This window comes from Vanellus vanellus (assembly GCF_965231255.1).
Source record: "Vanellus vanellus genome assembly, chromosome: 14".
NCBI classification, from domain to species: Eukaryota; Metazoa; Chordata; class Aves; order Charadriiformes; family Charadriidae; genus Vanellus; species Vanellus vanellus.
The window spans coordinates 12,333,361-12,455,256 of NC_138919.1; the positions used below are offsets into that span (position 1 = coordinate 12,333,361).

Sequence of the window (121,896 nt, forward strand, 5' to 3'; positions counted from 1 at the left end):
ACTGTTTTTTCTTTGTTGTTCTTTTACTGTATGTACCCATTTTCCAAACACAGCCCGCATAGCTGCTGCATATGAAACCCAGCAGCAGCAGAAACCACTAAGAATATGTCTTTAATTTCCCACTCTAAGTATTGATAATCACGTTAGTATTCACGCGCAAGCTTTTTGCTCTCTGCTGGGCCAAGAAGTACAAAAGCCAGGTACACTTCCTGCGCTCGGGAGGTTGTTTTCTTTTTTCCTTATTTTACCATTTTCATTATTTAGCACACTCAGAGTCGTATCACATTAAAGGCAGGATTTTCAAGACCGCTTTAATTTTTGTGGGAGCTGGGTATCCAGATCCCCTCAGCACTTTGAAACGTCAGGCTGAACATCCTAGCAGCTCCTTCCTCTGAGGAAATTGTTATATTTTTTAATGTAAGTCCCCACAGGTGCGACGAGAGGACTAACAGACAAACAACTCTGAACGGGCGCTCTCAGGGGAGCGCAGTGTGTGGAGCAGAGGGGAAATCAGCCCAATCCATTCCGGTTTCCATAAAAGTGCAGGTTCTTTATCTCATCTTCCCCTCCATCGGCTCCTGCCATCGGAGCAGGGCATCAAAACCCAACCGGTGATATGTGCAAATGGGGTCTCCTTTCCCTGCCTGCAGCTGCACAGCACCCCCATGGAGCACAGCGCTGTAAAATCCGGACTTGCTTTACCCGTGGGCTCTGTGGCCCCCCTCCGCTGCTGGGGGGTGGGAGAGCAGCCCCGCAGCCGCAGGAGACGCGGAGACAACGGGTGCAGGAGCAGGCTCCCATAGAGACATGATTCACATCCTGAGGAAGGGACCTCATCCTCCCACCAGGCAACTGAGAAGCTGCTTCGTGAAAGGGAAGGCGCCGAGTGCATCGCAGGGCTGCCGCCCGCTCTGGGAAACAGGCGAGCAGAGAGCCCGGCGTGAGGCTGCGGGGTCGGAGTTGCAGGAGACGAGTAACACAAGCCCTTTCCAGCGAAACCCCTGAACCCCACTGACAAACTGCGGGGGTTCAGGTGAGAAACCTGCTGCAGTCGCACAGCCCAACGTGTCGCAGCACGGCACGCTGCGCGGTGCCCGCGTTGCCGACCGGCTCCAGCCCTGTGGGGGCTCGCTCTGCACCGGGGCGGGGGGACTCGGCCCCAAAGTCCAGCGGAGAGGCAGCATCCCAAAAGACAAAGTAAATTCTCCCTGTTTCCTAAGCAAGCTCTGCCTCCACATGTGCGGGAGCCCCCCACGCTGCTGGCGCGGCCGGGACGCGTGCAGAGCTGCCGGCCCGGAGCAGCGGCTGGCGTGGGAGCGCAAGGCGAGCTCCTGGCAAGCGCGCTGCAGCCTCCAGCCTTGCATTGATGTAAGGATGCTGCTCCCTTGGTGCCCACATTGGCTTTCTCTAAAGAATTCAAAGAAGCTGGAGAACAGATTTTCTCCTTTTTTTTTTTCAGCATTTGTTTCTTAGGGACCTAAATCCGCCACAGGAAACAGGTGGAGGAAGAGTCAAACTCTAATTAAATATAAAGGTGTCTTAGCGGTGCTCAGCAGCCACCACCTCCGTTTGCGGATGCCGTCTTGCCCTCCCCCCCAGCATTCCAGGAGGGCCAAGGCAGGGACGGGGGACCCTGGCGGAGGGACCCGCTGTGTCCTTCCTGCGGGTGCAGCCAAGCAGTAAGTCTTAGCTCTGCCTCTTATGCCGAGCATCTCCCCGTGCCTCCTTGCAGCTCTGCCGAGCTCGTGTGAAGCCTTCTGAGGAGGCGCCTGAGCGCGCTTAAAGCTCGCAGGAGCAGCAGGCTGGGTGCAGGCTGGTGGCATCCCCGCAGGGGTCCCCCAGGGCTTGGGGGTGCACGCTGAGGCAGCAGCACTGCTCCTTTGGGTCCCGGAGATGTTAAGTAAAGTTTTAAAAGCTTTCACCAAAAGTGCCAGGAAAGGGCAGATCTCCCCCCACAAACCCATTTTCTTCTTTCTTTGGAGGGAAGCCCTGGTCCCACCCAACTTTGGAAAAGCTTCTCGTTGCTCACAGGAGTTGATTGTTGAGGCGCCGCAGCAGAATCTGCCCGGGCGGTCCCTGGAGGGCAGCGCAGCCGCACCACCATGGCACGGGGCAAAGGGCCCGTGGGGCAGAGCTGCGGGGGGAGCCGCGGGCTGGGGCGTCCCCGGCTGTGCTGCTGCTCCGCTGGGCAGCGCTGGCCCCAGCGGTCACCTGCTGGGAAAGGGAGCTCTGGCCCGGGCCCCATGGGGCCCAGGGGAGGGAGGGGGTGACGGGCAGGTCCCTCCGCAGCGGGGCGACTTCAGCTGCGCTGGTTTTTCCCTTTCTGCTTTCACAGTTTTTGCATGTTTCACGTCCTCCGTGCAGGGAGGAGGGAGCAAGGAAGAGAGAAGCTGTGTCGTTCTTGTGAGCAGAGACACCCGGGTATCCTGGGCAGTGAGGAGGAAACCCTGGGCAAAGACAGCAGAGAAATGTTGTCCCTAACGGTCCCCAGAGCGCAGGTTATTGGGCTGGCAGAGAGCTGGCACGTACTGACCCTCCGCACGGCCACCCCGGGGCAGGAGGGCACCAGCAAGTGAAGGGGCTGAGGTAAAAAAAATGGTAGTTAAACAGGGCTCCATCCACCCCAAGTCCATCCGCCCAGGGCACAGCAGGCGAGACAGCATCTCCCCGTCACACCAGAGAACACAATTTCCTACAGAAGCAGAGCTCGTGCCCCGTTTCCAGGCTCCCAGCCGGTCCGTGCTCCTTTGCCTGGGACTCACGGGCACCCAAGAGCAAGCGGGGACACAAGGACGGCGGTTCCCAGGCGGGAGCTGCCAGGCTGTGGGGGGCAGCGGGGCAGAGCCAGAGGATTAAGCCGGTTCCCGGCTCAGCGTGCAGACATGCAGTGCCCGGTGTTCAGGGCTTGTGTTAATGCATTGCTGCTTTTCAGGCCCACCAACGTTTCTTCCATCCCTCCTCAAGGCAAAGCACGCTGCAGATGAATAAACGCGATGAGGAGCCTGTGTCTTTCACTGCCCCGCGCCGATACACCCCCCGCTCGCTCCGGCAAGGGGTACAGGCACCAAACCTGCCGAAAAGCTGCAGGAACTGAGTGCTCCAAACCTCCACACGTGGAAAGCGCAAATCACACGTCGGGTACTTGCGTGGTTCGGCACATCACAAACATGGTTAGGCTATTTAAATATTTCATATTCCTGTCTGCTGGCTTTCAGGGAGAACAAATTAATTCTGTTTCATGTACCCAGAAATGGCCCACATCAAACCGCCTTCCTGCACAGTTGGTTAAACAAAGTTAGTGGTAAAATCCTTGAGGTTTTGCTCCTTGTTTCCAAAACCATTTGATCAATAAGTGGCTTTCGTGTCCTATGACTCTAAGATAGGAAATGGTCATTACGTCTTGCTACTGATCCAAACCAGTGGGGATTTCCCGCTGCCTTCCAAGTGGGGTTAGCCCACAGGTGAATTCGGTGCAGTGGCAGGAGCCAAAGCAGCACTGCCACCTCCACTGGTCTCACTGGTGCACAGAGGGGAGGTCTGGGCTCAGGACAGCCGGGAAGCAGCATTCAGACGTATGGACAGCATTAAATTGTAATAGCGAGACCCAAACTGAACAGCAACAAGACCAAGCTGTAAGCGATGGGCCGGAGCTGGTGCACAGCCACTTTCCCATCCCACTGCACTACTGCAGTCCCTGCACGCGCGCGTGCACCCCTGGGTGCCTGTCACCCTCCTGGCCGGGTACCTGTTCACCCCTCTCCCTTTCCTAGGATCAACCTTGTCCGGAAACTAAGCCCAGCTCTGAGGAGGAGTAGAGGGGGAGCAGAAGTGCACCCACCAGTGTTGGTGGTGCCAGGAGGTCCCTGCGATCCTCTCCCATCTCTCGGGATGGGGATGCATCATCTGGGATGCAAAATAATCCTGCTTGTGCCATGGCAAACTCCAGCTGCCATCCCCCATAAACCAGGTTTCTCTACAGCCCTCCTCCTCATAAGGGACGGCTGGTTTTATATACTCCTTCATCACATCGCTCAGAAAAATCACCTGATGGTGAAGTTATTCACCCAGCCCTGCAGGGAGCTCCATTTAAATAACAATGCGGCTCAGTTACGGGCGGCAGGGCTGATCCTGGTGCACAATGACTTCTTCATTAAGCTTTGCCTCTGAGGGCTTTCCTCACAGCTGAGCCATTAACCTCTTCCCTCATAGCCACTGTCTCTGAACCAGCAAATCCTGGGCCGGCGGAGCCCAAATGCGCCCTGCTGCGGGTTAGGGCTGCGCTGGGGGATGCTCCGGAGACTGTTTCTTCAACGCTGTCACCTGGATGCCTTAAATCCTGCGAGATGGAAATCCTCAGATAGATCTGCCTACGATGGCTTTGGCCTTTGTCTACCCCCGGCTTATTCCAGCATCGCTGCTGGTATGCCCTGAGCATGTAAATCCCTTCTCACAGATGCTTCGCAGAAAATTGGGCGTTTTTTCCCCACTTGTTCGCTCCAAGTGAGCACGGGTCTCCTTTGGCTTGTGCCGCTGAAGCATCACGCCCGTACTCTGCTCCCTTTCCCCCAGCAGCTCTGCTCCTGGGCCTCTGCTCCATCTCTCCAGCTGGTCCAGTCGTTTCCCAGCAAAAACAAGCCTGGGGTGAAGCACAGCTCTCCCGTTAGCGCAGGGTGGGGTTTGCCTTTTCTCACCGCTTTTATCTCGCGTTATTTTCCACTGGAGGTTATTCCAGCTTGAAGGCGAGCACGTGGGCGAGAGCTGTGGGCCAGGCATGCCGGGGTCCTGCCGTGCTGCCCACCGATGTCCCGCCGGCCGCCCTCCCTGACCCCGCAGTTCGTGGGAGCGTGCCCAGGCGCTGCGGCAGAGGAGAGGTGCAGGGGAGGCTGACAGAGGATTTGCAGCCAGACACATGGGTTTCCCTCCTCGTTCCTCTGTCCATGGCACTCTCCTGTCTGTGCTTCTGCCTTGCCAGTGGCCTCACCTTCAAAAGCCCACGCACACGTGTGCACACACAGTGACAAACACATGCCACAACGCAGCGCTGCCACCAGCGAAGGCTGTGGATGTTACTGCTCAGATGCCACCAACCCCTTCACTAGGTGCTGCCCCTGCCAGGATGGAGCAGTCTGGCTGCGCCCACCCAAGGTGACACGTCCCCCTGCTGCCGGCTGCTGACAGGCTCCCGTATCCTTATGCTCAGGTTTGTGTTACCGGAGCATCGCTGATGGGCTGCGATAGCCATGGCCCCGGCGTCTCACCTTCCCTCTGAGGAGCGGTGACCCCGCCAGCCTGTCCACAGCTTTACCACCGGCACTGCTGCTGTCTTCAGCTGTGGCATCGCATCCCTGCAGTTTGGTTACTCCTCTCCAGCCAGGTTCCCTCCAGCAGCACCATTGCAGGTGAGCGAGCTCCTGTTTGTGACAGTTTCGGAAGTCCAGCACCAGAGCTGCAGACAAGCTGGTGTGCTCTGCACGGTGTGGAGCATCGTGGGACCCCACAGTACCACTCAGACCACAAACATTTAAAGTCAGACAAAGCTGGGGAGGAAAAGCGATGAAAAAAAGAAATTGAAAACAGTGAACAACCTACCTGTTGATGAATTTCCAGAAATATTTGAAAATGTTTCATCAAAAAAAAAAAAGATAAAAAAATCCCCCAGAAAGACTTGCTGCTTTACTAATTTAGAAATCAAAAGAATTTTTGAATGGAAAACATTTGCATGAGGTTTTCGCTCCTCTCTCACTAAATGACTCGTTTTGGTTTTTGGACAGCAGCGCCTCAGCTGCTGTTGGGTTTCATCCACCCCAAGGGCGGCAGGTTGGAGGGGTGCGGGTGCCAGGCTGCCCTGGCGTGTCCCCTGGGTCCCTGCCCCAGCCACCCACACCGCCAGCCCCAGCGCAGGGAAGGGGAGGCAGCTCAGCGCTGGCTGAGTGGGATTTTTCTGCTGTAAACCGCAGCAGGTTGCTTTACTCCACGAGCTGCGAGGTTTATTTATCCCTCCCTGACGCTTGCTCAACTGTGTTTGTTAGCCAGATCGTACCGGTTGCCATCTGGAGGAAGCTGTAAATTGTTTTCTGGCTTTTTCCTACCGACTGCGGCTCCTCCGGCTCCTTCCTGCCCCTCTCAGAGCCGGGAGCTCCGCAGCACCCAGGAGCAGTGGACATCAATCCTTCAGTGCATGACCCAGCCCCTGCCTGTGGGCAGCTGGAAGGGCCACGGAGACCCAGGAGCAACAGGTCCAGGGGGCACAAAGTACCATGGAATCTCCTATCTTCAGGTGGATTTTTACTCATTTCTATGTGGGGGATGTCAGGCCATGGCCGATCCACTCACTGCACCCGGCCTGGGAGCTGCTGAAGTGTGCTCAGGTGAAAATAATCCTCATCACTTGTGGGGGTCACATTTGCAGTGACACCAGAGGAAGGTCTGTGCTCCACCAGCAGTCCCTGAGCCAGCCGCTTTCCCCAGCTCTCCATCTGTATTCCTCTTCCCCATCTCTCCATGAAATTCAGGTGCTTCTGCACCCCCCTGGGGCAGCACTGGGGCCTGAGGACAACCCATGACATGTCACCTGGGCTTTCCCAGGCATCCTCCCTGCTCCAAAGTTATCCGCTCCTGGAACAAGTGGAAGGTGAAATCCTCAGCATTCCCAGCTCAGTCTGGACCACGTCCATCGCATCCTGTGCGCTCCTTTATAAACGAACATTTGGCATATTAAAGGCCACCCTACCATTCTTCCCCTCCTCCCCGCCCCCCGATTCATTCGAGGTGGAATCTCCTCCCCCCGAAACGACTTGCTGGACTGTCAGCAGGTGTCGGAACATAATTAAATCCCGCTGCTTCTTCAAATGTCCTTGGAAGCCTTCTGCCTGACCCATTTCTGCTGCATCCCAGCACCGACAGCGGGGGGCCCTGCCCGCTCTCCAAACCCCCGCTGCCCGCCTCGCCTTTGCCGGCCCAGCCTGGCTGTTCTCGGCTTTAATGATCAAACGGTGAAAGCTGCTGACACGGGCTGTAATTAGTGCGGGGAAGGGGAAGGGCAGCGCCGGGCGGCGGGGGGATGCCGGCCGGGGGGATGCCCGCTGAGCCCGGCCCCGCCGCCGCTCGTAGGGGGAGCCCCCACCCGTGGAGCTCCCACTCGTGGGATCCCCTCCACCACCACCACCACCACCCCCCCCCGCGTTCGGGGCGCCCCGGGCAAACGCGGGTTCTCTCCGCATCGCCCGGCAGCTCCGCCCGGCTCGGGAATGTCACCGTTCCCATGGCAACGGGAGCGCTGCAAAAAAAAAAAAAAAAAAAAGAAGAATAAAAAAAAAGGGAAGAAAAGGGAAAAGGAGCTGAGGAAAGCGCCGGGGAGGGGGAGGGGAAGGGAAGCCGGAGGAGGGGGGGGGGGGTGTCGGTACCCAGAAGCCACCACCGCCCCGCAGGGACAGTTCCCGCCGGGTCGGGCCGGGGGGATGCTCGCCGGTGCGCGGACGGCGGCGGGGGTGGGGGGTGGGGGTACGGCCCCTACGTCGGGGGCTCTGCAGGCTGGACCCGCCACGGAGACGGGCTCCGGGGACCCTGACACCCCCCCCCTCCCCCCCCCAGACCGGCAGCATCACTGCTGCTGGGGCTGGTGACAGCCACCTCCCCCCAGCACCGGCACGGTGTTAGCCATGTCAAACACTCCGAAAACAAAAATGGGGAGGTCAGTCCACTCTGCCCCATTATCCCCCGCGACTACAGTTTGAGAAATTTTCTCCGTGTCTCCATTTTTTTCCTTAAATCAAGGCTGAGTCCCGAATCACTACATGGTCCCAGGACCTGAAACACGGGAAATAGCATCAAGGGACAGACAGCAAAGCAAGCAGAGCTGGGGGCAGCTCCTGGCTGGTGATAACAGCAGGCAGGACAGACAGACAGACACAGCCAGGAGAAATATGTCCATGTACACATGTCCTCTTTTTGCAGGGGCTGAGCTGCTGAAGCCCCCTCGTCCTGCCCCCTCCCACCGCAGGCCTGGGCAGTTCGGCCGGGGACCCCAGTTCAGAGATCTCTGTCCCACATCGCCCGGGCACTGTCAGGGCTGGGGATGCCCCTTTGCCACGATTCCCACCAGGGTTGCAGAGAAGAAGAGGAAGCCCCACCAGCACCAAGGTGCCAATTACTCTTTCATTAGCAGCCGATGTATTTCTTTATCAGCCCTGTGCTTCTCTGTACAATGTTGATCATTTTGATGGAGCATTTGTTTTAATTTCCCAAATGAGGAAGCAATCTTGTAAATATTGTGCGGTAATTAAAATGGCTATTTATTGTGCAGCATTCTGGCTGCTGCCAGCACAGAACCTGATTAGCATTCCCCTTCCTCCGAGCCTTTGCTCCAGCCTGTCCTGATACTCCGGCAAGATCCTTCACCCTCGCGCCTCTCGCTCCGACGTCAGCACGGCCAGTGATACGCAGCCAAAGCACCTCCACGCCTGCAAGTCCTGCGGCTCTGGTTCCTCTCTGCTAACAAACAAACAGAGGTGTTTCATACCCTCCAAAAGCCAAGAAACCTACCGGCAGCAAAGAGCGATAGAAACTCTTGTTTCTGAAGCACAACCTGCTCCTTGGGGTCTCGCCGGCAGCATCAGGATTGGCCACTATGGGCAAATATCTGTGTTGAGGATGACGGAATAACACCGGGTCTGGAGAAGGTGGAGGGTGCCCTGGGGCAGGGATCCCTTCGCCAGCTTTGACCTCAGGTTAGGGGGTTCCTGCCTGCTCTCTGCTTGGCCCCAGGAGAGTGGTGCCTGCCCAAAGGCTCGTGGTGGTCCTGCAGTGCCGGGACTGCAGGTGCCCTCTGACCAGCCCCATCACCACCTGTGAGGCAGAAGGATGCACATCTACACCGAAGTCCTGGTAAGGGACTGAAGCATCCCAGGGGAGAGGTGACAATGCCACTGGGAGCTGCCCTTCAGCTTGGGCTTACAGCCCCAACATGGGGCCAGGAGGTGGGTTTAGCCCATTTCAAGAGCACAGCCCTGTGTCTCGGTGAGAGGACGCTGTCCCAAGGCATGCCAGCAGTGGGCTCGGTGCTGCCCGCTCGCAGCAGAGCCCATGGGTCAGCACCAGCAACTTCCATCGTGGCAGACCTTGGAGGATGGGGACAGGGACAGGAATGGGGCACACAGGCGCATGTGCAGTCGTGCAGTCGGCTCTGCAGCCCCTGCATGGGGCCGGGCAGCAGAAAGCTACAGCCCGGTGAGAGAACAGGCTATGTACGGCTTGGGGTGGGGGGGCAGGAATTTCTCTAAGATGGTTCAAAATCTTCCTCCCGGGTCTCCATGGTGACCAGGAGCCTGTGCTGGCAGTGGTGCTGGGTGCAGGGGTGGAGGGCAGGCGGTGGCCGTGCCTCTGGGGAGCAGAGCAGCTCTCCCGCCGGGGACTGCAGCGTGCCGGGGCTGAGCCGTGGGGAGCAGAGGGGTCCCACGGCCCCAGGAGCGGGACCGCAGGCTGGTCGCACACTTCCACCGCCGGTACTCACACCCAGCCTGACAGCCAGCGTCAGGAGTTACGCGCCTGAACCTGGGCTTCCACTCTCATTGCATTTCCATGAGCACAAATTAGTTATCTGAGGCTTTGCCGTGTGTGGTTTCTGTTTATTATTTCCTCTCCACAAACATTCGAAGTGGCAAAAGCTGAAAAAAAACCAACCAAACCCCTTGGAAATAAACATCTATCCAAATCCATTTTAAAAACCCTTTAAAATGTAAATCCTTCCAGCTCGAGTAATGCTGGGTAAAGAAACACTTCGGTGCCGGGGGAAGCGAGGCTGAATGTCGCCGGGTGTGCAGGGGGAGGTGCAGCCCCCGCTGCCATGAGCGGCTCGGCTCCCCCACCCCCCCAAGCTGGGGGGAAGCGGGGCTCCAGGGGTCCTGGGCCCCCACGCCACCCCGTCCCATGGGCTCCATCCCAGGAGACACATTTCTGTGCTGGCTTCTCTCCAGGGACCCCGGGTGGGCTGCCAATGACGGCGAAAAGAAATTCAAGATCAATAAAATGAGAAGTAGAAGCAGAAGTAGGGGGTGGGTAGTGGAGGGATAAGCCCCTCTCCCCCCGTTGCCCATCCCCCAGCCTTGTGCTGGGGTCTCTCCCGCTCTGCCGCGGGGGGCAGGTCTGGGTCTGCTTGGTCGGGCCCCCAAAGCCCAGCTGGGGATGTCCCCACCGGCACCCCATGAAACACCCTCATCTCTCTGGCTGCTGTCATTTGCGGAAGTCCCCGGAGCTTTGTGTGTGGCGGTGATGCTCGTTAGTGCTCTTTGCATATATGCTAATCGCCAGGGAGACTGCTCTGGCATTTGTGCCTTGTTCTCCGGCTGCAGAGTAAATATAGCAGCGGAGGCTGGCGCAGCGCTCCGGGGCGGCACGGCGGCTGGGAACGTGGCACGGCAGCGAGGGACGTGGCACAGAGAGGAGGGATGCTGCCCAGCCTCGGGGCGCGCTCCCCAGTCCCATGGGCACTGTCCAAGCACAGGAGGGCACGAGCCCGTCCCCGCGCCTGCACCGCCTGGACCATGCTAATGGCACGGCGTTAAAAGCTTCCCCAGAATACATTTAGACTCCCACTCCCTTTACCATCGCCTCGCTCCCCGTCTCCTACATACAGCTGCCAGCTCACGCGCGGTACTGGCTCCGCACGTCATCGCCCACCTCCGCTGTCCCCCGTGCCCCCACGCCAGTGCCCACGCAGCCACCGCCACGCTCACCCCCGGGGCACCCCGACCGGGCAGAGAGCACCCATGGGAGATCCTCATGGCACTGGTAGCCCGGGTGGCAAGCAGGGTGCTCTGAGGGCTCGTGCAGAGAGCTGGGCGATGAGTACAGGGTAGGCTGGAAGAGACGTGCCAGCCAAATTAGGAGTTTCCTTGGAAGCCTCGCAGGCGCAGCAGCCGCCCTGCCCGCTCCCTCGGGGCTGCCGGCTGTGCGAGGGCTGCAGGACCTGCGCTGCTCCCCGCTCCCACGCAGCCCCTCGCATGGGGCCACGGCTGCCCGTGCCCCCCCTGGGTGCCCCCTCCCCTGCAAAGCTCACGTAACGCCCACGACCACCGGAGGAGTCTGGGGGCTGCGCATCCCTTGGCTTTTTCACGAAACGTCTACAATCCCTCCAGCCCTGTGCCGGTGCCGCCGCTGCCCTGCCCGTGTCTGGATTTTTGCGCACTTCATGTTTTTTGAAGTTTTTTTTAACATAGGCTGGGGCCAGAGTTCCCCAGTTTGCTTCTGCAGTCAGGGGGGAGCTGGGAGGTGCTGGGGAGCCGAGGAGCAGGTCAGTGCCATGGGAGTGGGTCCAGCCTCAACCCACAAGCACTGGTGAGGGCAGAGCATCCCACTGCCCCCACCCGTCCCCTCTCACTGCTGCCCACATCCGCCCTGCCACTGCGGTTCCGCCCCATGGACAAAATGAGCTAAAAGAATTAAATCACCTTTTATTTTTAAGGCTGTGATTTTTCCATCTGTAGACTGGCAAATAAAACCTTTACAAGCAGAGCAAAGTGAGAATTCCCAGATGCTCTCATGGGGCATGTTCCAAAAAGCATTCATCCATCATACTTCGCCGCAGCCACACTCTTGGCATCTTGATGTATTGCCTCTGCTCGGGGATGCTGCTATTTTAAGAGGAGGCTTTGGGGGAGCACGCTGTGAGACACCCCTAATCCTTCTGAGGGGAGAATTTGGAAGGCAAAAATTTGGGTGTTCCTCCTTTCCCGGACCGCAGGCTCAGCGGTGGCAGGCGAGCGGGCGGAGGGGAACAGCAAGGCATTGTGCTGCCCACGGATGAAAAGCCTTTTGTGAGCCCGGAGCGGCGGCACGGGCGGGGAAACATCTCCCGGTGAGAGTCCACCGCCGAGCAAATAACCGCCACGGGGCCGGCACCGCTCGGCGCCTCGCTGAGCTCACGGCCCGGGTGATTTCTTGTTGTTACGAGCGCTGTTGCCTGATTATCGCTAACATGCAGAGTTATTGCTTCTTCAGCCTGTTTTTCCTGTCCCTCTCCGGGAGGCGAGCGCAGGGGCACTCGGGCATCGGCGGAGCGATGGAGCCAGGTCTCCTGCCATAAGGGACTGGGTCCTGCAAGCGTCGGTGTTTGGGATCCCAGAGAGCAGCCCGGGAGAGCAGAGCTCCATCCCGGCTGGCTCATCCCTCGCCTGCCCGGGGGGTGCGAGCCCCTCGCACGCAGCAGGAAGGACAAGTCACCCTCATTGCCGCAGAGAGCGGGGACGAGCTGCCACCCCCAGCAGGGACCAGGCTGCTGAGGCAGGGCTGTGCCTACGGCCACGGCCCCGCACAATCATGACCGCGGGGTGTTCCCAGGTGGGATGTGGGGCTGCATCCCTCCCTGGCTCTGCGTAACAGCAGGGGGGCAGGGACACCCCCCTCCCCCCCCCCGACCAGTCGTGGCCCCGTGTCACTGAGCTCAGGGCTGGGCTGTGCCGCCCTGCGCACGGGCAAGTGCAGGGGCAATGTCCCACCGAGCACCGTGCCGGGACCGGGGACAGCCCGTGTTGCACCTCGCTGCCGCCCCGGCTCCCCATCACTGCACGGTGCGCTGCCCGTCAATTCCCTGTTCCCGGGGGGGGGGGGCCGCAGCGCAGCAGAGCTGGGTAGGTCTGAGAGCCGGGGAAGGAGAGAGACTCAGCCGAATTAACCGACTCATTAATTTGCACATTTGCACGCTGCCTATCAGCTATTTCCAGCGTGATGCTGCTGCCAGCGGCTGCATCCCACGCAGCCACCAGCCAGGGCGGGCAGAGCCACCCCCGCCGGGGACCGGGGGGATCGGCCGCGGGTCGGGGCGCAGGGTGAGGCGTGAAACACAGCGAGAGCTCCTGCGTGGCCGGGGGTGGGGGTGGGGGTCACGCAGGCTGGGCAGGGACCCAGCCCAAATTTGGGCCACAAGCAGAAGTCGGGGTCATCTGCTGCCGGACGAGAGCTGTGGGCGAGAAGCCCGGCTCGCCGGCCACGCCGCGGTACTTGGGTCTTCGGCAGGAGCCTCCCGGCGGGGACAAACGCGCGGCTGTTCCCCGCGGGTGGGCTGGCACCGGGGAGCCCCACCACAGGCAGCAGCGTGGCGCTCTTCCCCCGGTCCATGTTTAACCAGAGTGTTTATCCAGAGTGAAAGAGCTGCAGTGTGAGGGCTGGAGGGGCTCGGGCAGACGCAGGGACGCACAAACATCCTTCTGAAGCTGTTCCCAGAGCACACCCTGATTTTTTCCCCCGTGTCCCCAAAGCGCTGGCACCAGTCACAGCCGACAGCGCCCGGGTGAGCACGTGCATGACGTCTGCAGAGCCTTGGGCGGCTCTCGTGGACCAAGCCATGCCCTGGGCTCCCCCCAGCTTTTCATCACACAGGGGTCTGAGCGCCTCTGTCCTCACCAGCCCCAAACCAATTTTATTATCATTATTACCACCCCGTTAGGTACAGGCACCCACAGCATCGGTGCCTCACGCCTGCCCTGCTCCCAAGCAGCATCTGCATCCCAACAGGCAGGAAGAACCTGGAAAACACCAGGCGACGTCCCAGACCTGTGACATATCCGTGTGTCGATAAAAACGTGGTGCAGACCCATGGCCAGGCCTGGTGCAAATTTAACTGAATGGGAATAAGATATATTTTATGTCCTTAAAGCACATTAAGTGCTTGGAAGTTAATTGGTATTTAATTAGCATAAATTAAGCTCTTTAATAATACTCAGGGAAAAACAACGCAGTGTTACAGATGCTTTATTAAAAGTCACCCTGACAAATTAAAAATGAACGCGCTGAACACATCAACAGCAAAACAGGGAAGCACATGGCGGCCGTGCACGGGCCATCCCCCGCCTCCTGCCCCCCCCGCCTGCGCCCGGGGACCCCGAGCAGCGGTCAGCAGCATCACCGCCCCAGTGGGACCATGGCCCCTCGCCTGCACCTGCCGGGAGAAGGGCCCTGGAGGGAGTCGGGGTGCCGCAGGGAGCCGGGGTGCAGGAGGGAACCGGCCCCGTGCAGAGGCAGCTGCAGCCATAAGCGTGTTTCCTGCGGCGCCGCGGAGCCGTGCTTCCTCTCGAAAGGGGAAGGTGGGCGCCTGTGGTGCCAGAACACGGCAGCTGCCCGCAGCCCCGCTCCCGCAGAGGTCTGTGCCCCGAGTGGGGGCCAGGGCAGGTTGGGGCTCCCGCGGTGGCCTCCCACGGCACCCAGCTCCCACCAGCACCCGCTGCTCCCGCGCCCCCCCGGGGTCCCCTCTAGGAAGGAAGCAGCGACTTTGCTCCTTGTTTGGTTTGGCATTTTTTGGTGGCGTTGCCATGACAACCGTCCCAGTGACATCTTCATGCTATTTGTCTCCTTCTGTGGGTTGCATCATTTTCCTTCCTGAATGAGCAGCTGCCCGCAGCCCGGCTCACCTGGGGCCTGTGCTGCCCACCGCAGGGTACCGTGTCCCCCTGCCCGGCCCCGGGAGAGCTGCCTGCGGGAAGGGTTGCAGGCAAAGACGCACGCACCGAGTCAGGGATGCTTTAATTCTGGCATTTCCTCGCTTCAGCATCTCTACAACCTTGTCCTTTTCTAAAAAAGAATACAACTATGTGCGTGTGTGCGTGCACGTGTGGGTCACCTCCCGGGCTGGGGAAAAAGCAAACAAGCTGAAAATAGAGAGGTGACTTTGTGCAGGGCTCTGCCAGCCCCAGGGGGACATCAGAAAGCCGGGAACATCCTCCTCCCTGCCACAGCAACGGCTTTTCTGCCTCTGCGCGGAGCAGTCCATGGGGAGGGGTGGGAAGCATCTGCTTTGCCCAGGGGTCTCCTCCGGGCATCTCAGAGCCGCACCTGGAGGGGCTGGGAAAGCAACAGGCATTTCCCAAGTTAAAAGTCTGCAAAATTAGGAGTGACTCAACCCAGGTAACTTGAGGGGTTCCCTGCTGGGGCTGGGAGTACTCGCAGTGACACTCGTGTGCCAGTTTACCGCCCCCCCCCCCCCGGTAACACCTCTGAGCGGTGGGGATGGGGTGCCTATGAATCCGACCCCCACCCCACCCCAGGGGATGCTGGGGAGTCCGCGCGATGAGTCAGGGCAGAGCTGCCGTAGGGGACAGATACCCGGCTGACGTAAAGCTGCTGCGCTGGCTCCTCTCCCCCTGCCCACACAGCTCCATCACTCTCCTTCTGCCGACTCCTCCTGCTTATGGCAGCAGCTCCCTCTGCCAAGGCAGCCCCCTCACCGGGGCCGGGCAGCCCCCTCCTCTCGCCCCCCAGCACTCGTCCTCTGGCAGGGAAGGGACGGACCCACCCCAAGCTTTGGCAGATGCTTTCCTATCCAGATACCTCCAGATGCTGAGAGGTATCCCAGAAATCAGCCTGAAACCAAAGCTCCCTTCTCCCACCACCCCTGCCATGGGGCAGCCCACGGGCAAGAGCCGATTGCCGTCATCCTGGCCCTGTGCGAGGGATAGGAGCTGACCCACGGCACAAACTGGAGGAGCACCCTGCCGTGCTGGGGCACGGGCTCCCCGCAGGCTGGATGCTGATGGAGAGAGGGCAGAGATGCTGGGCTGGGAGACAAATGCGGGAGCCGGTGCGGGACACGGTAGGGAGCCTTGCAGAACCCACCACCACGTTTGGGGCCGGGGAGCTGCCGCAGGTGTGTGCCAGGGCAGAGGAAGCTACCTGCATCAGGCCTCCCGATTGGCATGAAGAAGTTAGAAACCGATAAGTGTCAGCGCTGGCGAGCGATGCCACGCGGTCCCCAGGCACGGCTGCTTGACTCAGCTTCTCCCCACCTTAGCAGGGTTACGCCAGGCTCCTCACAGGGTGTCTGGGAACCGGCAGCTCTCACCGCCCGCCCCGGGGAGCCGGAGATGCTGTTGGAGAGCAGCCCAGCAGCGGATTGCCAGACACAGGCGCGCATACCCGACCCTCTGAGCGTGGGGCAGTGATGCCCACCCTGGAGGGCACAGGGGTCCCCAGCGCCACAGACACCATGGCACAGCCCTGGTGGGGTGGACACCATGCACGGCCGATGCCAGGGGAGGCTGTGACAGCACAGGCACTGGTGTGGGTCAGAGGATGCTCCTGGCGAGCCAGTCCCGCAGCCGCAGCAGGGGCTGGCAGGGCCCTGGGGACCGCAGTGAGAGCGGTGCTGCCTGGCCCTGCTGCCAGCACCGGGCTGCCTGGTTCGGCTGGGCTGCTTTCCATCGTCCCTGCAGCGTCAAGTGAACCATCTCCCGAGCACGGGCTGCCTAGGAGATGCAGAAGGAGAGGTGGGGTGGCGAGGAGCAGGGGGCTTCACACTCTGCGCTGAGTCACACCGGCCGCCCGCGGCAGGTCAGCGACAACGGCACGCACACGTCCCCATGCATGGCATCACTTCAGGAGCAGGCGGGTGGTCCGGTCACCGAGGAGGAGCCTTTGGGGAGGTAAAAGAGAGAGAGAAACTTGGGGTCAGCGTTTTGCCATGGCCAATGTTCAACAGAAACATGGCGACAGCAACAGCCCAGCCTGGATTCGCCCCACAAGAACACACGGACGGAGCAAACGTGGATTTGGAGACAGGTTGGATCTGTCGTTGCGGGAAGGAGAAGGGAAGGGAGACACCCACCCTTGGACATCTCTCTGGCAAAGCTGCTTGCAGCCTTGACCCGGGGAGCAGGGAAGCAGCCGGGCAGCGCGTGGGACAGAGCCCCGGGGAGGCGGCAGAGGGGGAAAGGGGGGCTCAGCCTGCACGGCTCCACTCCCCTTACCGCTGCGGGCATCACGTACCTCACCAGCACGCCGACGAGGAGGCCAGCGACCATGGGCCCTACCCAGTAAACCCAGTGATAGTCCCAGTAGTTGGCTACCAGAGCTGGCCCAAAGGCTCTGGCAGGATTCATGCAGGCTCCGGACACGCCACCGCTGAAAGAGGAACAGACCAGCTGCTGAGGCACGAGACCGGCACCCGTCCTCCTCGTTGCCTGGACGGGGCAACGCACGGGCAGGGAGGGGGTGCTGGGGGGAGGGGGGCAGCAGCGTATATCCCCCAGGGCTCCTTGCCAGGGGTCTGGCCCTGCTCCGGCTGGGTGGCAGGCTCCTTCCCACCCAGGCACGGCTGCTCAGTGCCTGGGGACAGTTGTCCCCGGCAGCGTAAGGAAGCCCAGACCCGAGTGGCTGCTCGGCTATAGCACAGGGACCATGACAGCCCGCGGCGGCTGCTCACCGGCGGGCACCTTTGCTCGCCAGCGTTTGCACGCTATCGGGGAAAACCCGGCGTGGGGTGGAAGCATGAGTGCCGAGTCTATTTTGGGGCTTGCTGGGAGCCGGGCTTTTACACAGGGAAAGCTCCGTGCCACGCGTAGGTAGCGGAGCGGGGCAGGAGAGACAATAGCGTGTACAGATTAAAGAAAACTGCAACAGATAAATATTTACGCGCGAGGTTTGTGCAGTGTTTAAATAAGAGCTCCGGATCCCGCTAGAGGGGGCACTGCCTTAACTAAACAACCTATTAACAGTCATAATTGCGTGCGCTCGTTATCTGATTGCGGTGGCACAGGACCCAGGCTGCTCACCCGAAACACCTGCCTGCGCCCAGGCGGAGCGTGGCAGCGTTTCCAGCCACCGCGAGGACGCGCGGTGAGGAACGGCTCCAGATGAACCCTCTGCTGTTTCCCCAGGGCTTCCGACAACACACACCGCTCGGGCGGGCGGCCGGTTGGGTTTCTCAGCCCGTAACAGGTACTTGCAAAGGCTGCTCTGCCTCAAGTGCCACGCACTGGGCTCCAGCCACCCGCCTCTCCTGCAGCCGGCCGGGCTGCACCAAGCGGCTCTCCCTAAAAATGTCAGGGGGCCAGTGGGCTCATTCACCAGCTTCCATGGTGTGCTCACCCATCCTTAGCTTCCCTGGCCAGCAGGTCCTGTGCTGTGCTGCGAGGGGGCACATCCCATCCCATCCCATCCCATCCCATCCCATCCCATCCCATCCCATCCCATCCCATCCCATCCCAGGCACGGGCACTCTCCCGTCCCCAGCGCAGGATGCAGCAGCGGCGGCGGCAGCCAGGGAGAGAGGAGGAGCCCTGATGCGGGGAGCTGGTGCTTAGAGCTGCCTCCCCCAGGCTCTGCTCAGCCAGCACCGCAGGGAGGTCTCAGCATCACCAGCTCAATCCTCACAGCCTGTGCTATCATCCTGACCCCCTGCCCGGTGACAGTGGCTGCTGGAGCGGGTGGCACGGGCTGGCCGGTGGGAACGCGCACGGAGAGAGGACGCACAAGCTCACCCCGCCAGGATGTCAACCGTGACCGTGAAGCCGATGCAGAAAGGTGCCAGCGGGGTCTTGGTCTTCCCATTGATGGCGCCCATGCAGACCACGAGGACCAGGAAGGTGGTCATGACAATCTCGCCCACAAGGATGGAGGGGATCTGCTCATCGTCCGCGATGCCGCTGAAGGCTCCTCCGCTGGCGTTGGCGTACCGCTCGGGCGCCGCCACGGCCTGCAAGGGGGGGGAGCCCTGTTTGTGCCGTCCACGCTCCATATTGTGGGCTTTAACGGGCATATGTGCTCACTGTCAGGGCAGCGTGGGCGGGAGGAGCGTCAGGTTAAAGAGGAGCTAATCTCATCACTTTCCTCCTGAAAGCCAGCCCTAAGCGCCTGGCAAATATAAACTCATTAGCGTAGGCTCTTAGCGTCTCCTGAGATAATGAGCCAGCCACCGCTCTCCGGGTGGAAGGAGCCTCCCTCAGCCACCCAGGGGTTTGCAGCGGCCAAATGGCACCATGCTGCTGGGTGCGGGCTGCCCGGATGCTGGGAAGGGGCAGCACCGAACATAAATTAACCTCACGGCGCAGTGCCGTGAGTAGTACCGCAGGCAAACACCATGCGTGGAAACGGCTGGAGCCGCGGAGGTACTGTGCATCGTTCTGTGCCTAATTAGCACGCCGTAGCAAACCTCCACAGAGCGGTTGCCATTGAGAATTAATTAGCCGGGCCCCAGAGCGCCGTGCAGGGGTGGCACCCCCACATCTGCCTGGCACTGCCAGACTCGAGCCTGTCCGAGTCCTGCAGTCAGACCATGAAAGACCTGGGAGGAGGGACCGGGCGCCCTGGCCCCGAGCACCAGACAAGCCCCACGCCCACGCAGCAAACCTCTGAGCCGTACCACCTTGTGAGAAACCAGCGCTCTTAATTCTATGTGGAACTGATGCACCAAGCGCCCCTCACCCTCCCCATCACACACGCTGCTGCTGCTGGAGACCCCGGGGGTGGGCAACAGGTTGGGACTGGCCAGGCCGGTTCTGGCAGAGCAGGGGGGAGCCCCTGCACCCCAGTGTTAGCCCTGGTCAAAGAGACTCCCCGGGTGTCTGTACCTTTGCCAAGCCGGCTCCTATGATCCCTCCGCAGAGCTGGGAGACCCAGTAAGGAATGATCATCGTGATGTTCAGCCCACCGACCAGCCATACGCCCAAGGACACAGCAGGGTTGAAGTGGCCTCCGCTGCAAAGGAGAGAGGAGCATCAGTGAGGGGTTCACCCCCAGCACGGGGTTCCCTCCTGGGGCTCGAGCACTGCGCTCGCCCTGGGCTGGAGCCACAAATGCTTTTTCAGTCCTTCCCATGAGAAGGTGCTACGCGCTGCAGAAGAGCAGAATTCAGCCATTTCCTTTCTCCGCAGCTACTGCTTCGAAGCAGCGGCATCTTCATGCTGGATACCCAACCCCTCCTACAGCGCTGGCAGGGGCGGGAGATGCCCTGGTGCAGATTCAAGGACAGAGTTTGAGGCTGGGTCTCCTGAGACCCCCAGGCGCTTCCAGGAGCTGCCACAGCACTGCCAGGGGAGGTGCGGGGAGAAGGGGTCTCTCCCGGCGTTACAAGGTGCTGCAGGCTGTGGGGTGCCCTAGGTCCCGGCACAGGGGGGGGTTACACCACACTCCCCCTGCCCCAGCAAGAGCTTTGCTTGTGGCAGCAGCACAGCCCGGCCACCAGCGCTCTCCGGAGCAGCTCCTCCGGGGGAAAAGACTCAGGGAGGAAAGTCATTCCCTGGAAAGTCGTTCCCTGTTACATCCTTGTGGCAGCCATCCCCGCTGCTCTGGGAGAGGAGCCGGGGAAGCTGGTACCCGGCCTGGGAGCAGCTGCAGGGAAAACTCCTTGGGAGAGCGGGGGCTGAACATCCTTTCCTTAGCGGGGACCGGGACCCAGAGCAGCCTCTTCCCAAGAAGCCGTCGGTGTCAGCTCACAGACAGCCCAAATCAAAGACGGGAAAAGCAGCAGAAAGCCTGACCGCCGATTTCCCTTGCTCTGATACTCATTTCCTTCACTAACTGCCCTGGTGCTGCTCCCTGTGCAGGGGACGTGTCCCCAGGAAGGCAGGGAACGGGACAAGTGCTGTCAGGACATGGGACAAGCGCAGTCGGGCAGGGCTGAGGCCACCTCCCGGCCACACCAGCGCTGCTGGACTCTGCTGGGATTTCCAGGGCATATCTCCCTCTGCTCGATGCAGACGTGACAGCGCACAGGTCCCTCTGCACCCCTGCGCGCTGCCCACCATGGCCCCGGGAAGGGCTGGCAGCGGCCGGCGCTCACCTCGTTACAGGACCTAAATCATTCATCTTGAAGACCACATGTAAGACAAACTCCGATACCTTCTAATTAAAGCAGATTACCACGAGACATGCGTTAATGAACAAGTTTCATAACCAATCAGCCCTAATAATAATTGCTGGTGAGGCTGATGAGTCAGAGTGTCTAGGAACTATAATTACATCTTATTCTTCAGCTGTAATTAAAGACCCATCCTACGAGAGCAAGTTGTATTGTTTAGGCTATCGAGCATCTCAGCTGGACAGGGCTCTGGCTGCAAATACTCCCGGGATGGGTGGAAGCTCTCAAGCTAAAGGAGGACCTGTCTGCAAATAAACCCTGGCCGGAGCACCGGGCAGCCCACGGTGCCGATGGCAGCCCAGCCAGCGAGCACTCATCCCGAGCCAAGCTCCTCTCCGGCCTCTCTGGGCAAAAATCTCGAAAACCTGACTTTAGGCTAAACCATCTCCTTGCCCGGGACCCTGAGCCAGCCCCTCCTGGCCTTGGAGCTAACAGGGGACCCCCGGGACACTTCTGCATCTCATCACAAAGCCCCTCCGTGCTGCTCCCCTGGCCCGTGGCTTTGCTGTGCCGAGGGCTCGGGGTTACCGCGGGCGTCCGGCTCAGCTCCGCTGACACACACACCTCGGGTCACCGAGTCCCGCCTGCACAGATCTCACCCCGCGGCATAGCCCCCGATAATGGGGCACTGATAAATTATCGGTCAGTTTGCTCTGGAGTCCCGGGCTCACACGCGAGCCCGGCCAAGCCACCCTCCCGGGCCAGGGGAGGTTTGTGTCCCAGCCCAGCACGTCGGGGGGGACAGCCCGGAGCCACCCCCGTCCCTGGGCTGCACAGAGCCAACCGGAGGGAAGGGAATGAAACTCCATAGGGACTGTTTCAGCTTCTTCCTTCAGGATAAATCAGTGTCAAACAACACCATTTTCAACAAGCCGGTTTGTCTAAATGTTGCTTTTGAGGAACTGAAACCAATTGTAAATGGAATCCAAATTTTTCACCCGAAAATACACAGGGGAGTAGCATACTCGGGTCAAAATGTCTCATTCTGACCTCCTTTTAAAAGGAAATGTCTCAGCTTTCCAAAGCGATGCTTTTGTTTCAGCTTTGACCATTTTTATTAAAAGGGGCTAAAAAGAAAACGCTGCAATCAAAAGCCAAGCGACCTCCCCCAAACCCAAGGCATTACGGACAACCACCACCTAAGCAGCCGTGCCGTTACCCCAGAGGCTCGATGGCAGAGCAGCGTTGCTGTGCTCACCAACATTCGAACAGGAAAGATCCTAAAGGCAGCGTGGGGGGAGACACGAGCATCTTCTGTCTACACACGGAAACCGTGCCAGTGCCGGGCAGGGACAGTGCCGCCTGCGGTGAGGGGGTGCAGAGGGGGCGATGGGGGGAGCCCCCTTACCTGATGTCTCCCAGGATGGCGATGGTGAGCCCCAGGGCCAGCCCGTGTGCCAGGGCGGGCTGCAGCCTCCCCGTGCCCTCTGCATCCTCGACCACGGAGAGGCAGCCGATGAAGATGAAGAGCGTGCTGCCCAGCAGCTCGGCCACGCAGGGCTGGACGTAGCGCTCGTACCAGTGAGGCTGATGGGGCTTCTGCTTGATGTCCACGTCCACCATCGCATCCTTTGCTGGGAAGTGACCACGCTCGGCAGCGGCCATGAGCGGGGCTGGAGCAAAGCAGGCAGAGTCCTGGTCACAGCCGGTCCCACGGGCACGATCGAGGAGATGCTGCGGACCAGAGGACTCGAGAAACTGGAGAGGCAGGCTCATGTATCTGAGGAGCCCTAGTACAGGGACAAGGACCCTCCAGGAGCACCCCGCTTGTCCCACTGAAAGGCTGGCAGGCTCCCCTTGACCTGTATGAAGAGTTAGTGGATGGGAGGCTCTAAAAAACGGATTGGATTTGCATTGCTAAAAAAAAAAGGGGGGGGCAATAAAAGCTGATAGGCCAGCTCCCAGGTATATAAAAGCTCTTTATCACTGCCATTCCTTGGTTCAAGGCCTTGGGTTTGGTTGTTTGGTTTGTTTTTTTTTTTACCTGGGCTTTTTTTTTTTGTTCTTGTTGTTGTTTTAAGGTTTTCTGCCAAGACTCAGGACGTGATTCTCCTCATGTAGATACCTGGAGTGCCGGCACCTGTGTGAAGCCCAGCCGGCCCGCTTCCCCGCGTGGCTTTTATCTGCTTGTGCTGCCAAGAGGCAGCACATGCCCGAAGGACCACATCGCAGGCACAGGGGCATGCACGGGTCCAGCGGCGCCCTGGGAAACGGCTTACGTAGCTCTGGCGAGGGAAAATCCACTCCTTGTGAAAAATCACTCCTGGCTAAGGCTTAGCTCTCTGTAATTAAGTCTAAGCCCAGGGGTACCGCAGGAGACCAGAGCCCTTCCCGGCACGGTGCAATCGGGAGCCCCGAAACGCACGCGCAGGGGATGCAGGAGGAGCAAGGGGGAATGCTGCATCTCAGGAAGGGGCCTCCAGAGTCACCTCTCTGACATGGGGAAGGCAAACTGAAGCCCCTCGGAGCCAGCCCAGGACTCGGAGCAGGGTTAGGCGTGGAGGGCAGGCGCCTCCTTCCAAAACTGTTGGATGTTGGTACCTTTGTGCACAGCAAACATGGGATTTACTTTGTGTTACTACAGTAACACTTAAGAGGCTTTAAATCCTTAAACACGGCATCAGCGCAGAGAGACGTATCGCTGAACCTCTTCCTACAGACCCCAAAGAGCAGCTCAAGTGACCGATTCGCCTCAAGTCACGAGGGACGCCTGCCTGAACCGCAGGCAAAGCCGATTCCTCTAAACCTCAGCCCGCGTCCTGCCCAGAGCTCCTAGAGCAGGATCAGCCAGCTCGGGCGCTCTGTGTCCCCCTTGCGCTGCTCTCAAATAAAAGACTGCTGCCGAGGGTGCCTAGGGATCCCCCGGCAGCTTTGAAAGTTGTCATCGATCCCGATACTTTACCCAAAACCTCCCCGAAGCCCCACTGCACCCTGTCAGGCATCACCGCCCGGGAAGCCAGACTGAAGGCACAGCAGCGGCAGTGGAGCTTCAGCCTGGCGGGGGACGCTGGGCACCACCGCGCCACCGTGGGCACGGCAGGAACTGCCCTGGGGCTGGCGGCGCGTGGGGCTCCGAGCGCAGCCCGCACCGCGGGGCAGGAACGCGGCTGCCCGTCCGAGCGGGGAGGAACCCACCCGCTGCGGCGTCGCACCTCCTTGAGCAATCCCCCGCTGCGTTTCATGTTTGTGGTGGGTAACTAAGGATCGGGGGTTACGGATATTTATTTTTGTCCCCTCTCGTAAGCAAGGGTAAAGAACACCACGGGTGTTTTATGATGTTTTCACAAGACCCTGGGGATGGGAAGGAAATTTCCACTTGCCTGGCCCAGGGAGGGCTGTTGCTGGCCACACGCCAGACGAGGGTCAGGCCAGAGCTACAAGGGAATCCCAGTTCAGGCACCAATGAGCCTCCAAATGAGCCTCTGACAGCTCATTTCCCCTCCCGAGAGCTTGTTTCCTACAGAGAAGAGGTCTTGGCAGCGGGTTATCGAAATCACTGGAATATGGAGAGTGAGTGGTGGGGTTGGCTGGTCCTCAGGGCTCCTCTTTGAACCCCCTGCACGGACGTGTGGAACAGGAAAATACCCATTTCAATCTCAGTGGCTCACAGAGAGCACAGTCACCTGGAGCCAGTTTCCAACAGGTAGGCAGAATCCATCTGCCCCCACACCTCCCAGTGAAACCAGACGAGGGTTTCACTGGGAGGGATTTTAACTGGGGCACAAGGAACCCAGATTCCATTTATTTTTCAGGATATTTATTACGAGAGATAAACGTGACACATATCCAGATTTCATCTGGTGCTTCTTACCAGCGGCTCTCAAAGCGCTGTACAAACGATGCCGACGTAGCATCGGGGCACCAGGAGGCGGCTGAGCTGCCCCAGGTCGCCGGCGGCGGCAGCGTGGGCAAGACAGGGAGCCAGTCCCCGGCTCCGCCGCTCCTTGGCCAGGGCAGAGGCAGCAAAACGGCCCCTGCCAGATGCCGCCGCCACGTACACGGCGCAGGAAGGCTGCCGATGGCGATGCCATCACGCCTGGACCACAGCCATAAAGGCTGCTGCAGATGTCTCCCAGCGGAGCAACGGCTTCGGGGCGCTGGAAGGTCACAACCCAAAAGTGAAGATTAACCCCGCGTCCTTGGCTTTTAAACATTTACCATTATTGTTCGGGGAGTGAGGATGTTTGCCCGAGCCTTCTAGAGGAAATGTCCTGTGTTCAGGCAACAAAGGAATTAATTATTACTAAGCCCAGGACTGAAACGACAAAACAGAAGTGTGGTCTTGAGAGAACGCGTTTCCCCCGTCGGTAGCGGCTCCGCACCAAGCGCCAGCCAGCGCTGCCCGGGCTTCCGAAACACTTTTTTGCAGGGCCACAGCCGATGTGCCGCTAACTGAACAGTTCGGTCGGCGGTTTCTTGCCTTTCTTCTTGGATTCCAGGGAACGCTGCTGTTCTCTAACCACTGCCTCGGTGTAAGGACGGTTACAAGGGAAAATAACACATGTAAGTCAAGTTAATTGTAAAAACAGGGACAAACTCCAAAAATAACGATGATTTTTTCAGCACCTGTCAGCTGTGGCTCCTAAAGCTCTCTTGAGCGCATAAATCCTACCTGAACCTCCTGATGGACAACTGAGGCCGAGCGGTCACTTGGCTCATCCCCAGATCATCACAAAGGGGCAGGACCAGCCCTGGCGGCGTGGCAGGGCGGGCGGGCAGGCAAAATACGAACTGGCCACGCAGGAATTAGCTCAATTTTTCAGCCACGCTACACTGAGAAGTGCCAGAAGACTGGGCAAGACAAAGGGACGTAGAGTTGTTCAGCGTGGTCAGAAAGTCACACCACGGGTAAAACGACCGTGGGCAAAGCAAGGACCTCCGGACTGAGGGGTCCACCGAGGCTCCGAGGGAACAGCGTCATCTCAGCACGCTCGGAGCTGCCTGGACTCTTCCATGCAGTCAAAGGTTTACAGCAGCAATACACATGATCTATATCGATCCCCATGAATTGGCAGAGGTGGTGTTGGATTTCTCTTACGTTTACCCTGAACTGGGACTTTCCTGCACTTACAACTCTTGAGCGTAATGCGTTTTCCATAACACGTAATAAGTGACTGCTACAGACCCAATTTAAGCTACGCCTCAATCCAGCATTTCGCCTATGCCACTCTGAGAAGCGGCTGCTCCAGCACCTGTCTTTTGTTTAGAGGTGCCACTAACGTGCAAAGAAAACAACCCTGCTCTTAGGACCCTTTGCCCCTCACGAATGAGATTAAATACTTGGCACTGAAGTTTGCTCAGTAAGCTTGATAGAAACTACGCTCGTGGGAAAAGGCGTGGGGATGAGAACAGATAAATCTGTTCATATTAGCAGACACTTATTTTTGTCCTTGTTTGTGCTTGCACCGATTTGTTAAATAAGTGACAACAGCAACTGTGTCAATTAGTACAGGAAACGGTGGTACAGAACAAGCAACAGCTTTGAAAAATGCTTTTTAGGAACTGTAGGGAACATTTGCCATGTCCATCTATCTGGGCAGAAAAGTCAGAACACCCCTATTTTATCCAGTCTCCCCCCGCCCCCCCTTTCATTCTGTTTCTCCCTGCTTCGTCGTGCAGATCTGCAATCTTTCGCGTGCTATTCTATATGAACCATCGCACCCAAACTCAAACCACCCAAACTCAAAAAAGCACTTAAACAGACACTTAAGGACATGCTCAAGTGCCATTAACATTTAACAATGCTTAAGTGCGGGACTTGAGCACGTGTGGAGTCTCTGTTGAATCAGTGCCAGCATATTTTATAGGACAGACTTCCGACTGGATGTCTAGAAAAAAAGTTACAACGAAGTATTTCGGTGCTGCACAGTGGTGTTGCTGCAAGGCAAGACCCCATCCATGGTCAGCTCTTTTAAAAAGCAATAAAGGCAAAGGCAAACTCATTTGACACTGCCTTATCTTTACAGTATTTACCTGGGAGACTGATAGTCTTAATGATTACACAACTGTTACTGAATGAGAACTTGCAGAATTATTTGCAGCTCGTAGCAGTACCACAGGTTAGCTGACCTCTGCCCATTTATAGATCTATATTGCATAATAGTTTTACTTCAAACTGCTACCGTAATGCTTGAGTGCAGATGGAAATTTCCAAGGGTTCTTAATACGGCCTTACCGTTGTCTGCTAGAAAACAGGGACAAATTTGGGTCAGTTCTGCATACACCGAGCAGCCTGGTTTTTGAGAAGGGAAAACAACCAGTAGGATGAAGTCACACTTAGACCTTAATTCTGATGTTTAACATTAAAATCCACCAAACTCCCCAAGAAGGGACGGATGCTTCTAGTCCCGTGCAGCGTACACACATGCACATCTTCCCTGCGATGACCTAACACTTGGCTCCCCATGACCATCCTGTAGAGCCGACTGCAATGGAGCATTTCCATCCTCAATAACTGCATTTCCCTGTCCCCCAGCAGCACAGAGACCTGAAAAATCTTGTAAGCACAAAATGAGGAACTGGTAACTCTGCAGAGAGGCTTGAAATGCTACGCGCTCAGCTAACTGCTTTCCATTCAGTTCCTAGAGCTGGATAATCCCTGTGAGGAAGTAAATAATCTAATTTTCTAGAAGGGGACTTCTTTTATCCATCTTTAAAGAGTGAGTAGGCGATGCTCAGGCATGGGTAACATGGAGGGAACACAGGCACAGTAAAGTGTAATCATCTAAACTGTGGTTGAAGCTTGGACAGGGTGAGGATCAACATCCCGGACTCAGCACGGAGCAGATAGGAGGATTTTCTTGTACCTGTCGGGATCAATTTGTGACAGGCATCTCAAAGGCAGACAAGGACCACGTGCTCCGACTCCCTCAGTTTGCCATGGCAACTGGAGTCAGCATCCTCGTTCGGTAAATGCTTCACCACCACAGGCACAGGCAGAAGCAAAGAGGATTAACAGCATCTCGCTTCAAGAGCGGCAACAATGACCAGGCACGATTCCTCCGGCTGCCCCTTCCTGCTGCCCACCTTCCCTGGTAGACCTCCTCCAGCAGGACCTTCATGTCCCCCCATGCCCCGCGGCCCGGGGCTCCCAGGTCAGTCTCCTTTCAAAGGCCCACGTAGAGCCACCGCCAGCCTGGCTGTCCTCCTCCCTGGAGGTCCCATGTCACCCACCTTCTCCTATGCACGCACGCAGGAGGGACAGCCCAACTGCCCACCGTGCAGTCGGAACAGAGCAGGAGGAGAGGGGTGAAGGGAGAAGCAACTTTTCAGGTGCCCCACAACCCGTTAGCGACATAATGAGGAACAACATGACAGGCTCCTCGCTGCAGGAGAACTTCTCCTATGGATGACAGCAAACCTCCTGCTGTTACTACATTTACAGACATAGAAACTGTATTCAGTCGGAAAGAGGAAACTAGTTCAACTGCTTTTAAGTGCTCCTCAACAGAATGACACAGGTGTGGCTATGACACGGAGACCAGAGCTAAATTTAGGGCTGATAAGAGATATCCCAGTGGCAAAGATGACAGTGAAGTGCCCTTAGGTAGAGGTGGGTACCAGCCAGGTCTGGCTCTCAGCCCCTTCAGCCAGTGCCGAGGGTCGCCGGCAGCGACCCCACCGCAGGCACCAGCCGGGGAGCTCCCGCGGGCAGGGCCAGCCAAAAAAAACCCCTTCAGGCAGCAGGGGAAGCTGCCAGGGGGGCAGGAGGCTGCAGCGGGGATGACCGAGCTCCTGCACCACAGTGGGCTGGTTGGGGCGACGCAGCTGACTTTCACCTTGTAGTTCGCTCAAGCTTAAAACATATTCCCCCCCCCTCTGCCCCCCCCTTTAAACAAACCATTTGGAGGGATAAATGTCATTGTACTGTCAGGATCGGTCCGGCCGGGCTGGGAGCAGAAGACAGAGGCAGAGGCTGACCGTGCAGCTCAGGGGAGCCGCCGCTGACAGGCGGAGTCACACGAACCGCAGCAACCAGCAGCAGAAGGCAAAGGCCATCTCGGCCTTTTTCAGCTAGTGGCTTTCCAGCAAAGTAGCGTTGTTTCAGCAGCACCAGGCACTCTCCAAACCCAAATATTCCCCGAAGAGAGGTGAAAGATTTATTTATTTTAGTTAGCGTAATCATGAGAGCAGGACTACCCACACCCATCCTCCCCCCCGCGAGCTCCCGAGGTATCACAAATTCCTTTGATCCTGATGTAACCCCGAAGCACAAGGTGACCTACTTTCTTCACCATTGCTGGCAACCCAGCTAGAAGAGGCTCTTGAAGAGTTCTTGCAGGAATCCTTTCCCTTCTGGTTGGACGCTGAGCCGAGCAGCTGCAAGATGGAAAGGCAGAGTCCTCGAGATGAAGATCCAACGGGGCACCATCGTGCCTTTCATCCCATGGCACCAGCTCTGCTCTGACGCTGCATTCTTCAGTGCTTCCCGCAGATGAACAAATTACAGAAGAGCCTAAAATAGAAATTGATGAGCAGAAATTCCACCGGTATCTGCCTCATGCTAGCAGAGACGTCGTTTCCAAACATGGGATGAAATTGTGACAAAGATGACAAAAAAGACTCACCGACAGAGCACGGGACCGTCTCCTGTAGGGAGCTGCATCTAAAGCCCATTTATCACTTATACAAAAAAATGCAACTGCTCAGTGGTCGCATCTTAGATGTCGACCAGTCCACAGGGAACAGATTTGTTTGTCCCAGCACAGGTAAGACCTCAGCTTGGCTCCCACTCATAAAGATCCGTTACAAGAAGCTCAAGGAATGCGCGCTCAAAGGGCGTCTTGCCAAAATTAAATTTGATAGCAGAGATGGGGCTTTTAGGTTACCATGTATTCATTCATTTTATTCAAAAGAAATCAGCAGGATAGTCTTGTTGCCACAGAGCAAGCATTAGTCACTGCACAAGACGACTCCGGCAGCGCAGAGGGTGTTATACAGCTTTCAGTTTGTTGGTGGGTTTGTTTTTTTTTTTTTTTTTAATCCCTGATTCTTACTAATAGAGATATTAACTGTCAGGTAACCTGTCAAACTTCGCTATGAGCATACTTGTGACACTACACATTGTCTGGTTTCCCCCATCTTCATATTTAAGCACCTTTGACTCAGCTATTTCATTTTTGCACGTTAATTCAAATCAAGAGGTTTTTCAGGACAGACGTGATCTCCCACCGGGTGCTTGTGCAGCACCCAGCACAGGCAATGCGAATGCCAGCACGTCAGATCAGAGACGTTTGTGGACAGAGATCAAGGAGCAGAACATCAAAGAGCACTACAGGCAGAACCAGATACCTCGTCAAAGCCGTACCGAGGAGTCTCCAATACCGAGAGGTTAGTCATCCGTTAATAAGTTCTTACTCCATAAACCACAAGGAGGAAAATTGCATCTACATGAACACACAAGAAAGCAGGAACTAGCTTTTATATACATTAGAACGAGAACTTTGAGAGATCAGAGAGATTCAAGGAGAGTTAGGCATGCGATGAGCTGGAAGGGAGGCGAGATGCTACTCCGGGCAGCTGGGGAGCCATGGCACGGCAGTCACCACCACGCTTTGTTCCAACAGGATGCCCTGCCAGCCATCCGCAGGGATGCAGATATAACGTGGTTCGTTTCCAAATGATGGGAACGCCTCTACAACAGGGTTAACGCACACTGTGAGGACAGAGCAGGTACAAGCCTGCTCCCAAACGACACCGATTCTGCTGATTAAATAAAAGCATCAAATTCCATTATCTCAGTTCACCTGCAGCAAAAGGAATTTCCAGGAATACACCACCAGATGACAGAACAACAGGTCCCAGCTCAACCACATTCCAAGTGCTACAGTCCACTCTGAAGGTGGAAGAAGTAAAACAGTTACTGTTGTCCATCTCAGGAGCACCTTACTGTTTCTTCAAAACGGAAACAAACCAATGAAGCGCCCAATCTCTAGCCATGCTTTCGTAACATCACCCCTTTGATCTAGCAAATGAGTTTGCAAGAAAGCACGCGCCCCACCGGAGCAAAGCTCTCATGTGAGTCAGAGCATCTGGAGGTGGGAGGCCCTCATATGCTAGAAGCTCATTAAAAGCAAGAAAAGCAACTTAATGGTCCACAGCATGATCCGAGACGCAGTACTGATGAAGTCCAAAAAAGATGGAAGATGGCAGCATCCAAATAAAAGACTTACCAGGATTGAGACTTGGGAAAATAGCCTTTGGGGAAAGGAAAAGGGCTGGGTGGGGGTGAAGGGGCATGAAGAGAAGACGAAGCACCTCAGAATCCCGATCTAAACACAGAACTGTAATATAGCAGTTGTTTTGGGAAGTTATTTCCTTTCTCCTCAAATGTAGAACAACAACAAAGAAACAAAACAAAACCCAACAAAAGCCACCAACAACTCAATCTAAACCAACTGTCAGTGACGAGATTGTGTGTTACAGAGCCATCACAACCTCAGACACCTCAAGCCATGGACTGGCAAAGAAGAAAGATCAGGGCTAAGTATATTTTCAGAGTAACCACGCTTTAAATATCCGTAGCCAAGCTTCCGGGCAGCATGAAACCGCGTTAGCAGAACTGACAAGTAAAACTTTTGCTCGACTGTGGCTCAGTCAGTAGGATCAGACCCATCTTTCCACCAAAACTCAGGCTGGTTTCAGGGGCAGCACATCCATAATAAAAACCTGCTGTTCCCACTGATAGGGACTAACAGCCAAAGAGGAGGAAAAAAAAAAAAAAAACATTGCAAACATAGCAGAACTGAGATTCTGGAGTAGTTTTTCCTTTTCTCAAGCCCCGCTCAGCCTAGGAAGAGACTGTTGCCATTTTGTCAGCGTCACATTGAAGGTCACCATCCCTTTCAGCTGCCAGGCTCTGCCTCCTGAACAGGACCAGGACAGTACAGAGGGAAGACAAAGGTATGTTTCTATAAGGAATTTTTCAGTTTTTATGCTCTGAATAGGTGACAAATTCACACTGTCAGTTTCAAACATAATTTTATCCATATAATCTTGCCCTTGTGACTCTGACGCTCTTGTCTTCTGCCGGTTCTCAGAGTTGTCTTTACTCAAACCTAAGATTCCAGACCTGTAGAGGTGAGTTTCTTGCAGTGACCTTCTGAAGGGGCAGACACCAAGCAAGTAGTTGCATACTGGTGTTCCTGTTTATGCCAGCTGAATATCTACTCTTTACACAGCTATGCAGGGAAACTCAGGAGAAACTGAAGATGGGCAAGGAGCCACGATGCTTTTATCTTCTTCCAGGTCTCTAGCATACATGCTGTGTTCAGCCAAGCAGTAAGTTTGGAGGACTCGGAAGTCTAATTAAGAAAGATTCATGGATCCTTGTTGAATTCAGCTCCGTGGGTTCACGTTAGGGTAAGACGGAGCAATTGCACAGTAGGAATGAAAAATATTCAAAAACTCTGAGTAACAACAGCATGAAACCAGAAGGCAAAACCCAGAAGCTGCAGGCCATTAAATACAGCAGGCTAATTGCCCCTGCTTCCTAAAAAGCAGAAAGGCTCATCAGCAAGTCTACCTCCCAATCCGGACAGCAGGCAACTGCCGGGGGAAACCACCCAGTAGCAGACCCTACAGTCCCCAGTTACAGCTGCTGCGCTCAAGAAGGAACTTTGATGTTAAGGTGAAAAAACGAGACATACCCTCCTGGTCTCATGCATCTGCAGAGAGAAAGGGTCAGCGCTTAACGCAAACACAGCTTGCACATGCCTCTTAATAGACAAGGGGCACAGGTAAGTCCAAACATCTAAAACGTAGAGTCATAAGCATACCGTTGATATCGTTATCTAGGAAGCAAAGGTTATAAGCTCCTTTTATAATTGCACGGTCCATCCCTTCCCTTTGGGGGCAGAGAGTTTACGCGAACACTTTGCAAAGATGGAGCACAGCATCAGCCAAATGTTGTATTTCTGTGCCTTGTCATAACTGACACAGAAAAGGAGGCGGACTGTAGCCACCAGTGACGGAGAGAGGAGGGCAGTGAAGGGAAGGCCATTTCTTTTTACTACTTTGGTTCCTCTGGAATTACTTCTACGAACTGTTTACTTTTTCTGGTATGTCAAAAATCTCTTTCCCCACACCTCCAGTCCAAGCTCATGTCAACTATTTCCAAAGTCAGGTATTCTTACAGTACAGAAAGTCACATGCAGTACAAAAATCCTAGAATTGTCTAGGTTGGAAGGGGTTTTTAAGATCATTGAGTCCAATCATCAACCTAACACTGCCAAAACCACCACATGTCCCTAAGCACCATGTCTACCCGTCTTTTAAACACCCCCAGGGATTGCGATTCAACCTCTTCCCCGGGCAGCCTGTTCCCATGTTTGATAACCCTTTTGGTTACTTGAGGTGGGGCCTCACCAGTGCGGAGTACAGGGGGACGATCACTGCCCCAGTCCTGCTGGCCACACTATTCCTGACACAGGCCAGGATGCTGTTGGCCTTCTTGGCCACCTGCGCACACTGCCGGCTCATATTCAGCCAGCTGTCAACCAACACCCCCAGGTCCTTTTCCACAGGGCAGCTTTCCAGCCACTCCGCCCCAACCTGTAGCGCTGCATAGGGTTGTTGGGACCCAAGTGCAGGACCGGACCCAGCACTTGGCCTTGTTGAACCTCACACCATCAGCCTCGGCCCATCGGTCCAGCCTGTCCAGATCCCTCTGTAGAGCCATCCTACCCTCAAGTAGATCAACACTCCCACCCAGCTTGGTGTCATCTGCGAACTTACCAAGGGAGCACTGGATCCACTCATCCAGGTTGTTGATAAAGACATTAAAGAGAACTGGCCCCAATACTGAGCCCTGGGGAACACCGCTTGTGACCATCCGCCAACTGGATTTGACTCCGTTCACCATAACAAATGGTGGCTTATGTTTGAAACTGCTTTAACAAATACTCTTGGTGAGACATTTGGTGAGAGAGGAAAAATGTAGTCACTAAATCAGATATAAATAAGTCATTTCTAATGAGTAAGACACTAGTCAAATTATAAATACTAAACATTTATTATTTTTCTCATAGGAAGGCTGCAAGATTCAATTTCAAACAACAAGGGAAGGTCTTTTGTTGCTGTTGGCATTTTGTTTGTTTCTTTTAAGGGGAAAGAAAGAAGAATGAGAAACTGGTGTAAAGATACTACCAGAAGCAGTGCAAATTTAGGTTAATTTCTTTCTTACCTTTACCATCCCAGAGCTGAATTGCCAAGCTAAGCCCTTCCCAGTTAAAAAACCTCTGCTTTAACATCATCATCATCCAGTTTCTTGTATACCACTGAACAAGAATCACGCCCCTCCCTCTTCTTTCACCCTTCCCCTACAATAGCATATCTAGTATAGTGACAGCCTTGTAGCAATGGTAAAAGCCAGGAAAAAGCTAACATGGTGACACTTCATAAGAGTTAACCTAAACAGAATGAAAATTAACAAGTTTTAACCTTCCCGATCAGCCGTGCACAGTGCAGAGACATCCAATAACGCAGCTCACCGGCACTGATTTTCCAGCTTCCTGTCACAAATACATTTTACACATCCACAAAAAGACAAAAGAGGAAAACCATATAATCCAAGAACACTTTACTTTCAGTTTTAAACTAAGGAAGGCAAGCTTTTAAACAGGAATTACTGACATCTTATGGAAGTCCGTCGTTATATATCTGGGAATGGGAGGCGAGTCTTGCCTCATAACAATTGCTCCCAGTGGGCAAAAAAGGATTCATTAAAACTACCGAAGCCCCACAAGGACAGTTGACATCAGTAGCACCCATCGCTTCCTGCACTGGCGCCGCTTACACAGATGCACAGACTGAAGTTGGCACATGCAAAGTCCCATCATTTCTGTGATCTCGTCTCAAGTAGAAGGCAGTCGCTGCGGCTTCTGGGCCCACGGCTTCCCTCCAGTAAATACATTAGAACGTGATGTTTGCAAGACCTATTTGAAAAGAAAAGGGGATGGGGGTGAGAAACAAGCATTTATTCTTGTACTACCCGTATTTCACTACCATTAGGACAGTTAGACACAGGAAGAAGGAAGCTTTGAGATTTTTTTTTTTAAACTTAAAGGATTTAGTGGCAGGAAATTAGGAAACAAGTCGATCTATACTTTTTTAACCATTTTTTGATTGCAATGCAACAATTAATTTGAATAGCCAATCTGAAGGAGTACTGAAGTTATCCACAGCAGAAGGAACAGCACAGAGGCTGCTGCTGAACTAAGGGTCTACCCAGGAAATTAAAAACAGACAGGTGGGGAAAGTACTGTTAATGGGGGTAGCAAATTCACTCTGGATAAAGAAAACCTGCTTTATATTAAGGCATATCCATGCATTATACATTTGATTATCTCCTTTAGGATTTTGTCTTTTTTTACTCCTAAGATGCTGCGTCACTTAACCTCAGTACCCAAAATTGTCCTAAATACTTCTCTAATCACAGCAAAGAGTAACGCTGGAGATCCCAGGAATACAGGCTACTATGAACAGGGGAACTTTTTGGCCTTAGCTTCTTTAGAAGTAAATTCTGTATTACACTTATCACTTTTTAGCCGTAAGAAATCAAATGGAAAAATGTGCATTTCTGCAGCTCAAAACTGTCGACGTTGTAGGATTCAGGCCAGCAGACACCACAAGGTAGCAGCTCTGTCACAGCAGCAGCAACAGGGTATTGAAGGTCTTGCTTTACTACCTATATCGGATGCTTTGCTACGCAGTCTGGCTGAAATATACGCACAACTTGATTCACATCTGCTAAGGCAGAGCAAATAAAATCTATTCTTGAATAGTGCTTTGTCAGGAGCAAGGGAAGGGCAGAGAAGGGAGGGAAAAGATAAACTGGCAGCCAGAGAAGTTTTCTGGAAAGACTAAAGTTCCTGAAATTGCAGACAGAAAAAGAGATAAACTGTGTCTGCAACAGAGCTGTCTTTCTAATTTGGACAAATAATGGCTGTAGTCATCCATCCTTCACCCAAACCACAATTCTTTTGATTTTATTATTTCTTAAGCAGCAGCAACATACATAATGCTACATAAAGCATAAATCAAGTCTCTCTGTTTCAAAGAAATTCCAGTCTAGGAGAGACAGAATTTTAAGAACAAAGGGAACATTTAAAAGAGTTAACTTCAGAGGGAATTTTTTCCCCCAGGAAAAAGCAGTGTGGAAAACTTAAGTCTCAGATGGATGTAAATGGGGACAGTGCAGAAGACCGGGCTAAGTAATATAAATTTATTTTTATGTTTATGTTGTCAGGACACTGCAATTTTATATACTGCGTGCCCATATGGCACTTCACGTGCACGGGATTTGTAAACCATTCAATTAGCACTGATAGTATAAAGCAGGCAGTTATTTAAAGTAGCCCATACGGCATCTTTCGGTGTAAAAATCCTAACTCCCCTGTACTGGACAAGGTTCCTGTTGGGCAATTCAGATGCCTATACAAAAGGTTGTTGAGAAACAGTCACAAGACACCACCAGGGAGGTGTTCACAGCCTCAACAATGACAGAGAAGCAGACCCCACTCCCGCGACAGGAGACTTCTATCATATGTCTGGTAGATATAGTTCCAGTCTTTCTACATAAGATTTCAATGGGAATGGTCACCTCCTAGATGTTAGAGAACATTACCCAGATTACTGCTGTCCTTTGAAGCCCAGCAGATGCAGTAGTGCTGCATTAGTTGTTCAAACAGTTCCTTTTCATCTAGGAATTCAAGTCCTTCTATTCTGTAGGAATAAAATAAAAATGGTGATTCAAGCTGGAGACTTAGTACAGTTTTTAACATACTCTTCTTCACTCCTTAGGAGTGAAAAGTATAGCCAATAAGGCAGTTACCTTTCTAGTAAATTAATACAGGTATTTGTCCATAATGAAGATACCACCACTACTCCTAGCCTTTGTTGTCAATGTGGGTCACACAAGTGACCCACAAGATGTTTTCAACTTCTCATACCTGGAATTTCATGTTCCGGGACTAATCTGTGTAACTTCTCACAAATACCAGTATTTCTCTTCTAACCCTTTTTACTGCATGCATCTCTTCTTGGTGGATTTCAGTAGACACAACAGTACAGCCTGAAGGAAGTACAGCTGGAAGGAGATTTATCTTTATCAAAGCGAACATTTGAAGACAGTATTTTCTCCAGACAATCACAAGTCCATATTATGTCTTGGAAGAGTGATGGGTACACCAGTGCAGCTTCTAACAACTCTCCCACATGAGCTCATGATGAAACACAAACCAAATGGTACATATAACAACTGAGCATTTTTTTTTCCTAAAATGGTTCCTACCTAGGATTCTTAAAGTAAGATCATTGAATATCTTCCACCAAACAAATGGGAGACTTTTCCTAAGCTGTGCTTGCTTTACAAAGTTTAACCTGGCACATTCCTCTCCCTCACTCTAGATTACCTGAATGTAATAAACAAAAAAATAAACACCTGAGTGTTTATTTTCCATGCTAAGTGTTTGGAAGGGCTGCTACTGAGGACCAGAAGAGGCTGAGGGGTAAAAGTTCCTAAATACACTCACAGATGTGCAAGTGCTGCAGAAGAACGCTTTTGTAAAGATTTTTACAAATAGAAAGCATTATTTTCCCCATTAATACTGAAGGACAGAGTTTACGTAACCTATTTCTTGGCATTTGGAATAAGTGGAAGGAGCTGAACAGACCTAAGGTAGTAAAAAATGCTGCAAAAAAAGTACACGCTACGTCTCTCCACAAGTGCCATATGGTGCAATCACACAGTCATCGTTCCTATTTAAACAACCTATGATTTTCAGTCTCACCTGTTCAGTTCCATGGTTTGAGAAATCCCCATATGTGAATACTTATTTTGACCAGTGTAACTTGTTCAGCTAATTCAAACTAGAGTTACTGAATGACTCATAGCAATTCGCACTTATATACTTAAGGAGTTACTCATTAAAAACAGTTTCCCCCTTTTTAGCTTTTCTTTAATACGAAAACTTTAACAAAATCCATGCAGACTAGCGACTGTTACAACAACCTTTAGTTATACCCTCTATATACTAAGCTCTGTCTACAGACCCAGCAGTCTAGCCCACGGAGCTGGTACGAATGGAAGATGCATCCATCTGTTGAGAGCTGGTCACACCACGCTGTTGGGCACACCTCTCCTCTCTCTCCCTCTTTACTTGCATAGTACAATAGGCCATAGCACGAAATTACTGCCCTGCCTTGGCTCACTACCTAAATACGCTGCCAAGGAAGGAGGGAGGGAAGATCAGGACTGGACATTTTCCACCCACTTGTAGTAAAAGAGCAAATGGATAAGTAATCTTACTAGGCCTACAAAACTGGAGCAAACAGCTGGATGTCATCTCCCTTGGGGACATGAAAAGTGGCTGCCTGTTCTGAGCGTATTTTAGGACTCCTTTCCACTCATCTAGTGTTGTGGAGGATGGATGTCCACAAGAAACATCTTAGGTACTGTAAAAACTCAACACAGCATTTCTGTAGCATCTTTTATCTGCACATTTCTGTCATGAGATGCTTTGTATCGCACCCAAATAAGTCATCACCACTACCAGTCTACTTCTGGCAGCAATAACCCTCGGGATCATTAATGTTGCTCCAGGCATTGTCCTTAAGGCTCTGCAGAGATTCGCACTCAGACACATTCTGTCTACCTAGCTAGCATCTGCACACAGCCTCCTCTCTGTTATACTCGGGGATCCCATACTACATATTGACGTGAACTACCTTGGAAATGGCATCTGAAGACGACTTTTGGCCGCAAGCAAGCTATCAGTAATACCTTTTGACATCAGCCTGTGGCAAAAAGCTGTACACTTTCATCATATCAATGGCATGTGCCGTTTCCCAGCCATTTAACAGCAATCGTTCCTTCTGTAAAATAAACAAGCAGCACAGTTTTCAGAGGACTCGAGGAAAAATACCAGAGAACAGTTTTTCCCCCTAAGGATTTTGTAGGCCATCTGCTTGACCTGTTCTTTGAAGAGCACTTATACCCTTTTCTAAGCACCTGCTAACCTCTGCGCAGAGAGGACGGTGGGCTAGAGGGAGCTGTGCTGACCTACTGAAGTTTTTGTGCAAAACTAACTGGTATCGAGCAACCATGGCATTGGTAACAGGGAACCACTGTAACATGGATAGGAAAGGGTTTCAGTAGGTAGCAGCTGCCCCATCCCAAACCTGTTTTGGTCACTGTTTGAGCCTTACAGTGCACACACAGAGGCAGAACTTGCAGACAGATTAATTAAGTTTGATATTAAACACACCCAAAGCCCTGTGCCCCTTTACCTGAGAGTCTAAGGATCTGCAGACTTCCACTCCAGCCAGGTTACACTGTCGTCTCTGCAAGTTCTCAATCATGATCTGTCCAAACCTGTCCGTCATATTCACCTCAGGTAGAGAATGAGACAAAAGTGTTCTCCCTTCCGAAAAGAATGTAATCGCAGTGAAAAGCAGTAACTTGGTTAAACTCTCAAATTGTCTATGTCATAAAATGTACAGGCTAACATTAAAGTTTCACAAATTCTTATGCCAGGTGTCATTTCCCACTGCCACATCCTCCTCAGCTACCTCACATTGACAAGTTGAGTGCCAGTTTAACAGTGACAATGCCTTTGCAGACACTGGGCACTGAAACTGACTCTGCTTTAAGTTGTCAGCAGCTTGGCTCAGCTCTCCGGCAGTGATTTACAGCTTGGAAGATCTTGTTAATAAATCCTGGAGGCACCTAGTTCCCCCAAGGCAGCGTTTTATTTCCATACAGAGAAGCTAAGTTCACGCTGATGTGATTTTTGCTCCACTTTGTCAGAGAACACAGAGAGGTAATTATGTAATGTTATACACTCATATTCAACATTCAGCAGCATTTCTTTTTCCCGTCTTATCTAAACCAATATTATACGGTTTTCTCCATATATGGATTAAGCCTCAGTTCTTTTGGTTCAATACAGTCCAGCAATTGTCTTTCAGAATTGCTATATATTCTTTACAATGAGCTAACAGATCTACCAAGTAAAACACATTACTGAAGAAATTCAGCAGAAATTCCTATCTATACAAAAGGATATGGCCCACTCTTATTTTACAAGCAGAACTCCCACTTTTGAGAGCAATTTTTATGACAATAATGCAGGTCTAAAAATGCCATTTTTGTTTTACCTGCTCGTAATTTATAAACATCGCCACTGGAAAAGTGCTTGCTGCCCACTTTAAAAGATTTGCAGATTGCTGCGGTGTCATGTAAACCAGTACACACTCCGCTACCAGAAGCGTTGGCAAACTTTAAAACAAGAAAAAAACAAACAAGAGAACTCTTTCTAGCAAAATAACAAGAAAAATCTACAAAGAATTATTAGCAAGCAAGTAATTTCATGTCCCCAAAAATTCTTAAAAGACCTATAGTTTTTATGAACTAGACATTTAAGACTGAATGAAATCACTTCATCAAGTTGACTAGAACTGGGTTTTCTGGCAGTCAACAGGGGACTCCCATGGTTACAAAACAGAGATATTAGGAAACAATCTCCCCTAAGTCAGCCATACTATGAACACAGAAGAATGCGTATTCTGCTAGTCTTCTCTGAACTGTGATAGCATAAACTGAAGCGCATATTAAAATTCATTTTGCAGAAGAATTGTGCTCTATATACACAATCCACACTCTTTTAGAGACCAGCAAAATTAGGAACAAAATACAAATTGAAAGAAAATGTTTTATCTTTAAAAAAAGTTCTAAGACCTTTAACTAGACAAATTTGTTCAATATCTGTAGAATAAACTTCGCGTTATTATCTAACAAAATGCAATCTATAGTTTGCACATTGCCTCTTCCCCCTCCATCCACAAAAACCCAAGAATAGACATCTACACAAGTAATTTTCCTTAGAATTATGGAGTTTTCTTTTAATTGCTAGAATGAACAGGAAAACGAGAAGTCACTAGAAGCAGGAGAAATTCCACAAGGAGCAGCAATGTAGGCAAGCAAGGCAAGATTTCAGAAGATGGAAGTGTAAAGATTTAAATGGCAATTTGATGCATTCTGCTTACCCATATGCTCTCTCCCACCCAGCCAGATAGCCGCTATTTATATATCTTATATTTGAAAGGTATGTCCATCATCCGCTCTGAAAACTTAAATCCTGCCCCCTCCAGAAGCCTAACACTTGAACAATAAAATCCCAGATATTCGCTCCCAGAATTAAGTTCTCAAAGGACTCCATGGTAATCACTTTATCAAAAGGTCTAGGGAACAACAGGGGTTTTAAGTAGAGGCAATAGAAAAGAATTACAAAGATAAAACTCCGAAATAATTTCCCATTGACAGAACTATCCTTCATTTTACCAGCTAAGCTCCCAGAAATCTTGACTCGTATAGCCATTACAATAGGGGTGAAAGATGTTCACTGATATAGGTGCTGCCCAGTCAGCATCAAAACTAAATGCAACTGAACCAACTCTTAAAAAAAGCAATTTATGACATTTTGATACATCTCTAGTTTAGATTCCCCTTGAATAACTTCCAATTCTATTAACTAAATTTCAACCCAATTCAAGCAAGGGGTAACTCTTTTAGAAATTTTTAAATTCATGAAGTAGAGAAAGAAAACTTGCATGAGCTCTGAGGCAGAAAATGGCTGCTGCGGGAACCCATCCCCTCCAGGGCAAGGGATGGGGACAGAAAGCGAGAAGGAATTACAGCTGCCTGTCCTGCAACAAGAGCTTTAACTTCTGCGAAAGGATCATATACTCTGAAGAGAACGCATCACCAGAAACACAATCACAGAAAGCCAAACTTCATTCCCCTCAGCGTTTTAAGAAGAAGCAGCAAATAGTTCTGTAATGTTTGATCTTCTCAGGAAGGATGAAAAGGCAGTTTGCAGAATAGGCTATGCAAGGAACAATCTTGCTTCAGACTTGGAACTACCAAGCAGTCACGGCAATGCCAGCCTGCTCGGCTCAGTGAGGCTGCATGAGGTGTCTGAACAATTCCTTCTGCTCAAAGGGCTCGGGAAAAGGTAACCATGGAAATAGCATAATGAGCACGGGATGCAGATACTGTATGCCCAAGCCTGACTTTACTCTCACCAGTAGGCTTCCACAAGCCCTCATCAAAAAAAAAAAAAAAAAAAAAAAATTAAAAATAAATCTTACTGTGTATCCAGGTTATGTTTCTTTAGCTTTTCCTCCAGATCTGATGAGAAACGGAGATCTGCTCCTACTAAGGAATATCGACTGGAGTCTAGGCTGTGAGAGTCTGCAAGTTTAAAATTGAGAGACTAATGGTTACAAATAAGAGGGATGCTGAAACTATAAATTAAAAAAAGACATGGGAACATATGAATTTTAAGTCAAAGTTTGTTCTGTCATACCTAACCATTAACAGCAAAATCTTCTTTTTAAAACATTCATTTTCCTTATACCTGATTGTTGTGGTTTACAGGTGGTGATACATTAGCATCAGACTCTGCAACAAGCCTAATCTTTCACTCTGCAGCCACTCTAATGCAGATAGGTTATCCTATCCGTTACCATGGTTTCAAGGAATGCAGAGAGAAGAAAAAATGCAAAGATTAAAGGCAAGGGTGTTTCTCTTTTGTTTTGAGTCCTTTTAGACGACCCAACGTATGTACATAAGGAAGTACATTAAAAAAATCACTTTCTGAAAAACTAATTTAAAAGTAAAAATGCTCCAACTATTAACGATAGATATAACTATATAAATTAACAATAGATATAGCCATGTAATATATATGGGTATCAGACACAGATTTAGGGGCCAAAAAAAGTTACCACTTAGCTTTTTCTTATGATCTAGCAACGGTATTTAAGCGTGGAATCAAATTAGAAAAGGTATTCTAAAAAACAAATATTCATCCTGGGATACAACATGCAGCAAGCTCCTGTAAATACTTTCCAACATGAAGGAGGAACTAATACTAAAGTCAAAAGACACTCTGCCATACTAGCAAAACTGTAAGGAAGCCAGCAGCAACATGAGCATCTTGCTATCAATAATTCTGACAACCAGTTGCAATCAATTCAGCTAGATGAGCCCAGTCCCCATAGACAGCATTTTACAAGTGCAGTAGCAAACCCACTGAAAGATGTAAAGTTCTGTGGGAACCTATCAGATTGCTCTTTCGCACTTCAGCTTTCCTAGAATGAAGTCATTAGGACAGAACAGCACAAAATTTTCCACTCTTACCATATGAGCGCAACAGAGCAAGCAGTAAAATATGTAAGATAAACAGTGAAAAAAAAGCCCAGAGTGAGAGTTTAAAGTGGTCTCGTAATGGCCAGTCAATATCTGTCTGCAGCAGCGAGCTCTGGCACAGCTCCATTTGGGATCCTGCTGAAGACAGACACAGCTCCTGAATGGTAAAATGGGAGCAAATGTTAAGAGCTAGGTGAAGAAAGAGAAGCCAAGTGGCTGAAGAGACAGGATGAAAGGGGTTTTCCACTTCAGGAGAGGGGGGGAAAAAAAAGGCCATTTATTAAGTTAAGCAGTGCTTCAAACATTCTGGAATATGTACCTCCATTTAGTTTTCAAGTGACCAACTGTTTGAAAATGGCACTAGCAAGTGCCAATAGCTGTCTTCCCAGCAACATTTCTGAACAGATACAGAAACCAGAACAGTTCATGCACAGAGTTACAGGGGAAAAAAAGAAAAAAAAAAAGAAAAAAAAAAAAAAAGTTGTGCGGCAAATGATTCAACATTTTGAGTCAAGGCTTTTTTCCATGTGCATGTTCTGTAATAGCTTTACTACTTCCCACACCCTTCTATTTAAGTTATTATATCAAGGCCACGATAATGGCATCAAGAAAAGCCACACAAAAAAACCCCACCACACACAGGAAAGTATTTATATAGCCATCAGTTTGCTGTCCGGAGATACAGCACAGTAAGCGTCAGTCACCACAATTAGTATGAAATTAATGCAATCTTCTTGTCCAGCTTCATTGACTTGGACATACTGGTATGTTAATTATAACCAGAAATAAACTACAAAAGTCTTTTAAGTGATCCAGTAACGGAAGCAGCACAAAAACTTCAGACGTGGAAGTAAACGTCTCTTGCTTGCATCACGTCGATTCAAGCATTTTTACCACTGAAGAGCAAGAAAGAGTAAAACCTCTCAAACTTTAGGTTAGAGAACTGTCCTTCAAAATGGTTCAAGTTTCAGCAATCAAAACTACTGATGTGGGTTGTAATAAGCCTGTATAGACATGAACAAACCCCACAGAATTTCTGTTATGCCTTCACACGGTGGGAGAGGGGATGGCCAAAGGAAGCAACCCGGCGATCCTCAGTGCAGCCCAGCACGGTCGGGTTTGGAAACGCGGGTTGTCGACTAATGAAAATAAACAGCCGTATAGCCATAGCCTGCTTAGTCCCAGTTATCTACTGGAAAAAAAACCCAAACACCATACTAGAACAGGTTTCTTTAAGGGTGATTTGGCTGAGTGGAAATATTCTTTAAACCTTAAAGCCAAGAATACTTAATGCCTTAATACAGGACTCCTTGCAGCAGAAACTTTTAAAAGGCCAAGAAAGCTGATGAGGAATGGATTGTCTCCTCTCTTCAAAAGCCTTTTACTCCAAATGCAATCACTTTACTTCCATTTCCAGTATCTGGGCTGTCTGGTTCTCCTTCTTTGGTCCATTCAAACAGAATGTACTTGCTCCTCCACACATTTTCCTGCCAACTTCCCTCGACTCTCCATTGATGGTTGTTGGCAAACACAACCACAGATAGTACCGAGGCAAAGCTGCACACACATTACACACAAGCTGATACAATTGCTAAAAATTGTACGTTCTAAACCAATCTGAAAGTACCTCATTAAGTATCTCCATAATTCATATATTTCAACATTTACGATCAATACTTTCATTTTGAAGGAAATCTTAGGGAAAAATATGAAATTTACACTAGTCAATTTTAAAATGCAAGAGAGGCAAAAGGAAAAACAAAAAAAAAAGGAAGAGAAAAGAGTTTAAGCTAAGCCTCTTCCAAACTTTCTTGTAAGATTTGCTGCTAGCTCCCACCTTTGGCCTATACATGGCATTAAAAAATCATTTTATATCTAAGTCAAAGGGATGAAGAGATCATACTTAACTAGGCAAACAACTTCAAGATTTTAAAATCAGACTGACAACTGTACCATCACCCCACACTTAGATAAGAGACACCTACTGCAAGGCAATGGCAGCTGATGACAGCTGGAATTGCCGTTGTTCCCATTCTGGAGGTAAAAGTTGAAGTACAGCCATAAACACCCCAGAAAGTAACGTGCTGCTAGTTCGTGGTCTGGCATCAATTTCTACTTTATTGCAGAGTTTGATGCTCTCAGTATGAAAATTTGCAAATATGCTGCTGCCCTGACCAAACAGTGTTGGTGCAAAGCTATTTTAGAATACCTGCCTATCGACAGAGCAGCTGAAAAAGAAAAAGCAAGTTTCAGCTTGGTAGCAGAGCCACATGGTCTCCACTGATTTCTTCGTACGAACAAGAAGTTTCTTTTCACTGAATTAACTTGTTTTGGTGTTTAAAAAACCCTACTTTTTTTCCTCACTGTAATCTCACTCTTCCGAAAGTGTCTCCCACCGTGACCTCCCCGCAGACAAGAGCCCTGCCCGCTCCATCAGATCTCTGCCACTGCCAGGAGCGCTGCTGCCATCCCTTCCCTTCTCTTCCCTTCCCTTCCCTCCTGGGCGGGCCAGAGAACACCACCCACGCTGCACTGACACGCAAGCCAGCGCCACAAGAACCAGGCACAAAGAAACGCAGTTCAAGAATGGGAAAGGCTTCCCAGTTCCATGATCCCACTGGACACACACACAGTCTGCTGGAGAAGAAACTGCCCCCAGAAACCAAAATACTTAATCTGAAAGGGTTTACTTTCTATGATTAACTTATTGTTGTCTTGCTTATAAGCAACACTCTCACCATTCAAATAAATAGGGCCACCTTGTTGCGACTCAGGACAGCTGTCCTAATGCTGGCATAGCCGGCAACGTTTGGTGGCTTCATCCACTGCAAATCCCATATTCCAAGCACTAATTCCCATGCAGAGGCCAGTATTTCATGTTGTTTTTTAGCGAATTTGTTTAGTCACGATGTCCTTTTCTACAGCACGGAGCTACCTTTCGGTTTTCTTTGCGATGCTCACGCTCAGTTACGTACAGATTTTCTCTCTCGTACTTGTCTGAAATGAAGATTTGAGAAATACCAGACACAGATTTCATTTGAGAAATAGAAGGGAGGGGTGAGGGAAGGAGAGACAGAAGATGACCCCCACACTCCAGCCCACCCCACCCACCCAACGCAGACTCTCTCAGCCTAGCTGCACGCTTCTGTTATCCATGCGTAATGCAACAGAGAACATTTTGCTCTGATCATACCACTTGTATGCGTATTTTCCATGACTTTTGGCATAGAAGAAAAAACACAAGTGGTTCGAATTTAGACATCATTACAGTAACTGAATGGTAGCAGGAGTTGCTTATATTTGCCTTTTGACCTCACTGCAATAAATTTTTTCTTCACAGAAACATTCTACCAGCACGTAAACGCTCCGTTTTATGGCAGCCCTCAGGCACTCACCCGCCACCTTAATCCGTCTGCTGAAGCAGCACTATCGAATCGCAGGCGCACAAAGCGCAGTGTTTCCTCTGCTACAAGAATTCAGAGTTTTCTTTTCTTACTCTCTTCTCAGATTAATAGAACAATTTCCCGGAGGTTTTTTGAGAGACAGCATGCAGGATACTATTGACTCAAACGGATTTTATTAGGATTTTCATCCTAAGGTATCTTCGGCAGCTTTACAAACAACCAGCCCATACAACTTATTCTGCCAGCTCAAAGGCATGACATAGTATCCGTCTTGCTCAGGTTGTTTAACTACAACATCAGAACAGGGTTTGTGTCAAAACACAAAGACGTTTAGTTTGTCTTGCAAGCGCAGGATCATTCCCAACGCAAGGCACGCAAATCACCAAGACAGCAACACTCCCGATGTCTGCGTTGGGACACGAGTAAGGTTGGAAACGTAGGGAGAAAGAAGTTAAAACAACCAACTCCCAAAGTTGGACTAGACAGGGCTAGAAAGTGTATGAGCGGCACTGAAAGGTAATAGTTCACTGAAGCGCAATTTGCACTCGCAAAGTAGCAAAGGTGGAGGACTAACTTCTCAACTCCAGCAACTGCATCATAAACCAGATAGCGCCACTGAACTTTGAAAACAATTTAACCTGATATTGCCACAGCAATGTCAAGTTACTGCACAAATTCACTGCTTCTCCCTGGAGATCCAACATTCCCTAGGAAACGACAAAGCTGTTCAATGACAAGTGTCATCTTGCTGCATTCAAGGGCAGAGGCCACAAATATCTGTACTCGAATCACAAGCCATGCTGTCATTGCTTTGTCTAAAGGGCAAGGAGAAAGCAGATGTTGCCCTGAAGCCAATAAAGTTGTCTATTAGCACTAGCTTCATGAAACGACAACGTTTAGTGTGAGAAGAAAAGCAGCAAGAGAACAAGAATCATGTCAATGGGTATTACAACAACTGAAAAATCACATTCCAAAACATCTAAACAAATTATTCCTGGTAACATAAGACAGCAGCGTGGAACTGATCGGGGGGTCAGACGATGGGACAGGACGTTAACAACCTCCCACTCCAAGATTCTGAAATCCTAGTCCTTAACCCCACCCTGAAAACCACAAAAATGAGCAACATTTCCCTACCTGGAAATGCTGCTTCATTATGCCCCACTACAATCCCTATGACAGGTGGTATTCCCAGAACATTGCATTAGTCTAACAGCTGCATCAGGTCAGACCAAAGGAACCCCAGTATGGTATCCTGCCTCTCTCAGATGCCAACAGCAGCTACCTAGGGAAAAGACAAAGAGAGGGAAAATACGTACTACTAATGCTGGGATCTACATTGTTTCTATATTTTTCCTAAGAATGCTTAAATTTGATTTGGATTTCTGGACCATTACTGAGCCAATGCTTTAATATATCTATATATTATAATATGCAGATCTTGTACGCAGGCAGCAATAATCAGCCAGAAGCCTCTCATTTACATGTGAGGCACAAACCACTTTTTCTACCCATGTGCATCACTTTACCACTCTGAAGAGTTTGGACTTGCCAACAAGCTGCCACCTACTAGTCACTCTTTTTCCAATCATTTCTTAGTGTTGAACAACAATATATCCTTAAGCACAGATCTCCATCTCCCTCCATAATGAAAATTAACAACACGTGCCTGTCCTCCACCCCCAGTTCTTTATCCATATCCATATTCCTTCCCCCCACAACAACTGTGCAATTCCTTTGGCAAACTTTGGTAAGGGACGCTGTCAAAATACATTTTTTAAGTTCAAGCACTACATTAATTGGATGTCCTTTTCCAATATATCTGTTGACCCCTATAGAGAACTCCAATAGGTTTGTGAGGCATAACTTACCTTTACAAAAGCCATGCTGACTCTTTCTCAACACATTACATTATTCCTGTGTTCCACTAAGTCTGTCTATTGGAGTTTCTACTAATTTGTCCAGTAGAGACATCAGTCCTACTGGCTTGTAGTTCCCTGGATTTCTCCTGGAGCCCATTTGAGTCACAGCCGCCACCTTCCAGTTCTCAGGTACTACGACAGTTTTAAAATGAGAGGGTATACACCAGTTAGTAGCTGAGCGAATTCATTGTCAAGGTCCTTTAGATCTGTAATAAATCTGATAATTCATCTGACTTTGACTTGTCTACTTAGTCCACAGCCTCTTCTAGTGGCAATTCCACATGAAGCAGTGCTATTAATATGTCCTTAAATCAGAGTTCCCACCTGGATTTCACTCAAACTGACCCGTGGTTATTCAGTGCCTGTTCAAACTGGGATTCCACAACAGACTTCCACCATCTCCAAATACCTGGACATTATGCTACATTCCAAAGAGCTCAGTGTAGCAGAGCCTACATCAGCTGGTTTACAGTAAAATGGATACTCTAAAGTATTTAAAACGCAGCACGTAGAAAAAACAAGAGAAACAGCTTTAGAGAAATAAGCCACCCCAATACATTCAAACAGTGCTATATTAAATGCTGTTGAGTGCTGTGACTTGCTAATTAGTAGCTTTTGATTACAATACACCAGCTATTTTGCTGTAGTAGATGTATCTACAGCTGTTCAGTAACACAAATACTATCAAACCCTTCTGACTGACTTTGTATTAATGCCTTAACAGTGCCTATGCAGCATATATCACTGTATAGAAGATATATGTTATAAGAAGGTCTCCCAGCTAGAACACAGTGGTACTTAGGAGCCCTCCTCTGAGATGGGGCACTGGGCGTTCATCTTTTGAGACCTGAATATACAATGAAGAATTCTGCCGTTCAGATGACATCTAAAAAGTTGAAAAGTTAAGACTCCTCTAATATGCAGCAACAAAATGCGCATAATATACGTAAATACGGACAATCAAATCAGCGTGTGGCAGTACTCTGATGCAAGTTCTAAAGCACTACAAGAGCCTTGAGGTGAAGCACCTACACCTGGCCATCAGCAGCACGGGCACACCGTCTCACTCTTTGTACTCTTCCTCACTCTTTGAAGGTCCCTTTCAAGCCCTCCAGAGCCTTAGCTAGACTTGTGCTTATTAAAAGAGCACCTATACATGTAATCACACCAGGGAACACAAAACTGCTAGCTCTGTTATAGGATCACATCTGCTAACGCAAATTAGTCGGTATCATAGATGCAGATAATTACTGTTCCTCCTAAAGGGTCCAAAGCAGCTACTATAGTGCAGTATCTGCTATTTGAGCACCAAAAACATTACTCAATCCAAGTTTTTTTTCCACAAGTAAAGAGGTTTCCAAATTAGTCCTGACACAAATATAACAAGGCTGAGACAGTACAACCATACGACACCACCTAAATCTAATATCCTCTTAATACTAAAACGTAACAAGTGTCACTGGCTCCTGAGAATGGACTTTGCAGGCTTTATTTCTTCTGTGAAGATTCTGGTAAATGTGAAGACTTGTGCTCTTAACGAGACAGTAAGAAGACAGAGGAAAGCACTCAATAGCTATTTTAATCCAGTATACATGACTATCAGTAGCATTTTTCCTTTTCTGTGACAGAAAAGAAAACATAATTTAAGCTACATACGAGAGAAAGAAAAAAACCCAACAACTTTCTGGCAGAATAAAACCACTTCAAGAGAAGACGTTTCTAACATGACACAGAACAAATGGGCAGGAGTCTGTAAGAGAAGAAAAAAGCCTCTTTTTCCTCCCAATTCTCTGTCCAAACAGCATTTCAAACATTAAAAGCCTGCCCACATAGCAGAACAAAATGATCAGAAAAGTTTTAAAAGTGCTGCAGTACATTGCTGACTTATTTTTAATATGACTCACCTATTAGAAGAGAGTCCCCTGAATGGGATTCCATAATTGGTTTTGACAGGGGAGGTTTTGATCTGTGGGAAGAAGGAAGAAGCATCTCTGAGTAGTTAAGCTTGTTTAACAGTGTGCTTACAATTTTCTTTTCTTTTTTAACATATATATGTGACTGTGCTACAAACAGATAAGAGAATACCTCTGCCCTCTACTGGAAATAAAAACGTTTGCAAGTTAGACTTATAACTAAGTTGAGTTTTATACCCAAAGACTTGGGTTTGAAGTAATCTTTCAAGAAAAACACAGACACGCTCTTCAAGTATCCTCCATAAGCCTTAATGTATTCATTCAAACACAATATTCGTGTATAGTAGCAGCTATCCTACCTCTCTAACTGAACATGCAAGTCTGGGAATTTATTACTGTCTTCAATAGTAAGAGAAGACGACTCAGTCGCTTCTAACCATCATAAGGCTTCCCCTGCCCATTATATTTTACATAATTAAGAATAAAGCCTACTTGCCTCCCTAAAGCTTCCACATATCAACTTCTCCAATTTGAAACAGTGGCTGCAGTCACATGCATGACTTGCCTGCCTAATGAAACCTTTATTCTAAATCCTAGCACATGAAGAGTTTCTCAGAAGAGAGATGAAATAATTGTAGCTTTCAATTCATGACATTTTGCCGAATTACATTCAGTTTCACATAGCTAAACATAAGCGTTATACTTACTTAATATTATGTATTTTTCTTGCAACTATCATTGGAAAATCCACTTCAAAATATTTTCTAGGGAGAAGATTTTCATCCTGAGAATTGGAGTAAGACTCTAGAATTAGGGACATTCAGGTTTCACATGCACATGACAAGAAGATATAACCTTAAGTCCTAAACAGTTTTGTTTTAGTTTACACTGGCATTTGTAACAGTAGTATAACTTAATTGTCCCACAGCTTAAAAAATACACCAAAACAACAAAACCAGTTGAAAGATATTAGAATGTCCTCTAAGCATTAAGGAAATAATTTAATATTTTATGCAATGCAGCAATCCTAGACACTAGATCACCAAAATATATATATTCCAACAATATATTATCAGGATCTAGAAGCGCATAGCAACAGGAAACTATTACAACATTTACCATGCATCTTCAGTATATTATTCTAGAAAAAGAATCAGGAACATTTAGCAGAGGTTAAGAGAGAAAGTGACCACATTCCACAATTTGTCCTCAAACCGACAGCCAGACTACAAGCGCATCTGTATTCATCTACTACAAAAAAGGGGAAAACCTCTTCATTTCACGTCGTCACTACTTGACACCCTGATAGATAAGCTGAACCAAGTTATTCTCTATGCAGCCATCCTTTTGTGATGGATATGTACTGCTAGTTCTAGCTTGTCAACCTCATGAATTTCTGAACAGTGGATTAAATCAGTAGTCAGAACACTGAAGTACTCGGTTAACTGGGTCCCATCTTCTATACATTAATTGTACCGTGCCTGCTCTTTATAATGAGACAGAATTGGAATTACAAGCTTTTAAAATCAGTGTTACAGGAATGTTAATAAAAATGTGTATTGGCGCAGTTTTCATAGGAATGTAGGTAAAAAAAAAAGCTTCACATCTCAGGAATGTAGGTAAAAAAAAAGCTTCACATCTCAGAAGAAATTCATTACTTCAGCGGTGGACTTGGCAGTGGATGGTTAACGGTTGGACTCGATGATCTTAAAGGTCTTCTCCAACCTAAAGAATTCTATGAATTGTGACCAAGCGAAACGTGACTGACCTCCTTGGGCTTTCTTCCAGAAACCAAACTTACAAATTTACACATTACATAAGTGCTAATGAGAAGACAAGACGACTTAGGGGTGTGTTCACTCAGAATGGTACTATCATATAGTATCTGAATAATTGTGAATGACATACATGCATACACAAAGACATATATATTTACATATATAAACTCACATTTATGTAAATAATTCAGAACCATGTAAATAGAACCTGTACAATCCTGTACTTCGGTACCTTATTCCTATTTTAATAAAGAATAAAAAAAGTGAAATCTTGAGGCTTACAGCAGACAGCAAAATGTGGAGTTCAAGCTCTGTTCCTGAAAGCCCGCTAGAGGTCAGCTTCGTGTCACACGCTTTTTGGTAAAAGCCAGTGAAAACAGCAGCCCTTCCCAAGCACTGAGGTTTAAAGGTACCTAAACTAATTGTAAGCAAGCCGAGAACGGAGGCAGACCAGCCAGGGCAGTCAGTCTCGCTGTACGCCTCTGCCTTGTACTACAGAATGCAGCACCAATAAGCCCTCACAGCAGAGTGCTTCAAACGTCCACACAAATCTTTGTCTTCAGCCGAGTTCGTTACTCTCAGCTATCATTACCTTTAATCTCCAGAACAGGGTATCCATGCCAGCACCAAGATTAACAATTTGACAGTTGCATTCTGTCTTCTTTAGAAAAGCTTGAATCAGATAACTGACTCCATGAACGCGAGCATAATAGCCTGTTAACAAAAAAAAAAGTTTGTTTTAAATGTTATTTTTGTGTAATACCTGTTGTTTAACACTCAGTAAGATTTTTAAGTAGTCTACTTAAAAAATGGTGTTTCTTAGGAAGAATAATGCGTTCTTTTTAAGATACCTAAGGGCTTTGGGGGTTGTTTTTATTACTAATGAAATCTGATGCACTGATAAAACAGGATTCCTTGGGTAAATAAAAGTTTTAGTCAAGTTTCACCTAAAACTGAGCAGAATAATTCCAGCTGGTGCGCACACTTTTGCAAAGACCAGAGCAGACATCAGAGCATACATACCCTGCTGTCTCGGGTCAAATCTGCATTTCTGATTGCTTTGTAGAGATTGCTGCACGCTGAGACACACAGAGACATTCCATTCAGAATACAGAAAGCAAAGGATAAGAGTTTTGATTTAAAGAGTAAAATTTAAAAGATCAACTACAGTATGGAATTATCACTGTGAAAACTTTCTCATTCTTTTACATTATTTCCTACACTCCATAATACCCAGTATATAAAGGTTTTGCCAGGTGCTCTTCAAGATCAGATAAGAACAGATTCGCACTGCTATCATTCAAGTTTACATGGTAACCCACCTCTATTGATTTCGGGTGCTTTTCTCTCTTTGGCTTGTCTCACAAAATACTGGATGTAAGGGTCCTTCCAGTAGCCAACACTTACAGCAAACCTGTCCAGTGGAGGAAAGAAAAAAAAAAAAAAAAAGAGAGAGAATTATGAAATAAGGCCACCAAAATTTACTCTAAAAGATACACAGACTGAAAAGGTCACCCTCTGACCTGGGTGTGTACACGCAGACGTGGTTTAAAAAACCTGTTGAATGAGCAGAACTACTTCAATTAAGAAGTTAAAGAAAGTCTACTGAAAGACATTGATTCTTGCCATCTTTTTAGTGGCTATACACTATTTGATGAATTTCCGCAAGCAAGGACCCTAATCTCAAATATTTCCTCCTTGAGGACCCAGCAAATACAGGAACTACTTGTCTAAAGCTCCTCAGACCACACACAAAGCATGCCTTACTTCTATACGTCATTATACTATGAGCTGTTTGCACTTATCCCAGAGCATCTACATATCACTTTAACACAGACAACAGTGCTATTCTATTCTAATAGAATTTCCTAGTTTTACAATCAATTTGAAAAAGTTAACTCTCAAAAACAAACCCAACAACTTGCTTCTACAGCAATAACAAAGGATATAACAAAAAGCCGGCAATAACAGAAGTTAAATGCATGCCTACGCACACCAGGGCATAAAACCTTCTCACCCTCCCAGCACCCATCCTCCAGAGAAGGTTAAGTGAAGAATTCTGGAAAATAGCAAGATTTTTTTTTTTCCTGACACATCAAACATCACTGAAATTCCACAGCCCCACTGTAAGTATAACTCTAACTATCACTGTTTTATAAACAAACTCTAAGTTGACAATTAGGCAGGTGTTTAATAAGAGAACCGGGAACAATTATGGCAAAGCTGAGGACTAAAGCAGTCGGTCCAGAGGAAACGCACCTGCGGAGCAAACACCCGCCCTGTCAAAGGGGGGCTCTGACCATGTTTTGAAGTTTATTCACCGCCGTACAGCTTATCTCGCTACACACTGCACAGCGCTTGTGCGTTCCCCGGGCCTGCCCGCCCCTCCAGCCGCTCGGCCCCGGGGCGAACAAAGGACACCGGCCCCACCGGCCACGGCAGCACCCAGGAAAAGAAGAGGCTCTCACCTCTCTCCTCCCGCCCGGTTTTCCGGGCGCTGGCCCGTGCTTCGCCACCGCCCCACCGGCCCTCACCCCCATCAGCACCGCGGCCCGGTGCAATAGGACGTCGGAGGGGTCCGGCCCACCCCGCCTCTCCCCCCGCGCCAAGCACCGGTACCGTTTGCAAACGGACGCATCCTCACACGTGCCCCGCACCGCCTCGTCCGCCTCGTCGAGGCCGGCGGCGGCGAGAGGGTCGCGGGCAGCGGCCGCCATGGAGCGCGCGAGGCTCGGCCGCCCGCCGCTGCCGCCACCGCCCCTGCGACCCAGCCCCCGCCGCCCCTCATTGGGCAGCCTCCGCAGGGCGGCCCGCCGGAGATCGGCGGCGATTGGCCTACGGCCTCGTCCATTCCCACAGCGCCCAATGAGAGAGCGCAGGCTGCACCACCCCGCCCAGGAAATGGCGGCTGTACCGCAAGGGGAGCCGGGAGTAGTAGTCTTAGGGGAGGTTCGGCGGAGGTTCGGTGTAGGACGGGGGTGGGTCCCGGGGCTGACCCGCTACGGGAGGGGCGTCTCCCGCGCACCGAGCCCGCCCCAGCAGCACTCGGTGCTCCTCTCCCTGTGGAGCCCTGGCATCCGTGCCCCGGGGGACGGGGCAGCCGGAAACCCGGATGTCCCGCCCCTCCCTGCGACCTGGCTGTTTCCCCGTGGGCACGTGATGGTGTGGGCGGGGCCGGAAGTGGTGGTGGGTTCCGGTGTGGGCGGGGCCGCTGGCGCCGCCGCGAGCAGGGAGGAGGCGGGAGGCCGGGCCGGGGCGGCGGCGGAGCAGCGGGTGCCCGGCGGGAGGCCGGGGGAACGGCCGCCGCCATGAAGAAGCAGTTCAACCGGATGAAGCAGCTGGCCAACCAGACCGTCGGCAGGTGGGTGGCGTCGGTGGGACCGGGGTCCCGCGGCTGTGGGCCTTGCTGGGCCGGGGTTGGGGCGGCGGCTTCGCTCCGCTTTTCCCCGCCGCCGCCGGGGAGCGGGCGGAGGCCATCCGCAATCTCGGCAGCGGGCCCCGTGGGGCTTGGCACGGCGGGGCTTCCCGCGCCCGTCCTGAGCGGGGCCTTTTGGGGAAGAAAAACTTCTGTCAGCTCAGAAAGAAACTGGCGGGACGGGGAGGGGAGGGGGCAGGAGCCTTTGTTGCTCGAAAACTTAAAAAAAAAAAAAAAAAAAAAAAAAGGCAACGAGAAGGTTCTGGTCCTCGGTTTTCCAGTCGGGAGTGGGGAGAGGGCCCGTGGTGCCCGGGCGGGTGTCTGCCCCGGCCCACGGTGTGGGTCCGTCGATGTCCGCTGGCCCCGCCGCCTCCCTCCTGCCCCTCCGTGCGCGCTGTCACCTCCGAGATGCGCTCACGCGGAGCCCGTGGGGGATCAGCCGAAACACGGCGTCCTGCGCAGCAGGGCCGGGGACACACGGCTGTGCGGGTGGCGGCCGGGGGTTGTGTCGGGTTTCAGGCTGCGAGGAGGGAAAGCAAAGGTCTCTTGGGGCTGGGGGGAGTGTCAGCGCTGGGGTCAGGGGAGGCCGAGGAGGGGGGTTCCTCAGAGGGTGGCTTTGGCCCCCCAGAGCTATTTGCATTGTGAGCTTCCTGTCTGGGCTTTTGTTACTTTCGTTTCCTTTCTTACTGTGTTAACATTAAGTTATTTGATCTGTTTCTCACCCCCTTTCACACTTAAGAAGTCTTCAGAGAGTGTATCCTTTGTTATTTTTGTTAAAAGTAAGTCATGGAGGTCTTGTAGGTATGATTGCCATCGGTTTCCAGATGTCGGAGTCTTGGAAGGTCTTTAGCCTGATTCTGCGGAAACAAATCTGTGCACAAACACAGGAGTGTCTGCCTGCAGCACTTCCATGTGCTGTAAACGCAAATGTAACTTTACTGCGTTTCTAGTGGAGTTCTATTTTTTTTTCCCCCAGAAACTCCTTTCTGCTTTTGGTGAAAACTTAATCTGAAACTGTGTACTTATACTGAAAGTATAAACTTTCATGTTATCTGAGTTTATACTTTCATGGCCTCCACACCAATAACTCACTTAATATGTTTATTTTCTTTGAGACCTATGTACATATAAAACAGGTCAAGTGTGTCAGCTAATAATGGCTAAGTAGTAGATTTTTAATAGGGTATTTGTTTTGCTATAAAAGAATGTGTGACTCCCAAACCAATCTTATGTCCTTTCTTTCTCATTTCATATAAATTCATGGAGTGTTTTCTTTTTTTTTTTTTTTTTATTGTCAGAGTGATTATTGGCATTCCCTTTTTGCACGTGTTGGGCCCACAGCTCCAAATCCCAAGTGGAATTTCAAGTAATCTGTGTTGTACCGAGTAGGATAAAAAGCTCGGGCTGCTTTATACTTCAAGGGGAAAATCAGAATTAAATCTGGAGAGCTGTTTAGAGTTGTGTATGGGTTGGGAGGTTTGTAATGACCTTTGACTAAATGCAGCTGAAGCTCAGTGGAAGCTGTGGCTATCGGTTGTTTCACGACGGAGGTTCTCAGGGTGTGGCATGGTTATTGCTCATACTTCTTTGCCAGGTAGTCTGCTGGTGCCTTCGCAGCCTGGCTCTGGAATAGTGAAGTTTTCAAGTTTCATTGAAATACAGACCTGTAATTGTTTTTCTTTTAAAAACTTTTTGAAATAGCACTGATTCATTTGTTTTTATAAGCTTAATATTAATAGCTTGTTTAAATTAAATTCTGTTTCTCTCTTTCCTGTTTTAGTCGGTATTAAATATAAGCACATCCTTCTTGGTTCTATCTTTGCTTATAGATTTTTTAATAATAAAGTCTGTTAAGTTAGTTGTATGGATTCTTTACTCAAGAACATGCAAACTTTTCTTTGAATAGAGGTGTAAAAGACTCTGGAGTGTGTGGGTAGTCATAAAGTTTTGACCAGTGCTTGTTGCCTTTTTCTCACACAAATTACATCCTCATGTTTGTAAGTGCTTTGAATGAACCAAATTCATCCTTCCAGGAGTTGGTGTATGTAGCCTGGTTAGCACAAGCTGGTACTTAACTCCTTTGTCACTGACCATGGCGTTTGTGGCTTTCCAAGAAAGAAAATCTTTAACGAAAAATGCTTATGTAATTGAAATAATTTTCATCACTGTAAATCTGCATTAATTCTAATGAAACTCAGGAAATTTAGGCGCAATTTGGGGGTGGAAGGGGAAGAAACAAAACTTGGGAGGTTTGTGTTGACTTTTGCTATGTATGGTCACCTGTACGCATAGGAGCTATAACAGTGGAAACTCAGTGAAGCTATTTTTATGTTTCCCAGGGTGCAGTGTGTTCATGTGCACAACCAAACACTGTTTTACCTCAAACCTGTTTCTTTACCTTTTTTGGTCCATCATCGCAGTGCTTTTATCTGACTTTCAGGATACCCTGTCATCTGTAAAGAGGTTGAAATCAATCATTTGTGTTAGATGTTCACTTAGATAGAAACAGCATTTTAAATAGTAACTGCTTTTGAGGCCTGTAGAAGCTGACAGTCCAGTGAAAACTTTGATTTGATAGAGTCAGAGAGAATTTCTGGAAATGCTTCTGCATCTCTGCTCTTCCAGTCGAGGAGGCGAGAGGGATGTCTCAGCCCTGCAACACTGAATCGAGAAATCAAGCATGATTAGACCAGTCTAAGGAGAAATGGTTCACTTTACAGTTTTAATAATGGTTAACTTGAAAAACATTTTGTTCCAAGTGGTATCAAACGTGCTATTAAAATTAATTGGTGACTATTTAATATTACTAGCCTCCTTACATTTCATGTACTAGCCAAGCATTTAGGTAGTCACTAGGGCCTTTTTTCATTTCCCAAAGTAAAATCACTTAGTGAAACATTTGTGACTGGTTTCACTTGCAAATATCAGGGCTGAGGTTTTCAAATTTCGGGCAGTGCTGCCTTCTGTGGTTTTGATAAGCACTGTAGAACTCGTGGGAGGTGCGGCAGTCATCATTCAGTAGGATCTTGCAGGCAATATTAGCAGAGGCAAGTGTTTCTGGCACTGGGTACCAGAAACCAGGAGTAAAGCATTTCAATTTTGTAACACTGAAGAAAAAAGTAAATTAAATAATAATAATTTAAAAGTTGCAGTGTGCTTCCCGTCTGGTACTGTTGCAGCTTGCTGCTTTCTGAGGTGGGTTTATATTGGGTGGATGTAACTCATTAGCCTTTTACGCTTGGACAGAATGAGACAAATCCCGTGTCAAAATGACTCTTCTGGTTATGTAAATATCTTGAGGAGGTTCAGCGTTCAGTATTTCAAGACCCCATACACTGTTGGGAGATCTAGCTGGTGAATAAGCGACTCCACAGGAGAAGCAGTATTTGGAGGGGCAGTTTGGGCATCTGTGCTGAGGGGTCACATCCCCCCGCATCTCTGCTGGCTCACCTGTGGTGCTCGGGGACATTGTGTGGACTGCCTATGCCCATTGACCTTCTCTGGGACATCTACCTTTAGGTGTAACCTACTGATCTTTAACTGTCTGTTGCTTTCTGCGCTGTTGTATTAGCAAGGGGTATCTTCTACTGCTTTTCTTTCATTCTGAGATTATTTTTTTTTTTTTCACCCTGATTGAGAGGTGGGGAGAACAGGCATGTTATCCTGAGGTCGGCAAACCTTGGTTATGCATCAGTGATGGGTCTTTACCATGGTTTTGTTCTCTTCAATGAAGGGACGTTTAACTCTAAAATAGCTGGGGATTTATCCTGTTCAGCTTGCCATAGGTACGAATTATAGTGTCTTTTTTTACAGCCTGCTTCCAAAGGCTGGCATCCTTGGCCTTGTACCATGAATATGTGACTTAGGATCAGAGAAGTAACTCTTTCAAGTGAAAAATAAGAAAAGATGGGCAAGAGCTTCATTAAAGCAGAGGAATGGCATTTATGGGAGGCCTGTGAGTCTGCATGGATAGTATTATATAGAATTATGAAATATATGTAGGAAACTAATTAAAGAGAGGATTAGCTGAGGGGAACAGGATTCCACTATAATTAATAGATGTGTTAAATATTTTGCAGCAATTATCTTGGGGATGTTGTTGGATGCCTTAAGACAAGAATTCAGTCTGCCACTGAGTATTTGTGTGTGACAGATTTGTTCTGTGTTGCAGGTGTGCAAGCAGGCATTTCTACTCAGGGGGACAACTCAAACTCTGGTTAACCTATAAAGTAAAATATCAACTATTTGTCTATCAAAACCTGGAGGGAAGGGAGAAATGAAACAATATGTTTTGCCTTTTAGTGGAAACTGGCAGTTTAAGCACTGGTCCCTGTAGTTTTGTGGCTGCTTCAGAGAGACTGTCCAAGTCTGGGCCAGGCGACTGAGGCAACCTCTCGTTGGGAGGCGACATCAGAACTTTCTCAGGGCAGTCTTGGCTGGAGTAATGAACTGTGAATCTCGGTGTGTGCTGGTTCTCATGTCATCATGAAGGATCTTGCATCTAGTCAGAGAGAATTCACAAGAAGCAGGGCTGGGGCATGCAGGGGAGCAGAGGCATGGCTTACCAGGAAATCATTAGTTCCACATGAGCTGAATTAATGCATCAGAAGAAACTGGCATCTTGACCGTGACAGATACACAGCTAGTCAGACAAAATAACCAGCTCAAATCTGACTTTTATTTTGAGCTACGTCCAAACTCCAGCCTAAGCAATTGGAAACATCTTGAAACTTTTTAGTGAGGCTTAAAAAATTAAGCGGGGGGAGGGAGCGGAGAAGAAAAGAATAACCTTCCTTCTGAACTTCATGATTTTCAGGTGGCCTGTGATTCCTTAGAGGCTATATGCTGAGATTGCTTTTAATGGAATTTGTTTTAACTCCTCTAAACCATCATGTGTTTTGAGTACCAAGGCTCATGTCCACTGAGAACAGTTCTTCTGTTCCACACACACATTTCTGTGTGCTTTGTCTGGGTACAGTGACTTGTGAAATAGAAGTTGTGGAATAGACTCTAGTACGTGCTGTCTCACGAATTTGAAGAGGTGAGGTACTACCTTCCTGCTGTGTTTGTACCTTTCCTTGGGATGCTTCACGAGCAGATACTCGTTCTAGCAGATCAGCTGTGTTTTAGGCTCAGAAATGAAAAGGATTATATTGTGTGTGATGTCAACAAAGGTAATCCTTCAGATATCTATGACTGTTTGTCTTAGAGTTTTCATACCCTTTTATAAATTACAAAGCGACACAGATTTTGATTAGAAGTTCGGGAAGTGTTCTACTTTATAGTTGCAGTCATCTCTAATGAAAATAAATGTTCAGAGGTATTGTCATGAAAGGCTTTCAAATGATACACTAATAAGCATTTGAACTACATAGCTAAGTAATTCATATGAGGAATGAGTCCACAGAGGTGTTTGTATCGTGCTGTTTACTTAGAGAAAAACAGGTTAGTAATTAATGACACTTGTTAGACTGTCTAATAATTTTACATGAGTTAGGCTTTCCTGCCTCTGGAGACATGACTGTTGATGTTGTTCCCATCAATTTCTTTTTTCATCTTTTAGGTGCAATCAGCAGAGTACCATACAGATTAAAAATTATTCTAGCCAACTGGTCTGGAGAGCTTAGGTCTGGTGAAGATCAAGACTGATAGATAGGTGGATATACTTATTAGGAGAGATACTCTATCTGCCCTTAGGCTGTTACAGTAATTTAAACCGGGGATGAGCAAATCTGACTAATTAGAAATCTGGAAGAGACCACAAACCACCTTAGAAAGATCTTTTTTTATGCAATAAGCTAACTTACTATAGCATCTTTACTAGTTTTTCCACTGTTTAAGTACAACTTCTTGTATACAAATAGGTTTTTCCGGGCCCTGTACACATGACATTACTGTGACTCAACAGGAGTATTTAACCATATCTTTTAATAGCTCATGCCCTGCATAAAAGTTACTATGCTAAACTATATTTAGTGTTTCTTCAAGCCACTTGGCAATCTGCAAGTCGTAAGTTGGAATTGTTGTTATTGTAACATAATTATTACATTAAGGCAAGTTATGTTAAAATGACTATTATTGCATGATTGTGTACAGTAAGGAGCTACCTACATTCAGCCAATATAACATTAACCCTACGATGCCATTTAATGTCAAAGAAATACTACTTTCATGATTTTCTAGTTCTTGTATGAAAAAAGTAAGTGAGTATGACCCCAGTAATTGAAAATTTCTGGCTCACCCAAAAGTCCTGTTAAAAAAAGTTGAGTATGATAAGCGTTATTTACTTGGAGTGATTGTTGTCATTGGTAAAGATATTTGAAAAAGTGGTAAACAACATTGAAATATGTTCATACATATGGGCAGGGGGAGAATCTGCTTTGTGCTTGGTCTTTTGGGTTGGCATTTGCCTACATCTGAGTACTCAGGAAAAGAAAAAGAAAAATCTCATTTCAGTGTTTATAATAGTTATCTTAAACATTTCCTGTTTGTCTCCAAATGAAGTTCGAGGTCTCTTTAATTAGAAAATTGACTAAGATCATTCTGGATGGAAGATTAATTCAATGACAGGTTTAAAGAGTCTGAGTAAATTGAATTAGGGAAGCTCTGTTTTCCTGAACGTGTGCAGACTTTTGGACTTCATGTAACTAACTGTCAAGGACTGATGGAAATAAAATGTGTGCAAATGCTAAAGCACTCATACCCAAACAGCAAAGGGAATCCATTATCTGCATGTTAGTAGTTTGGCTGTTGAGCAAGGAGGCAGTAAGCTTTATATTGACTGAAACACTGGAGTTGGCATATACAGCTGCACAGGCTTTTTGTTACCTCTTAGCCACTTCCAGGCTTCTGTATGGGCTGTGCAGAACTTTGAAATGGTGTTTCCATCTGAGATGTAAGGAAGCAAAGAACTAACAGTTATCCCTTTAAAACTGCCTCTTAGCCTCAGCAGTATCAACAAAGTTTCGTGGTATCTGCGTATTTATCTATTTCCTGCACCCTTTGGGGAAAACTGACACAATGTAATGCGTTGTGCAGCTCGGGAATCTGATTTTTCTAGCAGTACAAACTTCCAATTATAGAAAAAAAAAAACATGCAGCTATTATGTTTTCAGTTTGGGGCTGCTTCTTGTGGTAAGACTTGGCATTCGTTGGTGTATTTGCGACTGCCGTTAACGCAGCAACAAATGGAATAGCTTGTGGATATAAATTGTGTCCAAGCTTTGGTCTAGATTAAATTTTGTAAGCGTTGTCTGCTGATCCCATTAATCAATGTACTCCTTCAAAGAGGATTGCTAAAATCAGAGGAAAAATTACCTAGGTTGAGGACTTTAGTGGCTTTCTTCAGTTGTTCTGTCTCAGCAGACAAGTTGTGAGCTGGTGCGGTCTGTAAGGCTGACCGCCTGCTGCTGCCGGTGAGAAGCTGTATTGCTGCACTGGAACTCCTGGGAAGAAGAGAGGTTTCGTCTGTGAAAAGGTGCTCAGAAAACAAAGGAGTGTATTCTGGCCTACTTTTAGGTGTTCTCTCTGTTTTGTAAAGACAGTTTATCAGTATCTCTTAATTCCTTAGGGACCGAGATGATCTCGTGTTGGTTTAAAGTCTAGGTCGTTAAAAATCCTTAAGATTAGAAACTGTTAAGAAATTAAGTTGTGTTTTTAAGAAACTTGTTTCTCTGCAGAAGCTGTTTGCTGTGTCTAATGCTGAGCCCTTATTGCCTTGCAACAGGGTGTTTTCCAGAAAACCACCGTATTAAACTTTCCAGACACGAGTGAAATATGAAGTAGTGCTCTTACAAGGGCAGCAACAGGTTTTAAATCCAATGAGTAAGTATTTGCTCAACCCTCAGCTTAAAAAGCCTCATCGCTTGTGATCCGATTCCAGACCACATGAAAACCTAGGAATGCCTTGACTGGGCTGCGTCTGTCTTGCCCAACGTCCAGTGGCCAGAAGCAGATGACGTGAGAAGGCTGCAAGGCTCAGCTCTTCCGTGGTATTTCCCACGCACGTTCTCACGGCCGCCAGCTGTCTCTGTCTCAGGAGCTTCCTCAGCCAGAGGTGGCTTCTGTGTGGCCGATGTCTGATAGCACCGGGCTCGTGGTGGTCCGTGCATTGACTGCGCCATCATTGCTGACGCAGAGCTCCACCTTACCAAACAGCTGAAGAATGTGTTAAAGCTGGAGCCTGCTCCCCTGCTTCTCTGAAAGTCCAAATTTTGATAGTTTCAACTATTGGTTTTCCCAAGTGGAATCCTGTAGGAGAGAAACGCGTTTCTCTGTGCCTGCAGTGTGTAAGAAAGAGCTCCTTTGTGTGTTACCTTATTTTCTTGAGCAGTGGGTGCTTCCAGGGCAGGTAAAGCTTCAGTTATTTTCCTTTCCCTTAATAGATGCAGAAAATGCCTTTCAAACTTACATAAAAATTTGTGGTATTCAGTGGTGAAGAATGACTTGGTTTAGTTGTGCTAAATTTTGTTGACTTGAAGATACCTTAATAAATTGTTGTGCTTTCTAGTAGAGAACTAGCTAAAGCCTGTTGGTTAGAAGAAAAGAGGTATTCTGTAACTTGGTGACAGGCTTGTGTGTCAACTGAGTGGGCAGTGTGTAAAATACTTGAGGTTTTTGTTGCAGAAGAAGAAATTAAAAGACTCCAAACTCGGGGATTTGGGAAATATTTAGTTCCTCCTTGCATGCATGCCCTCATCTCCTTTGGCTCTGTTCATCATGCTGCTGCTTGATGAAACAGAGCAGAGGACTGATAAAATATTCCCAATAGACAGACAGATACCCAGCTACAACAGAGCCTACAGTAATCTTGGGCTTCCTGTGTTGTTGGGGGGTCAGGACTGCACAGCGGGGGTAAAGGGAGCATCTGCCTCAGGAAAGCACGGTCTTGTGTTGCCTTAAAAAGGTGGATAAAATGTCACTTTTTTTTTTTTTTTTTTTTTTTTTTTTTTTTTTGGCAGAGACTTCTCGGGTGGTTTCACAAGGTTTTGAAGGGTCTAGGGCAGCGATAACGATTGTACCAAACCTGGCGCACTGGGCTTGTGCCACAGCAGGTACCCGGAGCCTGAGTCACCATCCCTGGCCGGACCTGTGCGGCTGCCTGGGTGAAGCAGCACAGGGATGCAGAGGAGGCTAGACTGGTAGGAAAGGAGATATTGTCCAGGGGTGTTAGGTGCATCCAAGGTGGAGGTTTTGGTTTCTGACATAACAGCAGAGTAATGAAGGTGAAGATATACTTGAATCTGCTTTAATGACAGCTGCTGAGCGAAATTGTCGGCTGTGCACCTGCACTCTGGAGGAGAATTGCAACTCTTCTGATGTTTATTCATATCAACAAAATAATTTTGGTATTGCCCTCTTTGTGGATGAAGCTGTGATTCCTTGATTCTAATTTGATCTGATGGTGGTTCTTTAGGGCAAATAATTTTAATATCAGGTTATGCCCAGAGTCAAAATCCTAAAATAGTTATGATTTAATCTGCTAAAATAGCTAGAAGTGATCTAATAAGTGTTTTCAACCTGATGCTGTAATGTGATACACTTGGAATTTATGAAAGCAAATGTATTTCTTAGATACATGCATGGTATTTTTAGGTTATGATGATGGATCTGTGACCAGAACTGCTCTTTAGAGGTCATTGTATTAGCAAATGATGAAATGCCAAATACATACAATCCTTTTAGGATGTGGTTAAATGAAAAGTGTCTTAGTGTGTTAGAAATGTTTTTCTAAAAGCGCGGTTTCCAGAAAAAAAGGTTTCACAACTTAGAAGTAGTAGCTCCATTTTCTTGGTGTTAGGAGAACCTCCAGCCCTCTGTGTCGGGTCTTGCATAGACGCAGCAATTAGCTCTCCCCCGTTTGCCATGGCACAGCTCTGATCTACAACCTGTGGGAGTTTAATAGTGCAAACTACACTGGGTAAGGTATGGCTGATCTCCTGTCATTCAGAACCAAGTTGCTTCACAGCAGTTGGTGGTGACATATCAAGGGATTTTAACAGATTAATGTGCTTGATTACCTCATTTTTTCAGGGCTACTTGCTTGCTATAGGTGCCAGTCTTGAACACAAGGCTAAATTTGATCCTCACTGACACTATCATGCTTAAAGCAGCACTTGATGTCTAGACAAGAAAAAAATGACCTTTCAAGTATCCTCTTTATCTGCAACGTCGCTTTGCTGACTGAATTAGAACATTTTGGTTAAAATGTATTCCTTAGGAGCCAAATAGCCTTAAAGCTTTGTGTTTGTAATCACTATTCCATTGCTGATAAAAGCTGTCAGAATGGTCGTGCATCTTATGCTTGGACAGTCCTGCTGTCTCAACAGGAAACGAGCTTGCATAAATACACGCCAGCTGGGTGAGGTCACAAGTTCTTCTCCTAAGTGAGGTGGAGCCTTTTTTTCCTTGACACAGATTGTTTTCTTGTGAAGTTAATTGCATGGCAAAATGACAGGAACATCCTGGAGTGACTGCTGCGGAGTGAATCAAAGAGCCAGGGGATCTGCAAAAAAAAGGAGTATGCAAAATATCCGAATCAGGTTTAGGTGAGAAAGATCAATAAAGGAGGAGTTTTTAACTTCTGTCTTACAAGTTGTCCAGTGCCAGAAGTCACTAAACCGAGATTTTTGTATAAATATACTCGTTGGCTATATTGCATATTTCTCAAGATCCCAGTGATGCTTAGAGTGAAAATTAATAAAAGGCAAAGTGGTAACTTGTACAGCTGAGCCTTGCACGGAAAAAGGTTGGTCATTGCTGAGAACGGTTAATGCTGTTGGAGCGTGCCACTTGTGGCATGACGTGCACGCAAGTCCTTGGTGACAGAGGTAAGGCTACAAAAAAATACTTTAGCCAGTGACGGGAAAATTAAGTTACAAAGGTAGACCCTTCTTTAGCAGGTAAATTGCCTTGCATGCAGATTGGAAAGTTATGACTGTGATGTGACTTCAAAAAGTATAGCGGTTTATTCAAATGCCAACTTTCTTTGGCATCTCTGCCAAATAGTCACGTAATCGATAGGAAATGTTAATCCACCTGATTTAAAGTTCTATTTTCTGTAGAAAATGAAGGGAAGATAGAAAGCTAACATTTTCATACAGAAAAATAAATGTGTGAGCTAAACTTGCAAGCTTCTATTTCAGGCGACTGTTTAACTGGGTTGCCTTGCTGTAAGCCGATTTAATGCGCAGATCAAGTGTTCTGATCTGATATTTTTTGTGGGAATGGAACAGTAGGAAAAAGTAATCCTGATTTTGTAACAACAGGTCCTAGTTTGTGTTGAAAAAATGCAGTGCAGGTTAATAAACCTCGATTAGCCTATTAGTCCGAGGCTCATATTTCTTTCTCAGAAATCTAGTGATAGAGTTAACTTTCAGTTTTGTGGTGGAACAGCAAAAAGCATGGTGTGCAACACATGGCGGGGTGGTGATGGCATAGCTCTGCATGTTATACGCATTAGTGTGGTCTTGTATACACCGTATCTAAGCGACATAAAAACAGACATCTATATCCAGTGCCATAAAAGCCAGTAATGGGATGAGTCGTCTCAATTGCAGGGTAATTGTCAGACTCAGCTGAGAAACTCGCTTTCCTGTTGGTGAAACATAATGAAGGGTTCAGACATTAATTGTTAATCATGGCTACTGATCAGAAAATCAGTGCAAAGGCTTCATTGTGAAATAGTAGGCATAAAGAATAATCCCTATTTTGTCACTAGCCTATTAGTCAATTTTATATAACCTCAGGTCCCTGAATTTCCTTATATATATATATTTTTTTTTTTTTTCACTGTCATTTCAAAGCTTCCAACTCCTTTTGCTCTCTTAGTTTCTATTCCTACTTCATTGTTCTGCCTTTTCTGTGTTTCCTTGTTTTGGTTTTTGTGTTGATTCAGCTTGGTTCCTTTTCAAAGGCTTTCTCTTGCCAGTTTTGTGAATCCCCGAGCTTAAAATAGACCTGTCTGGACAGTATATTAAATTAAGACCAGCGTTACCTTTGGTGAAATGTTCATTTTTGGATTGGAGTTTTTTGACACTTATGCAAGGTAATAAACTGAAATGTCCTGCCAAAGTGCAAAACACCAATTAAATATGCAGAAAACACCCAGGTTTTTTTTTTTTTTTAGCAGTTCAGTGTATTTTGCTCATTCCTGTATTGCATATTTTTCCTATTCAAACATGTCTGCACTGTAAAAGGTTTGCATTTGCAGAAGGTAGTACTGCTGCTTGGAGTCTTTTCCAGTGGTTGTCAATGCAGGACTTCTGGTAAAAGAAAGCATAAAATTTAAAAATGTCTTGAGTTAGTGGGCAGTCCACCTGTTCTGTGGCTAGGATGGAAAGTGGTTTCTTCTTTGAAAGTTCAGATGTGTTGGAGGTTTTGGGGTTTTTTCCTTTAAATGTGAAGGAGTTCTCATGTCAGCAGGTGGTTTGGCAAAAGGACTGGTCCTTGCCTAAAACTAAAAGCTGCCAAACCCATGTGTAGGAAATTCATGAGCCATTCTGTCAGCCAGAAACATCAGCTGCTGCCTTAACTCTGTGGTCAAGAGGTAACGACTACGTCGGGCTTTGCAGCAGTGCCCTTTCTGCCAAGCCTTGATGCCTTCCTCGCTGCCCGTCTGGGTATTCCCACCCCTTCTTTGTGCTTGCATGTGGCATCTTGGCGGTGAAGTTAATCTGACTGAAAAAAATGGGTTTTCTTCCAACCAGGTTAGTTTTCAGCAGGGTCAGCCCTTTGAGCTGTTGACTAGTGGAGACGCTTGTGCCGGGCAAGGGAGATGTGAGCAGCCGAAGGGTGGTAGGAGGGAGGACACAACAACATTTTTCAGCAGCTCTGCCAGCTGATGTCACCTCCCTGTTAATGAAATGTTGGCCCTGGGGTGCATTTTTGTGATCAGCTTAAGCTGATCTTAAGTAGCTGCAGTTGCTAAAAGGGACGGATTTCCCTTCTCCCTGCCCGGGTGCCAGCTCCCCTGCCCGGGGACCGGGAGTGGGGCAGCTGTGGGGTGGCCCGGGGAGGGGGCCAAGATGACTGGAAACCAGTCCTTTCTTTTATTGGATGTAATTCCAGTCTGAGCTGCCTGTGACTGCTACGGATGCAGGGGAGGGATGTGGGGACCAGGGACCTGTACCTGAAGTTTGGGGAAGGAGGAATGCTTCAGGCAGGACCCTGGAAAGGGGAAAGGTTGTAGAGAACCACATGAGGGAGAAATCCAGTATTTGCTCCTTGTCGTGGGTTTGATTTGGTGGTGATTCGAGCTGGCACAAATTCAGGCTGCTGTGGAGGGACAAGGAGAGCCAGCCCGGGGAAGGGAGGTGGCTGCAGGCTGATTTATTGCTGCTGCTGAGCCAGGTTAATTTTCAACTAGACCTAGTGCTCTGGTTGGAGTCCTGCTAGAGCACAAAGGCAGCAGGGGGAATTCCCATTTTGGCAGAAGCTACATTTATGTTGGCATGCGGGGATTGTAAAATTGCACCTGAGATTAATAACAACTTCAATAATTATTTAGGTTGCTTTCTGCTCTACCCTTTCTTATATCAAAATCGTACCCAGCTAATTTTAGATAAAATTAGTCTATGTAAGTAAAAGGTTGTTGCTTGCTTGGAGGAGGGAAGGACCTGGTGTGAAAATAAACTTTTTAATGTAAATAAATACTGGGCAGCTAAATATTAAAAACAGTTCTTTACCAAGATATTGTGTAAGGGTATGTACATTCTTTTATAAATTACATCAATAACTAACATGTTTGAAACTTTGAGTTCTATAGTAATGTTAAGTAGAGTGCACTTAGCATGAGAAATATATATGGTAATACTTAAAGGGGGAAAAAGCAAAGTATAGAAAATACATTGTGATTTGATAGGTTTGGAAAATTTCTTAGGTAGTTTAGCTTTGTCTCAGATTACTTGCTTTTTTTCTTCCCCCACTAATCTGTGACAGCTCAATGTAGGAGTTTTTACTTTGAAAAAAAAAAAAAAAAAATGACTGCTGCTAGATTTCACCCTGGCAGGATTTAAGCATTTAGAATTTTAATCCCCTACAGCAGCACTTTGTGTTTCCTTCTGAAGGTATTAATGCTTTCACAAACCAAATGTACTTTTTTAAAAAGAGTCACCTTTTGTTATATTGGCCTAACATACTCTGTGAGTGGAGGTTTGGTTTCTTTGAAAGTTAAAAAGAATAGAGGGAGAAATTTACTAGCTAAAGCTTTGTTCGTGGTATGAAATAGTAGGTTAGCAATAAGTATTTGATTTGCTGGGACAGTAGTCAACTGTGGAAGCACTTTATTTGTATCCAGAAATTGAAAAGCTATCAGACTCATTGAAGACTGCTCACTGAAACATCGCTTCTCCATCAAGCAGGATTGCTTTAAGGCTGGTTCTGCGTGTAAACCACAACGTATTTTTGCCATATGGAAAGTTTAACTTACATTCATCTCTAATTTGCAGTGCATGTGGCTCAAAATTGACTACCTAGATTTGTTACATAGACTTAACTGTTTGAACAGTACTTTTTCTCCAACTGCACCGTATTTGGTTTAATTCTCAATATCTAATGTTAAAAACATATATTTTTGCGAGGAGGGAGTTGGAGTTCTGAAGGGCAGTGCAGGGCCTCACTGCAGTGACTGTACCTCTGAGAGTGGCCCTAAAATAGGATTTGGCTTGAGCCGCGGTTGTTCTAAATAGCTAAATTTACTGCCTCGCTTGGGAGAGGAGCCTTGGATCCATTTCACTTACGAAGGCATTTCAGATCCCCTAATGCGAACAGTCTGTCATGGGTTTCCCTGCAACTGCAAAGGAACAGTCTGCTTTCTTTCCAAGATGATTATCTTTCTAAAGCCTGGTCTGCCTTTAATTAGAGCAGGCAAGCTTCGTTCTTCAACATCAGATGGCTGACATTATAGAAGAGATCAAAGTTGCAGCTTTTAGATTGAGCGACCAAGCAAAGTTTGGTGGTGGAACTCAATGGAGGAAGGAAGACAAAAGGAGCAGAAATCTTCATCCATTTCTTGAGGCCTGAATTGTAGTTTTGCAGCTCCTGGGTTTCTGAAGATAAAGATCTCAATTAATGAAATATTTTGGTGCCTTGGAGGTGATGCACCATTTTTTTAAAGCACTTCTAATTCTGTAGAAGCTGCAGTAACTGCGTGGGTTAAAATTGGTGACCTGAGCATCATCACTTTAGTATGGAAACTGCTTCTGCAGCGAGGACTTTCTGTAGGAAGCGAGCTGGTGGGTTATCTCCTCTGAAACAGCAGCCCTTGGGGTGGTGTCTGCTACTGCCACTAGAGCATCAGTGGTCACCAGGTTGATGATGAAAGCAATTTTAGCACTTGTGCAGGAGTTTATATCGTTAGTTCAGGATAGTAGGCAAACTTGAAGTCTAACTGGTGAGTGGTGTTCACTGAATACTAAGTAGATACTGAAAATGGTGACTATCACCTGACGGTCATTCTGAAGTGATTTTAAAATGTTTAAAATGAAGAACATTGATACTTACCATGGGTCATGCTAGTTTCTTTTGAAACTACAGCACCAACAACTTCAACTTGTTACCGGACTTTCACTATGAATGCTGGGGTGTTTTATGCTGGGGAGTCAAAACGGGTTTATTTTGGTGCTTGTGTGACATAATGAACTCGGTTTCTGTGGTGAGAAGTGTACTTGGCCAAACACGTTTCTGCTCTGGCTTGTCTTCAAAATGCTGTGCAGGTGAAACCGAACTCCCACAGTATGCTCGGAAAGCTGAGTATTGCCACAGGCTGCCAAAGAAAGCAAAATAAATCCTTCGTAGTAAAGTGGTTTTGAAAAGTGACCCTTAATATACGTGTTTATGAAGGCCACAATTGCAGGATTTTTGCTTTCCAGTCACACAGAAAGATCTGTTAATGTGAAAGTTTTCAGCTTCTGAAAAGCATATAGAAATGCAGAATCTAGATAGAACATGGGGAGTGGGAAATGTGTATGTTACAACCTGTATTTTAAATTCTAGTTCGGGTAAGGAGCCTTTGCGTGAGCCTGGCTGCCCGGGAGGAGAAGGGGCAGGGAAAATCTTGTCATGTTCTTCTGAGCTGCAAAACAAGAGGCTCCCTGCATCGCCTTGATTTCTTAAAGTCAAAACCCAGTAAAAATTAAGGAAGATACTGCCATAAACATTGATGTATTTCACATTTGGATACTGACTGCTGCTGTCACTTTGGGTGTACAGTAAGTGGCACTCGGGAGTCGCTTCACCTCTATGACGGTGCTTCTGCATCCTTATTGAAGGGGCATCACTGAGCTTGTCGCTGGTCTTGTTCAGCTGTTTCAGCTCTTTCCCCCGATTGACGTTTTCATTTAGCTTTGAAATTATCTGATGTGCTTAATAATTAGGTTCCATAAACTTGGATTATAAAATACAGGGTTTACTCTGCTTAAAAAGGAAGCTTGTTCCTGGAATTTAGCACAATGTCAAATGGGGAAATGTAAGCTGGTAGTTCTGAAAAACCTTTTAAGTTACGTTTTTTATGAAGTCTGTCTCAGTCAATGTTTAAAAAGCAAACCTTTTGGAAGGAAAATGGCAATCGAATTCTGAATTCCTTGTTTTGGAACAGAGCTGCTGATTCTTTCATTTTTTTCTGGCAGCAAATCCTGCCTATTGTATGTGGAAAGCAGGCAGGATGTGCTGCCAGCCCAGCGCCCGGCAAAGGTGCTCTGAAGTGTTAACTCGGCAGCAAAGCTAATCTGGTTACTCTTGGTAACAAACAAATGCTTTGTTTAAGGAAAATCAAACAGCAGGGAGAGCTAGGTTTAATTTTGTCTCATGTTTCGGGTGGAAGTCTCCTTGCTTCCGCTGAAATCTTTCCAGAATTCAGGAATGTGGACTTGTTTCGTCATGAAGCGAACAGCCCTCCCGTAGCATCACCTCCCATCCGCAGTGCGTGAGTCAAGGTTTCTGTTTCCACTTTGACATTTGAACTGAGTCACTTGTTCTGTTGTGAATGTCCAAGTTTTTATGGCTCTTCACGTCAGGATTGCTCTTGTTACTTTGTTGTTAGTCTTTCAGGGGTGTAAGTTTCCACTGGTTTTGTAGCTTTGACCTGCTTTGGAGATCAGCCCCTGGATCAGGACTGATGCCTTGGTGGTGGACAGGACCCTGCTGTGAAGCCAGTGAGATCTCAAATATTGTTTAGTTGAAGCTTTATTTCTTTTTTTAAATCCCTAGTGCTGGTTTAATAGAGCCTCTTCATTTTATACGTGGAAATGTAAATTCTTCCCCCATGGAAGATAAACACTTTTATCTCAGGAATTCTCATCTGCTGTTTCCAGATGTACAAAGAAGACTTCTGATGAAATGCGAAATGTAAAAAGTGAGGGGACCAGTTTTAAACCTGCGGGGTGAGAGCTGTTCTGCCCACCCTGCTCATGGCTGAGCCAGGCAGTGAGCTGCAGCAAACCCCCACGTGCCCAGCTGTGTTTCAGGCTGGGCTGTGCTGAAGGAAAGAAATAAAACAAATGATACTATAAAACACTTAAAAGAGAGGAGGCCAATTGGGGGCACACGCAATACATTTTTAAAATGTCATAGCAAGCTAAGGCATTCTAATTAACATGTCTAGAATTAAAAAATATAATCTTTCCACTCTTAAACCTCTTGGGTTTTTGCTTGGAGTAGAGTGAGTTAGGCAATTACTTCTGGCCATGCCGCCCCCAAATAGAAAATGGCACTAGCGTTTATATAGCATCTCATATTTCATGTTAAGTACACTATTTGCTGTCTTAACAAGTTGTTTCAAGAGTAAATTTCACAACAAAAATTTTGCTGAAAATCTCAGTGTTACAGTATCGGAAAGTGAAAACTTACCTCTGCTCAGGTTTTTTGTCTGTCTTTGGAAAATGTCACATTCTTCATATGTTGTTCAGCTGGGCTGTACTTGGAGCCTAACCTGCTCTTTGCTGCCTGTTCCCACCCCAGAGCGGCGTCAGCGAGGTTATGTGTCTGAAGGGTGAATTTGGGGGGCTGATTTGGCAGAAAAGTAACTGTTTCTGCCAGATTATTTTCGGTCAGCTTGGCTGCCTGAGCTGGCTTACACCCCAGCTGAACCAAGTGTCTCGGGGCAGGAGACGGACACTGACGATGCCAGGAGCTGTGTTTGCAGGGCAGCAGCTCAAGGAGCTCTGCGCTTTGGATGTTTATGGTGGGCAAAATGTTGTACTAACTTGGTGTGGGAAAGTCTGAAGGTACCAGTTTTAGGGAATTCAGTAGTTTTATCCTCTTTATTCATTAAGGAGGTGATTATAGCTGCAACAGATGACTGCTTCTAAAAACAAAACTGAGCAATCTTTTAAAATGCACTGCTGAATTTTAATTAAAAATCTTTGTACCAGCTGATTCCCGTAAAGGTTCTGGCTAACAGGTATCCTGCCTAGTGTAGCAGAAAAACTTCACCTTCAGTTCTCACAAGCCTTCCTTTCCCCCGGGGGACCAGCTCCGTTCCTGCTTCCAGTGGACTGCTGCCAGTCCAGCAGCTATTTTATATTTAGGCAGCGGACCAGCCTGTGCGCCGCTGTGGCGGTGGGGTGTGATGCCAAGCCCTGTGCGCAGAGTCCGGCGTCCCCCCAGGCTGCTGCTCGTGCTCTGCTCTTTCCCGTCTCACGTAGAAGGTGTCGGGAGGCTCCAGGCTGCAGGTCCCCGTTTCCCTGCTGCGTGCTGTCCGGAAGCGCGGGGACAGATCCTGCACAAACAGCTCGGCCACAAACCGGCATGTTTGGGGCCCCCGGCTCACGGGAGGGGCTGGGACGGCAGGGCGTGCTTTCCCCATTAGTAATGGCTTGGAGGGACCTCGTTTTGCAACTGGGACTTAACTGTTTGGACTGTATTGAGTTTAGCTGCTGGGAACGTAAACAGCCATAGCTGCTGTAGTCTGGGCTTCGTAATCTCAGTTTGGGACGGGCTGTGTTCCTGATGTGCCCCGGGGGAGGCTTACAGTGGAGGGTCTCCAGGCTGGAGGCCAGCTACCAGCGCTGCGGGGCTTGATAACGCCCTTGGGAACACGCTCTGCAATGAAATCTTCCAGTTCTTAATCAGTTCTTGATTCCAGAAGGCAATGATGCTTCATAGCTTTATGCTACTGACTAGTTAAGAGACAAATAAGACAAGTAAGGGATGAGGACAAAACTAATTAGCATTGAGAAAGAATTCTATTTTCTATAAATTTGCTAATCCTCTAATTAGTCAGCATAAGGAATTAGGGTCCTGTGAAGCTCCAGTTAGATGTAAACTTTAAACGAGTAGTACCTGTTATTCAGCGGAAGACAGATACCTTTGATGGTTTGTTGCTTTTCCCCGCGGTGACTGCGCAGTAAGGAGATAGGCTGCGCTGCTATCGCAAGGCTGCATTTTCTGTTTCGTGGTTGTGGTCACTGAAAACCAGCGTTAGTGGCTCTTTCTTGGCTTCCTTATTAAAGGTGGAATGTGGGCCTGCAGGAAGGGTGAGGTCTTCCCTCTCTGCGTTTCCGAACCTGACATCATCATCGGTGGCTTTTCTAAATGAGCGCTGGCCTGGGGACGCTGTCCTGCTGCCACCGAGGACTGGGGGAAACATCCCTGACTTCAGAGGAGGAGATCCGGATTTTCAAGCTGTGACTTTAAATCCTTGATAAACCAGTTAGGTGTGCAAAGGGCATTTAAGATAAATACATGAAAATTGTTTTGCACTTCACATAATGATATATAGTCTGCTGGTAACCATCTTTTAAATGAAAACAAACTTCTGCTAGCACATTACTGAGCCATCTTTGCTTTTCGCTCAAATGAATATAACTTCTTAGGAAAAAGGAGGGGAAGGAGAAATCAAACTTTAGATTTATCAAAAGTTGTGTGGAAGTTCTATACTGCTTGGTGGTTTTAAATTAATGTGGCTAAAGCCATTCCAAAGCATCTAGTAACTTCACAGTAGTATAATAAAAGGTTCTGTTGAGCACAAATATGGGACAATATTAGAAGGAACGTTGTTTCCTCCGAAGATAATTCCTATAAAATGCATTTCATGATTCCCAATAGCTGAAAGTGAATTTGCAAAATCTTGTAGTACTTTGATTATTTGGGCATGGGTGGGAAAAACTACGTGAACTCTCAGTCAATCACTATTCTTGTGATTATCAGCAGTTCAGGGGTTTTAATGATGTGTACATATCCAGTTATAAGTACTCTAAATGTTCTTAGAAGTTGTTTTGAATTATGCCACCTGAGGTGGCTGTTTTATTTCCTAAAACTGCTGGTTAGGGTAAGGTTGTGTGTTCTCTTCTGGTATGTCAGATCTCCGCTTCCGTGGTGTCTGTTTCATGTCACGTCAGTATGTGAGCGTGTCAGCATCCACGGGGAATGAACTGCTGACGCCTTCGTCTAATCTAACTTTCTCTTACACTGAGCCAAATTAAGGCCTAGAGAGATATACAGGGGAGTCAGCGCAAGCTCACTTGCGTAATGTAAATACAGAAACCAGCTGCGTTTTCTCTTAAGCAGATCTGTAGGCAAAAGAAGGAAGCTGGGAGCTGGATGTATGTGCAGGCTAAGAGGGCAGCTTCTGGGGCGCTAGTTAACTGCCCCGCAAATCTTCTGTTAAATGCCGATTGCTTTAACGAGGAACTCTTAGCGTGGTTGGAACTACAAGTAGCCATTCCTAAATATCAAAATGAAATAATTTCCAATAGGGTGTTTTATTTATAAACAGCTGCATCTGTTGTTGAAAGAAGTCTGTTTTTACGGAAGGCACCTTGAGCTGTGTTGCTGAGCGAGCCTCTGGCAGGTAAATGCAGTCTGCTCAGCCGGCTGCCTTCGCAGGGCTGCGCTCCGGCATCCGCGCTCTGTTGATCCTGGCGTACAGTGTGCCGCCTTGATCAGGGTGGGATTTTACCCAACAGGCATTTGAATCGGTGCTTCTTGATAGGCATGGCTTAGGCTGACTTGGTATTTAAGGTGAGCCGTTTGCTAAGATGTGTCTAGGTGAGGTACGGAGCTAAAGCCATGTGCCGTTCGGTAGCGTTGTACAGACTGTGCCATACACTCTCTCTTAAAGGTGGGTAAAATTTAATTCCATGAAAGCTGCTAGGGAAAGGCATCCATTCACCTGTGGAAAACAGGACTGAGAAGAAGTGTTTGAGACCAAAGGCCATGTTAGCCGTGGTACATACAGCCCCTTCTTCTTGAAGGGCAAGTACAGTATCAAATTCAGTTTTAGAAATAGAGATGGCTCATCTCTTACACGATCTGTTAAAGGACAGAAAACTCTGGCTGCTCAAGAATTTTGTATAAAACCATTATCATGCACAGCACAATGTTCCTACAGAAACATTTAGTAGCTCTGTACTCTTCTATGGAATCAGTGAGCCGATGCATGTAGTAGTTGCCACTTAAGATTACATTAAAATCTGTTTAAGAATGCGCTGCTATAGCTGGAGTATTCTTATGCCGTTGTTCTTCCATGTAATTTCTGGTGGGATTTCGCAAGACTAAAAAAAAAAAAAATTAAAGTCGAATTACTGCGCTCTAACAGGATACAATTTTGATCAGAGACAGTATTTCTGTTTGTGTGGAAGAAAAGTTTACCAATCTTGTATGTGTTTTACTAAATAAACTGCAAGCACTGTAATATTTATTTATGTTGCTATCAAAGTATTTAAGTGGCTTTTGTCTTGTTGAGGTTTTGAGCATTACTGTATTCTGATATTTAATTATTAAACACCTTATGGTTCACAAATAGTTCAAGCAGATAATGTGCCATGAAATTGAAGTCAAATGCCTTAAATAATAATAAAAAAAAAACAACAACAAAAAAAACCAAAACACCCAACTAAGAAAACACCAAACCCCAGCTTAAATTGAATGAATATTGTCTTTCGAGGCATTCCGCATGTTCAGCTGATGAAGCCTGATCAAGAAAATTAGCTTTCTGTGCGTGACCAGTCTTGCACTAGGTTATTAAACACATTTTAGGACCAGAAGGAAGTAAGTGTAGTAGATGAGGAACCCTGACAGCGGTGAGGGGAACTCTGAACAGGAAAATAGAGTACTGGAGTACCTCCAAGTCCTCTCTGGCGATAGTACGTGTAGTAACAGTGAACAGCCAAGTAGAAGAGATCACAGGTGAACTAGATTTATCTTTCTCTATTTTATAGCTCTAGCAAAGGTAGGATAAAGCAGTGTTATAGCAAATGAGTCAATGCCAAATAAATCTGTGTCAACATTAAACAATTCAAAGTTTATGTGTAGACTGGGATTGGAAGAAGGTGTGGAATTGTATGTGTAAAGGTTTGAGTCTGTTTGTAACAACTGTTAATATTTTGTCTGGAAGTATGTGTAAGTATTCAGATATTTTTCTGTTGAGGGTAGACCTTTACTGGGACTGCTATTAACTTCTGATGATGTTTTTAAGTAATAAATCTTTTAGCATTATGGAATTCAGCAAAGTTTGTGTGTGTGTAAGGTTAAGTGCAGGTGTTCAGGCTACCATTTCCACTGATTGCTGATTGATAAAGCTCTGCAGTGGTGAAAAGATGAAGTTGTCTGTCTTGCTTTTCTCATGTTTTTTGTATTCCTTTACATTCAGGCGCATTGTTAACATTACCTGATTAACAACGTGGAGTGAAAATCAAATTGCTTCAATACATCTTTGCATTCAAATGAAGTTACTCAGGATTCCAGTTTGTTTTCTGTTTAAAAACTGTGTGCAGTCTGAAATATCATTAGAGCTTGGTGCGGCGGATTCGTGCTGTGGGCTGGGAATTCTGGGAATGTCAGGCTTTTCCAAGCACTCTGTGCTGGGCAAGCCACCCATGTTCACTCCTTGGCCAGGGCCAGGAGCCAGGGCTACGTACAGCCTCGTGAACATGGTGGTGTCTGCAGCAATGGTCATAACGGGATTATAACTTGAAACTCAGCGGGTTTTGTTGAAAACATTGTAGGAATATTTGACCCTGAACATGCTAATTAGTCTGACAATGGTCTTTTTTCCTCCCTTAGGGCTGAGAAAACGGAGGTACTTAGTGAAGACCTGTTGCAGGTATTGTAACACAGTTAATACGTATTTTTTAAATGCTCTTTGTGAAGTTTGAGTCTTCTGAGTTTTATGGACTACCTAACATGGGGGGAAGAAGGTACTGCTCATGACAGGGATGAAAACAAAGATGTCTGGCTGACTTCTCAGCATATGCCAAAAAAATCATGATACAATTTGAATGGAAGAACTTGGGTACTTCTGTTTCTGAAGCTGATCATATGGCTTGATAAAGTGAAGGAGGAAGCATTTTTGCTTTTAATTAGATGAACTAGCTTGTTAAGCTTATGAACCATTAGTGCTAATGACTTGCCAGTCTGGTGGAGGACGATGAGCTGGGAAGAAACTATGATTAGGCACAGCTGGTTTCTGTCTTCATTTCAGTTTCTCTTGAAGAGGTCAACTTGGGCCTTGAGAGAGGTGGCAAAAAACATGCCAACTGCTTGCTAATAGATAATGTCAGGGTTTTTTTTCCTGAAAGTCTGGAATTGCTCCAAATAAGCGTATAAATGCTTCTTATTTAGTGTGTGATATTTCTCAAATTTGTCAAACTGACATTTGATTTGTTTGCAGACTTGTCATCTTTTTGAAAGTATACTGTCTAATCAGACAGTACTTTCATGGTGGAATTATAGTTGCAACTGTTAGATTAATAAAGTTGACTGATTACACGGAACAAATTTTACTACAGACTTGTTCTACATAGTTTTCTTCCTCTGGTTACTTTGTGAAAGACTTTATGTTCTGCCCTTTTTCTTTTTTTTTCTTTCTTTTTTTTTAAATTGGGAAGGGAAGTCAGGCTAGCTTAGCTGCTCCACGGGACCTTGAGTATAATGGTTATTTCAAATTGATTATAAAGCATCTTAGTATGCTTAAGTTCAGGACCTCTGTATGAAACATGGAAGCCAAACAAATGATGCAAGTACTTTTATTTCAAATCTCTCCAGCTGTTCAGCTTAAAGTAGAAGATGAGAGAATGTATCAGCCTTAAAACTTGAATTTTGCACAGATACATGAAATCATCTTGAGTAATGGTGAAATGAGCTGACCTGAAACATTTTACTCTGCTTTTCAGGAGGCTGTTTTATGTGAGCCATAAATACCTTAAGAGTTGGACAATGCTACTTTTAATTTCTGAAGAGATGTGTACAATTAAATGGCATAGAGGATGTTAAAACACCTTGACAGCCTTCAAGGGCCCATCTGTTTTCTTGGTTAGCTGCAGAATAGTAACGAGAAGCGAAAGCCAAAAGTACTGCTTCTTGTTGCCAAAAAAATTTTGCAAGCAAGGCTTTCCCAGGCACAGAGCAGACTGGCTACACCCAACTGGAAGAATTTACTCACTTGTTTGTTTGCTCTTGGGGGCTTGTGGAGGGGAGGGAGGCGCTTATCTAACTAAAGAGCTTAAAATCGTGGTACTGTTCACTTTATAAACATGTTTCACAGTGTTCTTTTTTATATTTAGCTCAAGCTTTGACATAGGATTGCCATAGCTTTTTTTTCTGTTTTCTGAACTGTAATATTCCATTTCAAGTATCTCTGTTAAATGCGTTCCTGTGTGAAGACAAGGAATATAATTCAGTACTGCAAAGGCTTCTACAATAAACCCACTTTCTGGCATGCCCTTATAGTGTATAATAAAGCAATTGTGTGCTGTTTTGTACACTGAAGATGCCCTGTGGGTACAGACAGCATGGCCTGTAGGTCACATTTTCAGTTCAAAGGTAGCTTAATGGAGATTAATGTCGTTCTTGGTTTTCCTCACATCTTTGAACTAAAAAGCCAATCAGAAAGGAGAATATATTATCATGAAGTTTTGGGGTCATGTTCTTCCTATCAGCCTTCTGCCCTTTCAGTTTGGCATTCAGACTGCCTTGAAAGAGGCTGTTGGAAATATACGTGCTCCAAAGTCTTTCTAAGGAACGTAAGCCACCATGCCTGGCCAACAAGGGCCACGTTAGTCTGCTGGGATCTGTAAGATGGTTCAGTTACAGGATGTCACTGTTTCAAGTGTGAGAAAAAACCCTGCGCTCGGTATTTTCAGAATTCTTAACTACGTGACCTTGCAAAAATAAATGCTTTCACAAGTAGCGTATGGTTTAGAATGTGTTGGTGGTATTTAATCTTGAAGATCACGCAACAGAAATGAATCGTCTTACCTGCAACAGTAGACCACAAACAGTACCTTCTTGTTCTTGTATCTTCATATGGACTTGTTTGAAGTGGACTTGATTTTGAGCTTGTTGATATGCTCTGTAAATAAAAGGCAATGCCTTGTGCTTTCAGAGCAGTCCTTCTTGGGCAGTTTCTCTGCACCCTACTCTAATAGATTTTACAAAGCTTTTTGAGATCAACTTGGATTCATCTTGTGGCTGTCAAAAGCTTTTAGTCCCTTTAGTGCCCCGTAGCCAGTGAAACTTCAGTCTGCCTACATTGGCCCTCCAGTTCATCGACCCTCCTTTACTGGTTCTTTTCCACCTTCCCTTTGGACTTGCAAAGGCTGCTGCTGGGCAGCACAGCCTGAAGACCCAGCTTTGGGTGCTCTTCCAGGCTACAGAGGAGCAGAACTGCTGCTCCCCTCTTCTGAAAGGAAATGGGGAGCCCCGTCCCGCACTTGCTTGTGCGTTCAGGACAGGGCTCCTATGTCATGTCCACAAGAAGTGATTCAGTGCTGATACCCACCAAATCCCCGTCTGTCTGTGCCTCCCTCCACTGGCATCTTCTCCCTCGCAACTTCTCCCAACCCATGCCCATGAAGGCTCCTCTTCTGCTGGATCTGCTATCCCTTTTAGTAGCTGTAGTTTTTACTAGCAGCTTTTTTGGGGACCTACTTACATCCTTTCAACTGTAACCACTTTAGGGATATACATGTCCCATCCTGGTAGTGCCAAATAGACCTGTTGGGAAGAAAACATGTCATTCTTACCTGGATGTAAAACATCCTAAATGAAAATTTTTAGCATTTTATGTGCATTAGAACATAGCATCCTGCCTTCTCTGGAAAAAACAACAGTGTGTATCCTGATTTAAATCCAGATACTGTGCCCTTAACAGGAGCTTACACAGGGTGTAATAACTTAGCACTAAAATTACTACTTTTTCAGCGGATCTGTATTTATGATTGATAGGAAAGCTGGGGAGAATCATTGCCCTCCTGAAAATGTAAGAGGAGTGATTTTAGAGCTGTATCAAAAACTAGAGTCTGTTCAGATTATTTCTACAGATGAAATTGACTTTTTTTTCTCCTTGCTTTTTAAATAGAAGCCATTCCAAAGGGCCTCCTTTTATTCTTGGTGAGTCATCAAAATGCAGATAAACCGCATTCTTTTGATACTGTGCATAGAGAGCTCAGTGCCATAAGCAGTTCTGTCCCAGTGCTCATCACTTTGTTTGCTTTTGGTGTTCTTTGAAATAAAATAGTCCAAATTCCTTACTTGAAGCCCCTTAAAAGAAAAGTTTATTAGTGTATATCTTTGTCACATTCACAGTCTATATATTAACCATGTTCCAGATGCACAAACAAGAGTTCTGTTTACCACAGTGTATCGACACCTTTTTTTTTTAATTTCACATCCCTTTTGAATCCCATTAATCTCTCCCTGAAAATAGTATTTTGCTTAGCATTTAGGGGATTTGTATTTAACGGCCAGAGAAGGAAAACCAATAGAAAGCTTCCTGTACACGTGCTTGGCCCAGTGTAAAAGGAGCAGTCAGGTATGTCTTTAGTCTTCTACTTTACAAGGTTGCAGTGAAAAAAATAGGAGTTTTCCCACAGTTTTCTCCCTGAATTAGATACCTGCATGCGCCATTCATCTCAGACGGCAAGTATCAACCTGATTCGCTTTTGCTGAGACAAAAAGTAGGAGCAGTGCTTTCCTCCCTCTTCCACTCTTCAGTTTTGCGAGTGTTGCGAGCTCCACCTGAATTGCTGTGCCACTGAGAAAAAAGCAATTTAAATCTCTTTCCAACCATTTTTGCTGTCAGGCGCTTCTGCTCAGCGTCTGAACTTCTTTTAAGCTGTAGAACTTGAGAAATATGCAACCCAGAACTAAGTGTGGTACAGGAGGAAGATTTTCTGCTGAGGCCAGGGAAATAACTTCTGTTTTTTGCTTTGTTTTCTCTTCCTCCTCTCCCCCTCCTGCCAACCAGATCGAGAGACGTCTTGACACTGTGAGATCTGTTTGCCACATTGCACAGAAACGATTAATCGCGTGTTTTCAAGGCCAGCATGGTACAGATCCTGATAAGAGACATGTAAGTACAACGGCCCTTTGGCTTGTCTTCTGAGACTGGTCTGAATACGCTCTGGCCTTCTAGATACTGATCAGCTGCTATGCCTCGAATTATCCAAGAAAAGAAAAACTCTGTAAAATCATCTCACATGTTGATGTCATTTGGTAAAATGCTAGCTGTAATTCCCCATCCGTGTATAGGACCGTGACCTTGGAGTACCTTAGTAGTGTCAGGACACTCACTTGTTTCTGCAATGTGCTGAGTACTTACAGCTTTCGTAAGACCTAAGAAGAGAAGATACTCTGCAACTTTGATCAAGCTCCTCATATTTAGAATTACCTTTGTGCACTGACATCTCCAATTAACTTTAAATGTTTTTCTGTACTTTTGATTTCTGCCCATCTTTAGCAAAGCCATACGTAGGTTTTCGTAAAGCATTAGAACCAGAAGTAATTAACATTCAAGTTTTCTCCTTGTATTGAATAATAGAGACCTCCTGAAAACATGGGCACACAGAACGAACCTCTGCAGAGAGAGGTTGACAAGCTAGTTGCTTAGATTTCAAGTTAAAGCTGTTTATCTCAACTACTATCAAAGACAAACACGTTTTTGGGCCAGTCATTCCAACTAAGACTGAGAAGAAAGTATCTGAGGAGTCTTGAGGCTTGAAACTTTTTGTGACTTGGCATTTTCTTAAAGCCAAAGAATGAACTGCATATGTGTATAATAGAAACCACATGCAAGAAGAGAACAATCTTAGTTGGGATGTACTGGGAAAGCTGGAGAGGGTGAATAGCGCTAAGCTAAGGACTGTTCCTTCTGTTCCATAGAAAAAACTTCCTCTAACAGCTCTTGCTCAAAATATGCAAGAAGGATCTGTCCAGCTAAGTGATGAAACTTTGTTGGGGTAAGTATTTGGCTTTATAAGTTCCAATCTGTCATTTTATTGCCTGCAGGGTTCTAATTAGAGACTTTGGGTACCTGAAGGCTGTTTTCAGTCTAATGAAACTAATATTTCTAGGTTCCTTCTCTAATCTAAAGGGAGAAAAACTGAGCAAACATTTCTTCTTGAGGCATTCTGGGGGCAAGTTTTAGGCTTGCTCTGAATTGCATTACAGAGTAATCTGATTCTCTGCTATCTTAAAAGCTTTTGAAAATGGCTTTTCTCCTTGTGGATTAGTAAAATTATTATTTTCATTTAAAGTTTAAAACTTAGTGTAAATACTGCATTCTGCAGTTTTGTGTTAATGACTTAAAATAATGGCAATTTGTGTTAATGGCTTCTAGTTCAAAATAACGCCAATTTCCTTATCCTGGCAAAGTGCATATTTGCAACTTACAGGAAAGTGGCTGAAACAAATGAACGTCAATATATTAAATTCCTAGAGCAAATGTGTTTCCTCGTTGCTGATGGGAATTCTAATGGAGACAGCGTAGAATGACCTTAAAAACCTTTGTGTGCGGTTTTGTGAGCTGTTGCAGGAGATTTAAACATGGATAAAAGTCTTAGAGAATAGGGTTTTTCCTTAGAACAAGCTTAAAACAAACGTCAAATCATGGGTTTGGAACCTGAGGCTGCTGCATATGTGATTGCTTAGTACTATAATGTTAAGACTTTTTCACATTAAAGGGGCTTAGGAGAAAATTAAATACTGCATTGAGCAATTTTCCTGCTTCTGGTGAGATGGAAGGTTGGGCTTTGAAGTAAGTACTAACCTCTCTGCCCTCAGGGCCTGTATAGTCACCTGGATGACTTAAAGCCTCCAAAAATGTTGTAATGGCTAAGGAATTTTAGAAAACAGAGCTTCAATAACACTCCTTGCCTATCCCAAATTTGTCCGTGATGGCATAAAGCATCTTGGTTTTATGCTATTAAGTAATGCCTTGCTTTATACAACACAAAGCTTTCCAGAAGGGTAGCAGGACAAAAAAGGGCCACCACTGTTTCGTTTCAAATATTCCTTTGGTCAGTAGTAACTCACATTACAACTTCCTATAATTCTTAAAGGAAAATGCTAGATACGTGTGGTGATGCAGAGAATAAACTGGCAATGGAGCTCTCTCAGCATGAAGTACAGATCGAAAGAGAAGTTTTAGATCCACTGTGTCTACTAACAGAGGTAAGTCACTTCAGCCTGCCTGAAGAAATAAATCTGGTTTTATGTATAAACTGAGCAAAAACGGTTTGTCTCATTGCTAATAATAAAACTTTTAAGGAGTCATGCATTAGTGGTGGAAAGTGATACGAAATCTGCAAAATGTAGTTTATCACCATACGCAATTTAAAAATAAATGTAAGCCTTGAATTCTCCTTTTAGACAGAGATACCAAACATTCAGAAGCAGAGGAAGCAGCTTGCAAAGCTGGTGTTGGACTGGGATTCTGCAAGAGGAAGGTAAGAAATAATTTTAGTAACTAGGTCCTTTTCTGTTCATGTTAACTTCTTGTTGCTGTATCATGGCATCTGATCTGATGCTGGTACTTGCTTCTGAAATGCTACTGCATGCACGTTAATACTTTGCCAAAAAAAAGACAAACTTACATTTAAGTTATTCAAAAAAGGACTCATGACTACTAGATCCAAGCAGAATGAAGATTTTGGAGCTCTTACATGCCTATATATAATTGGAAAAATGCTGTAAACTCATCTTCTTTCCAGTTCACTTAAGCTGTCACATAAGGAATAGGAGTCTAATTTTGTAACCGTGCCAAGTGCTTTTACAGCATTATATTGAACCAGCTCATTGGTAGGGTCCTACGTTGTTCAAATTACCCTTAAGTCCCTTTAAACGGTCTTAAACTGTGGTGATAATTTATGTAGCATTTTCTGGGATTGGTAGTTCTAACATATTATCCACCCATGTTACAGACTGTGCAGAATGCAGGATTTCTTGTGCATTTTTATAGTTGTTTACCTGTGTCTGAATTATGCCAACACGTCATAAATGGTGTGTTTTGAACATCTTCCTTAGTTCTGTTGGAAAACCTCTTGGTTGGGCTTGTTTCTTGTCAAAAGAAACCAATTTCAAGGGAGCCATAAATGCAGATTCTTGTTTAATATTAGTTTTCACCAAATGACTGAAGCCTTTCTTCCACAGGTATAACCAAGCCCACAAGACTTCAGGAACAAATTTTCAAGTGCATCCTTCAAAAATAGAATCTCTTAAGGAAGAGATGGATGAAGCTGGAAATAAAGTAGAACAATGCAAGGTATGACAAGATGAGTCTATTATTTACATACCTCTCATTAGCAACAACAGCAATCAGGATATGGCTGCTTCTCCAAGCCTTGCATGTGGAACTGGCTATCTGATTACTGCAGTCGCAAATTATGTGGCTGTTAACAAACTATGTCTTATAGGTATATTAACGCTAGCTGATCTCTGTCTGAAATACTTTAACGAGAATTTTTTTTTTTTAAGATGGGTATTTTGCATTATTTTCTGTTTCAGTCTGAGACAGTTAAGAGAAGGAGCAGTGTCTTAGCCTGACGGAAATGTTCAGGGTGTCCATGTGCTTCAAGCCCCTGAGTAGCTGTGCAGTGTGAGCAACCTGGATGACATTCAGGCTGCTGACATGAAAGGAACATTCTATTAGAGCTCTGAGCAGTTCACATTCAGTTTCACTTCTCAGTTAATTGTCAAATACTACATTATGCTGCAGTTGAGCTGAGCAACAAAAACCTTTTAGTAGTACTTGTCTTTGTATGCAGGGATTGGCTGTAAATCACATATTGCCATAGAAGCCAATTGTTGATTTAAGTGGGCAACTGCTTTGCTGTATAAATCAAGGTTGGGCATTTTGAGTGATTTTTGCTTGGAAGAATACATGTAGCAGACTAAGGGGATTACTGACTTTGTGTACTGCCTGAACCGATAGTTCAAACTTACTGCAGGCAAAATAAACATATGTACTTCTGTCCTTGTATGTAAGTTGAAATGCCCCTGTAAATTTGATGTGCTATCTTGCATTCTTTTCTTTTTCAAAGGATCAGCTAGCAGCAGACATGTATAACTTTGTGTCCAAAGAAGGGGAATACGCTAGATGTTTTGTTATGGTGAGTATATTTTCAGTATGACATTGTTTGCAGCACGTTTGTGCGTAGGCACTCAATTCTCAAAGATTACATTTTGTGTGCTAAACCTTCTAGTCTTGTATTATGTGCTCATCAGAAGCTAATGCTCTCTTTGTTTTTAAAATGTGGCTTCTGTTCTCAGTTATTAGAAGCACAAGCAGATTACCATAGAAAAGCATTAGCAGTCATAGAAAAGGTCCTACCCGAAATTCAAGCCCATCAAGGTAAAGTAACCTGTGCTCTGGCTGATGCTTCTCCTTGCCTGTGCCACCTATGCACAATATTCTCCTCCTTTATCTTGATTCTCTTGCATGCAGACCTATTAAATAAGGCCATTTTGATCTACTTAACAATTTTACATTCCCAAGCATAATTCCATCTTTGTGTTCTTTGGAGTTCTCATATTTTAACACACTAATAAAATATTAAGGATCTTTCTGATACCCGAGAGAGTAAAGGAAGGATTTTTCTATTTGCTTGCAGTTTTCCTTGATATCATGTGGCAGTTGCTAATCCATACCTGGATTTTTAGGCCAGTGAGAGTTTCGTTGTGATTCGGGAACTTCTTAGGGGCCTTGCTTCTTGAGTGACTACTAGACGATTACCAGAAAACCTCCCCTTATTCTAAGGAGTTTGACTTTTTTTTCCTTCTTTTGTGCAGTCCGTTATCCCCGTGTGCCCACTGCACTACAGCTGGCTCATGGAGTATTCACATTCATGTGTTGAATAGCAGCAATACAGCTTCTTCTCTTCCCCATGCTACTAAGCTTTTTGTTGTCAGCAGGAGTTAAGGCGTATCATTAATGGCTTGGTATGAAGATACACTGTGCGGTGTTGAAATTGCTGTCCTAAATACTGGCTATACTGTCTCTTAATCTGCTGATTGCGTTGAACAAGATGTAGGCTGAACAAAGTCTGAGAAAAATACAATCTAAGCTGAGCAAGACTCAAGTATCTTCAGTTGTGGATGAACCATTAAACTAAATATATCAAGAAATATGAGCATCTTGCTGAAAGATGATATAGAATATCTGTACTCTGTAGATCTGGTGGGAGATAAGGTGGTGGAAACAAATGACACGCAGCATCAGGGCTGCATTATGGCTGTATGGAAGGTTCTCTGTTTGTGGATATGACTGCTTCAAATTTGTTGTTGTTGCTTAGCGGCTTTGTACAAACTTTTGATATGACAAATGCTTCAGAACAGATTAGCCTTCCTAGAAGGTGGGCTAGGAGGCATGGTGTCTAAGTGGTCCAGTGTCGAAGATCTAAGTGTAGGGCGTTACTTCAGTCGTGTTCCCAGCTGTAGTGTAAATTACTGCGACTTTGAACAATTACTAAGTTCTCTTCCTAATGTTTGCAGAACTGGGGAAAATGACATGTTTTCCTGGTTTGAGGACACATGTGCCTCTCGTGGTGTGTTAATGAGTGAGAGGAACTAAAGCCTTATGAGGGATGTAGTTGATGTGGTTTTGTAAACGAAAACGGTAAACTAAATCCTTTGCAGAAGCACATTGTGTCTTCAGAAGACTCTTTCAAAGTCCTTTCTTGACCTTTTTTCCACATAAAAGGAATAATGCATCTGTACTAACAATAACCTTTTACATCTGCATTTTTTCAATTAAGGCAGAAATGGGTGAAGAAGTAAATTATAGGAAACAAGAAATTCACATTCAAATTGGAGAAACTTGTGCCAATTTTGACTTTTGGAGTTAAGCAACAATTGAGAAATTGAATTGAAAATTTGTGCGAGTGTTACAGTGATGGGCTGTTAACATGGTAATCCTAACGTAAGATAGAGGGGCTGTTAACATCCATTTAAAGTTGCTGATTCCTTATATCAGCAATAAACTTCATGTTAATGGTTCAGTTTTTATCCACCTTAAATACAGTTAAAGCTAAGATCAGCCCAGGTCACGCAGTCTGGACAAAATTTTTCCTCAAAGATTCTTGCAGACCTTTTTATGTCTTGGCAAATCAGAACTAATGTAACTTACAGCCATTTGGTGGCACTTGTGCTGAGGCCTAGTAGGACATGCACTTCCAGTTATACAAAGGATTTGGATGTGGAATTCCATCCAGAAAGATGCAGAAGTATTTTTTTTCTTGAACACCAGCAGGCTCATTTTCTCTTTACTCATGATATAAAGGACTTTACCAATCAAGAGCTGTAAAACTCCTACTGTATTCTGAAAATTTCTTTGCTGTACTGGAGGCTTTCTTCTTTCCTTGTCTGGGACATAAATCGAGTGTTTGTTAGATATTTTGCTCAGTGTTTTGATACTCTCCAACTAGACAAATGGACTGAAAAACCAGCTTTTGGAACTCCATTAGAAGAGCATCTCAAGCGCAGTGGTCGTGAAATTGCAGTCCCTATTGAAGCCTGTGTAATGATGCTTTTGGAAACGGGAATGAGAGAGGAGGTAGGTAATGCCATATCACGTGCTATGAAGGACAGGAAAAAAGAGCTCAGTGAAACTCAGGGACCGGTGTCTGTACTTTTTAACAAGTTGCTTAAGTAGTTTTGTTCACTAGTGCAGATGATAAATCTTTTGCAGCAGAATAACCGCAGCGCTATTTGAAGCACCTAGAATGAAAAATTAGGAATGGGCCCAGGGTCAGAGGGAACTAAAACATTATCAGATGGCAGTGACACATTAAGCGCCAGCTAGGTCATAACAGCATAAGGTGAAGACACCGAACTTGAAAGTGTTCTGAAAGAGTCTGTTGTAAAATTTACACTGTTTCATGCTTGTACCAACATGTTGTTACCAGTCAAATACATTTTCTTTTTATTACACAGGGCTTATTCAGAATCGCTGCTGGAGCCTCCAAGTTAAAAAAGCTGAAAGCTGCCTTGGACTGTTCAACTTCCCAGCTTGATGAATTTTATTCTGATCCCCATGCTGTTGCAGGTATTGTGAATGTTCTGAAACAAAATCAGGTATAAATTGATATAATGCAAGTTTATGCTGTTCATTTAACTGCTGACTTGCTGCAGTGTAAAGTGTTGATCTCTGTAGATAAACTATGAATGAAAGTAAATTTAAAGTTCACTTCATTGCACAGCTTAAACACAGATAAGTATAGGGTACTCATGCTTATCACACTTGATGTATTCATGTCTGCATGACAGAGCGGTGTTTAAATTTCAGGTGACCATAGTAATCCAAATATCATATTTCTTCTCATGACAAGAGTGTTAATGTGATCAAGGGAGATTAGAGCCACATGTAGACCTTTAATAAGGTCTTTGTTCTGAAGAGAAGTTTCATAGTTTTATAGTGCATTTTCCTGTCAAATTACAGCAATTACTGGGAGACCTTTTGTGTTGTGTTGAGCAGATATACTGTGGAAGTGTCAAGTCTTCCCACCGTTTCACTGGAGTTTGGGTCCCGTTGCATAGATAAAATTACAAATCTGAGGACAGAATTTTAAATGGAGGCAGAAAGCATTGTCTAGGAAGTTAGACTGTTTCTGGTGTGCATTGCAGGTGCCTTGAAATCCTATTTGCGAGAGTTGCCAGAACCTTTAATGACCTACAGTCTCTATGAAGAATGGACACAAGCTGCAAAGTAAGCATACTGAAAGTAGTTGTAGAGGAAAACATTCTGTATCTTTTTTTTTCAAATTTGGTTCTTCATATATGAATTCAAAAGAAAAGACCAATCTCACACTGTTTACTTTCTCATTTCTGCTCTAACAGGTGAATGTTTTGTGTAACAAACTATTTTAAATTTTGTGATTTTAGCTTAACACTAATTGCACAAAAATGTGGTGAAATACTTATTTTATGTTTAAACGTGAGGGCTGCTTCAGACTATCGGCTGCATTGAATTGATGCCTAAGCAGTTTTCTTTCATTGCAGGTAGAGATAATTCAGAGATTTAACTAGCAGGTTACTGAATACGAAACAGTGCGTTTATCTGGCATAAATGGATGGTTATGCAGTCACCTCTTTGTTCACTGTAGAAACAACAGTTTTCTGATCTGAAAGTAAGATGTAAGGGTTGTGTTTTTTTTCCTTTCAGTATTCAGGACCAGGATAAGAAGCTACAAGAGTTATGGAGAATTTGTAACAGATTACCTAAGCATTATCATGCTAATTTCAGGTATGTATGAACATCTGTTGATGTGCAGCGCAGCTGATTTGATGCTGGAGGACCATGTTTCAAAGCTGATTAACCAAAACTGTGATACAGGCCAAATTCCGTTAGGTTTACAAAAGGACATCCTGTTTTATCAAGTAGTTGGTGTGCATTGAGGGTGGTAGACTTTTTCAGTCAAGTTAATTCACTGTTGGCTGTAATGAAGTAGTGATGCATAGAACCCTTCTACTTAAGGGTCATGCTGGTGGCAATAGTACCTCACTTTTCACCATTTGTGCTCTTCTGTATTTTCCAGTCTTAGAAGTCACCTGGATGTATCTTACACATATTATTTTTCCTTTTGGTTTTGCCTTTTGGGAATGAATCAGAACAAACCCAACTCTAGTGACTCCTAGGAGTGTGGAAGTTCTGTTATAGGATATGAAAATAGCTGTTGAGTAGATATTCTCAATCTAAATATTTTTTCTGAAAATGCGATATTTCTGTAGTTCCATTTTGCTAAGGTGGGAGATGGGTTCTTTTCTACCCAATTCAGCTTCTGATTCATGAGTAGAAACTTAGTAGCCAGCCGCCGAGCAAGAAGGCTCTTCGTCTTATTTGTGTTTTGTTAGGACCTCTCTTTACAAGTTCTCGAATTTTTACCTCGTTGCTTTCAACAAGAAATGCTCTTAGTTCCTGCTGTTTAACGATTTCTTTTCTTTTTGTAGGTATTTAATCAAATTTTTAGCAAAGCTTGCACAGAACAGCGATGTTAACAAAATGACACCCAGCAACGTCGCAATAGTTTTGGGCCCCAACTTGTTATGGGCAAAGAATGAAGGGTAAGCTACAAAACAGAACTTCCATGGAACTCTAGAATTTCTCGTCAGATTGTTTTAAATCATGTAGACTGTTCGCAACAACAGAGTATTTGCCTAAAAAGTATTTCAAATATTCTCTCAACCTGTGCCTCCAGATCCTTTTAGGCATGCGTCTTTTTAGGAGTGTTTTAAAGTGCTATGAATGTTACTGAATAGTCTGGGTTTCATCAAGGCGTGAAGTTGCTCTTTATGTGGTACTTAGGAGCCTCGATACATCACGCTTAGTATGATTTGCCATTTGGGTAATACGTTGGGGTTTTTTTAATATTTTGTTACTTTGATGGAACTCTGTATAAAGTGTCCTACAAATTTCTTCTGCAGATCCCTTGCTGAAATGGCAGCAGCAACTTCAGTCCATGTGGTAGCAGTTATTGAGCCAATTATTCAGCATGCAGACTGGTTCTTCCCTGGAGGTAAATTCTTGTCATAGTTAAAAGAATTTTGTATTTGTGATAACCCTACACAGGTAAACCTCCAATAGCTTTTCGCAGTGAGGCACAGTTTTGTGTATGTACATCTTCTGTCTGCCTCTTTCAGATCAAGATTTCAATGTGTCTGGGGCATTTGTTGCAATTCCTGCTGTTAATTCAAATCACTTGTCTCACACTGGGAATGAATATGAATCTGGGACACTGGAACGGAAGAGACCTGTTAGTATGACTGTAATGGAAGGGGATTTATTGAAGAAGGAAAGGTATGTTTCATTCTCCGCTTAGGTGTCAGTTATTAGCCCGCTCCTGAGAATGGGACTACTGAGGAGGCTGTAATCGGGCACACTTTTAGTGGTCTCAGGAGAAGAATTTCATGGAAATATTATAGGTAACAATAGTGATTTATTTCCCCCCCCCCGCCCCGTGTTGTTGCAGCCTGAGGAAAATTGAAAGGTAAAGTACTGCTATTTGCTTCCAGTTATACTCTGTGCATGATAAAAACCACAAGCAGATAATTACTGCTTCCAGTATCGTTTTCCTGTTACAGATTTGGGGGGTCTAAAATCCACTGAAACAGAAGTGTATGTAGTGGCATCTATCAGTATCTAACTTCTGGTATCCCATGGCTTCTTTTTCAAAGCCCATAAGCTGAGGTGGTGTTACCTGGTGCCTTCATGATAAGACTTCTGAGTTGATGATGGTACAGTATACCACAGCAAACAGTAGAACACTAAAAACAACCAAAAAATAAAACGTGCTGTTTTCCCATATAACATGTAGTGTAACGCTCATTTATTATCACTCATATCATGAATATTCAAGTGGTGTGCTGTTTTGTTTTTAGCTGTTTATGCAAATGTTAAATTGTTCACTATGGCTAGCCACATGCAAATTTATCAGCAATGCCAAAAGAAGAAAATCAGTTCGAGAGTCATTGTCTTTAACACAAGAATAATATTAAATTCTAGAATGAATGTGCTGTATGCATTCTAAAATCTGTTAGAATTTTAGTCCGTTTACCCGTAGTTCTCCTTTAAACACAAATCGTAGCTTGTATCCAGTGGCTTTTTTTGTCTGTCTTGAAATCTGTACTGCAACTTAGTGTGTAATAGAACCAAAATTCATGTGGCAAAACATATTCAGTGAGGAGATGCTCTAGTATCTAAGGAAATGTAAATGTATTTACATGTAAAATTACCGAGTGGTTTGACCTCATTGTCATCAGTGTCTGTCTTCAAATGTAATTGAGTAGTTTGTTCCACTTACGTTTAGATTACCCCTCTGTGCGGATAAGCCAAATAGTGTTGCATGTCTTAACATTTATGGTGTTATATGCAGAAAGTTGCAGCTTTCCTTGTTGCTGCTTTGCATGCTGAGCAACAGGGGTTGCGTTTGTCTTTGTGGGTTATAACATCCAATTGTCCTGTTGCTTTAATTACCTGGTGTTGGCTGGCGTGGTGTGTTTACTCTCTCTTCTTTCTGTAGCTTTGGTGTCAAGGTTATGGACTTCCAAGCGAATCCTCGGAGATGTGGCACTATAAATAGAAAGCACACATCCCCAGCTTTCCAGCCACCACTTCCACCCACGGAGGCTGGCGTGCTCGCTCAGTCTGGAGCGGAGCAGCACTCACAAGCTTCTGTGGCTGAAACAAGCCCAGTGGGTGCTGGTTTTGCTCTCTCTGCTGGCACAGCAGAACAGTTACAAAGTCAAGGAAATGAGGATGTCAGGTAAGAGGCATGGCTTCTGCTGGCAGTGGCTTGGCAGGCTGCTTCAGCAGCAAACTGATGGTGTCATCTCTATCTGGTTCCCAAGGCACCTCTTTTAACTGGAACGCGTGTTGTAATGTGTGTAAAGCCTTTTCAGACGTGGGCAGAAGCACTATGCAAGAGCTCTCGTCATGCGTAGTGGTCCAGAATCCGTCTTCTAAAATAACATACATTGTTCTGTATGTTCCAGAACTGATCTTCTAAAATAAGAGAATTCTTGGGGGGGGGGAAATGATGATGAAAAATACTAAAAAAGACTGTACTTCTACTCCCCACATTGACCTTGCCAAGTCATGCTCTAGAGGTGTCCACACAGTACGACTATCAGTTTGCTGCTTACAGAACAAAACCTACCATTGGCAATACCGGAAACCTGTTGGTCTTGTTTGTTGTTTCTTGTACATGTTATCTGGATATGTCTCTTTTTTTTTTGTCTGTAGCAAGTGTTAGTGATGACCAGACTTGCTTGCTAGAAAACTGGAAGTCGATTTATCATACTGCAATAGTGGTTTCTTTAGAACAAGCACGTGTACAGGCTTTTTTTGCTACTTAGTTACTATTGAAACTTGGCACAATCATGTCCCCAGTATTAGTATACATAGACTCAAAGGCTAATGGTAGTAGCCTTGACTCTTCCTTTCATGCATTGCGAAAGCAGCACTTTGCTTTCAATATTTTGTGGTCTGAGAGGTATAACAAACCACCTATAAAGGCCTGTAGTGCTCTCCAGACAACCAACCTCGTGCATAGCATCTTATGGTGAACCACCACTGTGGAGTTCCATGCAGCATTGACTCTTTTGCATATAGCTTTTGTTCTCAGGTGACATTTTTGCAAAAACAACTTCTCATTCGGAAATCCCCTACAGACTAATGTTTCCTCCACAGATGTCTTTTGTGGCAAACAAAACTTTGAGACTACTGTCTAAAAGCTCACTTAAAATCTGCACAAACTCTGCATTCAAGTACTTGGAATTTATTAACAGCATCTGGAGGAATTAGGATTGCAGTGTGCCAGTAAAAGCGGCTGAAAGGTGTTAGTTGTTTTGCAGTGAGTAAGATGCTGCAAGAGACTATAGAGAAATAAGTGAAGACTGCGAGCGCATAGCAAGAGGAGGGAGCACTGCCCAGTACCACCTCGGCTGGTTCATACTCCAGTGCTGTGTTTCCCCCGAGTTCTATTGTCTTCATAGTGAAAAGTCAGGAAGAGCTGAGTTGTCCTGATCTGAATTTCAAAAGTTTTGCAGGGGTTGCTCCCTCGAGACAAATTCTGGTCTCCCAGCAAGGTAAAAATTCCAGGTAGGGTGGAGAGAAGACTTCAGCCAGACAATGATGGGCAAAGAACCTCTGCTCTCTCTACACCCAGCTCTTGCAGTCCCTGGGCCCTCCCAAGGGCTTCCGAAGAGTCCAGGGACTTCAGCAGTGAGGACTGCATTTGCCTCGCCTGTATGCCATACGTAGCAAGCTGGTTCATGTCCTTTGGGTTTTTTTCTGGCAGAGCTTCACAGATTGGTCCTTAGTAGCTAAGCCTACCAAATAACTGCCGGCAAATTGGATGTGATGCTGTGACAGAACATTTTGCAAAGGCTAATAGTTATAGGGGTGAAAGATACATTTGAATGAGGAAGTGGAAAAACTAGTTTTATGTGAACTTTCATGCTGGGAGTCTATTTTTAAAGGATCTGGAAATGCACGGAGGGTGTGTTAGCATGGAGGCTGCACTCCTAGGTATCAGCGTTGCATTCAAACGGGTACTGTGACACTGCAGAACTACTTGGATTCCTGATTTAGCTTTGGTAATTAATAGTTTATACAGGCTCGCCTCAATCCTCCTTGCCGTTTGTTTGAAGAGTTGTAGCGCTGTTCAGTCTCAGTAAATACCAGTGCAGAAGTTTTTCTGAAGGGTTTGAGGGTCACAACTATAACAGTTCGTAACGTAAACTTGAACAAATGCAGCTGATGTGGGCAAGGCCTTTTACGATCATCTTCTAATTTAGGATTTTTAATTTTCAGCACCTCCAAATCTAAGGACAACACGTCTTCAGCTACTCCTCCACCCGTGAGAAATGGTGGGCACGCGGGCACTGCCCAGAACCAGTCAACAAGTAGCGCTAATCAGCTTTCTGTTAATCAGCCACAGAATGCGGCAGGTCCCAGTCCCCATTCAATGAGGAGAGGTGTGTTCTTCATTGGGTTTTCAAGCCACTAAATTCCAATTCTTTATGTACTACAAAATGCTTACTAAAATAACTTATCGGTAACTCTCCCTTTGTTACAGACAACAGTTTAATTCTCTTGCATTTTGCTAAGGCCTAGCTATAAATGCATCTTTGACTTGTGGACTCTTTCATAAATGGTGGTAGTAATGTTGCCAATGCTGTTTAACAAAATCACCCAAAAGCTATTGATTTAGTCAACCTGCATACACGTTTCCGTAGCTTCCTATTGATACAGCTTTTATTTGATAATACACCATTTTATTTTTATAATCTACTTGGGTATTCTTTTGTGGTGCTAACTTCTTTCTTTCAGGATTTTGGTTTCACAATACACAACCATGAAATCTCACCTCTTCTCTTACCAGCTGTTAAAAAGCCTGCGCCGGCCCCTCCCAAGCCAGCCAACCCACCGCCAGGGCAGCCAGGAAGCCAAAGCTCTGCCCCAGCTGCTCAGCCACCTTCTATCTCTCCAAAACCACCAGCTAGAAGTTCTTCTCCTCCCGCTCAACATGCGAACCAAGGAGCACCCCAGACCTCCGCTTCCCAGGTTTCTGCACCTCGGAGATATTCCAGCAGCCTTTCCCCAATACAAGCTCCCAGCCACCCACCACCACAGCCCCCAACGCAGGCTACTCCTCCCCTGCAGCCCAAATCAACCAGTCAAGCATCTCCTCCTGCTGCACCCAGCAGTGAGCATGGACCAGAGCAGCCCTGTTACACTCCTCCGCAGACTCCAACACCGCCCGATACTCCCCCTCTAGGAAAACATAATGCTAGCTCCCCATCGTCACAGCCACAGCCACCTACTCAAGAGACCTCTCAGTCTCAGTCTCCACCTCAGAGTGGTACGCTGCCGAGGCCGCGGCCGGTACCAAAACCCAGAAATAGACCTAGTGTTCCCCCTCCGCCTCATCCTCCTTCTCAGCTGGCTGGAGATGGTATTATTGCAAATCCCACGCAAACGGCTTCCAAAATAGTAACAGGTGAGTGGATTCTTTCATATGCGGTGTCTCCTCAGAGAGTGGAAATGAAGAAAATAATGCCTGTAACTGTAAATTAATTTGGAGGGGGGGGGGAACTGAAAAGCATAAATAACAGTTGAAATACTAAATTACTCATTTCCAGTTAAAATGCCCACTCACCTGGTTCTGTGCATGAGGATTTGGGACACTTCCTCAGGGAAGGTTTTCATGACCGAGGCAGAAGCGTTTGGGGGCAAGTGTAGATTAGCTTGCTTTATTTTTTCCCTTCTTTGGAAGCAAACCACTATTATAGCAACCATCTCTCTAGGGCTTTCTCCAGGCTCAGCATCATGGCAGTCTCAGTTATGCTTATGCCTCTGTTGCCAAAAAGCAAATATTTGAAGAAGGGAGAAGATGTAGCCAAGGATAGTATATTTCAGCACATACAGAAGAAAATGGGAAAAGTGGTCACTGATACGTGTTCTAATAGACAAGATACTGACGTGGTAAATGTTTTACCTTATGAGAACGATGTGCTTTTTAGTTGGACATCCAGAAGCTGAAGAATCACATAGGCTAAACTGTGTATCTTAAGTCAATTTCTAGGTAGATATTCATATTTTAAATGCAGCTGCCTTTTTGTGTTTTGAGCCATTTGTGCAGCAAAGAGAAACTTTCTGTCTTCTCACAGGAGCTTCATGAAGCTTGTGGTTACTAGTTTGGTAGGGATGGTGTGAATTTAAGTCTTGGGGCGGGGGAAAGTAAGTGCTGAGGACCGTCAAAAGTAGCAGATCTTGAAGTACTCTCCTGCTGAGTCTCTGCTTGTTTTAGGAAATTCTGAAGGAAGAGATAATGAATGTAGGAGACTAATGCTTTGAAATCCACTTATATTTAATAATGGTTAAAACTTTCCAATGGCACTGCAGCTTCTCTAGAATAAGACTAATGTATTGGAATGCAAAGTATAAATTCTGTTGCCTAACAGCTTTACCCCATGATGCCTTCACAGGTGGGGATGGTTACTGCGAATAAGGTTTGTACTTACCAGAAACATGCAATATAAGCTAAAATGCTCCTGCACAGCAATATTTTATTTGTAGCTTTATTTTGTATATGCGCTTTGGAATATGTGCTCTGTCAACTCTGTGTTACCTCATTACTACATATCATTCTGTTTGTAAGAGATTTTTAAGACCTATGCTGCTTAAATTTAATTGTCCTGTGGACATTAAATTATTCATTGAAACAAATTGTAAAAATAACTATAATGAAGCAAGTAACACTTCCCACATAGTCACCAGAACTACTAGTCCACAAGTCAAGTGTGAAGCAGTGACCCGTTTAAAACAGGTTTGTTCTCATCAGTGCAGGCAAATATTGAAGCTCGTGGGTTTTTCCTACAATTCAGTGTTTTATGGTTGCGTTTTAATGTAGCTTTCACTTCAGGTTTTCAGTTATTTTTAACTACTTGGAATTTATTTGGCAAAATTTATGTTCATGTGACTAAACCCTTTGCAGGAAAGCACCCAGAAGCATTCTGGCATGTTTGCATTTGCATTCTGTCAGCTCCAGCCTCACTAATAGTACTAGTCCGTTCAATCACAGCTGCCAAACGACACATTAATAAACTTACTATTCACGTGTAATGGGTTAGAGACGCTACCTTTTTAAGGTAACAACTGCATGACAGGCTGAAAAAGTTGAGGCTGCATTCCTGAATTATCCCAAGATTTGACTGCTTACAGAAAAGATACTGAAATTAGTATTGGATTGAGAAGTTAAGTTGGAAGTAGTTGTGTGGGTTTTTTTTTTAAAGTGGAGAAACTTAGCAGTAAATGAGCTGCTTAAGCAACTAAAAAGTAGCTTTGCTTTTTAAAATAACAGACTTTTCCTGATTGTACTTCTGTTCTTTTTGTCAGTATCTGGGGTCTGGATCTTTACAACACTTACAAATGAATTAAGAATAGGAACAGTGCTGATGAGTCAAACTTCAAGGAAAGACTTAACCTTAATTTCTAAGTTGTGTTTCATAGGTTGACCATGTTTGTTTTCATTTTGGAATTTTTCTGGTTCTGAGGAGATTGCTGTATCACAGAATCACAGAATTATCAGAGTTGGAAGGGACCTCTAGAGATCATCTAGTCCAACTCTCCTGCTAAAGCAGGATTGCCCAGAGCACATTACTCAGGACTGTAATGGTAGCAGAAAACAGGATTTGTTTTATCCCAGTGTAACGGGAGAAATACTTGCCTTCTAAATAATATCCAGCTGGTATGCAAGGGGCTGCTTCATTAGTGGAGGAGGTTAGGTTACACAAACGAAGCATCTGCCATCGGGGAGTGATTGGCATAACCGAGGCTGGATATGGACTGGGAATCACAACTTAGTGCTGACTCCTTTTCAGCTGACTTACAGGCATAAGAGGTACACAACTGTCCTATAGTCTGGGTAAATACACAAAAATATTGAAATCAACAGTTGAAATGAAACTGTTTAAACTGGAGAGATTTGATATTCCTTTCAAATGCAAACCGTAGCAAATTGGCCACATAAGTTGTGTACGGTAAACAACAGTATGAAAGCTGCCATGCAGGAAAGCCAGTAACAGAAAGCTGATGATGATGGATTCTCTAGCAAAACTGAGAAAGGAACCTAGAAAATCCAGTAAGTTTTGCAAAAGAAAAAAAACAACCCACCTGGGGAAGAGTTGAAGTGATAGTCAGGCTTACCTACAGCGCAGAATCATCCACCTTTTCCAGATCAATCTTTTTTTAAAGGATTAATATTTGTTCTGAATTAACATCACTGCATCTTACGTAAGAGTATCTGCTCTAACACTTAGACGTGCACATATAAGCACTTATTATATAGACTGACTTGCCTAATTCACAGCGTGAAATAGCTGGTTTTAATTTTAACCTTAAATAGTGAGGCAAGAGAAGACAGATGGGAATAATGGAAGCCAAAATTAAGTTGTCCACAAACATCGTATTACGAGAACAGGAATTCTGAATTGTTTTCAGGATACTGTTGATTCCTTTGTCCGTGTACTGGACTTTCGTAATGCCTCAAATTCTATTTATGGTATTAAAGTAATAAGCCCTAGAAAAGAATATTCTAATCAAAAATTTTATTAAATAATCTAGATGTTTGACCTGCATTCAGTAGGAACTGTATTGGAAAGTTCAATGGTAAGGAAAAGGCATATGATTGGCCAAAAATGTTGCTAATTCATAATCATGTGTGTGCTAATGCCCACTACTAACCCGTCACAAATAACACCGCTTGCTTGCACTCTCATTAGCGTGGCATGCAAAAAGAATGGCTGTTTGACGCTCGCTCTGACATTAACGTACTAAAAGTATTGGAGACTAGAATGTGTAAAGTTGTTCGTGTTTTGACTGGCCGGTATCACACTGTACTTTTTCCACGTGAAGCAAATCCTGTCTAGAAACCCATGTGTTTTATCCAGAGTTTCGTTTTGTATTTGAAGTAACTCTACCAGTGTTTGTCACAAATACTCCTTTCTTGTGTCGCCTCACGCTTTGTTACCTCCTTTTCCGATTCATCCTTCAATAGGCAGTCGTGACAGAGAGAATGTCTGTGCCTGCATCTAAAGTTGAAGTACGCCTTTTGAACCTCGCTTTAAACGAAAGTTCAAAGGTAGCGGTAGGCGCTGTTAGGCGTTAGGGAGAGAGCAGTGCCTCTGCTGCTTGGTTCTGCGCTCCTCTCTTCAGGGGCCAAGCTCAGCGTGGAACATTTTGAGTAAGGGAAAAAGGCAAGAAGAATCCAGGGACTCATGATTGCAGTTTGTTCACAACATTGCAGTTTGTTCTTCTATTTAATATTGCTTCTTTTACCAGTAAAAATGACTAAAAAAAAAAAAAAAATCTGAAGTTTAAATCGACTGACTTTTAAAAGTATTTAAATTTTCATCTGTTGTAGAAACAGCGTTTGTACAGTATAGTGGGGATAAAGGAGAGCCGCTGATGTTATGAAACTTGGTTTTGTGAATTGGGGACTAACTTAAAACACATAAATGTGAAGCTAAGTGAAAAGGTTTGGTTTTAAAGTAGTCCGAGTAATGATTTCCTCATTGCTATCACAGGTCTGTTGAACAGTGACCATCTCGTAGGTGCCACAAGGCACTGTTCACTGGGTATAGCCCAGTACACAGAACACTGACTTCAAAGTGGCGACTGAGGGCTGGGAGAGAAATCTGTTTAAGTGATTCCTCTGAGATGATGGTGTTTAATGAGTCGTAACAGCACCGATGGTTTGTTCTGTACCTTCTGGATGATTTCGTTTATCGCTGAAATGTTATCGTAGCAGAATATGGTACTCCCCAAGACTCTTGATACAAGACTTGGGAGGAAATTTATAGTTCACGCCTCACTATATCCTGGAATGAAGTCTTTGGGAAAGTTGCAGCAGTAGGGATGGGGACATTTAACTGCCTGCCCTGCGCAAGACAAGCCAGTCGGTGTCAGGCCACAAGATGATGGAGTTCAGTTACTCCATTAACAGTGTCACTGAATACGAAATTACTGGAAGCTGGGTGAGGCTGGCTGGCTCGCCAGTAACAGGCTGAGCCAGAGGCAGGGGAGCCGCACTCCGACTCCAGTTCTGCATCTGCTTTCACCTCTTCCATGTCATTTACCTTAGAAACTTTCAACTTGAACATTTATGAAGTAACTTGTGGGCTAAATTTAAAACTTTAGGCTCCAGATGTGAGTCAAAGTTTGCATAGGATGCCTGTCTGTGCCACCTATGTTTAAAAGCAAAGAATTTATTTGGATTCTTTATCGATTCAAGTGATCTAAATGAATTTCTATTTGTAACAGCTGTTGGATTGCAGTAAGTGATGTTGTGGCATATTATAAATACGCTTTCCAAAATACTGACTCCATATTTTCAGTTACGTTTTTTGAACCACTATGAATTTTTCTAGTCTTTTAACTACCAGTGCAGTCAGTCACCAGAAATGCAACACTTTGAGGTCCTTCTTGGACACCTTGGCTTGAACAAAATTCTCCTGCCCTCAGAAGAGGGCAAAGAACATGAATCTCCCTGTTACAGACAGGAAAGGGGCTTAATCTGCATTTGGTTTAAATAATTTCTTCCTTTTAGTGACAATGCCTCCTTCTGACACCATACATGTTCCTATTGCTTCTAAAAGTTGTAGGTGGTGGTTACCTGGCTGATGATTTAGGTGCCAAATTTTTTTGCTGAGTGATCATTCTGTTTTGATGTAAATGTCTGGAGGAAAGCATCACTCCTAGGGGGCATTGAGGAATCCGATACTAAATCATATTTGCTGTCTCGCAGTTCTTCAGAAAGAAATGTTTCCCTTTATTGCGTACACGAGTTAAAAAAAGGTATATAGGAGAAGCAACTCAAACATAAGCTTTTTAGTTTGGCTTAGCCTTTTTGTGTCCACGTGTGCCCGTGCACATGTATGCCAGCCCTCTCTTTGAAAAGCCTTTCATCTTTCCTTTCCCTTTTCTTTCTAAGGAAATGCACCAGAAATACACTAACGAATGAGATGTCACTGTCCAGACTGCTAAACTTGCTATTCCATTTTTTATGCAGACTCTAATTCCAGTATTCAAGAACCACTTCAAAACCCTTCTTCAGAGCTCCTTACAGAGACAGCGAGCAAAGAACTGCACAACCATCTCATGCTCGATATTGACAATGACACGGAAAGCACTGCTCTGTAATGGAAACTCTCAAGACTTTTCAAAGGTTCCTCTCCTGGTGGGAAAACTAACAGACCTAACAGTGAAAAGCTTCTTTTGACGATATGGCAAAACTTGTGCATCGCGGAGAAAGTGATTTAGCCATTCAGAAGAAGTTTAATGATCTGTGTCTCAACAACGGTTTTCAAAATCTTGGATGGAAGGAATTAATTACTGCAGAATCTTGCATAGGAAGCATAATTGCTGCTAATACAGATGGTATTAGCAGAAATTCCAAAAGAATAAGAAGCAGAACATTAGTTATTTAAAGTGCATGTATTACGGAAATAATCTTTTTAATGTCACGGTTAGACTTTTATTTCTAGTTCTTAGACATTACAAGGAGATGCCTTGCAAGAGACATTCCCTCTCTGATTTGCTGCAGATTCTTTTTAAAACATGAACCAAAAAATGCCAGAGTGCTGGTGGCGACTGCTGGTTATCAGTCGCCTTGTCAAAACTGTGGATGTATTCTAGTGCCTTGAAGGACTGTCATACTGTAGAAGGAAACTTACTGTATCTTTAATCATTTCATTGCTACTTAATGATCAGTACTTAATACTTATTTCATAGTTATTTGTATTAACCAAGCCTGCTTCTGTTTATGTGAAACTTGGAACTGTTTCAAGATGAAACTGTGGAAGAGTTTTTTGTGCTTTCATTGAAAATGGTTGAATTTTGAAAGAACTTTGAAACAGCTGTTTGGATTCGTCAGTTGGGTGAACATTTATAAAATTAAAGATTGTCTTTTGTCAACTTAAGGCATCTTTATTCAAGTTTGTGAGTAACGTTGCTTCCGATGCACACTGAAGGTTACCCAGTCAGTCCCTGGGCTTTGTAGCTCAGGAGCGCTGGCTGCTCGGTTTGTTCGTCTTTTAAGGACTGTAGCAGAAGCGTAGCGGGGATGAATATCTGTCCTTTAATGTGTAGATTCATGTTAAACACGAGTCCAGCTGTAAAGAGAAACACTGGATACAGTCTGTATCATACAGAGAAATGAGATGGAACAGGCCACACAGTTTCTGCGAATGAGAAGGAGGGAGAGGAAACAAGTTAATTGAGGTAACATTCACGTAACTAGTTGAATTAATTTACTTAAACTAGAGATTCCTTAATACACCATAATACATTTCATTGAAGTTATTAAACTAGACTTCAGGCTTAACTACAAAATAAAACTGCCTTTCATAAAGGTCTTGAGAAGACACGTTGCACTTGGCAACATGATAAATATATTTTAGTTGCTATCTCATTGGTGCCCCAGTTTGAAATCGCGGTGGCTGCCCAGTTGTTTCCTGTTCAGATATCTCTTAGCAGGGAAGATGACCCCTATCAGCAGGTGTAGTCCCACGTTCCTGTCTCTACAGGAGCACTGTAACAAACTCTTGTAACTCAAAACTCAGGGTTACAAGCCAAAAATTCTAGTTCTGTTACTAAATGTAATGTTTCTCTCTCAAACTGTATGCAGTGTACCTGAATCCAGGGCAGGCTGTGAAGGACTTAAATAAATTCTCAGAAAATCTCCTGGACTTGTACATTCTTCAGCATTGCACAGATAGTTAATTGTCTCTGCTGGGATTTGCAGCTCAGGTGCAAGAGTGTGGATGCTGTCATTGGTATCCTCACTGTCACCCTTGATAATAAACAGCACATGTCAATGCAGTAACAAGAAGAGCACAGGGCTATGACACAGTTAAAGTTGAAGAAATGTGCCCAAAACAGCAGAGCTGGTGTTACACCGTTGTTTACCAAACACAACTGTATCCTCTGTTCCTAAAAGTGCCCAGCAATGTGCCCCAGGGGTAGCAGGCAATGTAAGGAATCAGCTTCATGAGTGGCTTTCAGCTGGCTTTAAGCTATGTTGGTGCAGTTGATTAGTTCAATCAAGTGGCTGCACAAAATAACCCTACAGAGGTCTAGAAAGAAACTTGGAATAAAACAGTGAGGTTTTGTAATGCTTTAACTCAGCTTCTAGAGTCCTCTCAGGTGTATATGCTCGTAAACTCTGCTGGAAAGGTGAGCGTGGCTGCTTGCTGGTGTGGTTTGGGAGGATTTATGGGGATAAACTAGGTAAATTTCTTATAGCCCAGTTATTTGAAGTTTACCTCAACACTCTGAATGCAGGCTGCCAGTTTGAGGAGGAGGGTAAGGCACTCTGCCACCACCTCTGCCGTAGACTCCGATTGCATTGAGCCTTGTGGACATGTCGCGGGAGACATCGCTAGTGCCACGTACCAGTCTGGGAACAGTCTGGTGGGGATGTTATGTGCCACCACTAAAACTTTAATTTCCTGGAGTAAAGCACTGTGTGGAAAGAGAGTGAATTCCATCCTAAAGTACAGCAAGGAGTTTTTATCAGATGGTCAAGTTTCATAAACTACGCGGTGAGTTGTTTGCATTCCTAGAGCTGTGGTAGAGCCTTGTATGCATACAGCATGGTGCACCCCTCCCACCCCAGCCAGCGGAAACCTCTGATGTACTGTGCAAGAGTCTTGAGCGGACTGGTTGGATGTGAGGGTAATAAACGAGCAAAAGAGCAGTAGGGATTTAATAAGCAAACACAGGAGTGTGATTGTAGCTTGCTTTGATAAGAATTCCATTCATACCAAAGAAAACGATGCTGCTTTCATGAACCTGGATATCAGTGAATTGATACAGGGCCCTAGAGAAACAGCCAAGTTAAGCGAAAGACAGTAATTGGCTGAACTCCGTGGGGCTGCCTGGGTAGCGTTGAAAGGACAAACAGCAGGCTGGAAGGCAGTGACTAATACTCTGAAGATAATTTTTGAAATATACAGCTACAAATGTTTACAAAGCAGAGTACAGAGACCATACAGCAGATTCCTAAGGAAGGAATTTTCCTATTTTCTGAAACCCATGAAGGCTGTTGACAGTTGAAGTCTCGGCACCTTGAAGATGGACTCCAATGCCAAGGGCTGGGCAAGAGCCTGCTGGCAGCTGCTGACCGCATCCAGTAAAAATGTGTCACGTTAGCTGGAAAATGTCAGCTCCTCCATGGTCAGCAGGTTACTCAATGGAAGAATAAAAGCTTGATATAATTGTAGTTAATGTTCAGTTTAACCTCAAGGTAGCATTTGACCACTTCTGCTAAAATTTTGTTTCATCTAAGTGATACGAAACTTACTTAGGACCTTGATTTTGGAGAGAAGCTAAATCTTGGATGATGAGATGGATGGTGCTACTGCATGACTGCAGAGGAAAGGGTAGAAATGTTACAGAACAGCAGATTACAAATTAATTTGTGACTATAAAAATAATTCGTCAGCTGCCCTACATGGGCATTCCCTTTGAGTCACAGGCGCTGAGGACAACGCACGTGGTTCCTATTACGTCTGACAGAACATGACATCTAATTCTGTCAGAATAAAGTTCTGGGGCAGTTATCTGAAGCGCTGGGTGGAGCAAATCCCAGAGGTAAGCTGCTGAACCCACCACAGCGTTATTCAGGTCCTTTAAGCCTATGTATGGAGTAGGAAATGGTTCTATATTTGTAATTAGCTGGATCTTAGAAGCCAAATTTGTACAAAGATGAATCAAGGTTACTTGATCCCACTAGGAATTTATGTAACTTACCTCTACTACATGACAAATATAGCTGGAACAGAGAAGTAGCAGACCTGAGACTTGTTCTCCTGAGTGGTCTTCTAATGCATTTTCAAACAATCCTCTGTGATAACCTTGTTTCAAAAGAAAAAGCAGCAGTTTGTCAGACAGTTTATATGGGTAGTTGCTGCAGGTTAGCGTTATGTGGTCTGTTCTGTGTTCTCTCTGCTGCTACAGACAACAGATTATGCTTTTATTATTCAGAAGAAATACGAAAATGCTGCTACCACGGGGATCTCTTCTTTACGTGCACCAATGCAATTCACGTTAACACCTAAAACTGCACCAAACTATGCAATATTTCAGTAGCTGAATTCTCAAATTCCTATTGGCATTTGTTTCTTCTAAAGATGTCGTTACATCTTTGTGTCTGTAAATAGGAATGCAGAGCACTTCAGGAGCCTTGGACGTGCACTTGAATCCTTGCCTCGGCTGGACATGGGCACTAGCTGATACAGGTGTTTAAAAAAAACCACCTGTACTAATGTATCGTCTCATCAGACAAAACATTCGGTGTGCATTAGTTGCCTGAGGAAGTCATACTTGAAGCTGGTTGCAAAAACAGTATCAGACTTTTAAAGTCTCTCCCCCCTCAAGGAGAGAAAAGCACAAATACTTGTGTTTTATTTGCTTAGGAAGGATTCCCAAGTGATGATTCTCTTTATATGGTTTAACAAAACAGCATTTTCTTATTTTATGGGCTACTCCAAGTCTTGTATGTATCACTGCTCCATACTCCCTGTTGCGTCACTCTGTGCCCGTGCAGTGCCAGACGCTTTTGCAGGCGATATTTGCTATGACCATGCAATATTTAATGTATTTAAGAAATTTTACGATGGCTGCGCATGATGGGCGAGCAGAGCAGGCGGCTTCCCCCCAACCCCAGCGCACAGCCCGGCTGAGGGCCCGCTGCGGCCCCCGCCAGGCCGGGGGGTGGGGGGGGGGGGGCGATGGGCGACAGCGGTTCCGCGAGTGGGGCTGTGTGTCCCCGCGTATCCCCTCCCGGCCGGGCCACCCACCTGCCACCTCCTTCTCCGTCGCCCCTTCGCCCAGCCGGGCCACCACCAGCAGCCTGTGGAGCGGGAACCGGCCCTGCGGGGGGAGGAGAAGCCAGGCCGGGCCGCGCCCGCTCGCACCGCCCGGGCCTGGGCGGGGAGACCCGGCCCCGCCGCCGCCGCCGCCGCCCCACCTGCGCGCCGCGCTCCCGCCGCTCCCGCAGCTCGGCCAGAAGGCTCCGCCGCTCCAGCGCCGCGGGCTCCGGCGAGTCCGCCCGCCCCGGCCCCGCCGCCTCCTCCGACATGGCCGGCGGGGCCTGCAGCCCGTGAGGGGCCGGTGGAGCCGGTGAGCGGCCGCGCTGGGCCCGAGGCCTCGGGCAGCTCCCCTCCGCACCCCCCCGCCCCACACACTCCAGGCAGGCAGGGAGCAGCTCTCGCTCTTTAATAAAGTTTTATCAGCAGCTACACAAAGCCCCCAGGGTGAATCACACCGCCAGCACAGCCCGGCCTCCCCTGGGGATGGCGAACGGGGGTCGTCGGTCCCGGCCGAGGGTCTTCACGGCATGGAAGTGCTCGCAGGATGGCCCCAGGCGGCGAGGGGGAGCCAGCAGGCCCTGTGCTGCCCTCCGCCCTGGCAGCACCTGCAGGGTTTGGGCTGGTTTAGCTTCTTCAGGTGTCCCCGATGACATTTTTGGGGCAGTTTCCAGGGTGGGTGCTAGTGTTGGTCAGTGCCGGCTCTCTGTTCCGGCCCCACCATGGCAGCGCTGGGAGCGGTGCGGGGAGGCTGCAACGCGGGGCAGGCTGCGAGAGCCACGAGAGAGCGATGCTAACTCAGCACAAACAGAAATGTCAGCGGGCCCGTGAGCACTAATTGCACAGGCGCTTCTGCCCGCTGCACTGACGGAGGAAGCCAAACCGGCCCGGCTGAGCCAGCGCGGCACGGCCGGCTGCGCCGGCAGAGCCCAGGCAGCAGATGTTGGCTCTCCGCCGGGTAAAGGAGCTGAACCAAAGGGGAAACAAGTGCTTGTAGTTGGTTATAGAGGCATAAATAGAAAGAGCATCTAGACTTCCTGAATTCCAGGCAGTGCTCTAACCCCAAAGAGCGTAATTAAATATTTAAAATAACCAAACAAACCTCTTCTGCCTTCCTTAACTCTTTACACGCATCTCGTTGCCAGTCCAGGTCTGACGGTTGATGGTGCCGAGCGCTCAGCACCTCTCATGGCCAGGCCCCCATTAGAAATAAGGAAAGGATTAGGGAGGAGGGTCTGTCTTCTTAAATAAAGAAATAAAATTTAGAAAGCATTACGAATTAACATTAACCTTCTGCTAATTATTATTATTTACACCAATTAAAATTAGTTGATGTCGTCTGGAATCGAATGGCCAACTGCTATGCGAAGTAGGCCCAGAGGAAGAGCCCAGCACATACACATAACAGCAAGTTGATGTTCAGGACGTGTTTCACCAGCGGTTTCTCCTCCAGGGAAGCCACGGGAAGCGGCTCGGGTTTAGTCGGCGCCGCATTCTCGGCGTTTTCCTGTTTGCGCTCCATCCCGCAGAGCCACAGCAAGGTGGTCATCAGCTTCGAGTTCCCTTTGGTGTTAGTCGTACCTAGAAAGACAGTCAATAGTGAGGTATAAATCTCACCAACAAAACACATCCCAGGAATGTATCAGTGTGGTCCTGCACAAAGGGTCTTGATGCAAAAATGCACCAGTGCTCTTTAAGTGAATACACTAGCTACACTGAGGTTTAGGAATCCCTTCAATTAGCATCTTTTGGGGACTGTAGTAATCAATGTCATTCCTCCCTGGAGGTCTGAGCTCAAGTTCTGCTGTTCCCAACATTTAATAAAGAGTAACAGTAGACCAAGCTTAAAAGCTCAGCTGCAGCTGCTTGGTGCCCATCAGCTTCCTCTTGCGAGTGCATGCTCTACTCCCTTTGGGGTTACTCCACGCCACACAGGTGTAAATTGAATTTTCCCAGCTCTGCTGTGGGCTAGGACATACATATCTAAATGCTGGGAAGACAGCGCTCGTGCACAGCAAACGGGAGGCTTCCCAGCAGCTGGGAGATCTGCACTGTAATTCATTAACTTACTGATCTTTTCAACAGCTTTTTATAGATCAAAGGAATACACAGCAAAAGCTGCAAAGTTACATAAACAGTGTCCCAAGCCTGGCAAAAACAAGTGATGGTAATCATCGCTGGAAAATGCAGAGTGAGTTGCTATGCGTGTTTGTACCTAATACCGACAAGTACAAGTTTTAAAAAATGTAAATCCTCCTTCACTGATCTGTCAAGAACTCCGCCCAGGGCTCTGGGTTCTCCCTGCTGCTAGAGTCGATCAGAAAACATCACTGAAAAACAGAAATGGAATTTCATGAAAATAATTGTGTTTTTCCTCCACCCTCCCCTTTTTCAACCAGTTCTCCTGGCAGCAGGTGCAAGCAGCACCAATCGCTGGTGCAGGATAATGGGCATGGCTTTCTGTATCCCATCCAGCTCCTTCTTGATTTCAAGCATATCTAATGCCATCAAGAGATGGAAAAGAAACTAAACTTCTATTTAGGTAACGCTGTCAGGTAAAAACCTTTTGGCATGCCCTGAAGTTACAGAAATCCAGAGGAAGTAGCTTTAACGTTTCTTGTCTTCAAAGGCTTTACATAATGCCTAGGGTTGTTAGGTGTAGGTATTACTGAATACGATGTCGGAGCACTTACATTTATTATCATTTGAACTATTTTCAGAAGCAATGCTTATATCAATCTGGAGAGCTGGACGCTCAGCTTCACACGCTCCTTTTGCGGCATCGGGGGAAGGGCTGACTGCTAGGTCTTTCTTGACTGGTAGATCCCCACGTGTGAACCAGGTAAGCCGACTTATCTGATGGCATGAAGAGCGGTGTTAAAGAAAACTGCTTTCGTGGTTGTTTCAAGGACTACCTTAGCAGGAGCAGTAGTAGCCTGCAGAGAGAATACTTAGAGGGACTGAAATCTGTTCTCCTGCTCTGGTGGAGCAGGTGAACAGCAAAGTGCTCAGCTGGTAACGACAGAAGCGATGGCTACCGCCGGCATGCTGGGTTTAGTTTTGTCTGGAACACGGTAGCTGTTTGTACAGATGGCATTCTTCACTCTTTGTTACTGCGGAGGAGACATTTCTGCACGGGACCGTCACTGGACGCAGACTGAGAGCGGGTCAGTGAAGAGAGCAAAAGAATGGAAATTGTGGCCAGGGAGGAATGATTCAAAGAACTGGGGTTGTTGAGAGAAGAGAAGACAGGCGGGAGATATGATAAATTTTCTTCAAATAAGTAAAAGACCCATTAAAGAGGAATGTTCTCAGTATCAACGATAGGGCGGACAGAAAGGGATGAGCACAACATGAAGCTGGAAAGATTCAGGCTGCAGATGAGGAAAAACTACTACTGCAAAGGGCAGGTGAGCTCTCCAATTGATCACACGCCTCCCTGGGCATTCTCCCTCTCTGGAGACTTTTAAGAGTAAGTTCACCGGGTCTTTCAGAAATACATCAGGTTAGTCCTGTCTCGAAGCACGAGGATGCGTTGGCTGTATGATTTCTGAAGGTCCCTTCTGGCCCTTCTTTCTGCTAATAACATTTTTCTGTAGCCTCGGTATATCTATTGAAAATAGTCAAACTGGCACAAACCTGTTCCAGAGGAAGTGTGCTCTCTGCCCTTGATTTCTTTTTTCTGCGAGTAAAAATGGTTCCTCACTAAGTTAGTAAGAGAGTTGATAAAGATGACCCAGAAGCTGGAATTTCTTGGAAAATAGAGGGAAAAAGCTAATTTGTCATGGATTAAACACACATCTTTGAACTTAAGAACAGCTCTTTGTAGCATCTACTGTTGACAGTTTCCAGGGTGGGACCCTGGATTTATGGGACAAAATAAGGCAGCAGGGTGCTGGAGCAGAGGAGGGATTGCTGTTACAGGTTATTGCAAGTGTGATCATAAATAAAGAATGAATGGAAACTTCCATTTCTGGATTATTTATCCCCACATTATTCCCATGGATGTAGTGTGGGCCATCCCGGAAACCGTTTACAAATAAGAAAAGAAATCTGAAGGGGTGACGCACCATTTCTTCCGAGGGGGGTTCTGTGAGCATGCTCACGACCAGCACAGTGAGCGTGGAGATCGCCGCCAGGACCATGGAGAAGTAGAGATAGTGCATGTACTTCACCACGCCTGGTCGGAGGTCGGTCTCGCCGCACTGGGGCTCTGGGTAGATGAAATCCAGCACCAGCCGAATGACGCCCAGCAGCAGCCCGATCACCAGGCCCCAGAACGCGCCCTAGGAAAGGAAAGGTATTCTTTACTGGGGCAAGCAGCGTGTTCCACCCAGGATCCAGGGCTATACCTACATGCTCAGGCTACAAGCTGGCCACCCGTTCTCCTTGTGGGGTTTTTTTGGTGGGCTTCTTTTCCTCCCTTTTCTGCTCTTGCTATCTAGGTCTGCCAGTGCTGTTACAGTAGCCTGGTACCTCTCCTCTGTGGGGTCAAGTGGGTCATTAATTTTGGTATGGAGGGGAAGGATAACATCTTATGCCAGAACACTTTGAACAGTGGTATTTGTATCTTAATGGTTGCCTTAACCCCGGGGGGCTGACAGATGCTCTCCACATAACCGAATCCCAGGTTGTGAAGACTTTACCCTTTTCCCAGTATCAGAGTTTGTGGAGGAACTGGAGGTTTAGGACTCCTGATGCCAGTTGGTCTGGCTCCTTCACTCTCTGGGCTCGCTGTGCCTTCTGTAGCCCCCCTGATGCAGATAATACAAGTCCATGTAATAAGCAAGCTGATGGCTAGTAAGCCCCTAACAGGCTTCAAGATTTGTGAAGCACTCTGCAATGGAGTGATGTTGGTTATGAAGCTGGAAAGATTCAGGATGCAGATGAGGAAAAACTGCTACTGAAAAGGGCAGGTGAGCTCTCTAGTTGATCACACCTCCTCCCCCCCCCCCCCCCCCGGGCATTCTCCCTCTCTGGAGACTTTTAAGAATAACTTCTTGGGGACTTAAGATGCAACACTGGCATCTCACTCCCTCTGAAATGCCAGTGGAGTCTTTGCAAAACAGCAGGAAATGCTCCCTCCTGTGTGGGTGATGGTTGCTTGGGTTGTGCAGGGGTCTGGGCGCATTCACTTTCCCAAAAACTACAAGAGGCGGCAGAGCAGCAGCCTGGGGTGGTGGTTTGAACTGCAGGGCTCTTGTGAGGACAGCGAGGCCGCAGAGGTGACTGCGCTGAGCACAGCAGAGTTTTTACCTTTTCATTTGCTCTTTTCCAGAAGCAACCCAGTATAAACACCATTGCCACGGGGGGCTGCAGGTAGGAGCTGATCGACTGGATGTAAATAAAGAGCTGCCCTCCCTGGCCAGCCTGTACCAGTGGGATCCACAGGATGGAGACCACAGTGAGCAGCAGCACAAAGACCCTGTGCAAGAATAAAATGTCATTACTGTTAGTTCAGACCATTCTTTTCCAATTGCTCAGCTTGCGAGACTCTGATGGAGATCCCTCCTAACCATAAGGCCCCCACTCGAGTCCTCCACCAAACCCGTGCTATATGGAGATACAGCTGTACAGGGGCAGCAGGCTGCGAGGTGTGCAGAGATGGGTCTCTAATGGTCAGGCTCGGGTACAACGCACGTGTCCTAGTTCTGCGTACCTGCCAACGATCATGAGTTCCCACTCAGAGCAACGAGGACGGAAGTGTTTCCAGAGGTCCATGGTGAAAATGGTGCTGGCACTATTAAAGATGGAAGTCAGGGAGGACATGAGAGCTGCTATCATCACTGACATCATCAGGCCCCTGAGTCCTGGAAAGAGAAGAAGTACAGCTGCCCTGAGGAATCCCCGGTAACCCCAGTATAGGATGACTTCAAATTCTTCTTTGAACTATAACAGACTTTAAAAAATGGCTTTAGCCCCAATTTTAAAATGGCAGTGTTAGGGAGGTGTTAACAGTTGATTCTCATTGTTAAGCATCTGTGCTTTCTTTCTCATCCAATTTTGACTGAATTAGACCTCTGGATACTGGATCATCACCCGTCTCTCCTGTCGCGTGCTCTCCCTTGCCACTGTCTCACCAAGGCTAACATAAACCCCACTGAAATAGTTACAGGGTATTTTCCTCTCTGAACTTCTCTCACGGATGGCTTTTGGCTGGTACGTACCGTACCCATCAGTGCCAGCACCGTTACCAAGCTCCTTACCTACAGGCAGAAGTTCTATGACCAGCTTAGGATAAGCAATATCAGAACAGCCAGACGGGTTGCCACAGATTTTTCGGCAAATTTCCGCATCTGCACAAGCCACCAGATCTAAAATAAGCAAGGGGGAGTGAGAGGCAGTATTCCATAGCCACAATAAACCAATATATCTAAACAAGTTAGTCTGCTGAATGTAGTAAACTGTTTTCTAAGTGAAATACTGGAAAGCTTGGAAAGCTTCCAGAAAATGACAGAGGACACAGCAAGGTAAGGGCAGCACTGAGCTTCCCCATTTTCCCTTTTTTTCCTTCCATGCAAAAGACGCAATCCGTATAGGCAGTTGACCTGCCCTGCATGGCTAATTCTTCTCTAGGAATGTTGCTGCTTGAGGACTGAGGCTATCCACCCACCGCTAGCTCGGCTCCTGCCCGACAGGCACATCCACATGTTCCCACCGGGTGAGCAGTTTATGGCATTCCGGGGGGTGGATTAGGATTTCTCTGAGTGCCTCAAACTTAAATTGCAGGAGGAGTAATGTGTTGGGTGCAGGAGGGTCCTAAGCGCATGATCAAAACGCAGAGCAGCTGCGGGTAGCAAGCTCAGAATAGGTCAGCGCGACTGTTGTAGCGTGGAGCAGCACGTTGTGCGATATGTGTCTGGGGTCTGCTGCAGGAGGATGCGCATTCTTCCGCTTGTAACTGGAAGCAAGTTTCTTCATGCTTTGGGCATTTTGATGCATTGCAACCTTTTAACTTATTCGGTAAAGGCCGTTGCAGCTCGGTAGAGTAGGCGCAACCAGTAGTGATAAATAGAGGGAACAGATCTCTCCTTCAGCACTTACCTGGGAAGAGAATCCGGCTGATCATGCCTGGCATCACCATCATAAAGAGGGGCAAAATTTTCAAGTAGGAGGTCATCAAGGAGCCTCCTTTGGCGTGAGAGAGGTTTTTAGCAGCAAGGGACCTCTGAACGATGACCTAGAAATTAAGAAACGTGTCTGGTCTGCTGTCAGCAGAGAGGAGCTAGCTGTAGATGATGCGATACCAGTTGCCTTCATGTGTATACTTTATCCTCCTCTAAACTATTGAAATTTTAGAAGGGTGAACACAGAGCTTGGCTGTAGCTTTATAATTCTCGCTTCTGATCCTAAGTACCTTCCAGAAACGTAGACCTTAAAGTCACTGCTTGTGTCATTAAGTCTGAGCCTTGCTTCTGCGGGATACCATGCTGCATGATCTGTTCCTTAACTAATCATACTCAGGCTTAGACTTTTCTTCTTCTTTTGCTGGGGACTTCCCTGAGCCGATGGCTAAGCCTGGCCAGGTCAGCAGCCCTCCTGTCAAAGCAGGACAGAGTCTGACATGAGCAAAATGAGTTAGACAAAAGAGTACTACAGCAACATCAGGAGGCTGCTTAGGGCTCTAGTCTTTCTGGCTCTGATGTTGTCGCTAGGAGGGATGGTAGTCAAAGCCCTGGAAAGTTGAAAGAGTGAATTCACAGGTGGTTCACATGAAAGGAATGGCTTAAGTTAAAAAAAAAACCTAAAAAACAACAAAACCAAAACACAAAAAAAAAACCAAAATGCAACATCTTTATAGACTGGGATTAACTCACAAACACATTCTTACCCCTTTTTACATTGAAATGATTCCCAAAAATAGTTGTGCATATCAAGTTTTGCATCTTTAGGGCTGAAACCATCAGATTTTACTAAATTCCCATCAGAAATAGTAAACCAGTCCAGGCTGCATTGCAAACCCTAGGCTGGTAATCAGATTCAAACAACCAATAGCACGTTGTTGAAACTGAGCAGAGAAATAAGCAGTAACCCACCTGATCTGTACACCAGTACCACAGGGAGGGGATGGTCATTCCCACCAAAACTCCTGGCCAGGGAAGGTCAGAGTTAACAGGGTCTCGGAAAATGTGAAAAGCATCTTCTCTTGGCAAGCCACAGCTACTGTTTTCCTTGCGAGTGCTGGGAATGGCATCAAAGTATTTTGTCTGCAAACCTTCAAGACCGCCAACTTCAACAAAGCCTAAAATAGGTCATGAGAAGCAGTTATCACATCTTCCCGGCACGGTACTCTGATTTTCAGTCTCTGTAGTTTGCTATGGGTGATCCTCCACAAATACTCTTTAAAAATCAGAAGCTATTGACTCGAAGATTGGGCTGGGGAATGGTATAACACTGAAACTGTTGGCTAGAGAAGGTGCTTGTTCACCTATAATACAGCTTCAGAACGTATTTCTTTAGAGATTTTTCAGGGAGTACTCATGGCGGTTTTACCACATAAAAAGCTACTGTAAGATTATTTGTATGAGCACGTATTCCAACAGGAGAATATACAGAGAGTAGTTCCCAGAACATCAATTGAGTAATCAGTTGTGATGATCCGGCTGGTTTGCAGTACTTGGTAAAGCTTCTCTCATAATTTTAGCGATAAAACCCCAGGGAAACACTCACTGAAGACCATGAGAGTCACAGCCCCGATCAGCATGATGAGAGTTTGCAGAGCGTCTGTGTATATGACAGCTGCCAGGCCACCTAAGAGAGCAGAGAAGCGGCAAACTGTGGGAAACTGGGTTTGTTCTGTCGTAGCATCTCACTCTTTGCAGAAGTTTTTGACAAGCGGCGTAAGCCGAGCCCCGTGCCTGGCAGGCTGGTGGGTTCTGACTGTGTTGGGGGGCGGTTCGGCCAATTCCTGTGCATGACACTTTGGCTGCAATTTCTCATGTTTTGAATCAGAATGAGTCACCGTTTTGTCACTAAAAAGCCAAAGTCCAGTATAAGTACTTCTACGGGAAATACGGGGAAAAGCTCCAAAACAAAGCCCGAGCTGAATAAGGAGGAGAACTTAAAAATAAAAAAAAAAAGAGGGGGGGATCTTTATGAGCAACATTACTCAGGGTGAGCACTGAGAAAGGAGCAACCTTTATTTGTTTGGGATTTGCTGCTTCCTCCGTGCATGGCTTTTTTCCATTTGGCCACTCATAAACCCTGAAAGGGCACCCAAGACTGACAATGCTTTCCGCATTACACGGCTCATTGTTATGTAAATCACTCATACCTCCAAAAAGCCCGGAGGAAAAATGTATTGTGCAAATGCCTGGAGCACAGCTTCTCCTTAAAGCAGAACTGACACGCATGCATATCTGGGATGGCCGTATAAGGGGTATTCATTTACTCTTAACTGGTAATTTTTTCTTAACAGGCGAGTTATCAATTGCTCCCCCCCCTCCCCCCATTATCCATACTCATGGGAAAAGCAGATGGTATGGGAAACGCAGGACTCCTATCCTGAGTACGAGGATGCACGGTGCATTGCACGAACACGCTCAGCTCACTCAGCAGCATCTGTGGTGTGATCTGAATCTCAGCCACGTACCTGCAACAGTGTAAAGGGCTGTGATTGCCAGCAAGCCTACCACAGCGATGTAGAGGTCCCAGTGTAAGGCTTGCTGAATGAAGAGGGCCCCAGCATACATATCGACCTAGAGAAAAAAAGTGTTATCACAGTTGCAATGATACTACCGAGCCCCTCAAAGCTAGTAGTGCCAGCGAGCGTGAGCATTCAGCTGACCAAGCTCTCTCCTTTAGTGGGACCAGTCTGGTCTGTAACCGCTTGTGGCTCCTCAGCTCCCCACAGCATCTTCTCCGTGTGGCACATCCCTCTGCAGCCCCAGCTCCTGCCTCCCGTGCATTAAGACCGGGCTCAGCTCAGCATGTAAATAGTTTATTATTGGTGATGAGGGGACAGGGAGGGCGATGGTGGAGCTGTCCCAAGAGAGGGGGAGCACACACAGAGCTCTGTGAAAAAGGCATTTGGGTGGGGTGAGCTTATCTCTTTCCCAGAGCACCAGCGAGCTGGGTGGGGAGAGACGTGCTGGCCAGGGGACCGGAGCGCCCGCGGTGCAAACCTCCCTGGGTGCCTCGGCCTGCTGCCAGCCCCAGCACGGGTTTGCCATAACGCGAATTCCTCCCTGCTGACACGGCGACAGCGAGATAATAAGGAAGAGCGTCCTTGGAGCCAGGACCCAGCCCTGACCTGCTAGCTCTGCAGCTATGTGAAAACGCTGCATTTTAGGAGAGCTTTAGGATAGGCAAACTGCAGACCGGAGAATGACAGACAGATATAAAAGCACCTGAACGATCCGTTCCCTCTCAGGAATTGTATTATCAGAGACTTGCATCAAATGGTTAGGTTTTTTCTAGAGGAGAACCTGAGCCTAGCTGCTTGGTGCCACCTGAGCCCCGTGACTAGCATCCGTTTCAGAGGGGACACGGGCAGGCGTGTGTCAGACAGCGCCTCCCACTTTGGCCCCGTACGTACAGGAAAAACACCGGCAGGGACTTGTCTGATTTCACAGATTCATGCACTGCTGCACGGTTAATAAACAGCTAGTGAGGTGTTGCGCAAGGGTTGATTCAGTTATTTATTCGAGGCACTACATCAAACAGGTGCAATAAATCACTAAACTCCTTTCACCTGAATGCATACCAGCCCCTACGCTCTTATTCATCCTGCACGTAACAGCGTTCGGAGTCTGTGCAGGCAATAAATATGCAAAGCGAAGAAACTGGGTAAGCTGCCAGATGTACAAAATCTAACAACAAATGCATCTGCACTCACAACTCAACTTTTCAATGAGCTATTGCTCAGGACGGTGACACCTAGCTTTCCCTCCTACTGTGGCAAGTGTTCAGATCCCTCCTGGGAAAACAAAATAAGTTATTCTTTTTGTGTAGGTTCTCAAAACAACTATAGTCCATCTTCCTCCAGTATTTTCATAATATACCCTTTTCTGCTAATATAGGGAAAGGCCAGTAGTTGCCTTTCTCAGCCTCACTGATCAGCACTTTTCCAAAGTGAATTTGACTCAGTCTGTTTCCATGTTTTTTTCAACTTACTGATATTTTGGTGAAGATATAGATGAACAAGTAGAGAATTGCCAGGAACATCTGAATTCTTTTGCCTCCAAAACGTTTTTGCAAGTACTCAGGCATGGTAGTTACCTATGTGAGAAGACAAACCGTCAGAGGAGGTGGTACGCAGTCGCTCCTGCGAATTGCAGAGGGCTCACCCGCGGAGCCGGTGTGGGTGGCTTGCACTGGTGGAAGACCAAAACAGCCCTGCCAGTTGCACTGTGCTGATATTTGGTTCTCAGCTGCCTACTTAGGCCAGCACAACAGCTTAGCGAGCACTGACTTTGCTATAATGTCTGACATAAGGCTCACTGTGAACTGTGATATGAGAGCCTCTGTCCGTCTCCTCGGGGGATGGAGCAACTGCGCTGCATTGCCAGGGGTAGCGGAGAAGTCTGACCCCCACACCCAAACCCTCAGTGCCGTTCCCAGGTAGCAGCTCTTGTCCCTCTCTTGCCACCGGAGCAGCACTGTGGCTCACGCCATGCCCTTCTGGCAGACGCACAAGTGCAGCAGGAGATGGTTAAGCCCATGAGCCAAACAGGTGGTTTAAATATCAGCAAATCATTAATGGACACAACATCCCATCTACTTACTCCTGCTGCTATGTAAATTGGAAGGAATAGCCAGGCCAGCACCAAAACACAAAACATCCCCTGCAAAGCAAATGGAAAGGAAAGGAAGGTCAGCAATGCTGGTCAAGGCTGCGACTGGGTGGATCAATGGGGACACGGGGTCTGGGTTATCCCTCAGAGGCCTCCAACCCCCAGCAGCTGGTGGTGAGTTCTAGCTCATGCGGCAGGAGCCTGAGCCTTTGGATCTGCCAGACCTATACCCGTGTGTGGTGACTCGGTGGTGTTGGAGTTGCCTTGTCCAGCACAGGGATGGCTACAGAGCCGCCGTGCCACACTCACATTCCACTCGTAGGCTGTCGCGGCAATTCCTGAGGCAGCTCCCGATCCAGCCAGGCCAATGAAGTGGCCACTTCCAACGTTGCTGGCAAACAGGGATGCACCCACCTGGAAAAAGATAGGAAATTGGATCTGGTCCTGGCACAAGGCATTGTTCTCAGCCTCATGGGAACACAGTGATGCTGTTCCCCCACTCATGACTGTGGAGGACGTGAAATCCTCGTCACCCTCTGCCACCTCCTTCTTTTGCCTACATGTTCAGTGGCTCTGGCACCTCTCTCCAGCTTCTTTCGTAATTCACTGCCTATCACTCATTTGTGGGCGTGTTTAGGACCATCCTGCTCCCAAAACGGTGTCTAGTCTCTTGTGGAGGAGCGGGGCAGAAGGTAGAGGTAACAAGTAGAAATGTCAGGTCATCAGGTTCTTACATTAGTACATACTATTGCATACTGACTCACCAGCCCAGCCCAAATGAAATACCCTACCTACAGACTGGCTCAACATAAAGCTACATCGGCAATGGGGACCACCCAGTTAATGCTGGAAATCTCCAGATCAAAGCATGCAGAGCCGGACAGGCTTTACAAGCTGGCGGGCTGGCTCTCGCAGGGCGCAGGGCTGTGGCAGGTTCCCTACAGCAGCTCCACTTCCCCAGCCTCAAATACGGGGAAAAAAAAAAGCGCCAGTCTTATAACTCGGTCTTTGCAAAACATGAAAGTATTTTTTTTTTTTTCCTGTTTCAAGAAAGAAGTTCTGCTTGGACAGAAGTGTTTTTCAGTCTTGCTGTAGCCTAGGGGCACAAGCAGTGTAACCATAAAGATACTTACAGGCCACCAAACCATCTGCCCTCCAGCTAGAAAGTAGCCTTTTACAGTGCTGCGCTGCGTCTTCCACATAGACTGGGAAAGCAGAAAAGCAGAACACAGGTTTTAGCAATCCTTTCAGTTGCTGCTCAGAGCATCACCGACCAATTTCCCCAGTGGGAGACTCTGTACTGTCATCAGATGAAAGCAAAGGGTTTCTTGAAGGACCTGCAGTTGCTGCTGGGAAATCCTGGGGGACAAGAGAGCAGCAGACGAGGGAAGGGACTGGCCAATGCTCTAAGCCCCGTGCAAAGTTTTCTATCATCTCAGCATCCTGATTAAATGTTCTCTGTGATAAGCAAACTAAATCACTCCAGATCCACAAGGAAGGCATGCAATTTTGGATAAGAACTGCGGACATCCTATTTATTAGGTGCAGCCAGGAGAAATGCTCGGCACTGCACGTATTATTCATTGACTCCTGTTCTTCAGAGATTTCAGATAGTTTCATGCAACACCTTGAGAGTTATGCACCCCATTTGAAGGGAGCAACTATTAATCTCTGCCTTATGACAGCGAGATTGTGCTTTTTCTATTGCAAAAGCCATGCCAGAAGGATGTCCTTCTGTCTTAATTATATATAAACAGTATTTTTAATTTATGGAATCTGCTGTCGAGACCACTGCAGACAGGCACAGGTGATTTATAGGACAGCAATTCCTTCCTGGATGAACAAAACATTATTATTAGCAATACTTTGTACTTAGATGACCTCTTCCTTACAAGGGTTCTCAAAACCTTGGCAAACACTAGAGCTGAACAGCTCTCCTCTGGAGCAGCGAGGCCACTTCCCCAGGCTGAAGTGAGGAAAAGGACCTGTAAACTCTTTCTTTCCGCTTGTTCAGTTGAATCCAGTGAAGTGCAGCCAGATTTGAGCCAAAGTAAAATAATTTGAGGCCCAAACAGCCATATTTTTCAGTATAACAGGGCACATACGAAAGCTTTTAAGGGTATCTGCTTACCCACAACCCAACGGCGAGGACAAATACAAAGTACAGCACAAGAACAGCAATGTCTATGGAGTCCAGCGTCTTCTGGGGAAACACATCCCACGGGGGGGTCACCGAGGATGGAGTGCTGCTGGTGGTCTCCATGGTTTCTTATGCAGGCCAAGTGCTTCTTTATCTTGATGCATATATCTGTCAAAAAATGGGTTGCACGGTTAGGAAATGATGTGGCAGCACCGCGAAGGTGTTGACCGTTTCTTGAATAATTCAGGGGTTACCGGCCCTGTGGCTCTGGCTGCGGTGCTGCTCATGCCAGAGCCTTGGAGAAGGCTCTTATCTCTGGCATTTGCCTTCATCCGTGACTCCCTCTCTGTGATGTGAAGAGGCTGCCAGTAGGCAGGCTGGCCGTACGTTGGTTGGATTTCCTTTCCAGTGGCTAATTTTCTAGCTGGCGGAGAAATGGGCGCATTAGAGAGGAGGTGTAAAGAGCTGAAATAGCCGGAGGAAAGGACTGGGATGTGGCACAGCCGGTGATGACAGCCTGCAGGTCCCAGGGCAAGCAGCACTGTGGGATTGGCCTTGGTGAGAAGATGCTGCCATACATGTGACCATGACGAGCAGCCGGGATGTGAAGACACGTGAACTGCTCCAGCAGTGGTGGCGTTTTTCCTCCTTCTCCACAGCAAGATCTTGAGCC

General features: G+C 46.6%; 5 protein-coding genes and 1 long non-coding RNA gene across 7 annotated transcripts; 1 reads left to right on the plus strand and 5 right to left on the minus strand.

Moving 5' to 3' along the window:
- Window positions 1–16,353: 16,353 nt before the first annotated feature.
- AQP8 (aquaporin 8) lies at window positions 16,354–22,225 on the minus strand (the record flags this gene model as incomplete). Its single annotated transcript, XM_082490655.1, has 5 exons — window positions 16,354–16,396; window positions 16,750–16,884; window positions 18,243–18,457; window positions 19,332–19,458; window positions 21,969–22,225. The coding sequence occupies 5 exons, from the start codon at window positions 22,223–22,225 to the stop codon at window positions 16,354–16,356; spliced, it is 777 nt and encodes a 258-aa protein (XP_082346781.1).
- Window positions 22,226–34,184: 11,959 nt separating this feature from the next.
- LCMT1 (leucine carboxyl methyltransferase 1) lies at window positions 34,185–54,567 on the minus strand (the record flags this gene model as incomplete). The annotated part of the gene is made up of 11 exons (XM_082490814.1): window positions 34,185–34,554; window positions 36,246–36,343; window positions 38,403–38,494; window positions 38,909–39,010; window positions 39,779–39,899; window positions 41,771–41,873; window positions 50,064–50,125; window positions 50,780–50,856; window positions 52,443–52,564; window positions 53,173–53,264; window positions 54,470–54,567. 11 exons carry the CDS (start codon window positions 54,565–54,567, stop codon window positions 34,532–34,534), a joined length of 990 nt encoding a protein of 329 aa, XP_082346940.1. The 3' UTR covers window positions 34,185–34,531.
- Window positions 54,568–55,079: 512 nt separating this feature from the next.
- ARHGAP17 (Rho GTPase activating protein 17) lies at window positions 55,080–103,452 on the plus strand. 2 transcript variants are annotated; one of them, XM_082490371.1, is made up of 21 exons: window positions 55,080–55,211; window positions 78,267–78,306; window positions 82,450–82,554; window positions 83,364–83,440; window positions 84,542–84,653; window positions 84,852–84,928; window positions 85,632–85,743; window positions 86,522–86,590; window positions 86,751–86,832; window positions 88,904–89,031; window positions 89,412–89,523; window positions 90,102–90,183; window positions 90,640–90,720; window positions 91,425–91,538; window positions 91,899–91,990; window positions 92,115–92,271; window positions 93,494–93,736; window positions 95,788–95,951; window positions 96,359–96,976; window positions 97,965–97,988; window positions 102,548–102,612. In XM_082490371.1, the coding sequence occupies exons 1-20, from the start codon at window positions 55,159–55,161 to the stop codon at window positions 97,985–97,987; spliced, it is 2,541 nt and encodes an 846-aa protein (XP_082346497.1). In that variant the 5' UTR covers window positions 55,080–55,158; the 3' UTR covers window position 97,988; window positions 102,548–102,612. The 2 variants fall into 2 exon arrangements, with proteins under 2 accessions (XP_082346497.1, XP_082346496.1); XM_082490370.1 differs by lacking the exon at window positions 97,965–97,988 and having other exon boundaries at window positions 102,548–103,452.
- LOC309677550 lies at window positions 89,472–97,184 on the minus strand. Its single transcript, XR_014269691.1, has 3 exons — window positions 97,136–97,184; window positions 92,672–92,738; window positions 89,472–89,537 (listed from the first exon to the last, which is right to left on the minus strand). It is a non-coding gene; the product is annotated as an uncharacterized lncRNA (long non-coding RNA).
- A 15-nt stretch (window positions 103,453–103,467) lies between the features above and the next one.
- TEX47 (testis expressed 47) lies at window positions 103,468–107,620 on the minus strand (the record flags this gene model as incomplete). Its single annotated transcript, XM_082490737.1, has 7 exons — window positions 103,468–103,718; window positions 104,170–104,338; window positions 104,802–105,000; window positions 105,842–105,906; window positions 106,291–106,394; window positions 107,340–107,412; window positions 107,510–107,620. 7 exons carry the CDS (start codon window positions 107,618–107,620, stop codon window positions 103,681–103,683), a joined length of 759 nt encoding a protein of 252 aa, XP_082346863.1. The 3' UTR covers window positions 103,468–103,680.
- A 1,088-nt stretch (window positions 107,621–108,708) lies between these two features.
- On the minus strand, window positions 108,709–121,346 carry SLC5A11 (solute carrier family 5 member 11; the record flags this gene model as incomplete). Its single annotated transcript, XM_082490839.1, has 15 exons — window positions 108,709–108,929; window positions 110,042–110,204; window positions 111,419–111,634; window positions 112,605–112,773; window positions 113,008–113,158; window positions 113,555–113,662; window positions 114,393–114,528; window positions 115,385–115,590; window positions 116,019–116,099; window positions 116,941–117,046; window positions 118,464–118,568; window positions 119,075–119,134; window positions 119,393–119,497; window positions 120,217–120,288; window positions 121,215–121,346. 15 exons carry the CDS (start codon window positions 121,344–121,346, stop codon window positions 108,709–108,711), a joined length of 2,031 nt encoding a protein of 676 aa, XP_082346965.1.
- Between the last annotated feature and the right edge of the window lie 550 nt (window positions 121,347–121,896).

Coding starts and splice junctions, on each gene's coding strand:
- ARHGAP17 (XM_082490370.1), top strand. CDS start 55,159: ATGAAGAAGCAGTTCAACCGGATGAAGCAGCTGGCCAACCAGACCGTC. Junction 90,184..90,639: donor GAATGGACACAAGCTGCAAA/GTAAGCATACTG, acceptor TTTTCCTTTCAG/TATTCAGGACCAGGATAAGA. Junction 95,952..96,358: donor TCCCCATTCAATGAGGAGAG/GTGTGTTCTTCA, acceptor TTCTCTTACCAG/CTGTTAAAAAGCCTGCGCCG.